General features: G+C 51.6%; 26 protein-coding genes and 5 pseudogenes across 26 annotated transcripts; 15 read left to right on the forward strand and 16 right to left on the reverse strand.

Moving 5' to 3' along the window:
- Positions 1-5,376: 5,376 nt before the first annotated feature.
- On the reverse strand, positions 5,377-14,043 carry SAPIO_CDS7772 (annotated as a pseudogene; the record flags this gene model as incomplete).
- A 782-nt stretch (positions 14,044-14,825) lies between these two features.
- Positions 14,826-16,311, forward strand: SAPIO_CDS7773 (uncharacterized protein; the record flags this gene model as incomplete). The annotated part of the gene is made up of 3 exons (XM_016789568.1): positions 14,826-14,970; positions 15,053-15,369; positions 15,451-16,311. 3 exons carry the CDS (start codon positions 14,826-14,828, stop codon positions 16,309-16,311), a joined length of 1,323 nt encoding a protein of 440 aa, XP_016641395.1.
- A 794-nt stretch (positions 16,312-17,105) lies between these two features.
- SAPIO_CDS7774 (uncharacterized protein) lies at positions 17,106-18,113 on the forward strand (the record flags this gene model as incomplete). The annotated part of the gene is made up of 2 exons (XM_016789569.1): positions 17,106-17,241; positions 17,458-18,113. The coding sequence occupies 2 exons, from the start codon at positions 17,106-17,108 to the stop codon at positions 18,111-18,113; spliced, it is 792 nt and encodes a 263-aa protein (XP_016641396.1).
- A 674-nt stretch (positions 18,114-18,787) lies between these two features.
- SAPIO_CDS7775 (3,2-trans-enoyl-CoA isomerase) lies at positions 18,788-19,679 on the forward strand (the record flags this gene model as incomplete). Its single annotated transcript, XM_016789570.1, has 2 exons — positions 18,788-18,972; positions 19,040-19,679. 2 exons carry the CDS (start codon positions 18,788-18,790, stop codon positions 19,677-19,679), a joined length of 825 nt encoding a protein of 274 aa, XP_016641397.1.
- Positions 19,680-19,844: 165 nt separating this feature from the next.
- On the reverse strand, positions 19,845-22,259 carry SAPIO_CDS7776 (annotated as a pseudogene; the record flags this gene model as incomplete).
- Positions 22,260-22,598: 339 nt separating this feature from the next.
- Positions 22,599-24,473, reverse strand: SAPIO_CDS7777 (annotated as a pseudogene; the record flags this gene model as incomplete).
- Positions 24,474-25,234: 761 nt separating this feature from the next.
- Positions 25,235-26,239, forward strand: SAPIO_CDS7778 (annotated as a pseudogene; the record flags this gene model as incomplete).
- A 299-nt stretch (positions 26,240-26,538) lies between these two features.
- SAPIO_CDS7779 (3-ketodihydrosphingosine reductase tsc-10) lies at positions 26,539-27,692 on the reverse strand (the record flags this gene model as incomplete). Its single annotated transcript, XM_016789571.1, has 3 exons — positions 26,539-27,333; positions 27,410-27,541; positions 27,651-27,692. 3 exons carry the CDS (start codon positions 27,690-27,692, stop codon positions 26,539-26,541), a joined length of 969 nt encoding a protein of 322 aa, XP_016641398.1.
- Positions 27,693-29,288: 1,596 nt separating this feature from the next.
- On the reverse strand, positions 29,289-33,971 carry SAPIO_CDS7780 (uncharacterized protein; the record flags this gene model as incomplete). Its single annotated transcript, XM_016789572.1, has 7 exons — positions 29,289-30,091; positions 30,152-30,873; positions 30,928-31,064; positions 31,138-31,397; positions 31,457-31,650; positions 31,712-33,855; positions 33,909-33,971. 7 exons carry the CDS (start codon positions 33,969-33,971, stop codon positions 29,289-29,291), a joined length of 4,323 nt encoding a protein of 1,440 aa, XP_016641399.1.
- A 339-nt stretch (positions 33,972-34,310) lies between these two features.
- On the forward strand, positions 34,311-34,692 carry SAPIO_CDS7781 (uncharacterized protein; the record flags this gene model as incomplete). The annotated part of the gene is made up of 2 exons (XM_016789573.1): positions 34,311-34,379; positions 34,498-34,692. The coding sequence occupies 2 exons, from the start codon at positions 34,311-34,313 to the stop codon at positions 34,690-34,692; spliced, it is 264 nt and encodes an 87-aa protein (XP_016641400.1).
- A 3,460-nt stretch (positions 34,693-38,152) lies between these two features.
- SAPIO_CDS7782 (uncharacterized protein) lies at positions 38,153-40,907 on the forward strand (the record flags this gene model as incomplete). The annotated part of the gene is made up of 7 exons (XM_016789574.1): positions 38,153-38,213; positions 38,282-38,336; positions 38,417-38,714; positions 39,033-39,242; positions 39,348-39,394; positions 39,467-39,754; positions 39,902-40,907. 7 exons carry the CDS (start codon positions 38,153-38,155, stop codon positions 40,905-40,907), a joined length of 1,965 nt encoding a protein of 654 aa, XP_016641401.1.
- Positions 40,908-43,952: 3,045 nt separating this feature from the next.
- Positions 43,953-47,112, reverse strand: SAPIO_CDS7783 (Serine/threonine-protein kinase ATG1; the record flags this gene model as incomplete). Its single annotated transcript, XM_016789575.1, has 3 exons — positions 43,953-44,098; positions 44,205-46,752; positions 46,981-47,112. 3 exons carry the CDS (start codon positions 47,110-47,112, stop codon positions 43,953-43,955), a joined length of 2,826 nt encoding a protein of 941 aa, XP_016641402.1.
- Positions 47,113-55,520: 8,408 nt separating this feature from the next.
- On the reverse strand, positions 55,521-56,922 carry SAPIO_CDS7784 (Ornithine aminotransferase; the record flags this gene model as incomplete). The annotated part of the gene is made up of 2 exons (XM_016789576.1): positions 55,521-56,357; positions 56,419-56,922. The coding sequence occupies 2 exons, from the start codon at positions 56,920-56,922 to the stop codon at positions 55,521-55,523; spliced, it is 1,341 nt and encodes a 446-aa protein (XP_016641403.1).
- Positions 56,923-59,136: 2,214 nt separating this feature from the next.
- On the forward strand, positions 59,137-61,084 carry SAPIO_CDS7785 (GPI mannosyltransferase 3; the record flags this gene model as incomplete). Its single annotated transcript, XM_016789577.1, has 4 exons — positions 59,137-59,331; positions 59,411-59,620; positions 59,706-59,860; positions 59,920-61,084. 4 exons carry the CDS (start codon positions 59,137-59,139, stop codon positions 61,082-61,084), a joined length of 1,725 nt encoding a protein of 574 aa, XP_016641404.1.
- Positions 61,085-62,056: 972 nt separating this feature from the next.
- SAPIO_CDS7786 (Rho GTPase activator) lies at positions 62,057-65,088 on the reverse strand (the record flags this gene model as incomplete). The annotated part of the gene is made up of 2 exons (XM_016789578.1): positions 62,057-64,296; positions 64,407-65,088. The coding sequence occupies 2 exons, from the start codon at positions 65,086-65,088 to the stop codon at positions 62,057-62,059; spliced, it is 2,922 nt and encodes a 973-aa protein (XP_016641405.1).
- A 4,182-nt stretch (positions 65,089-69,270) lies between these two features.
- Positions 69,271-74,983, forward strand: SAPIO_CDS7787 (uncharacterized protein; the record flags this gene model as incomplete). Its single annotated transcript, XM_016789579.1, has 4 exons — positions 69,271-69,344; positions 69,429-70,371; positions 70,449-73,556; positions 73,619-74,983. 4 exons carry the CDS (start codon positions 69,271-69,273, stop codon positions 74,981-74,983), a joined length of 5,490 nt encoding a protein of 1,829 aa, XP_016641406.1.
- A 774-nt stretch (positions 74,984-75,757) lies between these two features.
- SAPIO_CDS7788 (uncharacterized protein) lies at positions 75,758-76,171 on the reverse strand (the record flags this gene model as incomplete). Its single annotated transcript, XM_016789580.1, has 3 exons — positions 75,758-75,943; positions 76,025-76,100; positions 76,164-76,171. The coding sequence occupies 3 exons, from the start codon at positions 76,169-76,171 to the stop codon at positions 75,758-75,760; spliced, it is 270 nt and encodes an 89-aa protein (XP_016641407.1).
- Positions 76,172-80,166: 3,995 nt separating this feature from the next.
- Positions 80,167-82,540, forward strand: SAPIO_CDS7789 (Anthranilate synthase component 2; the record flags this gene model as incomplete). The annotated part of the gene is made up of 2 exons (XM_016789581.1): positions 80,167-80,486; positions 80,578-82,540. 2 exons carry the CDS (start codon positions 80,167-80,169, stop codon positions 82,538-82,540), a joined length of 2,283 nt encoding a protein of 760 aa, XP_016641408.1.
- Positions 82,541-83,204: 664 nt separating this feature from the next.
- Positions 83,205-84,643, forward strand: SAPIO_CDS7790 (uncharacterized protein; the record flags this gene model as incomplete). The annotated part of the gene is made up of 4 exons (XM_016789582.1): positions 83,205-83,388; positions 83,458-83,655; positions 83,720-83,803; positions 84,180-84,643. The coding sequence occupies 4 exons, from the start codon at positions 83,205-83,207 to the stop codon at positions 84,641-84,643; spliced, it is 930 nt and encodes a 309-aa protein (XP_016641409.1).
- A 2,396-nt stretch (positions 84,644-87,039) lies between these two features.
- Positions 87,040-88,257, reverse strand: SAPIO_CDS7791 (Synaptobrevin; the record flags this gene model as incomplete). The annotated part of the gene is made up of 3 exons (XM_016789583.1): positions 87,040-87,798; positions 87,861-88,013; positions 88,081-88,257. The coding sequence occupies 3 exons, from the start codon at positions 88,255-88,257 to the stop codon at positions 87,040-87,042; spliced, it is 1,089 nt and encodes a 362-aa protein (XP_016641410.1).
- Positions 88,258-88,902: 645 nt separating this feature from the next.
- Positions 88,903-89,477, reverse strand: SAPIO_CDS7792 (Pre-mRNA-splicing factor CWC21; the record flags this gene model as incomplete). Its single annotated transcript, XM_016789584.1, has 2 exons — positions 88,903-89,179; positions 89,248-89,477. 2 exons carry the CDS (start codon positions 89,475-89,477, stop codon positions 88,903-88,905), a joined length of 507 nt encoding a protein of 168 aa, XP_016641411.1.
- Positions 89,478-89,943: 466 nt separating this feature from the next.
- SAPIO_CDS7793 (Cell division cycle protein 123) lies at positions 89,944-91,262 on the forward strand (the record flags this gene model as incomplete). The annotated part of the gene is made up of 2 exons (XM_016789585.1): positions 89,944-90,080; positions 90,143-91,262. The coding sequence occupies 2 exons, from the start codon at positions 89,944-89,946 to the stop codon at positions 91,260-91,262; spliced, it is 1,257 nt and encodes a 418-aa protein (XP_016641412.1).
- A 190-nt stretch (positions 91,263-91,452) lies between these two features.
- Positions 91,453-92,574, reverse strand: SAPIO_CDS7794 (annotated as a pseudogene; the record flags this gene model as incomplete).
- A 441-nt stretch (positions 92,575-93,015) lies between these two features.
- SAPIO_CDS7795 (uncharacterized protein) lies at positions 93,016-93,510 on the forward strand (the record flags this gene model as incomplete). The annotated part of the gene is made up of 2 exons (XM_016789586.1): positions 93,016-93,137; positions 93,282-93,510. 2 exons carry the CDS (start codon positions 93,016-93,018, stop codon positions 93,508-93,510), a joined length of 351 nt encoding a protein of 116 aa, XP_016641413.1.
- Positions 93,511-94,183: 673 nt separating this feature from the next.
- On the forward strand, positions 94,184-95,701 carry SAPIO_CDS7796 (uncharacterized protein; the record flags this gene model as incomplete). Its single annotated transcript, XM_016789587.1, has 2 exons — positions 94,184-95,084; positions 95,217-95,701. The coding sequence occupies 2 exons, from the start codon at positions 94,184-94,186 to the stop codon at positions 95,699-95,701; spliced, it is 1,386 nt and encodes a 461-aa protein (XP_016641414.1).
- Positions 95,702-97,813: 2,112 nt separating this feature from the next.
- Positions 97,814-99,241, reverse strand: SAPIO_CDS7797 (uncharacterized protein; the record flags this gene model as incomplete). The annotated part of the gene is made up of 4 exons (XM_016789588.1): positions 97,814-97,857; positions 97,929-98,485; positions 98,592-98,934; positions 99,124-99,241. The coding sequence occupies 4 exons, from the start codon at positions 99,239-99,241 to the stop codon at positions 97,814-97,816; spliced, it is 1,062 nt and encodes a 353-aa protein (XP_016641415.1).
- Positions 99,242-106,547: 7,306 nt separating this feature from the next.
- SAPIO_CDS7798 (uncharacterized protein) lies at positions 106,548-107,591 on the forward strand (the record flags this gene model as incomplete). Its single annotated transcript, XM_016789589.1, has 3 exons — positions 106,548-106,581; positions 106,761-106,861; positions 107,013-107,591. The coding sequence occupies 3 exons, from the start codon at positions 106,548-106,550 to the stop codon at positions 107,589-107,591; spliced, it is 714 nt and encodes a 237-aa protein (XP_016641416.1).
- A 349-nt stretch (positions 107,592-107,940) lies between these two features.
- On the reverse strand, positions 107,941-109,039 carry SAPIO_CDS7799 (putative rna polymerase ii elongator complex subunit protein; the record flags this gene model as incomplete). Its single annotated transcript, XM_016789590.1, has 2 exons — positions 107,941-108,954; positions 109,034-109,039. 2 exons carry the CDS (start codon positions 109,037-109,039, stop codon positions 107,941-107,943), a joined length of 1,020 nt encoding a protein of 339 aa, XP_016641417.1.
- Positions 109,040-109,480: 441 nt separating this feature from the next.
- Positions 109,481-112,324, reverse strand: SAPIO_CDS7800 (Cell division control protein 48; the record flags this gene model as incomplete). The annotated part of the gene is made up of 6 exons (XM_016789591.1): positions 109,481-110,082; positions 110,165-111,656; positions 111,733-111,982; positions 112,053-112,108; positions 112,178-112,205; positions 112,284-112,324. The coding sequence occupies 6 exons, from the start codon at positions 112,322-112,324 to the stop codon at positions 109,481-109,483; spliced, it is 2,469 nt and encodes an 822-aa protein (XP_016641418.1).
- Positions 112,325-114,756: 2,432 nt separating this feature from the next.
- SAPIO_CDS7801 (uncharacterized protein) lies at positions 114,757-115,396 on the reverse strand (the record flags this gene model as incomplete). Its single annotated transcript, XM_016789592.1, has 2 exons — positions 114,757-115,105; positions 115,266-115,396. 2 exons carry the CDS (start codon positions 115,394-115,396, stop codon positions 114,757-114,759), a joined length of 480 nt encoding a protein of 159 aa, XP_016641419.1.
- An 18,306-nt stretch (positions 115,397-133,702) lies between these two features.
- SAPIO_CDS7802 (uncharacterized protein) lies at positions 133,703-136,964 on the forward strand (the record flags this gene model as incomplete). The annotated part of the gene is made up of 3 exons (XM_016789593.1): positions 133,703-134,143; positions 134,313-136,537; positions 136,598-136,964. The coding sequence occupies 3 exons, from the start codon at positions 133,703-133,705 to the stop codon at positions 136,962-136,964; spliced, it is 3,033 nt and encodes a 1,010-aa protein (XP_016641420.1).
- Between the last annotated feature and the right edge of the window lie 291 nt (positions 136,965-137,255).

Below are 137,255 nucleotides of genomic sequence, written 5' to 3' on the forward strand. Positions count from 1 at the left end.
CTCCCGAGCTGTCGGATACAAGGACCCTGGGCTCTCGAATCCTACCAGCGTCAGACGGTATGGCAACGAAGGCTGCAACCCCAAGGGTATTTTTCGACCACTACGACGATACGAAAGTCTTGATGTAAGCTTTGTTCCACTGCCACGAAGTGTGTTTCTAAGAACGAAGCATGACGACACGAAAGGGGCTTGCCTGATGAAGTTGGACAGCCGATGCTGGAGAGAAAGTACAACTACTTCGTGCATGTAATTTAATGACTTCATGCTTGAAGTGGACCCATCCTGGCTAGGTGATGAGCTCAAGCTCTCATCAACTGATCTGACCAACAATGGCACAGTGTTACAATCCATTGCACTCGTGTCGCTCTTCATTATTCTGGGGCTGAAGCATTTGAGTGTCGTTTTGGGGCCGTCTCTTTGTGTCTAAGAGTACGTGTGGTGGCAGGTGGCTCAGCTGGCCATAATGCTCACTGTTATGGTGTTCCCGCCGATCGTTGACGTATAGCGCTAACCGTCGTACTATATGTGATGGGAACGAATGTCTAGGAAAGAGGAAAGGGGGTTAGGAATGAGAGCAGGGGAAAAGAAGGGAAAAAAAAGTAAGAAGAAAAATTAGGGAATGCATGGGTACACGTAGGGTTGAATGATTCTGGAAGTATGATGCTGGTCAATATTGATGTTATTAAATTGCATCGATATGCGCCGACAGGCTGGGTCGGCCCAATTCCTGCACCTAGTTACATCCTGGAATAGGCTGCCAAGGAACTATGGTAAATTCTAAGCCTGTCTTGGTGTCCCAAAGATTTATGGTACCTCAACCAAGGGTTGCGGACCGCACGATTACTTCGTACTTGGAGAGAGCCAACGCCATTAATGGGTAACACGGAGATTTAGTCGCAAGGAAAGAAGAATTGAGAAGTTCTTTCGATCATTGGCACTAAAACTACCTCAGTACCTCAGCACTGTATATTGATGTATATCGTATATCGTATTGGTAGGGGTGGGGGGATCTCTCTAAAGTACACCGCAATTGCGTAAGGTCGCAGCTTCCTTGATTCAAACTCGGCCGCCTTCTTTAGATCCCGCCTACTTCGTAGAGGGCACTCGTGGAAGGCGCTCCTGCTGTATGATCTCATTCGTCTTGGCTAGCAGGAAGGCAGGACTCTTCAAGCCCCGTGGGCCATGGAGGAGGGTCAAACTAAACGAGGGACGCCATGAAGGCATGTGAACAGCCTTCGCCTTCATCAACAAGACTGGACCCTATCACCCTTGGGACATGCAGCCAACGTAATACTTGAAAGGAATCAAGATCAACCATCCCCAGAAGGCCCCCTTCCGTCCTTTCTATTATACTTCTAGCTTCGGAGTAACTGCCTAGCTCAGAAAACGGCTGATGAGCCCCGATTGCTCATCTCTCGGTGTCATATCATCAATGATCATTGATGCGCGCCCCTTACCATCCTGGCAAGAGGAATCCGCGGAAGAGGACCAACAAGACGAACAACTGATACGAGGCCAGAAGATGGTGAAGACCGTTAATTTCACCTTTTGACATCAATCCTATGCGAAGGCCACGGAAGTACACGCCATTGGGTAGATGATCGGTGGCTCCGTCTGTGGAACATCTAAGGTGACCTGTGCCATCATCCATGACTGAACCTGGGGCTCTGCTCCCCCCCACGACCCGAGAAGAAGGCTTCGACAAGTTCTTTACCAGGGTAGCGCTGAAGGAACTACGACGCTGCTGCCAAATGCGTCATTGTATCCTGTCCCCTTGCAGCGGAGAGTACATGGATAATAGGCAATGCATGGGTCAGTCAAATCGTCAATTTCCCCCCTGTCAAAAATCCTTACCAGGTCACGAATCTCTGAGGCCTTGCCCGGCTAGGGCTATGTAGGTCGGGTATACTACTGACAGCCACCCGAATCCAGCGGCTCCTGTGGCTTTGTAATTGAGCAAGGATCAATCAATTGATGTGATGGACAAACGCCACAAAAAACGGCTCCTCTCCAGAGACAGCAGCCCCTCATGCAACAAAGCCCACCAGTCGGCCGAAACATCAAAACTCCTGATCGACGCCCATGTCCCGAATCTCTTTCAAATCTTTCGATGGCAGGGCGATGGGACGTCACACACTGGATCACAACGTACTCTGGATTGCAGGCAATGAGGATTTACGGGCCAAGGGGATCCAGATGTTAAGCCATACCGATGGAACCTTCAGCGGAACTATCTTTTCCGTGTTTCTACAAGAGATCTTCGTTGAACGCACAAATAGCGGTCTAAATTCTCCTTGTTTCCTCTATCGCTAGTTTCAACGGAGGGAGCCCATGGAGTGTCACGGCTTGACGACCGGCGTTGTAGCCAAACCAAGCGAGATGTATTCTTTCGTTCCAGCAGCATGGCGGTCAAGATGCCTGGGAGCTCCATACCAGGTCTAGCAAACAGGTCAGCTTTACCTCGCAAGCCCTACCTAACCCGACGCTTGGTGCTCTAAATCTGAGACCTAGAATCGAATGAGGATCACGCCCACGGCTGCCCTCTTTACGCATTAGATATCTTGTCAGCCACCTCCACGTTCTTTTGACACCTTGGCACAGCCCCAGAATGCTGTCGAGCCGATGTCAATCGACCTTGGCCCTCGACGCTCTCAGTCCTATCCGTCCCTGCTCTTTGTTCTAGTGTACACTATTCTCTTTTCCCATTTCACTTTCTTATTATGTTAAAACCCTTGTCGATAATGTGGGAGGCATGCCGACCTATTGGAACCCGCATTCAGGTTCTCTCGACTTCCTCAATCCCCGTTTTATTACCTTGTCATATTAAACTAGCCAGGCTGACTAGTTTAGATTGACTGAGATCTATTTTATTCGTGGAGCAAGCCCGGCGAACTTGGCAGCAATATTGGCCAGAAATTCTTGTCTACTGCAAGGTAATTTTCCTCATCCACACCCCCACCCTGTCACCGGTTATCGAGAGGGCTGTTCAAGACAGGACACACCCCACTGCAAAGAGTAAGGTTCAGATGCAAGGGACGTTTGGCGCATTAATGCATGAATAGTTCTAATATTGCCCCTACGATCCCGCCTCACCCTTCGCGTCTGTGAGCTGAATCAGCCCTTATTTTGTGGGCGACTGCCTCATCGACGACGATTCGGGTGGATCTTGGAGTATGCTGTAGAAAGTCCAACCCCCGACATTCAGCGTCTGGGTGGTGTTATCACCAATCCTTCGCGAAACGCACTCGAATCAGTCGGTCGTTCTCTGGCTGAATAGAATCGGAAACATTAAGGTCAAGGTGATAGCCAACCGCGTTTCCTTGCCTTTCTCTGTCCGTTAAGCTGAGATGAGGCTGTGTGGAAGGAGAGAGGAAAAAAAAAAAATAAAAATAAAAAACTGGTTCTGCGTCTATGGTAAATTCAGATCATCTCGTCCCGAGGCCGTCCTTGCATACGCCAACTATTTCCCCTTGCGCTCTCCCACAACTCTTCATCCCGGTGCAGCTATGGTATCGAGCGGCAGCTGGCTGTATACTCTCTACCCTGCATCCCATCTCTATTTGTGGTGCTATTTGTCACCTAATCCTCGCCCTTGTCAACGTCCGATATTCCAATACAATCTCTGGTATTAAGATCAGCCTGAACCGGTCTTAGCAACTGTTATTGAGAACCATACCATGGAACTGACCTGCAGCTTCTATGCGCGGTTCATCTGAACACCTTGATTACCCCGAAGTCTGTACGATTTTCTGGTTCTTGGTTCCATGATGGACACCCATTATGGTCTCTTCTTTCAGCAAGCATGGCAGGATCGTGACACCGCGGAGCCGTGGATGGATGAACAGGGTAGTCCGGGTTCGGGATACTACCCTGCATCACCCTTCTCTGTCTTTCTCTTTCTCGTTCTATTTTTCCCGTGTAAGTAAACCCACCTTTCTTTAATACTTCCGGTCTTCGACAGCATTTAAGCTCATCATTTACGTTTCTCAACTGGATCTTCGACGCTCATCACACATTGTTAGAACAGGCATGTCCAAAGACTGTTTTGCTCTCGATGGGGACTTTCTTGCCCACCATCAGAGAACCTCCCTTGAATACTCTGATTTCTGCCAATTTGTCCATCGATCTCATCCCTTGATTGATTTACGATTTATAATTGTCACATTGCACGTTTCTCTTGCTTTTGTTTTCCCCATCATCTTTCTCTATACGCCCGCCTCCTCTCCACAAACTGATCGGTACGGTGGGCAATCCCCCCCACCTTTTCTTCAACCTTGTTCTCATCGGCGCGTCTCGGGCTTCGACTTTCAAGACATGGAACCGGAAACACCAAGACTCGGCCCGGCGTCATCTCCCTATGCGTGACCTCATATCTCTCCTGTAGCCGCGCCCGCTGAAGGTCCCCCAAAACTGGAAACGAAAGAGTAAAAAAAGAATAGGGATGCCGCCAGTCCTACTCATTGCACCTAGTTTCCGTTGCGACTATTCTTGCATCCATAGATTCTCACACCCTCACCATCACCTCTCACCCTGATACCCACGCATCTACGATCTTGCATATCGTAAACACTCCGTTTCCGCGTAGGATGAGGAAACAAACTGTTAAAGTTCCAAAATATCCACATCAACAGTAGAACTACAACGATAGAAAAGTATGAAAGGAAATAAAGTTGGAAAATCTTGTACAAATAAATACATACACGCGCGCCCACTCCCTTTTCCTTCGGAATCCTCGGACAACAAAATGACACCCTATTTTCATGTTCTAACACTCTTTCCTCATTTTGACCTCAGCTTTTTGCCTTCTGTTCCCTTCTTTTTTTGCGTTCTCTTTCTTTGGTATCGAATCATCATTTCCACCCATTACGTCCCCTTGTACATTCTCCGAAGACCATTTGTACCTTCGCCCTCCTCCCCTCCTCCTCTCAACTATCGGACGATCAAACACGTCTTATTCACCGCCATATGCCGGACTCGGTAGTTCCCAAACGGGTAGGGGCGCTTGCGAGAGAAACAAAGAGATTCCTCAGCAAGTCTTTGTTTTTTTTTTTCCTGATTTTCTGCCTCGTCGTTCTCTTCGGGTTCCCGCTTCGTCCTGCTTTCTCTGCTCTCAAGTTTGTTTCAACTCCTGACGTATGGAGGCAACCATCTCGTACATCCCACACCCTGTCTCCCTCTCTCTCTTGTGTGTGGGGTGTTTGCCTAGAGGCGTCTTGTCGTTTGTGTCGTAAAAAGACCCCATATCCTCGGCGGTACGCCGGGTCCATCCCGATATAGCCTTAACTCGATCTGGGGGAGCGTGACTGACTGGAAAAAAAGACAAGAGCCAAGAGGTAGATAAATTATTTGCAAGAGAGGATTGTTAAGCGCTGTTGTTTATGCGAAATTGTCGGATCGATCCACGCCAGCATCTTCCATCTCAGCGAAGCCCTGGAAGTGAATAGGACGGTGCTGATCGCTGTAAAACGGTATCGGCGTATCGACCTTGCAGCGAATCGGCCTCTTCTCCAGTCTCGTGAATGCGCTGCCCATGAAGCTGTAGTTCCACTGTCCGAGCTCAGGCACGAGGAAGAAGCCGTTAAAGCGCGGGCTGAGGAGGAGCTTGCGCTTCTCTCCCATGGACGTCGTGAAACCCTGGGGCTGGTCGCTCTGCGTATCTCTGTTCTCGACGCCCCACTTGAAGCCCTGAGGGGTGATGGCCCAAGCTGAGAGCGAGACGCTGCCCGGGGTGAACGCCACCGTCACCGTGATCGTCTGGTTATCCTTGGCCCACGATGGGTGTGCGTCTCGTAGCTTGGCATGCTCGGTCACGTCCATGGCCGACATGTAGGGCAGCTCGTTGCCGGACATCGTGTGAATTATGCCGAGGGGCTCCATGGATTGCAGCAGAGAGTGTTGAGGCAGCTGCTGGGGGAGCTGGACGTTTCGAAGGCCGCCAATCTGCGGCACGAGGACGATGCACTTGATCTCCTTGACCGTGTCGTTGTCTGCAGGCGAGGACCCGTAGAGGTATCCGGCAACCTGGACTCGGAGATCTGCTATTTTGATGAAACGTTTGAGAATGTTGTTCGGCATGACGTAAGTGATATCGTCCAGGTCGTTATCAACAGACGAGACGTAAATGTTATTCGAGCGCGTCCGCAGGTTCGACGTGGCAATGGCGCGGGTACGCCATTCCGTCCTCGACGCGAAAGTCTGCTGTTCGAACTGCGACGTGGTCGTGACGACAATCTCCTCTCCGCGCACGTTCTGCGTCTTGGTGGTCACAGCCGTGAGCTGCTTCTGCTCCTGCTGCTGCTTCTCAATCTCGGCGGCCTGCTGCCTCTGCATCGACGGCGCGGAAATCTCCATACCCAGGATGATGTCGCGGACTTCGCTGCTGGTCAAGCTGGATACGTTGACATTGTTCTTCTTTCCGTAGTCGTGCAAAATGAGGTCACGCAGCTGCGTTTCAACCTTGATCCAATCCTCATCCGTGAGCGTAGGCCAAATCTGATGCTCCTGGGTAATGACGGTCTTGTCGGGCCGTAGAATGAGCTTGGTCTTGTCCATGTTGACGTGCAGGGCACGGAGAATAAGGATGAGACGGGAGAAGGCTGTGTATGATGAAATGGTCTTCAACCACTCATCGTACAGGTTGAACAGAACCATCTGAGGCTCCGTAGCACGCAGGATCATGTCACCTAGCTTCTCAACCTTCATGGCTGCCTGGAAGGGTAGCTGAAGCTCAGAGGCACGGATCGAGATGTTGGGGAAGTCAAGCAGATGCACCTCGAGAGGATCCAACAGGCCCTTACGAGTAACAATAAGCTGCTTGGGCTGTTCTTCAGCTGGCAACGATCGGATCAGGGCTGCGACTTCTTCCGCAGTCTTCCATTTCGCCAACTGTCCGAGACGCTTCTGACCAGCCCAAACGCTCGTGTGAATAATCTTGAGGAAGAGCTGACCGGTCCTAGGGTTGAAGATGAAGATGGCACCGTTGATAGGCTTGGTCGTCAGGTTACCCTCGAAGGTCTTGTGAATCGTGACACGGTAGACGTTGGTATCATCAATGAACAGTTGGGTCTGGTTGCTGAAGAGCTCCGAGTAGTTCTGGGAGTTCAGGAACTCTTGGTTGCTTTCTGAGGCGTAAAGCTGCAGACCCTTTCGGATACGCTCCCGGAGCACGTAAAGGGCAGGGTTGGCCTTCATAATCTTCGCCATGGCTTGCTGGATAAGAATCTTCAAGCCAGGGAAGTACATACCGTACGCCGAGTAAAGGTTGTAAGCAAGATCGATACCAACCATGAGACCAGTTGCCGAAGGGTAAATACTTGAACTGTCGGTCGTGTAGTCGAGGTACTTGGCCCTAGTGTATCGCTCAATATCGTGCGAGTCGTAGTCACCATAACGGAGTTGCACGTCGATCCAGAACTTGTTAGTTGTCGTTGGTTCAATGACGTCTTTGGTATCGAATAGGAGCGAAGGTCGGGTAACGTTCCACTTGTGACTGGCAAAGAGCAAAATATCGGCACAAGAACTGTTCATCTTGTACGACTTTCGGGGGTGGATCGTCTCCTTCTGAACCGTCTCGATACCCAGCGACTCCAATTCCTGGTCGAACACTTGGCACAGATCCATGACGACAGACTCGTGGATCTTCTGCCACAAGTGGGCACGGAAGATCTGGATAAGCGAAATCTTCAAAGTGGGAATTTTGCCGTGAAGGAAGATGCCCGTGAGATCGAGCTGGACCTGGAAACCAACATAGACGTTGGCTCGGTTGATAGTGGGCGACCACCACAGAGTGAAGCGACGGTTGGGAATCTGGTTGAGACCGGAACGCTGAGCGTTGGTCAGCTTCTTGAACTTCATCGACTCCTCAAAACCGCTGTTATGAAGGACTAAATAATCGTGTCGCAAATACAGCTGGTCTTGATCAACCCTGAAGCCAGCCCACTCAGTCGCCGCGGATTCCAGCGTGATGTCCTTGATCTTGAAGCTGTGGGCTTGCGGAACCAGGCATTCGCAGGCCTGTTTGCGCAGAAGTAGGCAGGGAACCTCAGTCAAGTTTCCAGAGATCTGGGCGACAAGTTGAGGGAACTGATGCGTGCGAGTTGGATTCCACATCATCCGTTCCTCGGTCCACACGTCGAAGCCCAGTGATCGTGCCAAAGAGACAGTATCCCAGAAGAGGGCCGAGTGGCAACGCTTGCTTTGAGCGAAACCAAACATATTCTCCGGATAGACGTACCAGCCATCCGCATCCAGTAGTCCTGCAAGAACAGCGAGGCGAACAGACCGGGAATTTTCCATGTAGATCGACGGAATTCGCTTGCGATTAGCTCCCGGCCCAGTCTCTTTGTGTGTAAGAAGTTGAAGATCCTGGAGTGCGTTCCGAAGCTGGTGCACACAGGAAGTACCAGCTGGGCGGTACAAGATGTCTTCGAGTAGCTGATCTTGTTCCTCCACTAAGAGTTCGCCGTAGGCCTTGCGGCCGATGTCAACACGGACTGTTGTTTGCTCGGAGTGCTGTTTTTGAGCGTGGGGCTCGTCGGAATCGAAGTTGACGTCAATCCCACTGTCGGTGTCTTCATCCTTAAGCTCAATGTCTCCATCCTTAAGCTCAATCAAGTCTAACTCCAGATCATCCACATCCGCTGCTTCAGATACACCATAGGCATCTGGCTCTGGCGAATTCCAAACCCGAGTCTGGCCGGGTAAACGACCAGGTTGAGCAGTCCAGCCTGAGGCTAGTCGTTGCTTAAAGATGGTCTGCCGCGATTGGCGTTGCTCCGGACGTTCGGGTCGAACTGCGTCAACGGTGGTTGGCAGAGGCGTATCACAAAGTCGAGTTTTGCCCGCAGTCCCGTCGCCGAGTCGACCATGCCAGACGAGCTGGAGATCGAGTTCGCCTGCATGGCCGACGAGGAACTGACGAAGTTCCGCCTCATGGTCCGTATAGATGGTGGTATCGCTGCGGTTTCCATCTCCAAGCCAAAGTGCCAAGAAGTATGGATTAACTGGCACTGGTTGTTCAGGGAGCTCGAAACCAGAGCATCGGGGAAGTCGGTACTTGCGTTTCTCTTTCGGATCAAGCGTGGCAAACTCGGCTGCCGTCATTTCAACAGTATCGTAGCGATCTGCTGTCGAAACATCTTGTTCCAGATCCTGATACACCGTCTCCTCGACAGTATCGGCGGCGTCGTCGTCCTTCTCTCGATGAAGAACCAAGATATGATTCGGGGTCACGACGAGATCCTCTTGGCGGCCGCCGATCTTGATGCGGTAAAGACGATCCTTTCCGCTGACGATGTTGAAAGCACGACGCGGTCCACCGTCCGGTCCGAGGAGTAGGTCACCCTCTTTAACGTCCTCGACTGCAACCTTGGTACTATCATATCGAAGTAGCATTGTTCCTTTAGCAAGACAAGCTTTTTCCCAGAAGAGGCCCTCCCAGGATGGGAAACCAGTAGCCTTGAATAGAGTGTGCTCAAGGATGGTTTCGACACCACCAAGGGCTTGAATGACATCAGTTCTGTAAGCGTTGAGGTTCCAGAGCTTTCCGTCGTGCCGCTGACTTGTCCACCAGAAGGGGTTGCTCTTCATGAGCTGATAGACCTTAAATTCGGATCGAGCGCGGTATCCCTTGTCGAAACTGATTGTGCTTCGGTCTTTCTGGAACAAGGTGTTGATACGCGGCAGGCCACGATCCCAACTGTCCTCAAGGTCCTCGAGAGTGAGACGGCGGTTGTTCTGATTGGCTTCCATTCGCTTTTGCGCATACTCAGTCCACACTCTCTGGGAGTCGATGAACTCCGCTTCCCAAGGGATGATGTATCTGAAGATGTTAGGAATGAGAGTCTCCTCATCGTGGGTCATACCAGATCGGTAGTGGGTAACGCCAGTGTCGGTTTGCTTCGACCATCTCTTGTCGCTAGCAGGGATGAGAATGTGGGAGCCGGAGATCATGCCCAAACCACCAAGTTCCTTGGGGGTGTAGAACACGGCAGGAGGGAAACGAGAAGGCATCTTGGAGTTGAGACCAATCTTGACACGAGTCTGAATCTTAGTCTCACACTTGACGATGGTGTCGAGAAGCGTTACAGTGGACACTGCAGCCTCGCGGTAGTAGGTGAAGAGGGCAATCAGTGCCGTGTTCCACTTGTTTGCAATCTTGGTGAACGTCGTAGATCCGGAAGACATGAGGATTTGCCGGATGCGGTTGTTGAACTTCTGAATGTCTTCCTCCGTCACTTGCAAGAAAGCATGTGCTGTACGCTCCTTGGTAGTGTTTTCAACCAAGGACCAGACACTGTCCGCCTCAGAGAACTCTTCGTTCTTGTTGCGGCACTTGGGGAGGATGCGGACTTCAAATCCGCACATGGAGAAGAGAAGGTTAGGGTTGTCTTTGCTGTAAACACTGACGAAACTGTCGTCCCAATCGATCGTAGTAACAGACCGGGGAAGACGGTTCTTCAGATCCCAAAAGACGGCGCGACCGAGGTTGACGTCGTGCCTCATGAGTCTCATGCGGCAGTCCCTGGGCCAGCACTTCTTGCTCTTGTATCCGATGACATTCTCAAAGTTGGGATCCGGTTGTTCAGTGAGGTACCTCTGGATGAGATCACGCGCTTCTTCGGCCGTGAACCGGAGGAATACCCAAACCTTGTCGATATATCTGGTATAAAGGCGGATCGGATGCCTCGTCTCGACCTCCTTGCTGCTGAACTGGAGGAAATCATTAGGCTTCTGGGGAGGTCCGTCAATCTCGCTGGCTCTCTGCGGGCCGAGGAGGAGAAGATCAAGGATGAGACCGTAGTACTGGAAGACAAAGGCCGAGAATTGCAGGCCGCGTATCATACCGTAGCTATTGGTGTGGTTCATGTCCTTGTATGTCAACTGCACGTTATTCTTGGCGGTGATGTAGTCTGCCAGGTTGTGGTCCATAATGAGCCTCAGCAGAGAGTTGAGCAGTGTGAGTTCAACCTTTTCGTAGACCTTGGCGAAGGAGGTCTCCACCAGGACGTTGCATTCACCATCCTCAGTCACCCAAACACGGTCCAAGTTGTTGATGCCCTGAGCCCACTTGTAAACCAAGAGCGGAGGAACCTCAGAATCGGATGGCTTGATCCACGCGGGGAAGAGGTTCCGCTGGTCAGCCTGGTACCAGAGGTATTGGTCGAGGTACGCATCGCTAATCTTTTCCATGGGCTCAATGTCGTAGACAGGGTTGATGGTGCTGTAGTTGTCGTTCATATCAATGCTCACTTCCTTGAATGCTCTCTGTGTGAGCAGGAAACGCTTGATCCTCTCCAGCGTGGTACCTGGGCTATCGTAGGCCTGCTCAATCAAAGCCAGTTCTTCTCTCTGGCTCTGGTTGAGTCGACCCTTGACGGAGTAGGCCTCCCTTAGCCTCTCAAGCGCGAGGATGAGAATCTTGGTGTCGTGCTTATACGAGACGCTAGGGAAGGGGATAGGCGAGAACTTGCGAGACTCAAGCCAGTGGACGGTGGTTGTATAGATGGCGACAGCCTCCTCCGATGAGACGTAGGGACCGTCCTTCATATGATTGTGCTGCCTCTCCTGTTCCGCCTTCAGCCAGAGTCGAGTTAGGCGACCGACGTTCTTCTTCGCCACGGTCTTGTCAACAGTGGCACCTCGTCGAATTCGCTCACGGTTATAATGGGCGACAGAGATCCACCAATCGGCCTTCGCCTTGACATAACGAAGGATGATGTTCTCGATGGGAGCAGGAAGGCCAGGCACCTTCCAGGGAATGTTACTCTTCCAACATCTCCAGGCCTCGGACAAGTGTTGCAGAACGGTGTTAACCTTGTTCTGCTTGATACCTTCGGGCATCATGTCCATGAGATCGGCCATGACGGACGCCCTAAGTTCCAGGTCGTAGTGAGACTCAACTCGTTGTTTCGTGACAGTCTTGGCCACGCTCTTGCTGTGACGGCCCTCGAATTGGCGGGACAGAAGGTTTCCGAGCCATCGCTCAAGGAGGGGAATGATACCTCGCATAAAGAAGAGCCACACCCTCCACGAAGGAGCCCAGAACCCACAACCGGGACCTTTACCAACGCCGTTGGTGTTGAAACGGTAGTAGATCAGATGCTTCAAATCTTTGCAGGAACGGATCTGATGCATGAGCTTGTACTTATAACGGTACATACCCGTCAATTGACCAACGTGATTGAAAGCATAATGAATACCATCGGCGAGCACGAAGGCATCGATGTTACCCAGTCTGAACTGGCAATGAGCATCGACAATAAGCTTAACCAGACGCAGAATTTCCCTCATGAGATGGAAGGCATTACCAAAGCGCGACTTTTTGCGCTCCTTCGTTGTTAGGGTCTTGACAGGCTTCAGGTTGAAGTTGTAGTCAAGATGGAGATATGTGAGGTTCTTTCGGTGAATCAGGAGGTTAAGCATGTTGAAACCTTGTCGGCAGACTTGCAAGCCTGCCTCAACCCAGTCGATTGTCGTCTGCTGGAAGAACTTGGTCTGCTTTAGAGACTTGAGCAAGTCCTGCCTATTCAACGACTTGGCTGGCTTCTTGTGCAGTTCATTCAAGACGTACGTCTTAAGAAGCTTTTGATACGATACCCTGACCTTGACGGGGCACTTGCCTTGCATGGGTGGGTGCTCCAGGTGCCACTGCTTGATAAGCGGTACGTCCTGAGCTCGAACCATCTTGCCCGAACGGTGGTTGAAAGGATACGGCGCCCACCAAAGCTCGATAGCATCTGAGGACTGCTCTGGGGCAAGCTCTTCTTCCGCAAGGAACGGCTCTACCTCCTTGGGTAGGGTGAAGGCATCCTCTTCGGGCTCTTCATCGTTACCAGGACCAAATACCTCATCCTCAGGGCTAACGTAACCCTCGGCGGGTTTAAGGGGAGGGATGATATGAATGGCCTTGTCAATGTGGAAGGTCGGCAAATCTGGGTCTTCCGCTCGCGTGAACACGATCTGGGGATGCGAATGCCACGACAGGTGCACGCCACGAGGGAGGGAGTTGTAAAGGTACGGGTACGCGACGCGGAACTCGTTCCTGTTTTCGCCGCGGAAGATGATACGGTCGATGGCATTGAATTCGCCAATATCCTCGTCGTTGGGATCGATGTCCTTGTAAAGGGGTTCGAATCGCGGCCCACCGGGAAGAGCGACGTTAAGGGCCTTGGCGGCCAAGAAACTCTTCAAATCAAAGAGATAAAAGTAGTTTTTGTCTACCACGTCGGAGACGAGGGGCTTGCTGAGACGGAAGAGGGCAGCCATCTGCTCCAGCGACAGATTCCAGGTCTTGTAGCTAGGACCATTGACGTATTCAGTATCGAGAAGAGCCCTATGATCGTAGAACCATTGGAAAACAGCCGCATCCTCCTCCTCGTCGAGGTCGAACTGGATCGGTGGTAGAGGCTCGACCTCTTCGATATTCTCCGACCACGACAACGGCGGCTCCTCATCGTCGAAGGGAGGGAATCGCATTCGCTTGAATAGAGCTCGGTCCTGCTTTTCTCTCCTCATGGCAATCCACATCATCGCCCATTGCGCGAAGAAGACAGGTTCGATGACTCGAGGGATTTCGTTTACGAGGGTCAGACATCCGTTGACGTGGTACAAGACCTTGACTTCGCGAGTCGATTCCCAAGGCATAGGCATGTTCTCGAGGAGTTTTAATACCGCATGAGGCATGAATTTGAGAGCGCCGAGGTAGCTGCGCTTGTCGCTCGTGTACTTCTTCTGGGAAACGTCACCGATATCTCGAACAATCTTGCGCAAGTGCTCAGGGGGCATGTCGGCCTTTTGCGTCTCGACGAAGCCGGCCTTGCGCTTCTCTCCGAATCGATTCCGTTGATGGCGAAGCCATTCTTTCTTCTTCTCGGCAAACTTTGCCATTCGTAGGTCGGCGGGCGGCAGGTATCCAGGGGGAGGGGGAGCAGGGATGGCAGGTGGCGGAGGAAGAGATCCCGAGGGCGGCGGCGGAGGAGGAGTAGGGGGAGGAGGGGGAGGACCCCAGCCCGGAGGCGGAGGCGGAGGTGGTAATGAAGACATTATTAGATGAGTCTAGGAATTTGCAAATGTTGAAAATGAGGCGAATTCTCGAGCTGGGAGCTGAGAAGAGACGCGCGAACCGGCCAGTCGCTATCAACCGCGCGCCAGCACGGAGCGACACAAAAAAAAGAATCCTCTACCCCAGTAGTCTGGTGAGGAGATGAAATGCGCAGCTAACGGTGTTGTTTGGGTGATGGACAGGGCACGGTGTCGCGGTGTCGATGTCGCGACAATGTTTGAACAAGTGGGTGGTTGATGATGGATTTTCGTGATGCAGGTCGTCTCGTCACGACGCCAGATTTTTTGCTAGGTTGCCTTGGTTCATGTACATTTGTAGTATGCGAGATAGGTATATACCGCTTAATCTGATCATTCTTAGTCATCCGACTCCCACAATGCAATTGTGGCAAATAGAACAATAACCAACAATACGAAGTGGGGCATCCCACCATCCAATTGTCCAGTCCCTGGATACTTCGAAGATCTGGACTGCATCGGAAAAAAAAAAAAAAAATTATTTGGAGAGCTTCCCAAGCCAATAACCACATCTTCCTCCGTTCAGAGCCCTTCACTTCAAAAGCCTTTATTCAGGTCCACAGTCCCCTAGGTTGTGTATTTCTGTGACTTTCTGTATCTTTCCTGCAACTGCACTCCTCAATTTCAATCCATTCTCTTCTCTCTCTTTCATCAGCAGTCCCTTGAGTTGAACACATCAAACTCACCTTAAACTGCCAATCTTCGCATCTACCATTCTACAAGCCTGCTCATAACCCTAGCCTCCCATGGCAGATGTTAAAAAGAGAAAGAGGGCCTCGGGGTCAAGCAATGAGCCCCCCAAAGCCAAGAGGCAAGCAACGGAGAAGGACCAAAACCCATTCGCCTGGATCGAGGCCAATGTGCAGGAAACTGTGAACCCACCATTCATCCGTAAGTACCCTGCCACCCTGTTATCTAGGCGACAATGCGCTATCCATGCCTTGGTATCTGATTTATTTCCTATTATTTGCAGTTGAGCCTGCCGGCTGTCAGATACCAGACGACATCAAGTTCAAGGTCTACGCAAGAGAGCGTAAACCCGGAGAGATAAGCAAGGGTGCGACACCGATCGAGCGACGCGAATACATGCTCTTCTCCAACGACCACCCCGTATACGAGTTTACGGCCAGAGAAGACCCCGCGACCAAATGGACGAGACTATATGTTGGCTACGAAAATACGAAAACAGGACGGAAGGATGTGGTGCAGACGAGGAAGCTCATCGTCCGGGCGATACCCAAGGGACAGAGAGCTGTCGAAGCGGCAATGGCCAAGCGCGGTCCCCAAGAAGTAGGCTCCCCCCACTTCTCACCTTGTATATGTTTTGGGGGGTTTTATTTTTCGTCTTTGAGAGACTAATACCATTCACAGAAATCTACGGACATCTTGAACGACCTCGGCCGACTATTCGGATCTAAACGGGCTAAGAAAGCGATCGAGGAGAAGGCGAGAAACGAGATCTCCGTACCCACTCTCAACACTGATGGAACGCCGAAGGTCCTTAGTGCGGCCACGAATGCCACGCTGGATGCAATTAAGGAAGCGTCCGCCGACATGGCTTCCCGTGAAGAGCTGCAAGCGACTCTTGACGCCACTAAACCGATCCCTAAGCCCAACATGGATGCTGAAGATATCCAAGACGTGTACGATCCACTCGAAATCATCGGCGCCGAAATCCTTAATAGCATTCGCGTCAAGGATTGGCAGGATGCATCCGAGAATGGGGAAGGTGTGCAGGTCACGTCCAAGTTTGTGGCCAGTCGGCTCAACACCGTCGCCCGTGGACCAAACAGTACTGAAAGGTTGCGGCTCCTTCGATACATCTACTATCTCATCGTGTACTATACAAACGCGACGAGGAAGCGGGGTGGGCGGACAGCCATGCTCAAGAAGAACTTCAAGGCTCTCACCGACGCGTCGGATATTATCGCCGACCACTTTCTCAGGAAATTCACCAACGGAAGGGGTGAGATTAACAGCTATTTCGACTCCCTCATACTAACGCACATTCTCGCATTCGCAAGCGTCATCGATAACTTTTCGTTTGACGTGCAGTTCCTTCGGGAGGATCTCAAGATTGACCAGGAGAAACTGACCACACACTTCCACGAGATTGGCGGCCGCGTAAAGGAGTTGAAGGACAAGTCGACGGGTAGGGTCATGCACATCGCTACGTTGTCTCTACCGTTGCACTTCCCGCGTCAGCGCAAGATCCGGCAGCGTCGTCGATAGGCTCGACCGCAAGCTTAGAGGGGCAGGTGGGCCTGAACGCGAGGGAATGCTGATCGCTGTGGTGTTGGGGGGCATTTGACTGTGTCATCGGAAACGCGGATCAATGTTTAATCATCTGTATCTGCGCCATTTGATCTATGGGATTAGGCCTGCTCTAGGGCAGACCAAGCTTCCCTTTGCTAGTTGCTCAATGTACGTGTGAGCACCTCGCTAGAGAGTGATCGAGGATGAACTATCAGTTGATAGTACACCAAATTGATATTTCGTCGGCAGAGACGGCTTATGCTTGAGATGTGTTTAATTCAAGAGCTTTATTGTTCTCGTCATGAACGTTGCCTCATGATAACTTGCCTTCCATTGTGCCATCCATGATCGAGGGAGAGTAAAAGAGCTGGAGCCGAGTTCTGCATCTCATGTCCATCAAGAGTACCCGGCCCACCTCAGCCGGGGCTCCCCCCAAACCGCATTCTCAATTGTGGTATGCTCATTGCCCCAGTGTGCATTTAGCAAGCGGAAAGAGTAGATGAAGCAACTTGCGAGGACCGAAGTAAAGGAAACAAGGACAGATGGCTTTCTCATGAAATGAGCGTCGTGCGATTGTATGATCTATTTTCAAGTCGTGGCTTGCTATACCTACGACAAGTTGCCCATGTTCCCAAGCGCGAATATGTGAGTGAGTGCAATTGCCCCTCTTCCTGGGGCGATACATTAATGCATCGTTGATCCCATTTCACCTCCGTTTCTCTCCCCATCACAAGGGTGCTATTTCAATCGATGGTATAGGAGCGGTCACAATGGCAGATTCCTTCATCGAAGATGACCCGCCCACCAACTTTGTCATCGATTTCATCTTCCACAGCGAAGATACCGACTCCAAGTTGACCGTGATGTGCAACGGCAAACGCATCATCATACGCCTCTCCGCCGACAGTTTCTCAGAGTCACCACCGCTAGAGGAAAAGTATCGCCATTTCCTTCAAGTTTTTGAAGACGAGCTGGATGGCTAGACCGTCGACGACTTCTACGACTGGGTTCTCGAACCGTTCCTCCCTCTCTTCCGAGACCTCCCGCCTCCCTGCAACGATACTAAATTAACCCTTCAAGACTTCCTTTTCCCGGAGACTCTGTGCTACACCTTGCGCGTAGTTGCAGGAGAGCTGTCTCCATGTCCGGACGAGAATGATATGATTGACGAGTCCACGTTTGGCGCCCTTCTATCTAAAGAGCTCTGTTCATCCTGGCCATCTTTCGACCCGGAAATCGAGATCTGCGATGACGACCGTGGAGACACACCACCTTCGCCAACGCCCAACAAAGTCCAACCAGTTGGCGGAACCATTCCCTTCTTCCTCAAGCCCATTGGACTTGGGGACACACGCTCTGCGGAGCGGGAAATCAAAAACTACAAAAAGATGAGGGATGTAGAGCTACCAAAAGATTTGCACGTTCCCCGTCTCCATGGTATCGTCGAGGATAGAACCGGCCTCGAGTTTGGACTTCTTCTCACCTACATCGAATGCCAGGCGGTAACCTTGAGGTGCGCTATGCGCCGAGAAGTGGCTATGTCCTTACGACACAAATGGGCGGAGCAGATCAAATCGGCTGTTGATGGTCTGCATAAGGCTGGCGTTACTTGGAGTGACGTAAAACCGGACAATGTCTGGGTCGACGTCAACGAGGATGCGTGGGTTGTCGATTTCGGCGGCGGTTATACGAAAGGATGGGTAGATAAACAAGCTGCTGGGACTGTAGAAGGTGACAGGGACAGGCGGGAGAAAATACTGGAATTTATCGGTGTTTAGAATGATCTTATTGATTCACATTTTTCTCCTCCTCTAACGATGTCTGCGGTGTCGATGTGCTATCGCAGCTTCTCAATCATTTCCGCGTGCTCTTTGATGTCGGGGTTTGGGAATAGCTTCATGACGCACCCGTTCCTGCCCTATTTACCTACGTATTCTATCAAATGGTGGGCCCAGTCTCACTGTGCCGTCCCCACCACGGGCGGATCGACCGGACCTTGGAAGCAAGCTTTCGGGTGCTTATTGCCCCTGTCGCGACTAATCGTTAATTAGATCGAGTGGGACAAAAGTCAATCGAGCCGAGGCATCTTTTCTCCTGGCATCGCAGGGAACCTCCCCACGCCCCAGATCCCAACTGCCCGGCTCCGTGCCGAGCTTCAGCTTCGCTGCGCCATTCCCAATCCCCAGATTTCCAGACTTACCCCAGCTTTTTATTCTTCTTTCCTATTGTAAGGGTTTAAAAAGACGGCGATTGTTTCCATTTCCATCCTATCCCGCTTGTCCCGTTTCCAATCCACCGTTTTCTTTTTTTTTTTTTTTTTGCTCTCTCCCAGCTAGAGCTAGCTTCAATCTCACGAATCTCCTTCAGCCAAGTTCTCTCGAGTTATATCGAAAATAAAATAAAAATAAAACAAAAATCAGATTAAGAGACCAATAGACTTCCGCTTATAACCATGTCGTCCGTCATCAACGTCGAGTACAAGGGCCGTGTCGCCATCATCACCATCGACAATGAAAAGAAACTCGGCGCCCTCAACCTGGACCAATACTTTGAGCTAGCCACCAAGATGAACGAAGTCGCCGCCCACGACGAGGTCTACGTTACCGTGCTCATCGGCAAGGGCCGCTTCTTCTCGGCGTATGTTTCCTTTCTCCCTTCCAAAGAAAAGTAAGTAACAGAGTGAAAATATCCTAACTTCCAACAGTGGCGCCGACGTCAGCTCCGCCCTCTCCGGCCCACCCCCAGGCTCATCCACCTCTCCGCACCGCCACATCCTCAACACCTTCCTCGTGAACAACCTCACTTTAACTCGCGCCTTCTACTCTCACCCCAAGATCCTCGTCGCCGCCCTCAACGGGCCCGTCATCGGCCTCTCGGCCTCTCTCGTCTCCATCGCCGACTTCATCTACGCCACACCTTCCACTTTCCTCCTGACACCCTTCTCGTCTCTCGGGCTCGTCGCCGAGGGTGCGGCTTCCAAGGCTCTCGTTAGGAGGCTTGGTCCCGCGAGGGCTAATGAGGCGTTGCTTATGAGCAAGAAGTTGACTGTTGATGTGTTGAAGGAGTGTGGGTACTTGAATGAGGTGTTCGATGTTGGGAGTGGTGCTGGCGCCGATGTGAGGTTTAGGGAGAGGGTGCTGAAGGAGGTTGATGATAGGCTTGGCGAGCATTTGGTTGGGGACAGTCTGCTAGGTATCAAGAAGCTGATTAGGGAGGGGGAGCTCAAGGAGTTTGAGGTTCAGAATGTTTGGGAGGTCTTTGGTGGTGTGGACAGGTTGATGAAGGGGATTCCGCAGGAGGAGTTTAGGAAGATTGCTAGCGGTGAGAAAAGGCATAAGCTGTAGGATGATTTTGTAACGATATCTTCTTTTTCAACGAGCGAAGGTTAGCCTAATGAGGGGCTTCATGGTCTGAAAGCGATCACTCTGGCATACAGTATTGAGGACATGGACGCTCTTGACGGAGGGAGGCTAATGTCTATTCGTAGGAGTAAATGGTTATGACAGACGCTATAAAAGACCGAACAACAAGCTCGTTCGCTTCCAATAGTCCTCCGATGACTTGACGATCCGCTGCCTGAGCGCGTCATCCTCAATGCCCGATTTCTCATAAACCTTGCTTGCCAGACTTTGGAACTCCTTCTTTGACGATTCCACCGATTCAAAGCCACAAGTAAAGTACGAAATGTCGTAGAACCATTGGGTAAGGAGCTCCTTTCGCTGTTCGTCCGAGAGCGGCGAGTCTTTGGTCTCCTTCTCTTCCGCCTCCTGCTCCTCTTCCACACCTTCCTCTCCACCCTCTACCTCCTTCTCGGGGGACTCCGCTTCTACTACCGCCTTCTCCAACGCCTCAGACCAAATCTCGCAGACCTGCTTCGAGACAAAACCCTTAAGCACTCCAACCGCCACCGGACTCCATAAATCCAACCCAGCATCCGACATCGAAGCGCACAAGTCTCTCAAGAACATAAACATGCCCGGCGTAGGCTGCGTCGGCAGCTCCGGCTCCCCCTCCCACAACGGCCTGCTCGGAACCGTCTTTCTCGCCACCGCCCGTCCGGCGAACTCGTCGAGCGCCGAAATCGACACTTCGTGGGCAATCTTTTCGTGCAGAGAGGGGACGATGTCGAGGCCGAATCCGCGGAGGGTGTCCATCGCCGGCAGTCCGCGCCGGATGTCACGCAGCACACGGACGAAAAACATGGCGATTCGGCCGCTGTTGGGACCGTCCTGCCTCTCCCGCCATAGGGCTGCTAGTCGGTCGTCTAGCGTCTTGAAGGCCTTCTCGAGAGAGGTGCTCAACTTCTCTTGTAGAGCGGTCGGGTCGGCTTTGCTGAGCGCCTCTTGCCTCGCCTCGATGGCGTCATCATCCTCGAGATCGTCGATGTCGTCGTCCCAGCGCTGTTTGCGCAGGTGTTCCACGACCTCGCCGACGTCCTCGATGACGTGCCGCCACGAGTTGTAGGAATTCACAGCCTTGGATACGGCGTCGTTCCTCCCGTGAAGTCTAGACAGGACCTCCTGTAAGAAAACGGCGACGCCGTTGGACATGTCCATGTCATAAGTGGAATCGTCCCAGAGTTGTTCCTGGGCGTCGGTTATTCCTTCGTGCCAGGATTCTAGAGTAGCGGAAACCTCTGAGCCGACAAGGTGTAATTTGTTGACCTTAGCCTCGAGCAGGGCCAAGAGGCGGTTGTTGATCGCTTCCCGTAGCCTGTCGAGCATCTCCCTAGGATTGAAGCCCCGAGCTCGAGGGCCGTCCGTAATCCACATCTTGACGACATTGGTCCTCAGCTCCACGATAGTTTTGAACTCGGACATTGTTTCGAGCGTTTTCACGAGTCCCCTGATGAGAATATCCGACGCCTTCTTCGCCCAACTGCCAAGCATCTCCTTGGCCTGCTTCACGTCGAGATCGCCGTGCTGGATAAATGGCGTGAATGTCTGTACATCGTCGCTGCACCACCACCCATAGACATCGAGTCTCAAAATCTCCAGCTTCCGTAGACTGGCGTCGTCCAGTAAAGCATATTTCTTCAACTCCAACAGCGCCTCCGAGAGCTTGAAGGGGGCTAAAGCCTGCACATCGAGCAGCGTCCTCGTGTACAAGTTCAGACCAGTCAATACATCCTTGACGCTCCGCTCCCGTTCGCTCTCTTCAATCTCAAATGCCGACGCGAGTGCCGTGCCTCTAATCCGGAGAAAATGAGCCAAGGCGTCCCGGGCGCCGGAATTCGTAACGAGGCTGTAGGTGGACAACGCCTTGAGGATATCCCCCTGCTCAGCCTCTTCTTCCTTGCACTGCCTCAGTAGCCTCTTCACGCGGCCAACAAGCTTCTGCCGCAAAGATTCTAGGTTCCTATTCGCGGCCTCAACCGCTATCCGCGCTCGTTCATCAGCCGCATACTCGCCCCCAAATGTCTTGACGAGCAGCCGACCGAGCACAGAAACCTTAGCCGCCAAGACAAGTCGATCTCCGCTACTCAACACCTCGGCGCCATCCCCTACCACAGCGCCGCCCCTCAAAACCCTCGCGACGGTCAGTATGCACGCGTCGATTAACTTGAGCCTTCCAACCTCCCCCGGAGTTAGCCTCGAGCCGGCAACCCTGCTCTCTCCTTCCACGAACTTCGAAAAGCCAGACATTCCGGTGATCTTGTCCCCGACGACGCCCCGCCCGCACCGCGAGCCCATGCTCCCCAGCACCGCCTGCACGGCATCGTTGTCGGCCTTCATGGCCACGATGGTGTCGGCGGTGCCGAGGAGCTCGCGGTAGGAGCCGCCTACTTGGCTCCGGAGGCGGCTCGCTTTCTCTTCGAGCTGCTCATGGATTGTTTTGTGGATGGCGCGGATTTGGGGGAGGGTGTGGTTGGGCGCGAAGACGTCGTCGGCTGAGGTCAGGGTTGATACGTCTGGGACCGACATTTTCGGAGCGTTGTAAGTTGGTGGGCGAAAATGGACAAATATGCTACAACTTCTTCTCCGGGTCTATAAAATTGCGCATCCCGTATGTTCAATTAGAAAGATCTCTCGACCCTATCTATGACATGGAACGCGTGGATGTGGTGTTGAGAGGAGAAGAATGAAGCTTGTGAGATGTCCAAATCCCCTGTTCGAAGTGGGGCTTACATAAGTAAGGAAGCAAGAGTTGAATCTCTGAACAATGTCTGATTTCAACATCGAGAAACAGGACGAAATGGTTTAAGAAATACAGGGAATATTAAGGAGTTCAATAAAAAAATGTACAAGAAACTGCATTCACATCTAAAACTTGGTACTCTTAATCAAGCCAGCCTTAATACCCGTCTCCACACCTCTGTAACCACCCTGTGGCTCTCCCTTAAACACAGGCTTCATACTCTTCAACTTCTTCATCTTCGCATCATACGCCTTCCTCTTCTTCACACGAGGGTTCCTATTCTCCTTCTTCCTCCTAGGCGTCAATCCCTTGTTCTTCTCGATAGCGTACGTAACCTTCCTCTTGCCGTCCTCCCCAATCTCCTCCTTCTCGACAACACGGTCGGTCGCGCTGGCAGCTGCAAGCGCAGCTTTTCGGTCGGCCTTCTCCGTCTTCTTCTTCTTGGAAATGGCGGCTACCATGTCGTAGTAGTCGTCCTCATCGTCGCGCATTGCGGTAGCCTTGGCGGCATCCTCATCGTTGCTATCGTCGCCGTCAAGAGCCTCGCCAGCCTTCAAGTCTTTCTTACCGCGGCGCTCGGCCTCGGCGTTGAGACGCGCTTGGCGATCCTTTAGACGCTCACGGTACGGAATATCCATGTCGCCACCTGCATCACGACCCGCGCCGGCGCGCTTGTTGGCCTTTTGCACAATCTGGGAAGTGTAGAACCGGAGACTCTTCTTCCGCTGTGCCTTCTCTGCGGCCTCCTTAGCGCCGAGGGACTCCTCTTCGCCGAAGTCGGACATGTCGCTATCAGCTGCCGCTGCCGCTGCCGCCTTGTTCTTGGCCTTATTTGTCTTCTTGACAGTGAGGGGAAGATTATACAAATCTTCCAGCGACTTTTCGAGATCCTCAGTCGTCCTTCGTGCATCGGCAGACTTCTTCGTGGTCTTTGTCTTCTTCTTCTTAGTCTTTTGAATCTTCTGGACCCCTTCTTCCGCCATAGAAATATCGTGGAGCGACTCATCGACAGCATCCTCCTCAATAGCAGATTCCGCATCAGATTCAGCAGCATCGAGCAGGGATGGCTTCAAGGCCTTCACCCGGCTCCACATCTGCCTACAGCTCATCAGCGTTTCCATGATGTCATGGTCTCTCAATTCTGCAGGATCCATCGTCTTTTGAACACCCGCTTCATCTCTGGCAGGCGAAGTAAGAAGGGCGAAGTAGCTCCCGAGGGCAGCAACGTAGCAACCCAGAACCCAGTACTTGACGGCAACAAGAGATTTGCTCGACTTCCCTTCCGCCTCTTTTTGTAATATCGGTAGTTGAGGGTGCAGTTCTTGGAATTCATTAACAAGGTGCTCGAACTCGGGGTATCTCGTTTTCAGCAGGGCGTATCGGTCTTCCGCGCTCATATCATCGGTGATCTCGACATCGGCAAGGACCTCGGTGACGACATCGGCGTTCTTCTCCTCGGAGTCCTTGGCCTGCAGCCACTCGTCTTGGTCGAAAACAAAATCCTCCTCGGCCATCTTGGACAACTTCTTTTGCTGCAGGCGCTTCGCTTCGACTTCCTCCTCGAGAGCGTCAGCCTCGGTCTCGATGTTATCGGCATCGTAGTATTCCTTTCGCGAAGAACCCCACCAATTCGAGTCTCCCTCCTCTTCTTGTTCCCCTTCGTCTTCCTCCTCCGACTCGGCGGGCTTCCTCTTGCCCTTCTTCTTTGGCTTCTGTTTCCGCGCAGCGATGAGGTCGGCGTCGGAATCATCCGAGTCATTCGCGGCTAAGACTTCTTCGTCGGAATCGTCGAGGAAGGCCTCTTCTTCCTCCAGCTTCTTTTGCCTCTTGGATTGCGGGCCATCGTCGAAACGGATCTCGTCTTGGTTCAGGTAGTACTCGTCTTCGGAATCCGCAACGTCGGCGTAGGTGGTGATGGGACCTAGGCGGGCATCGGCGGGGTCAAGTTCTCTTGGGCCTTTCGGCTCTTGGGGCCCACGCGCTTTTCTTTTCCGTGCCATGCTGTGACCGAGATGATACCAATTTTATACTTCGAAAATTGGTCGGAGATTGGTGAGTGGCGGCGGAAAATAATGCTCTCAATGAATCCCCCGCTACCGCCTTGCCTTTTTTTTTTTTTTTTTTAACTTGGGACTGGTTGCTGGCACAAAATTATTTTTTTTCTGGATCCATTTTTCTTATCTGCAGAAAACAGCCTTATCGATAAGCTAGCGTGCACCGGTAGTTGCATACACCGCCTTCTGTGTTACCCACTTAAGACGTCGATCCTCACATTGAATCTACAAACTCTCTCCTCCACCTGCGAGAGCGAGAAGCGCGCAGGCTTACGATATGCAGCTGGAATCCCCAAGCTCTCATTCAATTGGTATTAACGGCATTCCTTAAGTGCAAGAACTATTGTGTCGTGCAGGTTAAGCGGCCCCCGCGCGGGCAAGTCTAAGCTACATTTCCCCATAGCCCCTCCCCCCACGTCCGAGCTTCGGGTCTGTCATAGATTCACCTTAGAATCGCATCCAACCAGCTAGATCCGCGTTACTCAACCATACGAAGTAGAGCTAGTAAACATGAAGACTAGATTAATTGCTCACGGACGTACGTCGATATATATTAGCGGAAGAGAACCCTAGTTTACCCTCCTTTCCATATAATGTCTTCTAATATATGGCTCCCTTCCCTCAACATTCTTCCTCCCAGCTCAAGCGTATAGCTTCTTCTCGACGAGATATATAAATCCTCTTGTAGCCCTTTATACACACTCATTATGCCTCCACCACCCGACCTCTCCTCCTACATCCTCTCCCCCGACGAATCCCAAAATATCTTCACAACCTCCATCCTCCCCAGCGAATTCCCCTCCACCACGCCCCCTCCCCAAACAATCGGCGGCCCCTCCATAGCCGCCCCCCTCGCCATCCTCCTCGTCGGCCAAACTGGCGCCGGCAAAACCCGCACCGCCCCCGCCCTCCTCTCAGCCTTATCAACGCTCCGCTGTCGCCGCCCATCCCCACCTGCGCACTTCGTAGCCGACACCTACAAGACCTTCCACCCAGCCTACTCCTCCCTCTGTTTACAAGACTCCGCCCTCGCCTCACGCGCCACGGGCTTCGACGCCCGGCGATGGCTCTCTATGGCCTGCCGCGAAGCCATTTCCCGCCGCGTAGACGTACTCCTGGAAAGCGCGTGTCGACACCCCAGCGACTTTATCGATTTCGCGCGGGCCTTCCACGAGGGCGGGTATCGCGTCGAGGTTGCCGTGCTGGCTGTGCCCGAGGGCCTGAGTCGCTTGGGGATTCTGACGAGGTACTATCGGAGGTTGCCGGAGGCTGGGTCGAGGGGTTTGCCGGTGAGGTTGACGCCGAGGAAGATTCATGATGATTCGTATGCGGGGTTAGTTGCCGTGGCGGAGTGGATTGATGGTGAAGAAGGGGTGGATCAGGTTGTTGTTGTGAGGAGGGGGAATTTGGTCGCTTTTGGGGCTGAGAGGGTACATGGGAAGTTAGATGGGTCGGTGGCGGAGGCGGTGGAGAGGGAGAGGAGGAGACCTTTGGGGGAGGAGGAGAGGAGGAGCGCGGAGGAGGATCTAAGGTTTCTAGAAGGTGTAGAGGCGGCGGCGGCGGATCTTGCAGAGGTCAAGGGCCTGCTGGAGCCGGTGTTGGTCGCAGATGGTAGTGAGGATTTTCCGGCGTTATTGCCGTTGAAATTTTCAGGATCCGCAGATGCTTCCGCTCGGGGATCGAACGTACTACGGTTAGGTGCCTCAGGGTAGTGTTAGGCAATGTGTGAATCACTCATTTTCAGCTATTGCCATGGAGTCTATGCTCTATGCACCCGTCGATAGCCTCGCTGGGCTGGGATGTCATGGTCTCGATTCAAGTTTCATCCAGAGGCATTAGGGTATCACTCTTCGGATTCTATTTATGCTCGTTATAACATACATGAGGGTCTCTGTCTCTCGACCCGCCCGCCTTCCCGCGGCCCTCTTCTCTATCCATCCTCCATTAGTGCTACAATATAAATATAACCTCCCGAGCAGTCAATCCCACACTGATCTCATCCTCGCGATCCTCATGCACCATTCTTTTTCTTGTATGTGCTCGGATGCCCATTCTCCCTCGCAAACTTCCTCACCGTACCCAGCATGACAGGCTGAGCAATAATCCACGAAATCGCAACCACAATCTGCATCAACGTATCCACGACCCAGTTATTCCTCAACGAACCTCCCATAACACCCCACTTCATCAAATGTCCCAACCACGATACGGTAATGAAGAAATCCCCCCTCTCGAGCCCGGCAATAGCCCTCGAAGCGACCTCCTCCGCGCTCTGCACGGGGTCATCCTTCTCCATCAACAGCGTAATCTCGGGCTTCAGCTTATTCTCCCTCTCCAACCCAGGCGAGTCGATCGAACCGGGGTACACGACATGCACAGCCACCTTTTGCGGATAGAGCATGACCTCCTGCGAAATTGTATCCGCGAGAGCACGTATCGCGCTCTTGGCGGGAGCGTAGCCGCCGTATCCGGCTATCGTGTAGAAGGCGACGACGCTGGACGTGAGCACGAGGTGTTTGGGTTGCTGTTCGACGGGGGCGGTTGGGCTTAGCCACTCGCGGAGGATGGCGTGGGACATTTCGGCCATGCCGTAGAAGTTGAGATCCATGTGCTCGCGCACGTTGGAGAAGGGAGTTTCGACGAAGAGGCCCGGGGCGCACATGCCGGCTATGCACCAGACGATGTCGGGGGCGCGGCCGGCGTTCCAGGCTATGGCTTCGGCGATGAGGGGGCCGGCGTAGTCGGGGGCGGAGACGTCGGCGGAGATGTAGAGGAATCGTTGGGTCTCGGGGTGTTTTGCTACTGCCTGCGCGTCCCAGCCGAGGGATGTCAGTCTTTGCGGAACTAGACGGCGAAAGAGGGGGGGTTACTTGTAGACAGACCTTGAGTGACAGAATGGCTTCTTCGAGCTTGCCGACGCTCCGGGAAACGAGAATGAGGTTCGCACCCTTTGCAGCAAGCTGTTTCGCGACTTCGAGGCCCATGCCCTCTGACGCCCCAGTGAGGAGCACGGTCTGGAGCGACAAGGTTAGCAATGGACTGCACAGAGAGTAGGAGTGTCTATGGGACTTTGGGCAGGGTCTCGTGCGTGTCCTCGTGGTCTTCGCACGCTCACACGCGTACCTTGCCGTCCACAGGCATTTGATTGCGACTGAAGAGACCCATGATGAATGCGGCAAACACGGCTACTGCTGTCGAGGCGACGATCCAAAGCGCATAGGAACTCGAGCTTTCCATGGAGTTTATCGAGGAATTTCGGAAAAGGGAATTAGGGGGACCTCGCTCGTGGGGTTGTCTAAAATATGGAGAATAATTCACAATGCTCAATGTGCTCAATGCAACAATGAGCAGAAAAAGGCAAGGCTCAGGATGGTCGGACTTCGGATTTTAGTGATGCATGTTTGGTGGAGGGGAACGGAACATCAATTAAACAGGAACACAGATAGGAACAGCACAGGGATCAAATGATTGAAACAACTGCTTAATTACCAAGTAAAACGTGGTAATATGTCAGGAATATTGAACATTGGTCAATCCAATTTGATAGTTAAATCATTCGAGCGACGCAAACGATGGGACGTGCCGTCCAGCTATCGAACTATAAATCACCAACGCTCTGACCACAATGCAATGGGTGAACTTGTGTAAAGCAACTGTGTCTGGTGCATTAAGGATCAAATGCTTCGTGCACTCGATCCCTTCACAAACAGACCTCGTCGCCTCGATAATACAACATCCGCTTGGTTAACAAGAATTCGGCTACCTCCCTTGATAAAATTATGTTCGCGAGACCTGAAAGCACCATGCCGAATAATAAAGAGAAGGAGAATCAAGGATGTTGTTAAAATATCAGGACTGCAAGGATCGGCATGAGACACAAAAGAAGAGGAGAGCGAAGAAGAGGAGCGAAGCTTATAACCGAATTGCCCCTGCTATGGAACCCGTCCCAGCAATCATCGCCGCCGCGTAGCCAGCAGGGAAAAAGTCCTTCACTGTTGTGTCGTTTATTGAGCCCTACGAACGCCCCGCCAGCTCCCTAGCTTAGCTATCCATTGAGGAAAACGGCGCCGATTTGCCTTGTGCTCCCTCAGGTTCTTACGAAGCAGGCTTAACTTAATTCGCCTCCAGACCCGCGGGACTCTGCCGTAAGGCCTTGATCACCGGGCGAGTGCGTGTCGCCATTTCCAAAGCCATAAAGCCGGGTTGTGGAAGTAGAAGCTCGTTTGGAACGCACCTTCCTCACGAGTGTTGGCGATTGTTGGCTTATGTGTTATATATGAGAGCTACTGCCCAGTTACCTTCCGACGTGGACTTGGACGTGCCATCGCTTTTTCCGGCCATGGGTTCTAACATGTTGGTAAGGGCGGCTGGTGTCGCAGAGTGCTGATGAAGAAAGAGCTACTCCAAGCACATCGTGTACAAATCCCAGAACAGCCGAGAGGAGGCAAAGAGGGAAGAAGTAACAGCCTTTCTCCAGGACATGAAAAACTGTTTCGTATTGACGTGTGTCTGCGCATATATAGATCTCTCTATATGGGCTTGGGATGGGTTGGACCTCCCGATATAGCAGCGGCGAGTCCAAGTAAGAGTGTCACAGATATTTGCATCCTAAATCATTAATTTAAATTATATCAATGACTTTCCCGTCATACCTCGAGCATGTGGTTCCAGAAATGTGCAACTCGAACGACATTCTCTATACAATGTGTATTCTTTTCCACTCCATATTCTTTGCTGGAGCATACTACTAACTTTTCTAATCTACTTCCCAGTCCACTTGCCAAACATCCTATACCTCTTATACAAATCCCCAAGAATCTCTCTCCCCGCCTTATCCAACCCATCGTTCATCACCTTCCTCACCTCTCCCGGCGTAACATCGAATATCGTATTAACGCCAGGCTCCAACCCCTCCCTCACAGACCTCGGCACGCCAACCTCCATCTGCAACTTAACATACGTCATGAGCACAAGATACATCTGCCTACCCGCAGACCTCTTCGCCACGTCCGCCGCCGCATCGAGCGCCCCGCCGTGATGCGACCGCGTGACCGATCCTACGGTCGGCTCGCAGATGAGCGTTAGCAGTCGGTTGCACGCAGCTGCGTCGTCCTGCCAAGCGGTGTACGGAGTTGAAGAAGATGCCGAGATGTTGGTGTCGAGAGGAGGTGCTGCCCAGGTCTTGAGGCGCGAGTCGTAGGGGTGGAGGAGGAGCGATTTGAGGAGGGCTTGCATCGTCGTGATGAGGAGGTGAAAGTGGCCTTCGAGGCGGAGACGGTATTTCTTTAGGATGACTTCTACGAGCTTGCAGAGACGTTGGAAGGTCTTGTCCGAGTCCTTGACCTTGGACACTGAGGGGTTCTCGGAGCACACGGTGGAGACGAGGGATAGCGTTTCCTCGACATTCCACTGGGAGATGTGGCCCATGTTTCCGTCGAGAATGGTGTGCAGGATCTCACAAATCCTCGCGAATCGGGCACCGCTGTCGGCTTGGAGTGACTTTTGAGCTAGCGTGGTGTACGCGGCAGCCAGGTCATATTCTTTGAAATTACTTGTGGGTAAACCTTCAGGTTGATGTATTAGTTGAGCTGTTTCCTTGTTTTGCTGGGAATTTGTTAACTTACCGGCGAGCGTTTGAACGACGCATCGGATTGCCGTCAGCTGGATCTCCGCGCTCGATTCAAATTCGAGATTACCGACTAGATCTTTCAGGTAGAGAAGGCGACCACCCTCCTCCTCCTTAAGAGACTGCAGAGTAACATTGGTGCACTCAAGGACAAGGGAGGCCAGATCCTGGTCATGGCTTAGGACATCAGGCGCCTTCGTTCCCTTCAGCTCACGGCTTGTCTTGGACTTCGTAGGCGCCAGTGATTTATCGATTGAGTCAGGGCGGTGCCGAAGGAGGAAGCCCCGAAGCTTCCAACCGTACAAGCGACGCGCCTCAATGCCTCGTTTGCTCGCTTGGGCAAGCTCCTCTGTCGAGATGGCCTTGCTGTCTAGTTGTTCCGCTTCGATGACATCCGAAGAGTCAAGGGCGGCAAGCAAAGTGTAGAGGTAGTTGCCAGTGTCGAGCTCTTCCAATTGCTTCTTCCAGTACCGGGTGCACTTCTTGAGCGTGGCGGAAATGGCCGCACCAAGCTTCTTCTTCACTTCCTCCGGCGCGAGTGGCGATGACGGCCCGTTGAGATACGAGGATCCGGACAGTACTACGATCAATGCCTTTAGAAGATGCAACCTTAACCGGGACCGGTGCGTAGACTTGTCGTCCACTGGGTAGGTCTTGACGAAAGAGGCTGCTTCTTCGAAGAATTTTTGGCCACGATTATCAAAATCATTTGCCATCAGACTGTCTCCCGTTAGGAAAGTCCGTTCTTCAATGTAAGTAGAGCCGCAAACTTACGTGAGGATATGCTCTGCGAGGTCCTGATAGAGCGGAGCGAGAGCATAGGTCTCCCTGAAACTTCGAGGGTCGGAATCGGAACCAAACGAACGGGAGATTTGATCGGCGAGCGTGACTAGATTATCAAAGTTCAGACCCTACAGATACTGTTAGTATCATTGAAACCCCTCAATATATATTGTAAAGGGCTTGAAGCGGGATATGGCATACTTCACAAAACGTCGGCCTCTTCATCAATTTCGTCAAGACAATCAACACAAGGGCCCACTGGGACGGCGCGACGTCATCGTTTCCATCAAAGGTCTTTATCCGTTCTAGCAACAGGCCTGCGAGGAGCTCTCTCTGGGGTCGGGTGAGGCAATCATTGGGGACCTCCAGGAAAAGTGAGCCAAGATTCGAGTCCAGGATCTCGTCTTGAGACTTCTTGAACTTGCCGCGAACAGCTCCGGCCATTCGATCTACGAGCTGGTCTAAAACAACGCCCAATTAGCCTCATGTCTTTCAGACACGGTGCGAGTCCAAAACTTACCAAGGAATGGCCGGTTGTTCAGAATATTTTCATTAGATAGAAGAGCCCTGAAGAGCTCCATGGTAAGGCTAGAAGGCACTTCATCGCCATCCTCGGATTTGGGTTTGTGCTTCTTATCTCTGCTAAGTAGTAGCTTGAGCACGGAATCCAGGTATTCCGGAAACGCGCTTTCGTCCGAAGCACTTGACAGAAGCCTAGTGTCAGTCGTTAGCATAACGGTTCCCTAGAAATAGACAAACTCTAAGTAGAACCTACGGGAGAAACCGTGATGAATCGCCAAGAGTATAGGCGAGATACCAGACAAGGTATGCCTCGGGTTTAGTCTCTGATGCGTCCGGGAGAAGAGGCTTGTCGCGTTGCTGTTGCTTCCAGTCAAGCACTGTCCTTTTCCCTGCCTTCGCCGGAATCTCTTTGGTGAGCCTATTGACCGCGGCCTTTGCAATGGACGAAACATCCTCTTCGTAGTCCCCATCAGGAGTCATCAACGACCAAACCGTAAAAATGAACTTGAAAGCTTCTAATGTATCAGGGTCTGCCAGTCGACCTAACTCGAGAACCTCGGCGGCCTTCTCTTTGATCTTAGTCCAGAGATCGTCTCTCTCCTGGGGATTGAGCCAAGTAATTATTTGACTCAAGATCGACCAGCGCAGGGACAGAAGGGAATTTGATGTGCTCGAAGAGGGGAAAGCCGTGAGGACAAGATCGGCAATCTTCATTCCCACGGCATCGGTAAACTCTGGGGAGCCGAGGCCATGAGATATCGAGTCGAGGACAATGTAGAGACATTCGGGCTTCGCTCCAGCCCGAGATTCAAGCCAGTCGAGGACGCCCCGCAACTGGTTAACAGTAAGGGTTATCTCAAGTCTTGACTGCGTAAAGACAGCCTCACTGCGCCGGACAGAAGCCTCTAGCCAAGGAGACAACCCCTCTCTCGTTCCCAGATCCGCTTTGGATAGTTGCTCATACCACAATTCCAAAAAGCTAGGGAAGTCCTTGGCATTGAGATATGCCTTGATTATAGCCTCCATAACGTGCATTACGTGCTGAGCCTCGTCACCCTCGAGCTTGTCGAGGTCAGGGATGTTGCCAAGAATTGAATTTAGCAAATCATTGTCCCGTTCTTGATCGAACAGGATATCGGGATCAAGGCGTAAAGACGCAGATAGGGTGCTCCAGCGCACGTTGTTCTCGGTCTCGAAGGCGTATTTTGAACATATATCCCTCAGGACGTCCTCACTGATGTTGGTACCCTTTACCCGGGCTTCGCCGAGGATTCCCTCGATTATCCGTGGGCGCGAATAGGGGGGAAGATTGCGTAGGGAACGGTCGATAGCCTTTACCACTTCATTGATCCAGTCTGAAACCTTTTCCTTCGACTTTTCATCAAACGGCTTCGGTGAGTTTTGCGCAAGGAGGTAAACGGCCGGACCAGTTACAGTCGCATTGCGCTGGGCCATGAGCATGGCCATATTGAGTGGATCGAGACCCTCCGAATTGATATACGCCGTCCGCGCGGGGAGGAAGAGGTTTCGTTGGAGGAAATCTTGAAGATCGGCAGCCCATTCTAGGCGAATGTGTGATGGTAAATCCGAATACAACTCCTCCCTTCCACTAATTCTTCCAACCTCTTCGTCGAGGTTCGCAAACATCGTTAAAGTGGTCTGCGTTGCGCGAGTAGCAACCTCGAGGGCGTCTCCACCGCCGCGAATGCGGAGATCCCAGATATCGGACGCAACCTTAACCCACGAAACATTTACTTCGAAGGCCCCGTTCAGAACTTCGAGAGAGTTGTAGCAAATAGCTAGCATAGGTCCTACAAGCTCCAAGGATTCCGCAGCAGGGGAGGCGAAGAGTGTCCTCACATGTTCCGCCCCCATGACCTCCCGTCTAGACAGCTCAGCAGCGGAGCCGAGGCGAGAGAGCAGAGACCGTAGGGCCTCGAAAAGGGCATTCGCAGACTTTAGACACCCGGTGGGTTTTCTAAGGGCGTCGACATCAAAGGCGATCTGGGTCGACCGTTTCCGCTTCCGATCGGGCGACGAAACATGGCCATCTTCTCCGGATGGGCTCGAGAGGTCCTTCACCGTCTGCTTGAGCACGGCAATGAAACGCCTGTCCGCGAGGGCTTTTGCGAGTGAGAAGAGGGGAATACGCTGGAACACGCAGTTGAGTATGTTCCAGGTCAGCGGGTACCTTCTCAAGGTCTCGCTTTCAGGGGATGCTTTAGTCGAAGGGTTCATCATCTTCAATAGCCATCGTAAACTACTCTGCTCCGCAGCATAAAATTGGCCTGAAGCATTGTGCGACAGGGCTTTCCATAGCTCTGCTAAGTTTTCACCATCCTTGCCAGGACCCTCCTGGTCGAGAGATCTCACGGTCTTGATGAGTGCACGGCTTGCCTATATAATTGTTAGAAACGAACACACTTATGAACCAGATAAGAATCACATACAGACAAAGAATTTTCTACTCCATCAGGAGCATCCTGCATTTCCAAGTCTGAGTCCGAACTCATTGTGCTTGTTTGGTTTTTCAATGCTGAACCCTTGTCTGCGTCCCGTCACAAGCCAAAAAGCTGAGCGACGTTGAAAATTATACCAAGAAAATAAAATTCTGCCGTCCTTATTCGAAACGGGAAATTCCCGCTCACCGCCTTCGGCACGATCATGTTTCTCGATCTTCAGATCCGAATGGAACGAGAATATTAAACCTCAATCGAAAGCTCGACGAAAACAACCATCGTACCACCACGACGTCAATTGAGCACGCTCATTCCGGTTGCGCAATCCGAAACGCAAAGACAAACTCAACCCTCAGCAATTGCTTTCGCGCCCTCTCTCTCTCTACCACAACAATGTCCAGCCCTGCCCAGCCCTCTACCTCGGTCTCGCGACCCGTCAGTGAGGCTCTTCTCAACGAGAAGGTGCGCGAATAACCCAGTCAAACCCGGCCCCTCCCCCCGTATCCGGGTAATAAAAGAAATTTCAATTGCTATTTAACGGACAGTTTTTAGCTAACAAAGCGTGTGTTTTGATCCATAGTGGGACCGATGCCTCTCGAACCTCCTCGTCAAGTCGACCCTCGGCCTCGGATTCGGCGTCGTCTTCTCCGTCCTCCTCTTCAAGCGCCGCGCGTGGCCTGCCTTTGTCGGTGTCGGTTTCGGAGCTGGTAGGGCGTATGAGGAGTGCAATTGGAACCTGAAGCAGGCCTCCAAGAACCTCAAGGGCCAGTCCTAAGCTGGTCATACGATGAGGGGAGGAGGTGGATTAGCATAGGTGTGGGACGCGATTGCAGGTCCGGAGAGGGTTCTCAGCCTTACGAGGTTGTACATACTGTCAAAAAATATGCATGTTTTGGAATGGAGGTTGAATTCCGCGAGGGTCACGATGTCTTGAGAAGAGTTCCCGGCTTCGTGATCCGCCCCCAGGAAACGAATTGTTAGAGTTCACTACGGTTTTCAGGCAGGACTAGAATAGAGGCATTTCTATGTTCCTACGATATACGTTCATCTACACTCTCTGTTCGTCCGGTCCCTCGGTGTCGAATACTACTCGTCCGCGTTGGTCCCCCTCCCACAACGGCACCGGCCCCCAGGTGCCCCAAGTTAGGCACAAGGGCGAGCTCCAAACTCTAGCAACCGCGAAGATTCCTTTAAATATTTGAACTGTCTCGCATGAGCCCGTTGTTCCTAGGTATGGCGCATTCTAACTTAGAGCTAGGCTTCTGCCTCCTGGTCGAGCGCCATGATGCTTGTTCAGAGCCTTCCCCCAGCCCAGAAACCTTTCTCATTTCGGCGTCCCTTTCTTCCTCTCACACCTGAGCCACGATGCTTACCTACATCGGAGGAGACCTCATCTCTCACCCTCCCCAGTTAGCTCGTAAGCCACACAGATGAGAGCCATAACAATGAGAATGAGATCAACACAAACTGGGCGTGTATTGACATGAATGGTAAGCTGGAGACGACCGTGACTGGTGCAATCCGAGCCAATGCTGCAGTCAGTTATGTTTAAGGAACATTATTGTTTCTATCTTACTTATTGTAGTCGTCTGTCGATATTCCGAGGTCCATGATTCCAAACACAAGGCATTAGAAACTTATAATGTAGCCCTCCGTCCTAGAACGGTACGACACACGGACAACGCGGAAGAGTTACTCGAAACATGTATTAAATTGAAAGCTTCAAACAAAACGAGAACCCACGAATCATATCTTTCAAAGCACCATCAGGCATCACTCTTGCGTAGAAATGACCGAAGCCGCTATGCATTACATGCCTCATACCCCAACTGAAAAGTCAATCTCGCCAATCATCCCAGAAACTGCTTGCTCTAACGGCGTTAAGGTTTGCAAGCGTATCGAGACCCGTGCGAGAGCCCATCCATTCCTGGCGGGTAGGTAGCATCAACTTGGAGCTTGGTTGAGCTCATCTCTTCAAGAGCACTCTCTTCAAGCCGAAGGGAACTTGAAGATTTTGCAAGAAGGCGGGTGGGGGGTGGGAGCTATCCACTTTTTCTCGCTGTCGTGGGTAACAAGCCTCGGGGTTGAGAAGGCTGCACAAAAAGGAAGAAATTTCGAGACATGCGCAGCTATCACCCTTTGCATTGTTGGGCAGCAATGAGTCTGACCTCGGCGAATCGTAGTGGAAAAAAATGACCACAAGACCATAGAGAAGCACAAAACACAATTAAGGGACCAGTGACTGAAATCAAATGCCTAGTTCAATTGACTATTCGCAACGGGCTATCACAAAGCTCCAGGACCGCCCGCTCTCCACTGGGCTAATGAGATCTTTGCCTGTCCATAAAGCTTCCTGGGTATTTCCTCCAACCAGCTGAATTTGACCGTTCCACCCTCAATCATGTCGCAGTTTCAATCGCGAGGAAGCTCGCCCTCAAGTAGTCACCCATCGTCGCCTTTCATAGCCCCAGTTCAAATACGGTCTTTCGCGTCACGGCCTTGGGGTCAAGTGTGAAGTTGTGAGGAGGGGCCTAGGGCGTTTCGGAAGCTCCATGTGTGTAAAATTTGCCGACTTCGTTGCTCAGGAATCAAGGTGGGCATGATCGGGGAGTTTCAGGGAGCATTTATTTGCTGGAGAGGAGCGTTAGCAATCAAGGTCCGCCGATGCGTAGAACGCGACGTGTGGAATAACAAATTGAGGACGGCAAGCAACTTACGATCTGGCTCTCATCTTTCTTCTCTTGCGCTTGAGGCGTCGAACTCTCTTCTTTCTCCACTTGGCTCTCATCTTGAACTCGGCTGGAAGAAAATAGTTAGCATCGACAGCTCCATGTTCGACAGCTCCAAGAGCTCCTTGGGTGGTCTTGTGCCGAGATGGGCAATTGGCGTCGCCTCGCCGCGAGGAGCAGGAAAACTTGTTTGCAAGCTTCTCATAGCAAAGAGCGCCATCAAGAAAGGTAAGGGATCATTGATTCCAGGAGCTTTCATCCCCCTTCAACAGCGACTTACTTCTGGTGATGAGAGGATTGTTGTGATGATGTTTGTGTCAGGTTAGGGTGGGGAAATTTCCTTGCTGCATTTAACGGAATAAATTCTTGAGGGTGGAGGGGCCTCAAAGCCCTTGGTCACATGACTTCACAGCTGAAGTGGGGTCTACCCAAGTCTGTCAAAGGCTGCCCAGTGAGGCAGGTGCCAGCTCCGGGAAAAGTGGGGCACCTCCGTGATGTCCGGAGCCGAGGTGACGGAGGTCTAAGGAACATCACAGCCAGGCTCTTTCAGAGGTGGACAACAACGACACATTGTCACTTGATAGTAGTAATATTTAAAAAAAAATACTCCTTGATTTACAATGTTTGTCCATATTTTGGATATCTCCAGATCGGCCAACGACTAAGCATCTTTCCTCTTAACTATAAAAGCCCCCAGTTTCTGGGCTCTGAGGCTTCTTCTTCTTCTTCTCCTCTTTTCCCCAAGACTGTTCTCACATTGCATCTGGATCAAAGGAATCACGGCAAACAACCATCATAAACTTCAGTCTCTGACAATCGTTTCATCTCTTTCATTCAAGTATCTACCCATACTTGACTTGTACCCCTATCATCTCGATCTTCCTTGTCTTCTTCATCTCTCGATTGCCGCGAAAAAGGTATGTTCTACTTCTCTTCCTTCCACGGAGCTGTCCCCTCTTACCCCATCTTCCATCTTCCGTCCCCAATTGACTTGACTGACGCGTTAACCGACGCGTTTTCTGTCGCGTCACTATCCACTGACACCTTCTGCTTGTCTGAAAGGTACCTGCGTCCATCATACGCCATCCCTCTCATATTGAATCTCTTGGAGTCCGTAGGGAAAAGACTTCCATCTATCAGAAACGACTCAAGGTATGGTTTGCTCTCATTTGATCCTTCGGTGTCGTTATTCCATCCCTAGGCCATGGGAGCTGATTCATGGTAAGGTGCCTTGTGTTTTTTTTTTTTTTTTCCCCTTCGAGGATCTAGTCTTTAGCCGCGCAATTCGCGTATCGTTATTCTCTCATATACTTTAAGGTAAGTCGGAGAAAATCCTTTTTTTTCCATCTTCTCCTTTTATTTCTCTCGTTTCTTCTTCTGTTTCCTCCCCTTGTTTGCGCTAGTCTTGGCGTCCCTGTTGGCGACCTCGCCGGTACCCTCTAGGTGAGATTGTTCGGTCTGACCAGCAGCGGTACAGAAGTGTATACTCGGTCACCCTTGGTCGAAATGTCGGCGACTAGTGATATTGTTGCGACTTTGTCGCTCCACATTGGAGAGACTGCTCTTGGTAAGTTCCACCCGTTCTATGACGCGCTTTCACTCTCGACTCGTGTCCATATTAACTATTCAACCTAGGTGATATTCAGCTTCACCGTAAGCAGCAGATTACTTTCGGACGGGCCGAGAGCAAGTAGGTTCACCCGGTTCGTTCCCATCACGGCTCTGAATCTTGAGACGCTAATCAGTTTTCTGCTTTACTCCTGTCTTCAGTGACATTAGCCTGGATGACGAGGACCTCCAGGAGCACCAATGCCACTTCTGGGAAGTCACGTACGACGACAACCTTCCTCCTGCCGTTTACGTGAGGAACCGTTCTGCCACGGGGTCTACGTACGTGACTCGAAAGGATGAGCGGATCTACCTCAACAGTGATCCGATCTCGAGCAAGGGGTGGCTCCTGGAGCCTGGTGTGGAGGTTGGATTTGGGAAGTATACGATTAAGGTGACGCAGCATTATATGAATCAGGGAGTGCAAAAGTTGGGAGAGATTCAGCAAGAGGAGGCTCGAGTAAGTGAATCATACCACTCACCACAAACACCTTCCTCCAGTTTCCCATGCACAAATACCCCCTTCCCCTCTGTCCTTCGCTCCGTCTCTTTCCTCCCCAAACACCAAGTTTGCTTCACATTCGCTATTATCCATCGCCCACCCTCCTTGCTCACACCGAGCTACTCTTGGTGCTTTGCTATCGTTCTTTGCTTCTCTTTCTTTCCTTTTTTTTTTTTTTTTTTTTTTTTTTTTTGTTTTTTTGTCCTTTGTCCTATATATAGGGTCTTCAAGAAACCCAAATTCTTCTTCAACGGTTCTAACCCGAATGGCGGGCAGCAATTCCGAGACGACTTCGAGATCTGCGACGTCGTCCTTGGGAAGGGCGGTCAGGGTGAGGTTCGCCTCGCCCGGAACGTCCGGACCAAGGAGCAGCTAGTCGTAAAGATCGTTGACCTGGCGAAGATGCTGGAGGTTCGGGGCCCCGGCGGAATCAACTGGATCAATCGAACTCGTCTCGAGGCGGAAGTGCTTGGAAAGCTCGACCACGTAAGTTGCTTGTTCTCCTGTCCTACATTCCTTTCCTTTGTTTCCCCCAATTCCCAGTCAGCCAGCCTGGTCCTGGGACGAGCTAACGACAAAATGCTCTCCTAGTACAATGTGATCAAGTTGATCACGCACTTCCGCTCAAACTACTCGATGTACGTTATCCCTCCATCTCTTTCCCCTTCGCTCCTGTGCATTTCGATCATCAAACTAACCCCCCCTTTTAGATACCTGTTCCTGGAGCTGGCATCCGGAGGGGATCTCACGTCGTACATGCAGCGAAAAGTCTTCATGGACGAAGGGGAGACCCAAGGGATCCTTCGACAGGTGGTGGCAGGCCTGAAGTACATTCACGACAGAGGGCTTGTCCACCGGGACCTGAAGCCATGCAACATTTTGCTGGCTTCTATCCCACGGGGAAACCATCGAGTATGCATATCCGACTTTGGCTGCGCTGGCATCCATGCCTCGAGAAGGCTGGTGTCGGGTGTGGGAACTCCGGGATACCAAGCACCGTACGTTCATTTCCTCTCCCTTCTTCTTTTCTTTCTCCTTTTCTCTTTCTTTTCCCTCTCTCCCCAATGAACCACGTTACCCTTCACTTGTTCACCCTTGCTGGTCGCTGTCGAAACGAATCTTACTGATTGATATTATTTCTATAGAGAAGTCCAATTTCGCACTGGCGTGCAAACGCCAACTGCGGACATGTGGTCGCTTGGTATGATCGTGCTTGACCTCTTCGGCAGAGAGCATGGGGTCCCAGATTTGGCCCGCTCTCAATTCGAATCCCGTGTGCAGGCGACCCAAGAACAAGTCGATGCCAAGCTCATCGGCTTGTTCGCTTCCAAGAAGGACCAAAGGTCACTCCATCTCCTGGATTTCATCAAGAGATGTCTTCGCGTCGAGCCGACGGAAAGGATGACGGTCTACCAGGCCGTCACTCATCCCTTCCTGAGGCTCAACGAAGGCGTCTTCCAGGCCATGGAGGGCATCCGACGGAAGGGGGTCCCAGCAGTCACGCCCATAGTGGATATTGGGCGTGAACTGTTGGACGTCTTGCCCAACAGCCGCAGGGGGATGAAGGCTTTACCTCTCCCCGGCAGTGACTCGTATACCCTGCGAGTCCGGAATTTCGAAAGCCCGAGTGTGGATAGGGCCGGTGGATCGGGATTGCCTGATCAGCAGCAACCAAAGAGCCAAGTCCAACTTGGTTCTTCTGCTGATCGCGGAAACCCCTTCGACCGGTCCCTTCCACAGGGTCAACCTCGGCCTGCCCCCGCGCAGCAGCCAGCCTCGTCGAGCCTCCGGGAGCAGTTTGCGAAGATTCTCCGTGGACACCCGATGCCTCGCCAGTACCAGCCCCCTTCTGCCACACCACTACCTCCTGGTGGGTCCGGTCCTTCCACTCCGAGCCTGCCTCGTCGCAACCCGTTCTCCTCAGAGCAGAACGTGGGCGCTTCGGGGTTCAGGAGCAAAGTGGATCCGGCCATCCTTGCGTGGGCCAGGGCTCAGCAAACCGGTGCGACCGGCACCACTGGACGGCCTCAACCTCAGCGCCCCTTGAGAAGGCTTTTGGGACGCGTTGAGGAAGAGACGCCCGGTGCGCCGACCGATCCGGGATCTTGGGTCAACGCCGTCAATCGCAAGACCAGCGGTAAATGGCCGTGAACCGAGGGAGTTGGCTCGGCATCGATTACAACAACTCACTCGATGTCACTGGTAAGGAATCGGGGCTTCCGTGCCTTGTTGCCTCTTGCTTGTCTCTCATGTTGGGGCCCTTCGGGGTGTCCCGTCATCATCATCATCATGTTTGGGGGTTTTGGGGTTGGGGACGATGTCCCGTCGTCATCATCATGCCTCTTGGGGTTTGGGGAGTTGGGCGGTGTCCCGTCACCATCATCATGCCTTCGAGTTTTGGCGGTGTTGGGCTTTCTTTACCACCACGCCTTCATGGTTTCGGCGTCAGTTCCTACTGAGCAATCGAAGATGCCGCCTCGAAATCCCATCGTCTGCGGATTGGAGCACTCTTAGGGACGAGGAGTTTTTCTATACTTACCGAGTCTTCGAAAGGTCGGCCTTCCTCAGTTGCGCACTAGCCACGCAGACTCATTCTCAATAACACCCGTCACTTCTGCAACATGATACGAGGCCCCGAACGCGTTGCACACAAACTCGGGTTCCAAGTCTTTCTATGCTCCGTCAACCTCCCCTTTCATGGCACTTCCTTGCTATCAAGCCCACAGTGGATTCTGGCTTTTCAAGACTTGGGATATCATCATTTACATTTGGTCAACGTCTACTATATATACTCCAGCACGGGGATTCGTCGCCATCCACGACTCAGAAGTTTCTCAATGATATATATCACTGGACTGGTCTTAGCACCATCGACGAACAAACAATCTTCCCACTCTTCACTCGACGACATCTAGACACGATCAAGATGTCTCCAACAAAACTCCTCATCAAAATCGCCGCTCGATTGCATCTACAACCGCCAACGCGTCCCGACGGCTTCGGACAAACAAATAAAACCAACACACTACTTTTCCACCATGCCGCCCGACGACGTCTGGGCATCCTCAACAATGAAGTCTTGCTGCTTGCAATAAGCAACTTTTCGTCCCAAGGCGTGGTGTGACTGCACCCACGCACCGTCAACGCGGGTCGGGGGCTTTCGAACAAACAAACCACCTTTTCGATATATCCCCCCCCCCCCCCCCCCCCCCCCCCCCCCCCCCCCGGAAGGCGTCTGGATAGTCATCAATCCGTCGGCCAACCTGGTGCGACACATTCACGGCGAGATTCACTCTTACATCCTATTATTGGTCGGCGGTCTTTCTGAGATTACATTTGATGAAGAACTCACTCCCCGAGAAACGAAAAACAAAAAGCTCCCCCCGAAGGAGTGAAAACACACACACACACACACACACATAATGATGATGGATGATGGTGGTGGTGGTGATGATGATGAGCGTATATGGAGAGGCATGGGATGCCGAATCAGAGGATGTTGAGATGATGAGGGGCGGGAGACGGAAGCTGAGGCAAGGGAGAGGGGAAGATGGATTGGGCACAGGCAAGGATTACGGGAGGGGGTATGGACTGTGCAATGGGTGAGAGCAATGATGAAGGAGAGGGGAAGACGAAGAGCGTATGTTCCTGTCTGGCTATGTGTTTTCCGGTGTTTCTTGACCAACGGCGTTCCAGGGACAAGGGACTCAAGGGACTTGCGTGTCCTGTTGATCTATGTATGTGGCATTTGTGAGCCCATTTCTAATGAAGTGCCCAATTCATCTTCATCAAATAACTATGTTTCCTCCAGGGCTAATAATGCTCTGTGCTAAAAGGGAAAGGCCGTAAATGTCTCTGCCTTGATCTTGGTATCAAATCCTGCGCTTAATCTAGACTCGAAGGAAACACCAAACCCTCCACCTCCCGCCAGCTCGGGGATCCAGAAACATGCCGCCGAAGTGACGCTGTCCCTTGCTTCTTCCGGCAAACTTTGTCCTTACTTTCGCCACGAGGTACACCCAGGGTACGATGCTCTACCGATCTTCGGTCGTCGCCAAACCAGGGCAGAAGCCAAGTCGAAAATGCTCGATATAAACTAACTGACTGAAGCTAAGGGAGAGGCAGGCAATACGTTGCAACCAGGCAAGCCACTGATCTACGAGGCTTCAACCCAGTGCTACATACCCCACAGTCTACTCGCCAATCCCTTCTTATCACGGTATAGTGCAGTTCGTGCGCATCGAGGAAAACGTGTGAAAAGTCGAGTGTTTAGCTTTCTCGCGCTCAATTTATTCTCTTTTTTATGACCCTTTTTTGTTTCCAGTTCTTGGGTTTGCGGCCTAGCTGGAAGTTAAGTTCTCTCTCCTTCAAGCTCTTCTAACAGCTACTCCCAACTTGAACTCTGTTGGGCTTCAACTATGCTGATGCCGTTGCTGCTGTTGCCGTTGCCGTTCAACCCTTCCAAGAATAAACCATGTCAATCTAAGTCGTACACAGATAGCCACCCATGAAACCACACACACGCACACGCGTTCATACTCGAGCTCCATATGAGAGGAGTAAAAAGAGAAGAACGGAAAAAAGAAAAGGAAAAAAAAAGAAACTAGGAAACCGAATAGCCACATGAATGTCCTGTGATTGCCATCTTGGGTAACCATCATCATGACCGTATGAATCCCATGCGCCCCGTTTCCTCACCTCATCCTAGAGGCCTTCATGTGAAAGAAAGAAGTGACTTTGGTATGGAAGACACGTAGTGAGAACTAAAATGAATCGAAGGAGGAAAAAAAGGGGAAGTTGCGAAAACGCCAATGTATGTGAGATTCGTCGCCATGTCCGGTATGTAGAAACCAAGAGAAAAAAAGAGATCGATCGCCAGGAATCAAGCCAAACTCCAAGTATAGCCTTCAATCACACCAATCCAAGCAACATCCCCGTAAAAATCCGTCAGAAGGACGTCCGTTGCTAGAGCGCCATCCATGAAGAAAAGAAGCGAATAAAAAAAAAAAAAGGAAAAAAAAAGGAACAGGCTATCAAGAAACACCTTGAAAAAAAAGAGAATAGGGGTTAAAAGAAATAGAGGTATAGACATGAAGCCGTGAGGCATCGACGATGGTATCGTAATGTCGTTTTAAAACAAAACCATTGTTCGTCACGTCGTCAAAAAATCCTTCTTGCCATGTTGCGCCAGCTTCCTTATGATGATGCATGAGAACGAACGCTCCTTGGCGTCATATCACCACTCCGCCGTCGCTCTGCGACAAGCTGTGCCTTCTCAGCCTCGGCAATTACGCTCCGCTTCTTTCGGACCATCGAGAGTCTGCCCCGGATCAGGCCGATCACTAGATAGCAATAATGTTAGTCTCGAACGTCGGATACTAAGGTACACTTAGAGCGCAGGTGTAGAAGTAGATAAAGGAACCGATCGTGTCACAGGCTTCAACTTACTCTTCTTGACCACTTTCCGATCTTCGCGGTCAAGATCGCCCGCTATTTCACGCCCATTATCAGCCCTCGTGTCCTTAGAGGTGGAACCAGATCTTGATCGGTAAGACTCATCATCAACATCGAGAACGGCCTCGAGCATGCGAATGGCCGTGGTGTAATACTCCTCGCAATCCTTCAGGTGCTCGTTTGCAATCTCGTCAATCGCCGCGGTTCTACTCATGTCGATTGCTCGGTCGTACATGAGCTTTTCCGCGCTGATCCCCGGTGTTAAGTACACTTGCTTCTCTCCAGCATCGAAACTCGAATCGCCCTGGTGGTTGCTTGGATGGCTCGGGTGATCTTCTGGAAGCTGTTTCTGCGCATCCACGAGCTTCAGTCGGACCACTTCCGACTTCTCTAAAACTTCGTTGAAGCGCGTCCGCACCCATTGCACCGCCGAGTTGATACGCATGGAGAGAAACTGGGATCCTTGGCCGTCTCGGGTATTTGGACTAGGCTCGCGCTGCGTCTTATGTTGCCACCACAGACTAGCAATATCCATGGCCTTTGCGAGCATAGACAACGCTTTAACGTAAAGGACTAACGCCTCTTCCGACAAAGTAACCACGGCGTCCAGGGTCAATCCCTCATCTCGAGGGTCCATATCCTCAGCCGACGCACCACCTAGTCCGTGCTCCATCGATGGTGCCAATGGAAACAGCTGCTTAAACTTCACTTCCGCGAATCCGTAGACGCAGTCGCTGCGGTTAGCATACTCTTCAATTGCCTGGGCGACCCGGGCGTCCTCATCCGGTGATGCGCCGCGCTTGCCATCCTCAAGCAGGCCGGCTTGGTTGGCGGGTATCGGGTAGGCGGGGAATGGGCTGTATAGAGGCGGTGACTGTCCCTTTCCAACTCGAACGGGAGGAACCTTGAAGCCGAAGAGCCGAAGGCTTGCATCTTGTATTGCCTTCGAGATGGCGCTACTTGCCGAGATAGGGCTACTACCCGCGGCAGAAGCCCCCTTGTCATAAGAACCTTGGTGATTGTGATGGCCTTTGCCTTGCGCAATTTGGATTGCTCGAGATTGTTGGTTTGCCCCGGCTCCTGTCGAGTTTGTTTGCGTAGCGCGCCGCACTACTTGGCCAGATCTCGGTGAAGTACCAGTGTTTCCATGGCCACCGAGGCGGGGATTGGCGGCCATCTCATCAGCGAAGGCATTAACTTCAACTTGCCGCTTCTCGACGACCACATAGTCACGTTCAAATGCAACCTCTTGGGCTGCTCTCTCTTGCTCCTCTATTGGGAGCGGGCTTGTTTGTACGCGCCCTCGCTTCTTGATGCCGTGCTCGTTAAGTAGAGATGAGGGGGGCGATGATTGATTGTCTCGAAGACGGGCGGAAGTAACGTCGGACAATCTGCGTGGGGAGTTAGATGTCGACGGTTGAGCTTGAGGGAGAGGATGCTGGCGGATGCCGAGACCAGTGCCGGCGTCTCGGTGGGTCGGGGTCAGCGCAGCAGTGCGAGTGCCTGGACTTCCAACCAGCGGTGATTTAGACCCTGTTTCAATAGGAGAGCTCGGCATAACGCTTTCCCTAGGAAGGTCTGGTGAACGCCTGGGCCTTTCCAGAGGCGAAGGCAGAGGAGCAACCTTGGGCTCCTGGGGTATGGGGATAGGTTTGGGGATGTCATCTTCAACAAGTCCTGGAATGGATCCAGTTATGACTTCATCAGCAAAGAACTTTTCGAAGCTCATTCTCTCAACAGGGTTGCGTTTCAGTAGACCCCTAATAACGGCCTTCAATTCCGGACTAATGTTAGTTTCCCGCGGGAACTTGATTACGTCCTCGTTGGCCTCGATCTTGCGAAGGAGCTCGACATGGTTCCGCGCCCTAAACGGCGGCTTTCCCGTGGCCATTTCAAAGGCAACAGTCCCTACGGACCAGAGATCAGCCTTAGCATCGTATCGTTCGTATCGCAATATCTCGGGTGCCATGTATAGGGGCGAACCACAGAGCGTATCCGCGAGGGAGGTAGATGGGAGGACCCGGGCAAATCCGAAATCGGCGAGTTTTAGCATGGGGAGAGACGCGAGTCCGGCCACGGGGATCAGTGAGTCTTGGCTTGCTTCGAGGATGTCCCGCGGGTGGACCTTTCGGTACTCTGGGGATGGGAGAAGCAGTAAGTTTTGCGGCTTTACGTCTCGGTGGACATAGTTCATTTCCCTGAGGAACTTGAGGGCACTAGCTAGCTGCTTCAGGAAATGACGAATGACAACCTCGTTGAGGCCGGAATTCGGGGGACATGGGTACTTTCGCGCTAAATCGTAGGTAGCAGGGTGAGTCGCATGCTTGTCTCGTTTCTTGATGAAGAATGACAGATCGCCAAGCTCGCAGTACTCCATTACCAGGTTTATGTGTGTTTTGGACTCGACGCAGTCGTGTAGAGCTACAATGTGCGGATGGCGAAGGGTTTTGAGTATTTGTATTTCTCCATAGAGGTTCTCTTTGAGCTTCTTGTTTAGTCTGTCGATCTCGACGGATTTGATAGCTACGGCTGCTCGAGACGTCTGTACCAAGGAGAGGGTTGGTTAGCTTGATTCGTCACTGGGTGCAGAAACCGAGTTGGCAGGTGCCAGGAAAAGAAAGATAGTAATTAAGAAGCAGTGGAGGACAGGTGTAAAATACGCGGATTATAAGTGGAATTAAAACTATAGTAAGGTGAATAGGGAAGCCCGGGGAGGAGGTATGGAGTGGCGCCGAGTAAGAATTCGCCGGAGATGGGGTAGCTGGATTACCTTATGCCATCCCATGTAAACCTGGGCAAAGCTGCCCTTGCCGATCTCCGCGCCGACGACGAAGTTTCCTACTTGAGCATGGCCATGCTTCTCGCGCCCAGAGGACGACGAGCCCTTACGCGGGTCCGCCATAATGTGTGGGTCGGGGTCTCGGGAGGCCGAGAAGCAGAAGTAGGTAGAGTTAGGAGGTAGGAGTCGTGAGAGCAGCCCGGAGGCTTAATCTATTCGAAAGACGTCGGCAGCGTTCGGAGTCATGTACACGATGCTTGTGGTATAAATCTATAGGCCCAAGAGGTCGGAGAAGAGATGGGATTCTAAAAATAACGTCGAGGACTGCTCAAGGCAGAAGAGTTTCTGTGGGGAGAGAGGAGGAGGCAGTAGTGGTCGCTTCGCAGCTGGAAACTAATGTAAGGCAGCAAGAAATGGAAGGGTTCGAAGGGTGCCGCACGCGGAACGGTCTAAGAAGGGTGGAACGACCAGTCGTGGGTATGCCAGGTGGAAAAGAGGTTGGGGACGGCTCGTATGAGTGTAACCGGAGTATCCAGGGCCGTCTATGGAGACGGAGAGAATCGAGGAAGTCGTCGAATATCCTGAAGTGTCTCGTTAGTGATTTTGGGGAGGTGTTGAATCGTAAGTCGCGAGAAGCTGGGTTCTGGGTGAGGAGGAAGGGAAAGAGCAGGAGGGCGAGTGACTGAACGTGACTAATACAGGCTTTGACGTATTCGGAGCGCTAAGCTCGCGGGTCAAGTGGCAGAAGGTCTGGAAGGCGCAAGGCGTAGATGATGGAAGGTACAAAGTACATTTGGGCGGTGGGCGTGGGTGGGTACGGAAGTACATGAAGAAAAGGCGGGAAAAAGTACCCTTTTAGTCACCTGCCAGGCAGAAAACGGGTCCGGGTACGGGTCAACGCCGGGTCACGCCTAGCGCTTGAGAAGTAGTTGAGTGGTTTGGCGAAATATGCTCACCGCCTACGACTTAGTGCAAGAACGTATGTAGGCACTATGCTTAAGGTCAGGACAAGACAGGATAGGTCGATCGTGCAGAGCAGTGGGGGAAAATGAGAGGAAATGGGAATTGAGGAGAAAAGAAAGTTTGAAAAAGGTCAGGAGAATGAATATTGTTGAGGACAACGCAGAAGGGACGGGGGGAGGAGCGTGACTCGATGGCCGATCTGATCGATGATGGGCATTGGACAGCAGCAGTGGTGGGGAGGGCCAGGGCATGCACTGTGTATGTTGTTCTCTTATAGCGTGGGACGTGGAGTGTACAAAGAAGTCCCAGCCAGAAATAATGTTCCGGAAGCACATCAAGAAGTCCAAGGACTGGATCCGCTGCTTCAGGATAAAGCACTTGCACTAACAATAGATCAGCAATCAATGATCTGGATCGGGGTGTAGGTACTTCGTACACACAAAGTTCCTTGACCGATTCTTGGACTCTATCCGGCATGATTAGAAACCTCCACCACCATACATACTGTACGGATAAAGCAGGAACGAGGAGGGACCCCTGCCTCGTCTCCTTTGCACGTTGGTTTAGGTCATGTTGAATGACTAGACTTGGACCAAGCCCGGGAATAATAATGCTAGAATGCACTGGGTACATGGATTTCAAGTGAGGCTTGCATCTCCTCTTTTCAGATGTTGGGGAAGCGCGACAGGGGCCTATAGGTACCTCCGTACCATGCCGTCCGGTTCATGTGACCCTTGTTCTGTTTCCTGCTTCGTTTCTTTCCTGGACCAACAATCCAAGCCATCTTCACTCCCTGCAGACGACGCTTCATCCAGTGCAGGAGCAATGAGGTAATGTGTGGGTTGTAATGTGTGGGTAAGGAGCTCAGTTTCTAACTATAATGTAATGGAAGAGGACTGAGGTAGTCATAGGACTAGCTCCTAAAACGTCCTAGCCTACAGAGCCTGTCCGGTCAAACCGTGATCGTTGGTACCCAGTCAGGGACCCAAGCCTTTTCCCCCATCGCAGAAAGTTAAGAATCAAATTCAATGTACCCTGTCCGAGCCGGACAGTCCTTCTTCTTTGTTCTTCTTCCTAACAGCACAACGTTGCAGCACCCAGAAAGGGGGCTTAACTCTGGGCATGTGTCTGTAAACGTTAGTTCGGAAGAGTTAAGGCGCTTAAGAGCCGAGAAGGGACCATATTTGTACGAAGAAGATCCCCGGCTGCTCCTCCCTCCAAGTCTAAGGTTAGATAGACGTATTAATCCCAAACCTTGATAGATGCAAAGGCACGCATCTCCGTTGAAAGGGCAATGGGTCTGTTCTCTTCAGGTCATCTCCGGACAGATTTGCCTTGAGGCAGTTTCCAGTTCTATGTTGGTAATTCGAACTCTGTGCAGTCCTAGCCGAGCCGAACTGTAGATAATAGGACTCTGCTTATCAGAGTAACCCCCCGTTCTTGGTCGGGAGATGTTGCGTGCCGAAGAGGAGCAATTGCAAAAGTTTGGATGGCACTGACGCACCAAGCCCGCTCCTCCAAACCACAATATTTCAACGCTTGTCAACAGCAACGTAGGCTCGAGCTAACGGCCAGACTTTGGCGCCAGCCGAGTCCCTCCCTCTCCCTCGGATTGCTCATCACAACCACAAATTGACAAGCTGACGAAACAGCACCCTTCAACTCATGCCGTACCATCGTCGTCGGTCTTGGTATGACCCTCCCTTCCCTGGCTCCTAACCTAACCAGTCTAGTGAACATTGCGCTTTGAACGTCATCTGCTATCGCTGCATGGTACCTACCATTGAGGGTTCTAGTGCATGCGACATGTTCTCCCTTCTTCTGCACTATTAGTATTGATCCTACGAAGTAGACCAGGCAATTCAGATGCCCAGAGGCTTTCAGCCAAATACAAACCAAACAGTTTTGGCGCCTTTGCCCCATCGTTCAGCTTGTGGGACGACCTGCAAGGTGAAACCACCGGACCACTGCCCCGACATTGATGCCCCTGCCACCTCCGAAAACTCCTATCATTGTTTCTTCGATTTTGCCGATCCTGGCTCCTGAAAGAACAGCGCTCATCGATCGATGAACTCCTCCAGCACATTGCTACTCCTTGCGGGGAAAATATCCTTGTACTAGCATGGGTCTGATCCACCGCATCTGAAAGTTAAACCAGTGCACGAGGACATCGAAATGCCGAACAAAGTGTGGATTTTGGTTTAATGCACTCATTGTGTTTCCCTTTCCATCACCCCAGAACCAAACTCATGATAATACAGGGATTTGATTCAATGTGCCGGGCATTCTAGGAACGACGCTCGCTTGATGCAACTAAAGGGAGAATCAAAGTAACCAACCAAGAACAGACATGACGTATCGATAAGTTACTGTAACCAGATTAAGGGATACTTATATTTTACACATATTTTATATTATAAAACTAGTATTTTCTAAACGGATCAAAGTACTTGCAAGGAGCCCCACCCGCTTGTGTCTCCTTTGTTCTTTGCCGATTCTCTAACAAGATCTCGCGAAGCATTGGAGGTTAGTTGGTGACGACCCTTTTCTGCCTATTCTCCTCAGGATACGAGAGCGTTAGTGCGTCATTCTCCCTTATCGGCTGTTTTCCCAGTCAATGCCATTCATGATTTGTGACCGATAACGCGAAATGGACGACTATCACCCTTTACGCCATTGTGTTTCTCGCAAGGGCCGTTCCCAGCCCGACCGGACGCAACGAGAATCTGGACTGGTAAACTGGACTAGTAAACTGGACACTAGCTTTCGAGCTTCCACAGTGGGCGAAGGTTACTCCCGAGAGAGCAGTGTGGGATGGAGTGGTTGGTTACATTCCCCGCCCCGCCCGAGATGCATGTTATCACTAGCCAGCGATAAGAAGCTTGGGGACTACCAACATCGTGCAGCGCAGCAGCGCATCCGGCGGCGGCCTGACATATTTCAACGGCTGGCGAAAAGGGCGAAATTCAAAATAGCATGTGCTTGACTGTAAATCCTTGGGACCTATAGGATGGTTTGCCTTAACTTTTGCTCATGCTTTGACCGATCCAAGGCCCACACAAGGTTGTGGGAAGAAGAGGGGGGAGTTTGGGACGTCGCCCCAGGACGGGCTTCTTATTGATGGAAGTGGTTGGTTTTCTGTCTCGGGACTGTTTTTGGGGGTCCACCCATTCCCCAATTACCTCGAGCTACCCGTAGATTTCCTATACTCCTACTACCAAAGTACTCATATATCCCAAAAATCCATCCCTCCCGGACAAAGCTGACAGCTCGTTGGGCCATTTTTAATGGGGCCCTCCTGCATCTGCAAAAGGCACATCAACCTTGTGCCATGTAGACGAGTGCCTGAAGGAGACCCTGAGGCCTTGCAGCACATCCCTGACATTCGCATTCGCAACTCTTGCCCCCGACTCTTTTTCACATTTTTTTCTACTCAACTGCACACGCGGTCCAGTGCGCATCCGGGCTCTGGAACTGGAGATAGTACACCACTGACCGCTGGACGGTGTTTCGGAATGAAGAAGCGACATTCTCGAGTGGGGAGTGTACAACCTTTGCTAGCGTTCAAGTGTTTTCCATTGCCGGTGTCGGAATCTGGTTTCTAGAACGTGGGTCTGGCATTATCCGCGTTCTTCGGCGACCCTGTACGCAGTTCCCGAAGCATGGTGGTGTGTTAGCCCGTTGATTAGATCGTTAAGTTGGCACCAGATGCTCACTGGGCATCGTCGTATCAGCATGCTCAAATAGTGGTGTAGAAGTGTACGCTTGCAATATTCGCTATGTTGGGGGTGGGTGTGCAGATACACCCTCAGTTAGCCAACCAAGGTATCCATTGATCTGTTAATCAGAGGACAAAGTATCAATTCAGTATCAACTCGTCTCGTACTGGACTCGTATCCATGTACAAGCCGTCTACTTGCAGCTTCATCGACCAGCTGTGAGCCAGAAACCAAAACCGTGCTCTCTAGACTCCGGAGAACTTTCGTACCTGTTGTGACCGGTCCAACCGAGTGCCGGTCTGCCTGACAGACATTGATACTCGAGCGCCAAAATCCGCCCGCACACTTCATGTTCAACGCCGGTCGCAGAATCAAGTCACCTGTGTTAGCCCGCGTCGTATCAGAATCGCGCATCATTAGCTTGGCTCACCTCCGATTTGCCTTTTTATCCACCGACGGCACCGACTGACCGAGGGCGTGGAGGGGATTGGATGAATCAAATGCAGGCACTTCAGCGCTCTTCAACACCGCCCACTGTCAGTCAAACAGTCCTCGTGGGAGCAACTCCGGCCGTTTTGGATGCCTGAGAAATTGATGTAAACTGTAAATTATTTGCCCCCTCACGCTGTGCGCCGTGAAAGAAGACCAAAGCAACATCGATATCAATACGTCAATCCCTCCGGCCATACTTCATGCATCCAGCAAAAGCAAAGTTGTATTGATCGTGGTGGGTGATGGTTGTCGAGGATTAGTCCTCACAGTCAAACTCATACGTGGGAGGGCCTGATTGAGCTGGTGGACGCTCACCACCATCCATCTTGTTTTTCTTCACCTTCTCCTTTAGATTGTTGCTATTGTTGTTATTCATTCCCCCTGTGCTTCGCCATTAATCGCTTGGCTCCTCGGCTCTGCACCTGGCTCCGTGGTTACCTCGCATTACCTTAGAGCAACATCAAACATCAGGTCCCTGACATCTGACGTTGTTTGGACAGACTTGGATAGATCCGGCCCTGCCAAAATCACTATTGCCACATCGTTGGCCCCGTTTTCGGTCGTCGCCATCCGCCACGAAGAAAATGTCATCCATTGCGCCATCACCTGACGTCTCGAGCTCATCTCTACGAAGTACTCAGTTGTAAGGGCAGATTTTCCGTGTACAAACACAGAAGGTAAACAGAGGGATCAGATGAATTAGATCCTTCGCGTCGATATCATGTCCATCTAAAGCTCGTAAATTTCCCTCAAATCTTATTAGTTTACACGCAGACCGGCGCCCGATCTAATGCAGGAAGAAAGTAATCTTACAATTGTTCCAACAGTGAGCTGGCTAGCTTCGAGGTATTGATTTGATAGATTGATAGATTGATCGCCTGTGCTGTGTCTACTTGTCCTCTAAAGCTTCCCACCATCCCAGCCTCAATCCCTCTCCCCCCCCCCCCTTATCAGCCATATCGGCCAAGATGGCAACCATCCAATCCCCGTTTTCGTCTACCGGCATTTTCCACTTCGCCCAAGGGAGGCTTTTGTCAACTGGCCCTTCCGAGATGCTCGCATGGATGAAGGTGGGAAGAACCCCTGGGCCAAGACCTACAGTCCTACACCACTGACGCAGCGATTTCGCTCGAAGAGCCACGCTCACCCTCCCATTCAGTGTTTTTTCCAAGTGGTCTGACCTGCTTCTTTTCCCTCTTTTTATTTTCTCTCTCAAAAACTTGATTTACTTGTGCCTTGTCGTAAGAAGAGGAGAGCAAAAGATGTCGCCTACTTTCCAAATGCGTGAAGAGCCGCAGCTGTCTCGACACCAAATCCTCGTATGCCATTTATCGAAGTACCTACATATGCAAGCTGTGAAGCAGGAATGCTGAGGTCCGGCCAGCCGATCGAAACACTGTCGTACCTCGTAGGACTAGATTTGAGCCTCCGGTTGGTCCAATGCATGGCTGCCCGCCACCTTTCCCCCCCAGCCTGTCCGGAGCTTGGCTTCCAGCGTCCTCCTCCCCCCCTTGCCTCCATGCAAGAGGGTAGCCTTGCTCATCCCTTGGCCTTTTAGGTCTCTGCGTTAAAAGCGGAATGTACACCCGGGACGCCCTTATGCATCGGGGGCTTGCATGGATTCCTAGGCAGAAACTGTACGAGTATGCGGGCCTCAGATATTTCGTCCAAAAGCATCAGAGGAAATTGGAAAATTGAATTGTTGCCTGGTATTATCAGCAAAATCCCCAATTTTGTTAATCTAGGCTCCAGGAAGGAGGGTTCCTAATATCCCTTGCGAGACTAAATGTCACCGGGCTCGGTCTAGTTCTAGCCGAATGGTGTCATGACAAGAGAATCCTTCATGAGGTCATTGATGCGACCGTGAATATTATGCTCCTGTCGAACCCCGGGTGGCATGGTCCGAGTGCATGACCTGTTCGAATCCCGAGATCGGCTTGTGCGCCGCCCATTGGTATCCGGAGCACCGCCTCTGTTTTCTTGGCCGAGTTCCATTAGAGCGAACCGAGAAGATGAGTCGTGCTGCCCCGGTCTTTCCGATTCGCGCGAGAGAGCCGATCCGGAATAAGAATAAGAACCATCGTCCTAATTCCCTATCAGCTGCAGAGAAAACCGCAGGCGACTTGCGAGGAGAAGTGAATAATGGGACTGAGTAGGACTGAGTAGGACTGAGTAGGACTGAGTGAGCGATGAGAGAGAGAGGGAGAAATGGCAATTTCGATTGAGGCGTGACAAGAATCAGAAACGCCAAAAAAAGAAAACAATCTACCCAAAAAATGAGGTTGACATACAACACCGGGGATTCGCTGGTCGTCACCGACCCAACTACTAACACCGGCGCTCCGTGGTTTATGTACAGGGGAGCAGACGGGACCCTCAGGTTCCCACGGGCTATGGTCGTATGTGCTTGTATCTTGGTCTCTGCCGTGAATATAAATCCTCCCTTTTTGTCTGAGAAATCCTCCAGCACTTCGAGATATCGTCGAGTTCCCCAAGGCAACTAGATCTCAGTTCCGGCCATGTAGGTAGATCGAGACTCGGGTCCAGATACCTGGATAGACATCACCCTTGACACAGCAACGACTGCTTTTCAACGACCCAAACTTCTGCTTCCCTTCCTCATCTCCCGTCCCTCCTGACTCCCGAGACCACCCTGTGCCCAACGGGAACCAATGTTACAAACGCCATCCTCCCACAACATAGCTCGTATCACGCACACCTATCCACCCCGGCTCGAAAACGGGAAAGCACCGCAAATGCATCCTTCCGCGACCTGCCGAAGACTATTCCTCTCGGTAAACAAACAACCGGAGGAAGAAGAAGGTCGCGGGTATTAAACCCATCTCCCTCGCGCGGTGAGTTACACATGCCACAGTATTCGCCGGGGACCGCATGAAAGGCAGATATGGACATCTCCCGCCATTTCCTGCTAGCGTTCCCAGTCTTCTTTCAGTTGTGCACATGTCACGAATAAGATCTGTGCCACCCTAGACATGAGTCGTTTGTTGGGCATCATGAACTCGTAGTATTTATGTAGTAGTAAATCTGTAGAGGGCGGGTTCAAGATCCGCACGTAAGGTTGCGCTGGGCCTCCTGTCCGTTGTTCTATTTTTTTTCTCATACAAAAGAGACTTGGTATATCCAACCCATAGAGTCAAACAGACAATTCCCAGTGAACTCCCTGATGCCCATCAAGGGCTCACTAGATGGCGCCACTTGTTTCCCTCCCGTTATAAGATTGAAGAATATCCAAAAAATATTATCAGAAAAAAAAAAAAAAAATTGGCGCAGCAATTTCGGAGCACGCCACTCAATGGCACATCTTCTTGCACATGCATATCCGTGTAAATCTCCAATCTAATGCACCGCCTTCTCCGCGTTCGGCAACCCCTCAATCGCCTCCGTAATAACACCCAGGGCCTTCCTGAGCTCCTCCTCAGTAATCACCAACGGCGGCGCGAACCGGATAATGTTGCCGTGGGTAGGCTTGGCCAACACGCCCTTGTTCTTCAAACTGATGCAAAGATCCCACGCCGTCCGGCCGTTGGTCTTGGACTCGTCAATGACAACGGCATTGAGAAGACCCTTTCCGCGAACGGTTTGGACGACGGGAGACTTGAGCGCCGTGATGCTGTCCCGGAAGATACGGCCGAGCTTCTCGGCATTGCCGGCCATGTCCTCTTCCTTGATGAGCTCGAGGGCGCGGATGGACACGGCCGCGCCGAGGGGATTACCGCCAAAGGTGGATCCGTGGGTTCCTGGCTCGATGACTAGCATGATCTCCTTGCTGCTGAGCACGGCACTGACAGGGTACATTCCGCCGGCGATGGCCTTGCCAAGGGCGATGATGTCGGGCTTGATGCCGGCCCACTGCGAGCAGAGCATCTTGCCCGTCCGCGCGATGCCCGTCTGAATCTCGTCGCAGATGAGGAGGACGTTGTGCTTCTTGCAGAGCTCGTGGACGCGCGTGAGGTAATCATCGTCGGGGACCACGACGCCGGCTTCGCCCTGGATGGGCTCGATTATGAAGGCGGCGGTGTCCTTGCCATGGGCCTCTAGCGCTTCCTCGATGTCGGCGACGTTGTTGAAGCGGATCGTCTTACCGGTCGAGGGGATCTTGGAGCCGATGTTTGGCACATATGGGCCATAGTTGTCTCTTGATTCGGGGTCCGTGGAGAGTGAGATTGCCGCCATCTGGCGTGTATTAGCAGGCAGGAAGCAACTTTCGCGGCGGCACTTCTTGTTCTAGACTTACAGTTCGGCCATGGAAGTTACCCTCAACAGAAAAGACTAGCGCTTTTCCTTGTTCAACACCCTTCACCTTGTACGCCCACTTCCTCGCAACCTTGATGGCCGTCTCGACCGCCTCGGCACCTGTGTTCATGGGCAGCACCATGTCGTACCCAAACACGTTCTTCACGAGTTCGGCCCACTTCGGGAACACATCGTTATAGAAGGCCCTCGAGCTCAGCGTTAGCCTGCCTGCCTGGTCGCAGAGAGCCTTGACGAGCTCGGGGTGGCAATGGCCTTGGTTCACGGCGCTGTAGGCCGAGAGGAAGTCAATGTACTTCCTGCCCTCGGGGTCCCATACGTAGATTCCCTGAGCGCGGGAAAAGACGACGGGCAGGGGATGGTAGTTGTGGGCGGCGAATTCGTTCTCGCCGGCGATGGCGGCGTCGGTGGAGGCGGCGTGGACTCGGGGATTGAGAGGGGAAGAGGTGCTGTTGCCATTGGGACTGTCGTTTGCATGTGGCGCCATGATGGGTGGTGGTTGTCGGTTCAGATAGTCTAGAGTAAGTTCTGATCTGGCTTGTGGAAAGTTCCAAGTTCCAAGTCTGAAGTCTGGGAAGGGATCAAGACGTGAATGCGATTTAGAAGCTTCTAGGATCTATTCAAGATCTATTCAAGACAGAAGATGAAAGTCTACAAGGAAGATGAACAGTAGAAGATGGTAGACCGATGTCAAGGATTGTGTGAAACAAACAGAAAGCTAAGATATGCGAGGACATCGATTGGACTGGGGGTGGGGGGCTTATTATAGACCGAAAAGTATAATCCTCGCTGGTAGCCGACTTGCTCGTAGTGAAGGCGGGTGGGTTTGGACCGGACCCCATTTTGGGGCGAGCGGGCGCCGGTAAAGCGCGGATCTACATTGGATCTAATGAATCCAATCATTGAGTATGACAAGGGGCGAACCTGGGAAACCTGGCAAACTTGGGAAGAGAATTGAGGGGGGTTCCTCACCGCAGTTAGCCCGTGTCGGAATGGCCGCCGAGTGTTTCCCCTAAGCGCAGGTTTAAGCGACCTGAGGTGAGGAAGTGGTGGTTTTTGGAGGGGCTAAAAAAGTAGGACGAGGAAATCAATTGCAAGGTTGCACGAGCGGTGACATCGGTGACATAATGCCCCGATTCTGCTCCAATCATGACCCTCAATTTCTTAATCATTGAATCCTGCTATGTGGGACCCTTGCCTCTTCTCTTCTTCCTAAGCTGCAGCTTGTGCTCTTCCGTGGTTCCCCTCCACTGCCGTTAAAGGCAAGAGGTTGGCCATTCGATTCGTTTTGATTTGGCAATACTACCAAGTACGAGGATCCGGTCCCCGGACCTGGCTTACTTGGTGATAGTCTGACCATGCGAAGCATTCCTTGGGACATGGCATGCCGAAGCAAAGCGGCTCGTCGTCTCTATTATCGCCACCGCGACCAATTGCAGCGTCCCATCTGTCTCCAGGTAGATTAGATTATATCCTGAATCCGGGGAGATCCATGGATCGTTGATGGGCATTGGGAAGGTCGGGTTGAGTATCTCCACCCACAGTTAACCTAATGCTACTTGCTCACTTGCGCTGCTGTCCTACATGTCCAACAGAGGTGGCCCTGGGGTTTGGTCCTCTTCCGACAACGGCGAAGCAAACCCCAGCCTGATACCGCTAGTGTAGTCTTCCAGACCCCAGGCTGAATGGCCTCCACTTGCCCAGATATGGTCAATCGACAGTGCAGATTCTCTGGCAAGCCAATAGGATCCGGCTTATTCCCCTTGCTTGCCATCTGGGCTTGGCTCTCGGGCCTCGACCAGCAACAGCCAATAAACGCGGCACTCAGCGGCACTCAGAGCAGGTCACGAGTCGAAATCGACCTTCTTCTCGGCTCCGTGCGGAGGAGACTTTTTTTGTGCCTTCTTGACCCGGCCTAGTTGTGATACTGGGTATTGTTTACTGGTTAGTGAAATGTTGCTCGGCTTGGGCCGGCGAGCTCCTCACCCTCTTGCAGCAACAACCCAGCCGCCGTATCAACATTGTCTTTGCCGTGGTTCTGTGACCGCCGCCGCATTCACCGCGAGTTACTTCGTACTGGCAAATCATCCCGCAACCCCAGACTTATCGAGAGCCAGAACTGCGGAATACTTCAAATCTAATCGCCCTTCCCGTCTTACAAGCATGGCCACGTGTCTCTTGCAGAATAGATAACGGAATCTGCATCTCCCATTAAACTCGATAGACGACGAGTACATGTAATCCTGCACTTGATAGGTCGCGCGAGAATCGCCAGAGCCGTGCAGGGTCGGCCTAGATTACCGGCTTGGTAGACTATTTCGCCGTCTCTGTATGCCTCCCAATTCTTCGACTCACATGCAAGGCGAATATTCTCGATCTTCCAGCACCGATGCAATTAGGGTGGTGATTATGCATGTATCCGTTTATTGGGATATAGAGCTAGTTTGCCCTGTAGCAGACCCATTTGCATTAATCCGGTTCTAGCCCCTGTAATGAGATCTTGCCAACCTGACCAGGCGGCTACCCCTGGCTCCCTGTTCCTGGCACGCGTCAAGGACCGATGACGACGTGAATAATTAGAATGTTCCAGTTTACCAGGCATCCGCGTCCGCATGTAATTAACGATCACGAACCGGGAGAATTTGGCGCCAGGAGCACATCCGGATCTCCCAGCTCCTTTTTTTAGAAGCCGTTTACCATCATGGCTTCCACCAAGAGCTCCCATTCTCCAAGAGTAGGATATTCTAGTGGGAAGGTCCTCGGCGCCTTGATCTTGCTCCGGCTTGTCAACGTTGCCTTGACCCAGACCTTCTTCCAGCCGGACGAATATTTCCAATGTCTCGAACCAGCCTGGCAGGCCGCCTTTGGGAAAGACAGCGGTGCATACATCACCTGGGTTTGTTATTTCCACATCTCCCTAGATGGATTTTTGGCCCTGTGCCGAACTAACCCAGAGATAGGAATGGCAATTCCAGCTCAGGTCCTCGCTGCACCCAGCACTGTTTGCCGCCGTTTATAAGCTTGCTGACCTGGTCGGGCAATATGTCGTACCCGGTCTCAGAACGACGCTTCTTCTTTGGGCACCTAAAGTTACCCAGGCGGTGATTGCGGCCCTGGGAGACTGGTACACCTGGAGGCTGGCCAAAAGGCTTTACAGGGATGACACGGCTGCCTCGACTGCTGCAGTAAGAAATCTTAACCCGTACTCATGGTATGGACCTACAACTGACTCGGCCGTAGCTTTGGATGACGGTACTTAATCCGTGGCAGTGGTACGTCTCAGTGAGGACGTTCTCCAACTCTTTGGAGACGACGCTTACCATTGCGGCGCTCAACTATTGGCCCTGGGACTTGTTCCAACCTCCTGTAAAGGAAAAGATCAGATCCTTCGGGTCCATGATCCGTAGCCCGGAGGGTCTCAGGAGGTAAGGAGCCGAACTTAACCCTAACGCCCGAGATTCTCTGCTCACTCACCACGTTCTAGTCTCCGACTTTCCCTTGTTTTGGCTGCGACTGCGGTCCTTCTCCGACCTACAAATATGTTCATCTGGGCGCCTGTCTTCATTTTCACCCTCATTCCGAATCGCCTGTCGCCTCTCCTGACTCATCCCACCCTTAAGGAGACCGTCCTTTTTATCCGCGAGGTGGTAGTTTACGGTGTTCTGACCCTCGCGGCCTCCCTAGCCGCTGACCGCCTCTACTTTGGCTTCTGGACCTTCCCGCCCTATAAGTGGCTCTACTTTAACCTCTCCCAGTCCCTCGCCATCTTCTACGGCGAGAACCCCGGCCACTACTACCTCACCCAGGGACTCCCACTCCTCTGCACCACCCTCCTCCCCTTCGTCCTTCTCGCGCTATGGAGATCCGACCCCGATCCCGCTGTATCCCAAGCCTTCAAGGTCTTCAGATGGGCAGTCTACCTGACCATCACCATCCTCTCGCAAGTCTCCCACAAAGAAGCCCGCTTCATCTACCCCCTCCTCCCCCTCCTCCACATCCTCGCCGCCAAACACGTCTCCCACTTCTTCCTCTGGTCCCCCTCCCACCCATCCATGCCCTCCCAGCTCCACCACAAAGGCTACCTAGCCGCCGGCCTCCTCATCAACCTCCTCCTAGCATCCTACCTCTCCGTCGCCCACCAACGCGCCGTCATCTCCGTCCTCGACTTCCTCCGCGACCAATATGCGACGGGTGATATCTCCACAGCCCCCATGACGTTCGGCGACAATAAACCATACGTATACTTCCTCACTCCGTGCCACTCTACCCCCTGGCGCTCACACCTCATCCACCCTAACCTCTCCGTCGGAGCCCTCACTTGCGATCCACCCTTACACACGGCGCCCGGGACCATGGAGAGGGCGTTATACAGGGACATGGCCGACCGCTTCTACGATAGTCCCATCGGGTTCCTCTCCCACGAACTTTGGCCCGTCGAGGCGCCGTCGGAGGACAAGGCCGGCGCGGTGGGGGTTCCTCATTTTATTGTTGGCTTCGAGGGGATTGAGCCGGTGATTACGGAGTTTTTTGATGGGCCTGGTAGGGAGCACGGCGTGGAGTTGAAGCGTGTGTGGGAGGGTTGGAATGGGTTTTTTAGTGAAGATTGGAGAAGGTCTGGGAAGTTGATTGTTTGGGAGACGGGTGTATAGAATTTCTTTTAGTCGTTTTTTGGTCGTCTTGGATCAACGATAAATTTCAAGGGTATAAAACATGTAGGATAGATAGATAGAAGGGAGAAAAGGAGGCTTTAACAATGTTCACATCCATCATCACGGCAAAGACATTAATCTACAACCTTCTTAATCCATAAAAGTAGAAGAAACAGAGCAGAAGGGAAGGTCGATCCTCAAAGTAGTGAAACAAGACCCCAAAACAGCTCCTAACCCAATTGCCGATCCGGGGGTTTCCTCAACGTGTTTTTCGCCCTTGAGCTTAGAGCTGCCGAAGGTTATATAGCCCCTTTCCGCTCCCCTGCGAATATATCTCTCCATAAGCCTGCAGGAGTCCTCTTGATTTCAACTTCTGCCTCTCAAGAGACCGATATCAATAACACCTAGAGACTTGTCGAAGAGAGAAGAAAAAGCAAAAACATGACGAGGGTATCCCAACAAACAGTACTCGCCCGAATGAACAAAGCCAACATCGAGGGTTTTAAAACAAGACGCTTAACATTTGCGCCATGGAGAGTTCCTGGCAAAAGGCTTGATAACTCTGTATCGTATACCAAGTAACTGGTTGGTGAAACAGAAACGACAAAAGGCGACGAGCCTAAAGGAAACCGACTCCTGATTTTCCCACTCCCTAATCCTTTCCAGACCCCAATAAACATCACGACAAAGAAGCTCCCATAAAGAAGAGAAAACAAAGAGCTCTCCTCAAAGCGTAAACCGACAAATCCTCACATTACTCGACCGGGGAAAATAGAACAAAACAATAGCCCAACAAGAAGAAGCGTTGCCTTCCACGTTTTTATTTTCCAACCCCTTCCTTTCGCGGACTCAAGCTTCCTTGCCACTCAAAAGCCACCAAGCGCCTCGCCATGAAGAATAAAGCAGAAGGAGAAGTAGATGAAAATGACCAGATTAGGATTATGGGTATCAGGGGTCGTACATTGCACTAGGCTATTCCTGATGAGCCGTCGGAGCCGTCGGAGCAATTGGTGGGGATTGATGAGGCGCAGCCTGTTGCTGCGGGGGGTTGGGCGTGAACACGGGGGTTTCCACCGGCGGGGTTGGTTGCGGTTGCGGTTGAGGGGTTTGCGCATGGGATTGAGACAGCTGAGAGGGTTTCTCGACGGCCACGATCGGTGGCAGAGGAGTGTGCTGCGGTTGCGGTTGCGGTTGCGGTTGCAATAGTGGTTGCGAGTGCTGATGCAAGTGCGCCAACTTTTCTTCCTCCCGCTTCAAATCAAGACTCTTGCCACGAAGGGAGAGAATGCTCGTACTTGAAGATGCATGCTTGTTGTGAGCGGGTGGCGATTTGTTCCGACGTTGTCCTTGCGTCTCCTTGGCCTCTCGGTATTTGTTCCTAATCCAACCGATCGGGTTCTTGGTAGACTCGTCTTTTCCAGACTCGGACTTCTCCTTTTGACTGCTGCTACCCGATTCCTGGGTCAGCTGCGTCTCGACCATGGATGACGCGGGATCAGAGCTATCATTAGTAAAGCTCTTTCGGGGTTTGCCGACACTGCCGCTAGCAAGCGATAGAGAGCTGTCCTCGGCCTGGAGATTTGTTCCCACCCCAGGGCGCGGTGACGCTAGGTTAGAGTGGTGCGAAACGGGGGCCTCGTCCTTCTTAGTGGGTCGAGAGAGCCTCCATCGCTTCTTCTTTTCCTTTTCCTGTACCTCTACGTTTGACGTTGCGGGCAGCTGCTCGTCGATGTGGTCAAATTCGGAACCCTCGTTGAATGAGGAATGGAGAGAGGTTGACGGTGATTTTTTAGGCTTGAGAGAATTTTCAGGGTGGAGGGTAGGGAGAGGCGCGGGCATTTGAGAACCTCGGGGGGTAGGCTCCGACGAGTCATCACCGGCGGGAAGTACTTGTTGGGATTCGCTTGGAGTAGTGGTGGGTGTGCCTTCCAGGCGCTCGGGAGGAGCTTCCAAGGGGTTACTGGACTCTCTTCCAGGAGAGATGCCGGTCGAATGAGGTAACGATGCGGTAGAGCTGTGTGCGCTGGCGTTTTGTATTCCACCAGCGGGAACTCTCTTTTTTAGCTTGTTACGCTGTCGTTTGTCGCCTTCACTCGTGGGGGATCTCTGAAAAAGACTTTGAAGGTTTCGCTCTTTTGTGGGCGTCGAGAGACCTTCAGAGGGCAGCTCTAGGAGCCTCTCTTGGCTGCGACCGGCACCGGCTCCGGTGGTAGGAGAAAGACTGGTGTTCCCTGCGATGGACGGGGTAATGGTGGACGCGGCAGGAGAGTCGCCGCTCAGGTCTTCGGGAGCAGTGGTGAAGTTGGGTTGTCTGACTGCCAAGGGCGAAGAATCCTTGTGAAACCGTCCTGCTGCGAGAGCGGGGGACTTCTTCGACGGCACTGTGTTGCTCCTTGCCAAGCCACCTGTGGGCGTAGTAACGATAACAGGGCTTACTGGAGTGGCGCCGCCTTCGTTTCGAGAATGTCTAGACGACGTTGAGCGATTGCGCCGTATCTTGCCATCGCGCCGGACGCTCTCGGCTCCCGCACTAGCATTTGATGCGGACCTACCCAGGTTTGAGTCCTGTCCACCAGGCGTTGGGGTCGATGGCGAGCCTGGTGCAGCCAGCACCGGTGTCCCATGCTCTACCTCTTGCTTCGTTTTCTCATCAGCAGCCGTACCTTGCATTCCGATGAGGAAGTGGTCTTGGTTCTCAATGAGGAATATCAAAACACATTGGTTAAGTCGGTATTCCTCGGGTGCCATGGCATGACCAGGATGCGACAGCATGCCAGGCTGGAAGATGGCGGCCAAGTTCTGAGAGTTCATTCGATTTAAATCAGACTTCGCCGCAAAGACAGCCAGTAAGTCGAGAATGTAGAGAAGTAGCTGCCTGTTAAGAGGCGGCAGCTCCGTAATAAGCTGCTGGTACTTCGCGATAGCGGCTTGCTCGTCGAAATCCTCAACGAATTGAGGTCCCTCTGCATCACCAGTTGCCTGTTTCGTCGCGCCTCGGAGAGGATCGCGGAACTTTTCGTAAAGGTCGAGGGGTACGACGGGCTCGGGGAGGTCGTTGAGGTATCTGCGGAACACGTTCGAGGCATCGTGAACGGTGTATTTGTCCCAAACTAGACCTTTGCCGTATCTGTCAGGCTCGTCAAAGATATTCTTCAGCTCTTTTATACGTTTTTCCGATCCGTTCAATCGGAAAATGCCTTCGACCTCGGTAGCTGTGACGTCGACCAACAAAGGAAAATGTCAGCCATAACGATAAATGCGAACAAAGCAGAGTCGGGGAGAACTGCGCCTTGACTGACGACGGTGGGGGAAGGAAGCTTACCTTTCTCCTTCAAAAACACTCCGCACTTGGCCACGACAATCGGGACATAGCCGTATATATAGCTGCTCCCGTTTTCGTCCACGAGAGATATGGCAACGTTCGCGTAGGTGATGCTTTGCCGGAGAGGAACACCGAAAATACCATGGGGTTTCGTTTCTGGTACTGTGCACGGCTTAGTATGCTCTTTACGCGTAGAGGATAGAGGGGAAGAAAATCGATCTGTGAGAGGTTTGGTGATAAAACAGCGAAAGGGAGCGACCACGATAGTTTTCAAGCGACCGGGACTTCGGTAAGCTCCACCGTGGTCCTCAGAAGTCGCATCACTCGACCTGACAACTGAAGGCGATGCTGAGGGAAATTGGGGTAAGGCGTGGGCTTCAACCTGAGCGTCGTGCTGAGCTAGGACAGCTTGGAGGTGCGCGGGCAATGGGTATCGACTATCTTCATTAAAGCGCGAGACGCCGGAATATCGCGACGGCGAAGAAATGGATTTGGATTTCGACTGGACGGGGGAATCTGTACCGTTTGCCTCTTGGTTCTTTCCCGAGGGTAATTTGAAACCCTTCCACCACGACTTCAAATCCCGCTTGCTGGGAGATGAGGCAGGATTTTCGGGAGCAGTCGGCTGCTGTAGCTGTTGAAGGCCCGACCGAATCATGGCCCCGGGCGGTGGCGTAGGCATGGCTGGGGGACGACTTCAGAGATCTGAGAAGAGGTCGATGAACAGCCTTGTCGGCTAGGCAATTCGATGGCGGGGTTCGGATGGTTTCGATGGCTCGTTGTTATTGTTGTCGGTGGAGATGGGAAATCTGTGAGATGGGTACAGGAGGAACGCGGCAGTCACGAGGGGGGTTAACAGTCGCAGGGAGGGCCAGAGGGTGTGAAGGGCGATCTGCATGGGGTAGGCGTTCAAGAGAGAGCTACAACAGGGAGACAAGCTCGACCAGAGCAAGAGTGCGAATGTGAATAAGAAGAAGGCAAGATGCAGAAGGAAAGGCGTAAAAGAACGGACTTCCTTTATCTTGTACACTTTTATTCTCGCTAGTCACTCTGCTTGTGTTGTCCCTTGTTGAAAAACTCTCGAGGATTGCGTCGGCTCGATACCCGCGATGTTTCGTGCAGCGAATGGCGATGCGCAGAGAGTTTGGAGGCGGTAGTTGATTGGATATAAGGCCGTTGCTAGAGAAAGGGGGGGTTCTCCAGCGTTATAAATTGGTCGCGGGAATGAACGTTGTTGCAAGCCGCGGATTGGATCAAATTTGAGGTTTATTAATTTGTAGCCTGCGAGGTTGAGACTCCTCGTGGAGAAACGGGTAAGCTTTGCAACGGTCCAAGGTCTGCACTCAGTGCTACTCGGTACTCAGCACGCATTCGCGGGGTGCTGTGGGAGTCCAGAGAGGAAAGATCGAGTGCCACTTGATCGATGCAGATGCAACTGGAATGAGGTGCAAAGAGGACGATCGTCAACGTCGTTTGGGGCCAGGAATGGAGATTTGGTTAGGTGTTGTCGTCGGAAACGCCAGCTTGGGACTTGGCTGGAACTGCGAGGTGTTACGGTGGACCGAACCAAGGATGATGTAGTCGAGACAAGCAGGAACATTGAACCAGCTGAGAATTGGGACCGGGTGGACTTGGATGGGCTTAGACTGGGCTGGGAGCCTGGGGCATGGCCTGGGGGCAGGGCATTGGCCGTGCTCAGCGTGCTGGGGCTGGACTTGATTTGGACAGGTCTGGAAAGGAAGGTTCAATGGTTGGCTGATGCGATGTTGCCAGGTCCTTGCAGCTGTTGCAGCTGTTGCTTGAGACTCAGCACGGATGGGACAATATGGAACAAAGCTCAAGGTCGGTCTCAAGGTCGAGGCCTGGCCAACTTGAATCCCACATACTTCGTACTGAGGGTATTCAACCGATTATCGATTTGTCTTGTACCTGGATCCTATATGTATTATCGGAGCTCAACTTGGATAATCGAATAATATTAATCGACATCTTAAAATGGTATTATTTTGCACACTTAATCGTTTCAATTTTCATTCGAGTCAAATCTAACCCAAGACCTTGATTCTTCATAACAGTCACCCCGAGCTGCAAGGGAGGACAAGTGAGCCAGCACATCACATAATCAAAAGATCAATACGCAAAACAAACGGGCGGGCTCGACCAGCTGAGCGGCTCGCATTGGGTACGAAGTAGTAGTATAAATGAACTTGCGCGATGCAACTACACACGACGATGAAGCTCTCGCACAAAGTAATACGACAGGCATCATCTTTGGCTTGTCAAGTACGAAGTATCAATGTACTCTCATCATTCGTGGGGTGCAAGAAGGACAAAAGACTTGGTGTTTGTATCACTTCCTCGAGGTACTCATAAACTTGAGTACAAAGGTACATAATTTTTAGTGTGATGTCTTGGTGAGCTTGCGAGCAGCAGGGCCTTCTCGTACCAGATACCAATTCTGGGGTGAGTCGAGTATGACTCCAGAAGTTCATCGACCTGAGACCCATTTCGTTTGCCCGTCATCCTCCTCCTACTAATTTGTAGGATCCGAGCCGTTATTTCCCTCGACGAGGGCTGAGGTACAGTACGAAGTGCTTCGTACGGTGCAGCAACATTGTTGTAAGTAATGACAAGCCAATGTCAATGTTCAGTCACACAAAGACCATTTTTGATATACTGCAAGGAGGAAAGAAAATTGCCGCGGGACAGTCTAAACCCGTGCTGCTTCGTACTTTGAGAGGAGGATGTGTTGAGATCCTGTGCTTGGGCGGATAGCTTGTCCGCCCGCCTTGTATTACTTCGTACTCCTTTACGAGCTCATTCGGAAAGTAAGAAAGTTAAGGTCAATCAACCGAGAACTCAGAAGATATCTCAAATGTACCCACAGTATTATCGCGTGGCCTATTAGGTGCACGATGAAGTAGAAGTATCAAATCTGATGTCTTATCGACTCTCCCACCACCAATGCTCAAGCCACGAGCCCTTGGCAGCATCCGAACGAATTTGGGGCTGCCTCTTGCTCGACCGAAAGTAACGAAGCTATCAACGCCATCCCCTTGGATGGTCTGAATTCCATCGAGTCTCGTTGGACAGTCCTGCTAAACTCTCATTTCAGATGAACTTGTCATCAGCTTTCTCTCGCCCTCCATTCCCCTTCTTGCTGATTGAGCGAGGTGAGTGACATTGGTATCGATACACCTGTCTCCCCCAAACGCCCTCTTCGTAACTAAAGAAAGGATTTTAAAGGGTGCCTCCTGCGAACGAGGTAACGACTGACAGACTAGGTTCCCTTCTGCTGCCTTCTAGGCTTCCGCCGCCAGCCCGGCAGAGTCAGGTATACACATCGTTCCCGGCTCCATACCACTCGTTGCATGGACAAGAGGACCTGGCAACTTGTGAGTGATGAAAACAGTGCCAGGCAAACTAGCTAAGCTTCACTTTCTTCCCTTCTTCGTTTTCTCCTTTTTCACTTTCTGTCGTGTCTCTTTCTTTTTTTTTTTTTTTCTTTTTTATTTATTTATTTTTTTTTTATATTTTTTTTTATATTTCTTGGTGCCAGTTCCTCGCTGTCATTGAGACGAGCCGGGCCATATCCTCCGCAGGACCAATCGCCAGGTCTTGTCGCATTCGTGATGTCTTCAATCGCCCTGGCCTAACCATGTCCATGGCATCAAACCAGAGTGCTTCACTGTCTCCTCGTATCTTACGAGCTCTCTACTTGTCGAGCAGACAAAATTTCGAGCCCGCCTTTGACGGTCTTGCCGAGAGCCTCCCAATAAGCCAGAACCAACTTGGTACTTCGTAAGCGCTGCTGCAGCTCTACTGACCATGCAGTCGAGACATACATTGGGAAGACCAAAAACGGTATTCCGCTGCTCGCATGGATTTTGCGTTCTTTGTCAAGCTTTTGGTCCCGCAAGAGAGCCAATGGTCTCGCCTCTGTGACACTTGTTTCAAGCTTAGTCTGTTTCATGGTCGAATGGGGAATGCAGATAGTCCCATTCACGATGGAGCAACCAGCAATTGAATTCTACATTTCCCATTGCGATTTGATGCAGAATCAACCTGGCAGCCAGTTGATCGTGGATGGGCGAGCTCGATGGATGAATTGGAAGCTTGATAGCGAGCGTTGAAAACTATCGAACAGACTCTGGCTGATAAACTCCTGGAATCCGAATTTAATGCCTTCTGAGACTAGCAGCCTATAGCTTGCACAGTGATGGTCTAGTTACTTCGTACTGATCTGGTTTCAATGGCATTGAGATCAGGCTGCCTGCTGTCTGATGAAAACGGACTGAGTTAATAGTTAATGGTGAATGGGACGGACAACTTGGACGGAACCGAGCGGTTCCTGTGCCTCGAAGACGGAGGTTAGGACAGACCACGAAACGCAGCAAATTCGCAGATCAGCCTTTTTTTTTTCCCGCTATACGAAGTAGCTCCCAGGAAACAGCATACACTGAAGTATTATTGGTTTAGATATTCAGATCTTTTGAAGCTTTCTCTCAGTGATCAAGATGATAATGCCCCGTCATTATTCCCTGTCCCAAGCTGTAGGCGCTGGAGAGAGCTTATATAAGCTGGAAGGTTCCGACTTGAACCACGACCAGAGGCAACGTGAAAGAAACAGCTGTGAGCAGACGGCAGAGCTCGCAGCGCCAAAATACAAAAATATATTGAGCTTGGTTTCCTGACTGCACTTCTGGTTGCTTGGGAGAAGAGCTTCGATCGCGACAAATTTCTTCGGCCACCACCAAACGAATTCGGCTTGCCACTGTTCGGAAAGAAACACGTCTATCTGGTCGCAGGGGTAGCAAATGAACCTCGTTGGCCCCTGAGTGTTCTCCGGCGAGCCTATATGGCGATGGCGCAAGCTTTGGATCATCGCGTCTACCTCCCTCCTCTAGAGGAGTGCCTGAAGGGGGAGAGAGACATTTTGTACGTGCCACATGCGTCATCGTAGCCAATCCGAACTGGAAATATCTTGTATACCCTCGATCGCCTACTAACTGCGTTGTGTAGATCATGGAAATTAGTCGCAACTGCTCTTTCTGACCCGACAGGCGTGCGCCAGACGACCGATGCCGTACGCGAATTCCTTAAAGATACCTACGTCCAGGACCTGATAAAGAATCCTGCGAAAACATTTACATTCGAAGATGATGCCGCGAGTGCCGAGTTCGAAACGAGGACCTCGGCAATCCATGTCACGCCGAAATCGAACGGTAGCTACGATATAAAAACGATCAAGGAGGATGCTCAGTGGTTAAGCAAGAACGCGAGAATTAACCTCCTTGCCGCGCTTCGAATCGTCGCGATCGAGCTCCAGGCTCGTCCCGCATACCACCTCGCAGGCCCTTTGTCCCTCCAAGACTCCCTCAACCTTCAAGATGCGGCTGGCGGCAACGAGGTCCAGTCGTCCACTGTCGTAGCTAGGGTAGCTACGACAGGGTCTGTTGACGCCGACGCTCTCTGGGATGAGTTTCAAAAGCAAGAATCCAGGAGAGCCAGGATCTACGTAACATATCTCTATGAGAAGAGATTCTTCTTGATGGTAGCCAGCTATCTTCACTCGATCATTTTCTACGAGAGACTTCCGATCGCCACAGAAATCCCTCTTCTCAACCTCAACGAGCTATATGGCTTGCCACGCCCCATGTCAGGAGCGGATGATGCGAACGGACGGCGTGGATTCGTCGAAAAGACTGTTACCACCTACCTCGATCTCCTTGCTGTGATCACCAATTCCCTCGACGCGGGGTTGGAAGCGACGACGGATGATCCCCTAGTTACCCAAGATGATGTAGCTATCGACTGGTTACGAACTGGCGTAGATCAAGCCGTCCATGCGACTTTGGTGGTTTTTCAAGCTCTGGACTACATGTCTGGCGCGTTAGTCAACCCGAAGATCGTCGGCAGGTGGTTCTCGATGATGAAGGTTCACTGCTTTTTTGAGCAGCTCTTGGTAGGTTTCTGCCGTTTCCATTCCATTAATGTCTCATGTCTCCTTCCATGCTAACCCTATGGCAACCGTTCTTCTAGACGTCAGATGCAGTCGCACAAGAACTACAAGCTGCATTACAAACGGTCACTTGCGCCGTATCCTTGATATTACTTAGCCCCACTAAGGCGCTTCGCCATGTGAACCCAGACGGCGAGACTCCGAGCGAGGATATACTCTACCTCTCGTTCCCCCAGGTTATGGAGGACATTCACATCACAATAGAGGCTGCATCAAGCCTTGACGCAGCCGCAGCATACCCTACGATCTTCGTGTGGAGTATCATTCTGTTCCAGCTGCACCTATCCCTAATCGATAGGTCTGAAAGGCGCGATGTCCTGCTGCAGCAAAAGTCTGCGGAGCTTATTCAAGATAACCCTATACGTCCTGGCACTGCCCGGCGTTCCTCGGTCGGGAGCATCATTTCCATCGACGAGCTTCCGCGTGACGTCTTCCTGCGATCTGCTGGACTTGACAAGGAAAGCCAAGCCATCGAAGTTCTTGCAAACCAAACAACGTCGAATGGAGCTGCGTTCACTGTCATCGACCAGATGGCGACTTCCAGCGAGAAATCCTTCCCGGCCTTGCAGAGTTCGCGAGTCAGAACCGTCTTCCTCGAGTTCTTCAACTGGACCCAGCCCGTTGTACCCTACCAGGCTGATCCGGTTGTTGCACTAGTCGACAATCTCTCTGGAGGTGCATCCTATTGGGAAATGTCACCGCGGCAAGCCGTTACTTCGAACACCGATATTCTCGCTAGCGCCCTAAACAACGAGTTATTCCTGGACAACTATCTCTACACGTCTCTCAACCGGTTTCCTTTCGAGTTTTCTCCCTTCCTCCACATCTGCTCGGCGCTCGGTAAATGCACGACCTTACTTGATGGCGCCGGCTCCGACGAGGTCCTCAGCATACTTCGACGAACCTCTACGCTCACCTTCAACCTCCCGGATTACTTCCAGGCATATGAGCTCGTCTTCGAAGACGAAAACACCAACTCATTCCGCATCCTAGAGCCGCTACCTCTGTTCATGCCTCGTGGCCGTAGCAGGAGGCACGTCGCAGTCGATGACTTCTGCATCCCGGCTGGCACACACGGCCGCTTCGTGACGGACTCTGGTCGTGTCGTGCAGCTGGACTATGAGTATTCGCCGCTTGCGCTCCTAGGAAGCAGCCTCCAGATATCGCTCTCTCAGGGTGATTATCGGCTGTTCCTAAGCGGGACGGCCCAGAATGAGGTCGCGGAGAGCATCGGCCTTCTCGCCATTCTTGTGCGCGCCCAGTGCCTAAAGGCGTCCCTCACTGGAGCAGCAGACCAGCATCAATCTGCGATAGAAATTCTCGAGGAAGCCAGCAAGAGTATCGATAATAGCAAGGATATAATATCGGTCATCTGTGATATCCTAGACTCGTCTATGCAGGACGATTCCGCCATGGGTGATGACCAGGATCTGGCGGTCCTAACATCGTGTATCCAGTTCCTCCATGCGACGCTCCCCGTCTACCCGAGCCGTATCCTCTCGTACATGGCGCGCTGTGATCTCCTCAGCTCGGATTCACGCGCGGGTAGGCTGGCTAGGCTCACCGGAAGTTTGGACATGGCCGACAATCAGTTTGATTTCCTTGTCTCCACCGTTCGTCTCCTATCTGCTGTCGTCGATACCATCATGAGCAGCAGCGTCCAGAGAAAATGCGGGAACAAGCTCAAGGCCCGGTTACGCGTTGAGACAGACAGCTGGCTCGGGACGTCGGAGAAAACACTCAGCAGGTTAGGCCAATCCATTGCCGTGGCAGCCGTTGATGTTTTCGAGAACTGGTCTACCTGGAAGCTGAGGTCGGACACATCTTATACTGTCCTGTTAAAGGAGGTGGTGCCGCTGATGAAGAACCTCATCCTCTACGCTTACGGACTAGACGACTTGGAAGGCTCTTCTCGACCTACAGAGTGTCTTGAGGCAGGTGCCGAATACATCATTGATAGTTTCCTCTCGCCCTCAGCCGGCTCACTCCGCTTCAGACCTCTGCAGTCAACATTATATATGGGATTCCAGTACCGGCCCTCGACCCTCTTCCACTCGAGAACTATAGCCCTCCAGAGCCAAGTTTCCGCCGTCTTGGACTTTAGCACGATTCTTCTAAGAGTCGCCAACATTTATACCCGGCCTGTCGGAACATTCGAGTCCCATCTGTTCAAGAGCTCTGGTCTACTTGCGAGACTGGTGGCCGTCAACGGATACTTCCAGCGTCCAACACTTCTTCTCATCACTGCCTTGGTCGAGAGTGCTGGTCGAGGAACGGACGAGCCGCCCTCCCTCCTCGGATATCTTGGGCCCCAAGTCGCAAAGTCGTTTTTGGATGACCTCTCAAAGATAGGACGGCCGTTCTCGACGCCTTCGGAAGTAACCACAATCTGGAAGTTTTTCTCGTCGATTATCCGAAACAGGCAGCAGTGGATGTCCAACTGCCTCATCTCCGGTAAGACGCCCCGGGAGGTTTCCGAATCTTCCAAGGCCAAAGATTTTGCATCGGAATCGGTCTTTTCGACTGCGCTCGGAATGATTAAAAACCTCGGCACTGTATCATCGCGACTTAAGGTGCTCGGTATCCTCGACTTCATCACATCAGCTCAGAACTATTGGCCCTGGACGGTATTTACGATTCTCAAAGACCCAGCGTGTCTCGATGGCTTACGCACCCGCATTCGTGGCATGTCTCCTTCGGCCGTAACCGCCAAATCCGACCCTCTAGCTGCAGCGTACGACGCAAAGGAGGCGGCCTACATCGCCGAAGCTTTCGCGATGCAGCTCTACCACCTCCGCCACATGGGCGGTGCCAAGGCAACTGCGGAGAATCTCCTAAAAGACCTGGATTATTACCTTCGAGACGGCGCGCTCATCGCTGGCTACAATGGATCTCTGCACGCGAACTTCCGAAAGAACTTTGCGACTAAGTACCCGACGTGCTCAGTTGAGAAGTTTAAGCGCACGATGCTTGAACCTAGAGATTTGGGTGACAATTATTACTACAATTTGACGCGGGCTGATGAGATGCTTCGGTTTGATCCTGGATGGCGCGGACCTAAGGGTAATGGTTTCAAGAAGGAGATGGAGCGGGCGAATCTGAACCTCTCTCTTGTCGACGCCCAAATAGTAAGCTCCCAACTCATACAGCCCCCATGACGAAAGGACCTATAGCTAACATTATGGCACAGTCTCTGTACCACGCGTGGGAGTTCCTCCTGCTAGAACTGAACAGCGCTCTACCAGGCAACGAAATCGTCGCGCGATATATGCAGCAAGTCGCGCTTCAATGCCTGGAGGCCAATCGTGAAGGCCAAGGTCCTGAGAACATCTTTGTTAGAATCATCGAGTCTCGATCAAACTTTGCCTTGATGCTCATCCAGGGGCTTATTGGGGTGAAGATTGCTCCGCAGGATGTGAACCAATTAATCGGAGCGCTCTATAGCGCCATCGCTTCGATCGAAGAGCCATTCGAGAAGGAATCAGCACCCCTTTATCGCACTCTCCTCAAGGCGCTGTACATCGTCTTGAAATCTCATGCCGGACAAACAAGTGCGACTGGATCAGGCAGTGGTGACGAGAGCATATCTGGCGACACGTTGGTTTCGAGGATACAGATGATGCTGGATATTCTTGACAGGGTTGTCGGCAAGGGATTCCGCACGCTTGTCACCCTCATACATGACAAGAACACCGCGGTCTCTCCAGAAGACCTAGGTCTTATCACCGCTGTGCTCCAAGCCTGCCTCGCCCTTCCAGACATGAATCAGCAGCAGACTCAGGTTCTCAACATCATTGCAGCGCACGACGCCATGCACGTAGCCTGCTCGCTCTTCTCGTGGTCCGACAAGATCACCGACAACGGCGACCCCGTCTACGGCGAACTGAGCCTCCTCTTCCTCCTCGAGCTATCCAAGCTCCCCATGGTGGCGGAGCAACTAGCCTGCAACGGCGTCATCAGCCAGCTCACCTCGGCCAACCTCACGCGGTTCATGAGACGCGGAGTAATCTCCCCGTTCGCCGATAACGTCGGCGCGCAGCGGTGCTACAGCGTCTGGGCCAAGGCCATGCTCCCCTTACTACTCAACCTGCTCACGGCCATGGGCACCACGGTGGCTCCCGAGGTCAGCTACGTGCTCAACCAGTTCCCGTCGCTCCTCAAATCCAGCGTCGAGCGCTTCGAGGCCCCCGGGACGAGCCGCACCGCGTCCAAGGAGGCGAAGCACTACGTCACGCTGCTCACGGCGATGGAGATCCATTCGCTGGCGATATTAACCCGCGTCCTCGGAGCGTTGAGGCAGAATAACAATCGCGACATCCCCGAGGTGCGTTGGGACGGCGCCTCGCTGTTGGAGTACGTCGAGTTTTGGCTCAGTAGTAGGCGGTTGCTGAGGGAGAGGCTGCTGCCGCTGGGTCAGAGGGAGGTGGAGTGGAAGAGTATGAAGTCGACGGCGGCGGCGGCTAATGGCGTGACGGACGGATGGGAGAGTGTGCTGGAGGAGAAGGTGGTGGTGCAGTTAGAGGCTGTTAGGGATGTGCTGGTTGAGGAGGCTTGATTTTTGGGAAAAAGCGTAATATTCAAAGGCCGAGTCTGGATGGAAAGAATCAGATGGGATCAATACCATGGTTGTCTGAAATAAGAAAAAGAGAGGTGTACACTGATGATGTGAAGGATGTCGGAATAGGGTTTCGTAACAAACGGAGTTGCTTGTCGAGATTTGTTTCTCTCTATAAATCAAGAGCACTTTTTTTTTTTTTTTTTTTTTTTTACCCATCACTACGCATCTCGCAGTCTTATTCCGGGGATCTGCTAGCAAGATTGAATTGCTGTGTATTACCCGCAAACAATCGGTTTTCGGTGAGTAGAATTTTGGTCCGGCAGCCCCCAAGCCCTCGACTGTTCATCGATTTTTCCTAGCTTTCTATCCCGTCTCTATAAATCCTCCCTTGTTCAGGATCCATCCCATAACTAATGTACACTTGGTGATAAAGCTTTTGCAAGAAACATAAAACAAAAAAGCATGATGAGAAAAAAACACAAGAAATCCGCACGTCATGTCATGTAATGCGTACAACACACACAAAGCTCTCGCCATGATATACAGACAAAGCGCCAGGAAGTGTTGGGGGCTATTCCGAAATCCCTCCGCAGCGTCAGTTATTGCTGTTGTTGTCGTCGTCGTCGTCCCGGAGTTGCCGTCCGCGTTCCTGGCGCTATATTGCAAATGCCATTTCTTTTCGTATCCCGCAAGGAGGAGAACGAAATAAAAAAAGCGCATCTGCTTTCATCCATCCATGATGAGATGGTTCGGTTTATTTTCAACAGCCGTCTACTGTTGTTGGTTCATCATGGTCGTTTGGCTGTGTTCCTGGAAGCGCTCGCCGAGACGCTGCTGCATGGCGAGGGTCTTTTGCACGCAGCGGGAGATGCAGCCGTTCTCGCGCGACGAGAGAGCCTTGGAGGTGAACTCGTCGACGCAGGAGGTGAAGCAGGTCTCGAACATGTTGTGGAACATCTAGAATACGTCGTCAGTGGATCCTCTCGTTTTCGCGTCTGGTGGAAAATGACAATAGATTGGGGCGAGAAAAAAACGTACGCCCATGAAGTCCTGCATCTGGCGCTTGGAAAGGCGCTCCTCGAGCTGGCGTTGCTCGGTAGCGTTAAGTCCGAAGCTGGGTGAATGGGTGGTTAGCTAGCCTCGGAGGAGGCCATTGGGAGAGCGGGTGGAAACACACTTGTTCATTGTGATGGTTGGTATGTCTGGTTTCGAAGGGTGATGATTCGAGGGTTTGGGGAGCCGGAAGTCGAGAGGTTGATGAGAGTGGATGGTTGCTGCAAGTTTTGGCGCAGTAAAAATTGATGCATTGAAAGCTTCCGAACTTGGATTTTCCGGCTTGGGCAACTTGGAACTGTCCGTGTTTACATAATCATGTATTTTCTAGCCAGCTGGCACCATGTGGCAAAGGCTCTCCTCAGCCCTCTTCTGCTTCGTACTTCGGATTCCTTAACATCTTTCCAAGCGAAATGCTAAAGCGGAAGCTAGATCGTCGATAGTATTATCTTGCCATCTGCTGGAATAAGTAGAGTCCTCGAGTATTCGCTCGCCTCCTAGGCCTTCAAGGAATTGATTAGACTAGCCAAAGCTAGTACGTCTGGCGTTTCTTGGGGTAAAACCATTCGAGTAGCGGGTGGAATAGACTTCCAGTGCTCATCTTACCCAGCCAAGCCAAAGAGGAAAGGCAACATAGAGCAGACTAAGTGTAGATTTTTCCATTTACCAACCCCCATTCCAATGAAAGATCTACAAATGGACAGCAAGCTGTAATCTTCAACTAAGATTCTTCAGGAGTCTTCGTCTCAGGACCTTGATACTTACCGATCCTGGACACCTTCGATGGTCGGACTGAACCGGACTGGACTGAAAGCTCCTTCACACGCGTGTGACAGTTTTGAGGACGTGAGGCATCCACGTTTGGCGGATAATATGTTTCTTTCTTGTTTTGCACAGATACACAGATCCTCTTGGAGTTGTATTATCTCCTCTTGTCTGCTCTCTCCTAGCTTGCTTGCTCGATTCTGACTCCAATACACCAATGCTCCCTTCCAACTTCCTTGGTCTTCTCTGATTGCCTGATTCATTCTGACTTGCTAGACCTATTCCTACTTCCTTCCTTTACTATAATGCTCCATCATGACATCTTCGAGCCCCGTTCTGGCCTTCTTGCTCTATTCTGACTAACTCACATGCTCCATTCAGACATAGTCTATTCTGGCTTTATTCATCATCGACCGGCGGAGAGATTCCAGCGAACTTCGTCAGTTTAAGATATAAAAGGAGGCAAGCTTTCTCTCCAACCCCAAGCCTTTCTCTTTTGCCTTTCTCTTCTACCTTTCTCTTCTGCCTTTCTCTTCTGCCTCTCTCCCCTTCTATAAGCCACTTTCCCTTCTTGTTTCCCCCTCCCTCACCCTAACTAACTCGGACGGCGACATCAACACTGCGCAACCATGTCAGGTCCTATCGTGTCAGGATCTACGTCACGATCATCACAATCCATGTCGACCTTGCCAACTTCAGCCTCGTCATCGTCCTCGTCATCGTCATCGTCCCCAGGCGAGGCGACTCCAAAGCGGTTTAAGAATGTTCAGGAACTATTCCAACGCATCGATAGGGCATCTGGCGACATCCTCATTGTAACCCGTACGTAACCTTCGTTCAGACTGCCTACCAAGCAAGTTATCATACTAAGACCTTTAGATGTCTCCCCTCGAGATTTCATCGACATAGAGCGAGAGCGAGAACGTCGGCGGCGAAGGGTCCGATTTCGACGCTACTATGCCAATTCCAGAATTTTGATAGTCACTATCCCAACAGATTGTCACGAGGCTCTTCATCTCGGCCTTTTCCGACAGTCCTACGACCAAATCAGTCAGATGGGCTTAAGTCAGGCGTGGAAATGGATAGGGACAGCGACGCGACGAGCAGGAGGCCATCCAGGTGGTGATAGCGGGGAGGGCGACTCTGCGGGAGGGCCGAAGCCAGCGCGCGGCGGGCCTAATGACTGGCCAACGCTTGTCATAGAAGCTGGATACTCGGAAACACTAAGGCAGTTGCAAATCGATATGAGGTGGTGGTTTTCAGCATCGAATCACGACGTGAAAATCGTTCTTCTGGCAAAGTTTGATCGAGCGCGGCGCCGGATTATAGTGGAAAGGTGGGAGGAAGATCTGCCAAGCCCTCGACCAGGAGCGACCACCACCCGAGGAGCATCTGCATTAGGAGCATCTGCGTTACGACCCAAGCTGCGGCAATCAATCAAGATCACTCGAAGTCCTATGAACCCGGCGTTATATAATGTGGTGAATGGCCCATTGGTATTGCCGTTCACACTTCTCTTCCTGAGAGCTCCGGGTCCTGGAGAACATGATGTTGTAATCAGCATTCCCCAGCTGCAGGCGTATGCCGCGGACGTATGGGCGCAGGTTTGAAACTAGAGTTATTCAACCAGAATGAATTTCAATATCAATCAATCAACCAGGAATCATATTTGTAAATACAGTTGCGTCTTATCATTGACGTGCGTGCGGTTTTCCTATAACTAGCGATTTCCTCGAGCAGGAACTTTGCTTTATTGAGCCTATGCCGTATCCCACCCAGAAATCAATCCTGATATAATCCGTCGGCACAGGCAGAAAAGAAAGACTTCTGCGTGGGTCATGTCCTAATCCATACTGTGAGCATCAACGGCAAGATGTCAATGTAACCTTACCATCTTTCGGGAGAGTTGATAGCTTGTGAGCAGATGTGTGAGTGCATTTGCCACTTCCCCCGCGCTCTCATACTCCTCATTCCAGCACTTCTTAATGATATCTCGAGCCAGATTCCCGTCCAAAGAAGGGAACTCCTCGGCGGCATATTTTTCCTCAATCTGCTCATCTGTCAAGTCCTCATGAGGACGAGCCCACATGGTGACCTCATAGATGGCAGACCCTAGCGCGAAGAGCTCCTTCGACAGGGGAGGGCGATCACAAAAGCTCCTTCCGCGACAAGGCAACTCATAGGCAGACTCTTCGCAGACTTCTCTCGGAAACTCGTCCGACCCTAGAATACAAGAACTTCCAAAGTCCCCGACCTTTACTCTGTAATCGGGAAATAGAAATAGGTTATGACAGGTTATGTCGCCGTGAAGCACGTTTCTCGCATGGACGTAGCTTAAACCGGCTGCCGTATCCTGCGCCATCTGAAGCCGGACACATTCGGGTAAGGCATTGTCTTTGTGCTCCCAGATGAATCGGCGCACGTCGCCCAACGCTGCATATTCGAGACGAAGGGAGTTCACTCCCGGGTGAACTTCCTCTAGACCGAAACATCGAAGAACCTGTGGATGCTCGCCTAGGCGATGGTAGATGGCAGCTTCGCGAGCCAGCTGTTTCTCGCAGTCGTCCTCGCAGGACGCGCGAATCTTGCCATCTTCCCACACTTGGTAGCCCTTTAGCTCAATGCCGTCTTTTTCTCGGTGGAGGAGACAATGGCACTGGCTCCCATGCCGACAATTGACCACCACATATTTTGTGAAGAGGGGCCTTGGCAGTCTTTGACGTTCGTCCTAGGCTCGAAGTGCAATATCGGGGATGATCTTGGGCCCAAGGAACGATTCTACGGAGAATATGGTAAGGTCAAGGGAGATGATGTTCGCCATGGAGGAGGCCGGGTCGAGGCGGCATTTCTACCTCGCGAAATATATATAGATACGGCCATTGGAGGGAAATTATGTGGGGAGACGATTCAATCAATTGATCAAGGGCGGTCAATGTTTGCCATGCCCGGATCTAGTACCGTCTAAGGGGCGAAGAATCTCTGCAAGATTGATGCCTTGGAAGATGGGGATTTTAATTCAGCAACGGGATGAAAGAAGCATTGAAACGGAGGCGGTGGTTGTCTTGGTTGCTTTTGAGGCCGGCTGATAAAATTTGAGGTCTTGCTACAAGGATAATGCGACGCAAGATTCGTTTTTTTGGCGGTTATTTACATAATCTGTCGCTTACCGCCTAAATAAATATCTTGCTAACAAAGTTGACACAACCCACCGATAGCGGGAAAAGCACTGCAGAGCTTGACTCACGACATTTGATCTACTCAATTCCTCTTCTACACCTCAATCTTTCCCCCCCGGACGGGCCTGGCAAACTTGCAGTCGCAATCGCCCCCAAATCTAGTTACTCTTTACGTCCAGACTCAGAATGCCTGCCCTGGACATCATCGATCACTCACCCCACCATCCCGATCCTTCCCCGCCAATCCCTACCGCATCCAATGTTATCCTCATAGACAACTACGACTCCTTTACCTGGAATGTTTACCAGTACCTCATTCTCGAGGGAGCTACCGTAACTGTATTCAGGAATGACAAGATTACTCTCGATGAACTCATTAAGAAGAACCCTACGCAATTGATCATTAGCCCTGGTCCGGGCCACCCCCAAACAGACTCGGGGATCAGCCGCGAGGCGATAAGGCATTACGCTGGAAAGATTCCCATCTTCGGCGTGTGCATGGGACAGTACGTTTTATAGATCTATCACTAACCTTTCATACCCGTTTGTGTGTGTGCGCGTATCATTTATGAATGGCAGTTAACACGTGCCCTGCAGGCAATGCATCTTTGATGTCTATGGTGGCGAAGTTAGTTCCGCCGGAGAGTGGCTTCACGGCAAGACGTCCCCGTTGTCTCACGATGGCAAGGGCGTCTACGCCGGCCTAAGACAAGGCCTTCCCGTGACTCGATACCATTCACTGGCCGGTACTCGCGTCACTCTCCCGGAATGCCTCGAGGTAACCTCGTGGGTTGCGCTCGAGGACGGATCTCAGGGTGTCATCCAGGGAGTGCGGCATAAGGATCTCACGATTGAAGGTGTCCAGTTCCATCCCGAGAGCATCTTAACAGCCGAAGGCCGGACCATGATTCGAAACTTCCTTCATCTGCAAGGAGGTACCTGGGAGGAAAATGCTCGCCTTCAGAAGGAGTCGGCCCAAAATGGCTCCTCCGCTGCCGCTGTCCCGGCGCGACCGAAGAAGAGCAACATCCTTCAGGAGATCTACACGCGCCGCAAGGAGATTGTGGAAGCCCAGAAGCAGGTTCCTTCTCTACGACCAAGCGATTTACAGGCCGCCTACGATCTCAACGCGGCGCCTCCGCTCGTCCCCTTCATCGACCGACTACGCCAGTCCCCCTTTGATCTCTCTCTAATGGCTGAGATTAAGAGAGCGTCTCCGTCCAAGGGAGTTTTTGCTCTTGACATTAATGCTGCCGTCCAGGCTCGAAAGTACGCTCTCGCAGGTGCGAGTGTGATCTCCGTCTTGACTGAACCCGACTGGTTCAAGGGTAGTATCGACGACCTCAGGGCCGTGCGGCAAGTCCTTGACGGAGTAGCAAACAGACCAGCGATTCTCCGAAAGGAGTTTATTTTTGACGAGTACCAGATCCTCGAAGCGAGGTTAGCAGGCGCGGATACCGTTCTCCTCATTGTTAAGATGCTAGACACGCCTCTTCTCGAGCGCTTATACAAGTACTCCCTTTCTCTCGGCATGGAGCCCTTGGTAGAGGTTCAAAATGCGCAGGAAATGGAGATTGCGGTGAAGCTTGGCTCCAAGGTGATTGGCGTCAACAACCGCAACCTTGAAAGCTTCGAGGTCGATCTCGACACGACCGGTAGATTACGGAGCATGGTGCCCGAGAGTACCATTCTCTGCGCGCTGAGCGGCATCAACAGCCACAAGGATGTTGTCATGTGCAAGAACGATGGTGTGAACGCTGTTCTGGTGGGCGAGGCGATCATGAGGGCGCCCGATGCGAGCGTCTTCATTCAACAGCTCTGCGCCGGGACGGATACTGTCCCAGAGCCTGCCAAGCCTTCTCCTCTATTGGTCAAAATCTGCGGGACTCGAAGCGTGGAGGCCGCTAAAGCTGCCGTTGAGGCCGGTGCGGATTTCGTAGGCGTTTGCCTAGTACCGAAAGCGAAGCGGTGTATTTCCCATGAAACTTGCCTCGAGATATCCGAGGCGGTCCACTCGTTCAGAGGAAAAGCCCCGACTTCCGTGGCGCAGACGAACGTGGCGAGGGACTACTTCGCCGGGGCCGTGGAACGACTCACGAATTCGGGGCCCAAACTAGTAGGGATTTTCCAAAACCAGCCTCTATCCGAAGTGCTTGAGAAGCAGAGGGTCTACAATCTCGACGTCGTTCAGTTTCATGGCGACGAGCCTGTGGAGTGGGCGAGACAAGTCCCCGTCCCCGTCATCCGCTGCTTCAAGCCAGGACAAGTCGGCGTTGGCACTCGCGGCTACCACACCGTTCCGCTCCTGGACTCTGGCTCCGGTTCCGGGAAACTCCTCGATGTTTCCAACGTCAAGTCCACGCTGGAGAAGGATGCTGATCTCAGAGTCATCCTTGCTGGGGGATTAAACCCGGACAATGTGGCGCAGGCAGTCAAGGCTATCGGTGAGCTCTCCAACAGGGTTATTGGGGTTGATGTTAGCAGCGGAGTTGAAGTCGAGGGGAAGCAGGATCTCGAAAAGATACGTGCCTTTATCCAGGCAGCTAATGAGTTCAGGTAACGGGTATTCGTCATAACCAACATCTAAATGGGATTGTCTTTCACCACATGCTCTCACATGGTGATGATTTCATTTGGTCTCGCATTTCAAGAGGAAGGTAGGGTATGCGACCAATTTATTGCGTCTCGCCCATGACATCCTTCTTCTGTTCCTCCTTCCACCCCCATCCTCATCCTATCCCTACCATATTCTCAGTGGAATAAATGTGACCATTATCTGTCCATAAACGAACCGTTGACAGACCTACTCGCCACAATATCTACCGATTCTCCTAGCAACGTTATCACAAACTTTCAGACAAGCGACGACTTCCCCATCTTGAGCCTTACCTCCCCTCTAGAATCAAGCTTGTGTTCCATCTGCTGCCAATAGTAACTCGCCTCTCCAGCATCGCCCGTACGATACACTTTGCCTCCTCAGCATCTAGATTTCCTTTACTTCCACCTGTTTACACACCCAATTCATCCTCGTACATCCTCTGACGTAAATACTACTCTCTACTCTCCATCATACACGTCCGATCCCGTGCGTAACTCAATTCCCACCAACGTCCAATCACCTTGTTGAGCAAAGATTTCATAAAGCCTTTCTGCATCTGCCTAGGAAGGTGATTCCAGCTTGGTGTATTCAGTCAGGTGTGTGGGTTTGAGATCTTCGTGTCAACATGGTCCGGGCCATATTCAAGGGCAAGGTTCTTGCCACCGCCGGGTCGATGCCAGGCCAATTTACCGAGGAGAATATCACGAAGTGGACTGAGCTTCGAGGGGGGAGCTTCTCTCAAGAACTGGATGAGAGGGTCACGCACCTGCTCTGTACGAAAGAGCAGCTCGAGAAGCGGGGTCCACGAGGTGAGATATAACATTTTATATACCTCTTTTTCCTGATCGGTATCTGACACGAGATGCCTTTCTCAACAGTTCAAGCGGCGCTTAAGACGTACAAGAGAGTCCACCTTGTCGACATTGACTGGTTTAACCTCTCTTGCCAGGCAAACAAGAGAGAGAAGGAACGTGCGCACGATCTTCGGTCGTTCCTCAAGGAGAAGAGAAAACGAGAGAGACGGCTTGCGCAATATGCAAAGGGGGAAGATCAGGACGGCAAGTTTGTCAATACGAGTAAATGAGAAATTCTTCGTTTCTTTCGAGGTTGTTTTGGGACTAATGGCATGGCAAACATCAGATCTCTTCCACATATACCGGGACGAAAACAACTTCCCGTACGAGGTCACCATCACAAGGGATGATGAAGAGACTGGAAATACTGGTCAGAGATATGTTCTATATGTAAGGAGCGACTGGAGCAACCTCTCACCTTCACACATGCCTTCCCTGCTTGCTGGAGTGCACAACAAGCTCCATGTCCGGAATCAGTGGACATGAATCACTTCACTCTACTCCTTCTCATTATGATAACCACAGCCTTGTGTGTCCTCTCTTTCCTCTCTTTCCTCTACCTCTTCCACCCCTCCACATATGTTTACCTTCTCCATCCACATGCCCTATGATGAAAAACTATTCCCTCTACCCTACTCTCTATATGTATCTCTTTATATCTCTCAGTCTATACGCTCTTTCAGTCCACATTTTCCATCAACAGACCCGAGAGCAAATCAATTGACCTTTTTGACTTTTCATTCCAGCTCTTCGAATCAAATGCCAAACCATCCCTCTACTGGTTTGCAGCCAAGTTCTACCGGAGGCCAAGGGACAACAATCCAAGTTATCATCGACCAACCACCTGCTCAGGCCTCAAAGACGACCAGCAACAACTCTTTACATCCTTTTTCGAGAAGAAGACTGGAATCAGCTGGGAGGACCGCCTCTCAGATTCCAAGACAAGGCCAAAGTCTTTCTTCCAATATACACCACCTCCAAGGTGATCGTTCTCTTCATCTTTGCTGAATTCCCGAAGAGTTCCATGGAAGGAGAGCCGGGAGGACTCGTCTCCCCAGGACATCGACCACGAGGCGAAAAAAGGGCCTTCACCCCATCTCCCGCTACAGCCCAATCCACTTCTTTATGCTGGAATCCTCTGACCAAACAGCTCGACATCCAGGAGGCCAAGGAAATAATCAAAAGGATGGCCAAGGACGAAGAGTCCTGACATTCCCTATTGTGGTGGTTCGCCTGAAAGACACCTTGGCAATGTGTTCTGCTATCTCTGGTTTGCTCTCCTTTGCTTCTCTTTGCTCCCCTTTGCTCTTCTTTGCTTTCTTTACTTTCTTCTGTTTTTCTCTTATTGCTTCTGTTTTCTCCTTGCTTAAAAGCACTTTTGCTGTGAGTATCTCTACTTTACCCTTTACATTTATAGCATCTTTCTATGAACTGGAGCTAATAAGTACTCTGTGGGAGGAATAATATCTACTAGTTAAAAATTGCTTCTATTATTTATAAAGAAGAGGCTTTTATACCTCTAAAGAACAAGCTTTAGGAGGTCACAGCAATACTAAAAGGTCCTTTCAATTGCACCACCGGCGGCATCATAAGGCCACCTTGACTTGTGAGCCGCCACTGATTTCATATTTTTGGTGGTGAACATGTCTCTTTCGGGGAACTGAGAGAATGTTAAGAAGTCCGGAAATGAAAGGGGTGCTAAGGCCCTGGCCACAGAGACGATGGATGTCGACAACACCCATCACCCAACTTCACTGAAGCCCAACACCCCAAGATCCTCAAGGTCCCCAAAATCCTACTAGATGGATTTCTAGAGGTACATCTATTCCCATCCCTTCCAAACTTGTTAATTACCCCTCAAGAGAAAGTGATGCTGACCTTATAGGTATCTTGGGGTGTTGGGCTTATTTCGAATGCCGCTGATATCTCCCTAGAGGTGCAGTAGCCCTAAGCTTTAGCAAAGAGCTGCTTATCTCCTAGAGATGATTTAACCTCTCATGGGAAGTGATGCTCTTAGAAGTAAGGTATGTGTGTGTGTCCTTATTCAAGGTGTCCATTCAAACTTCTGGCTTCTGGCAGTCTCCCAATCAAGCTGCTATTGAGGTCTCCTTGTCTTTAAACCTCACAAACTAACATACTATCCACTCCCCAGAGTTTATTTGTTGACCTTTAGGTTGGTCTGGATCTCCATTCCCAAAGAAATGCTATTGGCAAACTTACTGCAAGAAATCATTGCAATAGAACACTGCTGCATTTCTCCAGCATCCTGGAGTGGCAGGAGCAACTCTGCTAACACAAACCTTGATTCGTGTGTCTTGATTCTTGCTCAGGAGACTGTGTCCGAGGTTGCAACTAGACCCTAACCTCTCTAGCCTTAAAAGTCATGGAGTGTGAGATGTCACACGGATCGAGCAAGAACAAAAAGCTCGATTGCATTGATGAGTGCAGGGGCCTTTGCCTGGCCAGATAGTCCAGTGGTCAAGAGGTCATGGCCGCTCCTATTTCGTTTCGTCCCGTTGCTTCTTCAATTGCTATTCTCCTTGGAATTCCGACAAGCCAAAATCGGGCTCGGGCTGCTTTCGAGTGGGTCTGTGTGATCTTCATCTTGATGAGAACTTTATTTCACCTCGGGCAGGGCTGGAGGGGTTTACTGCCAGTTTCATATTCCGCCCAGCTCGGGACCTCCCACATCGGCACGCGGGTCCCGGGCTGGTGAAGGCGATTGGGCAGGCAGCGCCATCCCCCTGTGGTGAACCTGGCGCTTGGCTGGCGCTGGTTATAGCGGCCGGACATTTCAAAGTCATTACATCGACTAAGAGAGGGCCAAAGTTCATCATCTTCGTTTAGACGGCTGCCTGGTTTACCCAGTGCCTTAGCCATGGGCGATATGGAACTCATCTACTAGAAGGACCCGACCCGAGATTTCGATGCCCGCTAAACTAGGGTATCCCGATTACTCGGGGAGAACCCTACCTCGCGCTAGGTCGTGCGAGCTCCTGCTATGGCAAGCCGATTCACAGCCTGGGAGTGAGCATGTACCCAAACAGATAGCCAGCAGATATCTCTAGTGGATACGTTCCAACTCAAGCCCGAGCTTCAAGAGTAAGAAGTGCTCGCCGATGTTCCCCGTGACGCAGGTGTTGGCGGGGACATTGACACATTTTCAACGGTCCTGCTTTGCTCAGGGATATTACTTGTTAGGGAGCTGGACCTGAAGAAAATAGAACCAGCCCATATTCGCCTTTGCTCTGTTTCTGGTAGTGTATCTACGTGCTTCTGATCACCCGTTGAGCATTCGTAAGTGAATATATATTTTATTACCATGTTTCCTGTGATTCTTGAAACATTGGTACCGGGCTGAGAAGGCTACATCATGGTGCGCTAAACGTGTTGTTGTTTCTCTCTTCAGTCCTGTTTTCTCCTCCCGTTATCGCAGCAGTCGTAGTCTAGCATTCTCCAGTATCTCTGCTTAACATAAACGAGATACATATAACCCGATATCATAATGCATGTTTGCGCCGTGACCCATCTCGTACAAATAAATCCCCATGGACACCAAGCCCTTCATGAAGCAAAAAGAAAAGGGGTTTCCGTACCCTCGTCAACTTAGAACCTAAACTTAGGAAGCACAAAAACGACCAAAACCAAAACAACCATAAGCCCGTAAACCCAAGCAAAAAGCAACATCCGCCCCCACCAACCCTTCCCCTCCGTCATCCTCGTAAGCACATTCATGCGCCTCCTCGCAGCCTCTATGCCCGTCTCCGCACGATCCATGCCGTCCGCGGCGCGATCCAGCACGGCGCGGTCCTTCTCAAGCGTGTCGTTGAAGCGCTGCGAGGAGTCGCGCAGCGCCGAGGCGTATTGGAGGATGTTGCCGACGAGGGCTTCCTGCTCCGCGCGTTGGCGGTCGAGGATAGCTTCGGCGGTGGCGGTGGAGGTTTGGGTTGTGGGAGGGGCCGTTCCGGGGGAGGTGGTTTTGCGCCGGGAGAAGAGGGTGGCGCGGGCTGTAGTGTGGGATTCAGAGGGGGCCGGGCGACGCGGGCGGATGGAGGATTCGGTGGTTGTAGGCTGGGTTGCGGGCGAGGTATCGAGGGCGGGGGCGCTGGTGTTGGTTGGCGAAGAGGATGGGGTGGATTGGGCGGAGGAGGATACCGGGGATTGTAGGGTTGGGGGTACGGGTTGTTTCTCTTGTTCGGAGAGAACGGATGGTGGTTCGGGGATATCTTCTTCTTGGGCGTATGGTTGCTCGGCGGAGTGGTCTGCCGATCGGGAGTCTATGCTCTCACTGGGGGTTGGTATTATATCGGCGAGGATATCTTCGTCATCCAAGTCCGCATCGTCGTCATCGTCGTCAATCTCCATCTAGGGAGCAAAGTTAGAAACCTCAGTCCCTAAGAGCAAGGCGACACAGGAGAGCATCATACCTCAGCCAGATCCTCCAATCTATCCACCAGCACCTCGAGCATCTCCCTCTTCTGGTTCAAAACCACCTGGAAATCATGCTTCATCAAATGCGCCTTCAGCCCCATCGACTCTTGCTCGAGCTTCGTAAGGACCGATCGCGCATACTGTAGGTTCTGTGGACGAACGCCGCATGTCAGCGTTAGAAGACGGTATACTTCCCTACGTCTCGTATCGCCGTACCTTATCCAACTTTGCGCGCTCAAGCTCGCTTGATCGTAACCTCCTTTCTCGGGCGGGATCGACGAATAGAATCTCGTTTTGCAGGCGTTGCAGAAGCTGGCCGAGCTCTGCGTTGAGCTGGTCTGTGGAGCTTGCCACTGGGGAATCTGGAACGAAGGGCGTCTGTATTATAGCCATGGTGGGTAGAGAGTGGACGATTCGGGGACGTAATGGGAATTAGAAAGTCAAATAGAATAAATTATCGAGCATGGCAGGTAGGCCAAGAGCGAATGTCGTCAAAAGTGGAATGGTTAATGAGGCTAGCAAAGTCGTTGATAGTTTCAAGAGTACATTCATCAATCAATCAAATATTGATTCTGTTAGGCTGAGTTTCGCCGGGCTCCAGGCACCCTCAATTGGTTCCACGTGGCGCTGAAGACCGAGAAGGCGCAGAAAACCCACTGTAAGGTGGCCTCTGCACACTCTGTAATGGCCAAATTAACATTTGATCCAATGACGACATCAGACGGTTTTGCCTATTACCTGTGTACTTCCATGAATGTCACAGGTCAACGAGTGTAGGATTCATCGTTTAATACAATTTTCGCATACAAAAGGGAGGATAGTGAAGCAGCACGGTTGTACTTAGGAGAGACCTCAAGAGAACTTGGGGAATTCGAATCATGATTCAATCCATGCTGCTTTACCCGTAACCATTCCGTGATGTCCATCAAGCCCAAACGCCAACAAACACCATCAGACAATGCATGCAGTAATATAAACCCATAATAGCTGGACACCGACAGACCAAAGACCCCCGTCATTTCTCAGAGGCCGAATCAACTACTCCCTCTTCCGCGGCTCCCCCGGCGCAGCACCCGACGACCCTGCATTCCTTACCCTCTCCTCCTGCCTCCTCCAGTGATCCCCTTCCTCGTAATCCTTGCTGATCTTGAGAGCGTTCCTCAACCTCTCGCTCTCCTTAATCTTCGCATCCGCCATGCCGTGCACCTCGTGCGTCTTGAATCCCCTCTTGGTCTGTCTGCCTCCCTTCTTCTGCTCTTCTTGTAACTTCTTCCTGAGTTCGTCGCACTTGTCGTCGATCTCGTCTTCATCGAGCCTAGATGTGCCTCAGAGTCAGTAAATAAGAAGCGCTTCGGCGCATAAAATGGAGGGGGATCATCTCACCCTTCATCCTCCAGCTGATCCCGCAGCTCGAGAACCTTGATTTCGATCTCCCTCTTCGCCTCGTGCTCTAGAATCTCCTTGTCCGGTTGCCTTAGCTTGTGTCGTAGGCGATCAGCATCTTGGGGATACGGCACGCCGTAGTCGCGCGGCTTCATGTGCGCGAGGTTGCGCTGGACGTAGCCTGAGGTGCCGCTGCCGCGGGGCGTGTCGAGGCCGACATTGCTGGACATGGTGGGGTAGTCGGGTGTTTTTGAGTGAAAGGCTGCCTGTTCGTACGAGTCGCTGATGATTTCAGATAGAATATGTATCAAATAATAAGTCGCCGCAAAGTCGTGCGCTCGGCTAGAAATGGCTTGCGCTGGCTGCTGCAGGTGAACCGTTGGGAGATGGCGAATATAATGCCCATTCAATGTTCCGTCAGGGAAGACCCCAAGTGTGCTGAGGTAAGAGAGCCAAAACCAATTTCGAGGTACTTCGGGACCCTGACGATGGCGGTAAGTCACGGCAGAAATTATTCAATTAGTGAATTGGAGGGGCAAATTATTGAGTCAACACTGAACTTTCTTCCAGAGACCACGAGCTTCTTGTATGTTTCAACGCAAAGTGTTGAGACTGTGCCGCTTCTCTTCTTCTCAATAAAAATTCGCCAAAATACAAAAAAATTTCACTTTTTTCAAATCAGAAAAATCTGTCAAGATGCCATCTATCGATCCTCCGGCGCATAGGCGACGGTCTCACAACCCCGCCCACGGTCACGGTCACGATGCCGTCACATTCCCACCAGTAACCAGAGAACATATCCTCAACTGCTCCTATGATATGTGGTTTCCAAAGTAAGACATTTTCTCCCTTACCTCCTTTAAGTTGGGTAGCTATTAACGCATTAATTTATCAGATATCGCACCTCCTGCCTACAATCTAGAATTATCCCACTCACCCCCGACTTTGTCGACTACTTGCGCGAAGACGGTATAATACTGGCCGACGACGACGAAGAAGAGGGCGACGAGATTGCGCAGTCAGATGAGGAGTGGCACCAAACCACACCCCCATCTAGACCCCCTCCACAAGAAGTCTACTCAGACGAATCCGACGAATCCGAAGATGAGGGCCCGCCTCCCATCCCACCGAACCGTCGCTTTCCCCAACTACACAAAACCATAGCGGAAGCTATCCAGGAGCTCGGCGGAAGTGTAGTCCCCAAGCTCAACTGGTCTGCTCCCAAGGATGCGACCTGGATCTCCCCCTTCAACACCCTCAAATGCACCACTCCCAACGACATCTACCTCCTCCTCAAGAGCTCCAGCTTCGTCAGCCATGACCTCGAGCATCCCTTTGACGGCTGCGTCCCCGTTACTGAGCCCCCGTCCTTCACACCAGTTCTGGTCCTTCGACCCCATTTCCCCATCCAACCGTCTCTCGAATTCCGGTGTTTCGTCAAGCAGCGGACGCTGATCGGAATATCGCAGCGCGACCTCAACCACTTTGAGTTTCTCGGGAAGCTCCAACCCGTCATCATCTCCCGAATTCAAAAATTCTTTTCAGAGAAGCTACAGACGACCTTTCCCGATCCGTGCTTCGTCTTCGACGTGTATATCCCCGAGGATTCCGACGTCCCAGACGGTCTGGGAAGGGTGAGGCTTATGGACATCAACCCGTGGGCACCTCGCACAGACACGCTCCTCTTCGGCTGGGGCGAACTTCTCGACATGCGCGTGCCGAACCCGATGCTGGGGTCGGTCACGCTGGAACATCACGTTCCTGAATCAAGCAGCGCCGGCGAGACTACCGACGAGGATGACGCGGACGCATTCGTGCCCGAGCTGCGTCTCATCGAGAAGGACGACCCGGCAGCTTTCAACTTTAGCTCGTCGCAGTATTCGGCGCATAAGCTGCCGAAGGAAGTGGTTGATGCGAGCATGGGAGGCGAAGGCGGGCTCGCTGAGTTTGCGAAGATGTGGAGGGATGCGACGGGGAATCAGGGAGGAGATATGTGGCAGCAACCGCGTAGGTAGCGCGGAATATATTATGCCGTAGAACATGCTAATCCGTATTAAAATACCAAACTGGATTCTACGGCCCCAGAAAGGAAAGAAGAAGAAAATAAAATTAAGGGAAAGGAAAAAGGGGAAAACATGCGCCAGTCTAAAAACCCGCTCTCAGTATTCATCAATCGTAGGCAAAACCAAGTTTGAGGCTTCGCCCTTAGCTCTGATACATGATCCATCCAGTCTCCGGTTGTAAACTGTCGAGCTTTTCGTGCTTCACGTCGCTCCTATCCCCCACAGCCGAATCCGATGCCCTGAAACTCAAAGACCCAGCAACAATTTCCACCGGATAAGACACTTCACCGACCACGAGTGTGACAGGCACCTTGGTAAAGCCAATGGGTAGCTGGCCAAACATGAGCCTCGTGTCCTCGCCCCTCGGCCGATGTAAACACTGGCCATCCTCATTCCAGTAACAAAACGCCGTGATCCAACCCGAATACGTCAGCGTGCCGCTGCCGTTGGGATAGTGCTTGTTAACGATGTGCTGCCAAAAGGTCTTCGTCCGGTCTGACTCAGGCGCCTTGAAGCTCTCCACGAACCCATCGAGGACGGGTTCGAGGACGGAAAGCCACTCTTTACACTGAGGGCCGAGGAGGGGAAGTCGAGCCTTGCACTTGGCTCGTATCGCCCTCCAGTCTTGCGCCGTACCGTGCAGCGTCACGGCGGGTAGTCCGCACCTCGTGACCCAGGTATAGATGAAATATTTCTGCAGCGTGCCCATGAAAATCATACTGGCTACCGCCTGGTCCGCCTTCGTCGTCGTCGTGAACTGGGGCAGAATCCACTCCCTCCACTCCTCGTCGTGGATGTTCCCCGCCATAATCTTACTCATGCGGTACGCTAGATCGCCATGGTCCCACAGCGTAATGTCGGGCGGTAGCGTATTGTCAACAAGTTCTAGTTCCTTCTGCCCCTCGTGGCTCACGAAGATGTGTCTGAGTTCCTCCGAGTGCGCGTTGACGTAGGTGCTCACCTGCGTCAGGATGGAGAACCACACGTCCTCTGGGCGGATGTGCAGGTGTAGGTGCTGGTTGTAGGCCTCGACGCAGGCGTGCACGAAGCCATTCTTGGAGGAAAAGGCGGGCGGGTGGGCGGGGGAGAGGTTCGTGTAGGAGCTCTTGACGATTTTTCGCGGAGGCGGCGAGTTGTCCTTGTGTGCGGCGTCGGCGAGGGTGTGGTAGAGGAGGCGCTCGGGGGAGGAGATGGACTTGTGGAGGCGGGCGTCGGGCTTGTAGGTGTCCGTCGTGCGATCGGACGGCTTGATTGTGACGGGCATCTTTTGGGATATTATGTCGTTTGGTCTGAGAGGAGGTGTATTCTGTGTTCCTGTTCGTTGATCTTTCGCTTTCTCTTGCTCTCTGTCTCTGTCTCTTCCTCGTCCTTAAATAGTTGGGAAGAGAAAGAGGGGAACCTTGCAGCGTCGGAGCTTAAATATGAATGCCTAGATAATACAACTCGTAAAAAGGTTGCCTGCCCTTCTTCTTCTGTTGTACTGGCGGTGTTTTATATTCGAGAAGGAAACGAAACTCAATTCTCAATCAAATCTTGTCGTGTCGCCTGCCCAATTTTTATTTTCCAAATTTTTTCCAACGTCGGAGATTTCATGCTTCCCCTTTACTTAATTAATTGAGCTATAACTTTATCTAAATACCGACGTAGATCTCATTCGCTTCGAATTTTTGCCTTGAGGTTGGAGATTCGCGTCGGGTGTCGAGCCATGCCAGATTGGTTCACCGATCTTAGTCTCAAAAATCCGACAAGACCGCAGGTGATCGAGGTGATGGGATGTTTTAACGGCGTCGCCAGCAACGTTTCCAAGAAACCGGGCCAAAGGGACCGGTCAGTGCTGCGAGCCTCCCCTCCATACAGAATGTTCAAGCACTTCGAGAGATTTTCCTCTTTAAGAAAGGTTTTGGAGTACGAAATAAGGAAAATGTGATATGTTTCGTGCCGTGTAACCCTACCGTTTCCACAATTGTCAAGCACGGTCAAGCACCTGATTGCTGCTTTGCAGGCGAACGGGGAACGCGAACGGGGAACCCTTCTCGGTTCGTTTTTGGCCCATCACGAGATCAACTTCTTGGAAAGCGACAATGGCGCGTTCCGACTCGACGTTCAGGGCACCGACTCGCCCAAGTTGGCAAGGGAGAGGAGCCATCTGCATCTTGCATACGACGAGCCTTGGTGGGCGCTAATGCTGCCTGCGCTCTGACAATCGGACAATGGAGCCGGGTACGATTTGACAAAAGTATCAAAATCAAACTGTCACTGAAAGAAAAGTACGAAGTATTTTGCAAACTCCAGGACCACCGAACGAACGCCGGCTGGTTCAGGTTGGACTGACCGCCAAATCTACAGTTTGACCGCTGCTTCTTGATCCTTCCCAATCCATGCTGAACTGCGGTGGAAGGCACGGCCTGTCCCTAACCATGACGTAAAGTCGGCTTACCAATGAGATCATGCACACAGGCAGCGACAACTGGCACGAAATTGGTGCAACAAACTGGTGCGAAAATGCAACGCGATTGTGGAGTAAAATCTTGCTGAGTCATCAAGTGGCTGGGCTCAATCAAAACATTGCCTCACATTCGACCAAATATGGCTCGAGCGTTCTGCAGGCAAAACGGCAGAGTCAAAAAAAAGAGAAGAAAAAAAAAAACACCATCAACCCACCACCCCAGGCCAGCTGGCAGATTCTTTTTCCATCTGCTCCCGCCATTTGCAACTCGCGAAAAAAAAGTGAGAGGAACCAAAAATAAGTGACGGGGGGCAAAGGTAGAGCCAACGAGCTATCCCCCAGCTTTTTTTTATTTCTTTACTCCGTCTTTTCTGTCCTGTTGTCCTCTTTTGTCCCTCTAACCCCCCTTGGCCTTTGAGGCGGGCCAATGCGAACCTCAATGCGATCTTCAATGCGCGGCCGCGCCAACAAAGTCACGAAACCCAACAAGCAACGCCCCCCGAGTCGCCCCCCGTCCGTAATCCAAGAAGCCGTCGACCACCTCGCGGCAGCTGCCCACGCGCAGCAATACCACCACCCACAAGACGAGGACGTGGATCCCTCGCAGCAGCAGCAGCACGAGGAGGGACCACACCGCCAACCCCCCCACGACGACCACCAACAGCACCTCCAGCACCAGGTGCAGCAATCAGACCTGAAGCCCGATCACGAGCAGCTGTACGCCGACCCGGGCCCCGCCTCGACGGAAGACGACGGTAGCCACCCGGACCTCGACGACGCGCAGGCCCTCCAGCGCGTCCAGCACCAGAGACAGCAGCTCGGTCTCGTGTCCGACGTGGCCCCCGCCGCCGACCCAAGCATCCACCCGGCCCTGCAGGCCTTCGGCACCACCGCCCAGTTCGCCACCCTCGCCCAGCAGGACATGGACGCGCAGATGCAGGACGCGGCGGCCGCAGCCGCCGCCAGCGCTGCCGTCGTGGCTGGCTCGCCCGGTCCCGTGCAGACGGCTGCCGAGTTTGCTCGCGAGAGCGGCTACGATAATCTCGACTTGGATCAGACGGCCAGCACCTTGTCGAGGCGCCTTATGAGCCAGCCCGGTCGTCGTCTTGCCGTTCAGAGACGCAAGGAGCAGAAGCTTAACCTTGTCAGGCGCAGCAACGTCGAGGCTCTTCTCGCACACGTTTCCGGTCAGCAAGCGGCTAGCGCGTGCAAGAATTGCCACAAGGGACACGGACCCTGGACTGTTTGTGTCGTTGTCGATGGTCAGATGTGTGGCAGTTGCGCCAATTGTTGGTACAATGCTAGCGGCGCGAGGTGTTCGTTCCACGGTACGCGTTTTCTTTTTTATTCTCCCCATCTCCTCTTTTTTTTCATGTTCTTGGGATGCTGCTTTTTTTGTCATCTTCGAGATCATCAATTGGGTTTTCGATGTTTGCTAACAGTTGTTGCCACCCTACCAGAGACAAACAACCCCCAAGCTCACCAGCCAGCTGTGCTACCACCTGCTCCCAACCCCGCTGCGAGCTTCGGTCTGCCTCAACTGGCACCCGCTGGCGCCATCCAGCTGCCACCGGGAGTCCTCGCCCATGACCCCCAGCTCGCCCACATCGCCTACGACTCCGAGGCCAAAGTGGTCATGGATCGCGCCATGGCCGTAGCTCGCGAGGCCACCACCCGGAAGGCACGCCAGCTCCTCAAGGTCGAGATCGCCGCCAAGCAGCTCGTCCTCAGCATGCTCGAGTACGAGGATCTCATGCAGACCGAGACCCAGCTCCACCAGCAGCAGCAACACCACCAGTTTGGCCAGCCGCAACAACACCCACACCAGAGGGCTCAGGACATGAGGGCCATTTCCCACCCCCAGGCGCAAGTTCGTCAGCAGGTCCCCGAACCTGGAACTGTACCCGATGCTACGATGGAGGGAGGAGACGAAGACGGAACATAGTATGCTTACTGACTACGACACCTTTCTTAACCTTTTGAAAGGGGGGTAAAACCTTTCATAATTACTATTGGCCCTTCTTTTCCTTTTTATCCTTTTTTTTCTCTTAGGAAGAAAGCACCCCCTGAATCAACACCCCCTTCTTCACGAGGTTGGCGTTGTGGCGTTGGCCTTGTTGTTTTTTCTTCCAGTTCCCGTCCTCCGCTTTTTACCCAGGCCCCCCTTTCCCCATTGTTATCCGGTAGGAGCTTATGGTGTGTGTCTTTTGGTCCGAACATATATAAGGGTCTTTGTGTTCTTTATGTGACCATTTTCTTCAGTCTTTGTTTTGGTGTCATCCTAAGAAACTCGTCTGTTCTTATCGCCTTTTTGTCGAGACAGAAGTGATGGATATAGGTGGCAGGAATTTTATTCATGAGATGGAAACTTTTTTTCCTAAGGGAGGGGAGGATAAGGGAATATGGATGATGTTGTGAGAGGGAGGGACTGGTAGAATATCGCTAGACGTAGTTGAATGGAATTGGTAGGTAGCGTTACTTTGTTATCTGTTTCTATCCTTGATCTGAGTTTTGCTCAACCCCAATGTCGATTCTATCCCCACGCCTTTTCTTGACCAGATATATAAAGCCCTTGTTAGTCGAGTCCAGGACCAAAAAAATGTATCTCATCCCTCACCACACAACATTCCAAAGCTACCCGTAACGCGATACATAACGCGATACACGCTCTCTCGAATCTCCGAGGACCATTTTCGCGGGATAGCCCGCTGGTAACATCGAATTTCTAAACAGAACTCATATATCCTTCACTTTCTCTGACCTCTCAGGCCAAAATATCTTACCGCATCTGTAGAAACACCAAAGACCCAGCAAGAAAAAGAGATAGAAACCTTAACGGGAATGGCCTAAGGAAGGTGTCGAGAGAGATAGAAAAGCCAAACACCACTACGAGACGCAGGGTCCTCGCGTTTTCTTGACGTCATCCCAATGCTCAAGCTCTACGATGCGGAGTCATATTTGACCAGACAGAGAAAGGAGGAAGAACGAAGAGAATAAGAACTGCAGGAAAGAGATCAAGAACGTCCCCTTCTAATCGAGAACACGTCACGTAGGATGAACCCTTGCTATGTGACAAGATGCTGGGACCAGGTTCGGACGAGGTAGTTGAAAGGAGATATTTAGGGCCACGCCGATGATATCCGGTCAAATCTACAGAGGCAAAGACATCAGGATACTTGAAGGGCAGAATCGTGAGGATACTACTCAACTACAACTATAACACATTCAAGCTCTCACCATCTCTCCTCACATCAAGAATGGAACCGAATCATGGACGTCCAAAAAAAAGGGGGAATCGATTGTCTACTCGAAGAATTCTGCAGTCGACACGCAAAAAGAGAGAAAATGGCCATACAATACAATAAGAAAAGAAAAAGAAAAAAGATGAAACAAAATGGTAGAAAAAAAGGCTGTCGTAATTAAACAAAATAGGTAACCGCCCTTTGTTTCCTCATACACGCACGCACCATTTCTCGGATGCGATACCTGCCCTTCTTCCTCCTAGGACCGTTTTGCATCTCACTCGTTGGATCTCCCAAAGTTTCGCCCTTCCACCTGATCCTACGCCGCGCCTGTCCATGATCCAGATCTCCGCGTCGGGCTGTAGAAGACTGGCGACACGTACCCCGCTGGGTTCTCTGGCACTCCTTCGCTTTTTCCTGACAGACTGAAGAAAATAGAGAGAAAAAGAAAAACACTGAAAATAAATAGACACGAACAAAGAAGAAAATATGCTCAAGACGACCTAGTTTCTGACTAGGATAAAGGTATATTCTCAGCCTCACAGGCGACTGTATTCCGCATAACAGAGACACTGAATCTGGAAAATGGCAACAAAGGACAACCGGATTCGCCGGGAGTATGATCAAGCACGGGTATTTTCGGGGAATCGTCGAGATTTTTCGGTACAAGGGGTGATAGATGGTGGTGGGTGTCGTAAGCTAGAGGGTGCCCTCAGACGCATCTAGCCATTTCATAATTAAAGGAAACGCAGTATAGCGGACTGTCTTTGGTGTGCTCTTTCATCTCTCATCAAACGTGGAGAGGGTGGTCGAACTTAGATTAAACCGCACAGCCTGAGGTTCTCCTGGATGATGATGTCTATATGCATTTAGGTTAGAAACGCGGCCCTTCAAGAAGCGGTAAGGGGAGGGAGAGACTATTGCGCTTACCATTAACAGCGGCCATGACGAACCGGATTTGGGTTGTGTCTGTCGCGCAGGTGAAATGCGTGTAAATCTGCTTGGTCTCATGCTGGTTGAGGCTCACGAAGCGGTTGAGAATGTAATCGCAAGCGGCAGCATAGTCATCACCACCCTCGTAGTCAGGGAAGTAGTTCTTCATGGGACTCGTGGGAAGCTTCTCCTTGAAACGATCGATCTTGTTGAGGAACAGGATAATGGAAGTCTTGATGAACCATCGCGAGTTGCAGATAGAGTCGAATAGCGTCAGGGCCTCCTGCATACGGTTGACGGTTTCGTCTTCGAAGAGGAGCTGATCGTACTCGGAAATGGCGACAAGGAACAGGATGGTGGTGACATTCTCGAAGCAGTGAATCCACTTCTTTCGCTCGGATCGCTGACCACCGACGTCGAACATGCGGTAGGTGAGATCGCCGATAATAAATGTCGTCTCAGTGATACCGGTCGTCTTGACACGAGATCGTAGCACGTCCTGATCGTTGGGCATGTAGTCAGGGGCCGCAATCCTCGCGATGTTGTCGAAGTAGCTAATCCAAATTAGTTAGCAGTGAAAATTTGATGGCATCTTCCATATCGGGGGGAAATGGCAGAATCGGATGCCCAAAGGGGCCGGAGCAGGAACTCGCAACATACTATCTCGCCGAGTCGTTCAGCTGGTACTCCCTCGACCTCTTGAAGCACTCTTGCACACCACGGTCTTTCCACAACGCCTCAATAGCGTTTCCGACCTCAGGGGGGAGAACATCGCCTTCGATCTGAGCGGGTTGCATGAAAATGGTCTGGACGTGATACTCGGTACGCTTCTCATCGAGAGGGAGCTCGAGGGTCTCCATGGCTTCGAGGATGACACGCATGGACTGGACAGTGTTGCTGAAGATGATTTCCTTGAAAGATTCCCTCTCATCGCGAGAGTAGCCACCCTCGTGAATGAGCTTCATCTGCTTCAGAATAGTCGACTTCCCGGATTCACCAGCTCCTAAATAATCGGACCAGCGTTAGTCACGTTTTCAAGTTCGCGTGGAGATCGGATGTCGTCGTGTCGTCAAGCATGGCACACGCTCGCCGGGACGACTGTTCCCGTCGAATTGAGGCCCGAAATAACGTGGAGAAAATGGGGGGAAAAAGAAGAAAATAATAACCACGAGGAATCGGGATTGCATCGTACCCAAAAGGAGCATCTTAATCTCATTGCGCTGCATCAACTTATCCTTCTTGAGCTGGTTCTCAATCTCCTCGTTGCGGGCCTTGCCCTCCTTCTCCTCCGTGCTCATTCCGCAACCCATTGTGACGGTAGTCTTTTAACCTTCGGCGAATCGATGGAATTAAGGTGATGGGATCGAATGGCCGCAAGCTGGCTATCCGAAATTCGTGTTCTGATGTCGGTGTTGTCGCTATCCGTCAATCGACCTGAGAGTAACTTGGCGTTAGATTTTGAATAGGGACGAAGTCAAGGACGAGGTCTTGTGTTTGCGACTGGACGCGACCGGGAACGGAAAATAAGGAAATAAGAGAGGATAAAAAGATGAAGAACAGAGTTCAGGATGACGGTAGCGAAAGCGAAATATCCGGAGACAGACACGACACACAATACACAATGGGTGTTGTGTTTCAAAGATGGGGGGAACAGGAACAGGAAGAAAAGGCTGCTGTGTCGGGGCTGGGGTCGGAAACAAAGACAGCTGGAAAGGATCGAGGGAAGAATCGCACCACACACACACCGCGGATGGATGGAAGATGATGTGAAGCTAGCTTGATCTCTGATCTTTGCGTTTTCTAATGTAGAGAGAAAGAAAGGAACGAGCTTCCTGTTCTAACACTCACCTGCAATCAAGATGTCGTTTAGGAAGTGGATGCGAGAATGCAATGAACTTCGCGGGATAGTTTCACCGTCAGATAGATTGTGGGAGGGAGAATGTGAAGGGGAAGGCGAAATGCAGGAGGCGAAAAAGGGAGGTTTTTCGGGTCGGGGGTTGTCGATGGGGTCCTGGTTATTTGGGAAGGGGGGGGTAGTATTATTGGAGGTGGAGAAGAGAAACCAGTCTTGCCATAGGACGAGAGGGAGATCAAATGGCGGAGACTTCCAACAGTCCAATTGTCATGGCTCAGGGGAGATGCAAAATAAGGGCGGGCGAATTGGAAAATACCGTCTCGTGCTGGACAGTCCCATTGAGGCGTGCAGGTTTGGCAGTGTACTTCGTCCTTACCAAGTACGAAGCAAGAGTTTGAGATGGCTGGGGAAACCGCTGTCCCACATAATACCAGGCGTGCCTCATCCACGACATACTTCGTACACTACGCTGCACTATGGGCATCGCAGGAATTGCCTAGAGAAGAGTTACATTAGCTTGGTTAGGGGGTCTTAGCACTACCTATGAGCCCGTTGAAAGTTGTACCATTGCGGACAACAACATCGGGAGAGGTACACTTCTGCTCCTGGCGAGAGTATTCCCAGTTCTGGTTTACGGAGGGACCCGCCTGCAGCTCAGAGGATGCAGGGATAGAAGTACCGGTACAGTCGAACCCGGCATCAGCGTCTGTACGAAGTACCATTCGCCGGTCCAGGAGAGGGATGATACATCGACGAAGGTAGAATTACATTGTAGCGTATAAGGAGTACTTCGTACAAAATGAAAAAGGGATGCGTATTTGAAGGAGATGAGGATGAATGGAGCTTGTGTACAAAGGAAGCTCCACTCCGCGGGTCCGTGTGTAAGTGACTAGTATTTTTTTCCCTGGAAGGACACTGTGTTGTGACCTCATGTTTTGTCCTTGATTGATGGATATCGCTGGCAACATTTGTACACAGTGTTTCCCATTCTTTTCTCACGCCTCGAAGAAACGGCGCGCTCAAACCAGCAATAGTTCCCCCCTTGAGAAGCGGCGAACCCTTGCGTGAAGTCTCCCAGGTGGGTAATCTCTCGTCCATTCCTTGCATCCATAATTCCTGTTCCAGAACTCAAGGATTCACCTGGTATTTCTGAAAATCATGCTCTGCAGGAAGATGATCCTTTGGTCCAGTGAATTCGAAAATTATATGCCTGGCCAATGCAACCGGAACGAAGTACTTGTCTTATAACGTACAAAATACATCAATTGATTAGCACCGCGCCTGTCGATAGATGGTTTGCTTCATACGTCCTTTGGTAGGAAATAGTACTGAGTAAGGAGGAATGGGAGCCGAACATTGCGCTGCAACCACAGCAGATGTTCATCGTTCATTCCCGAATTCCGTGCTGTATAAGCACTTCGTAGGCACAACTTGCCAGCAAATGCCAGCCGCCTCGTGAGGTAAGAAGCACCCTAATGACGAAAGACGTGGTGAACAGCTGGTGCCAATGTCACACATCATGCTAAACTTATAGTTGGACTGCGTCCGTATCTCAATGGCGAGGGGGCTTGCCCGACGACGAAACATGCCTGCCGTGTTGAGGTTTCAATTACACCCCCTTCCGACGAACTCAAGGAAGGATCATTGATGAAATCTTCGGGAAATTTTATAGGCGATCCTCAACTACCGATTTCACCATTTATCCTTGGTTACGGCATGTGAGTCCTGGCGGGCGGCGTAAATCGTCATTGATTGTCGAAACCTAAACAGTTCAAGGCCGGATGAAGACGAAGATGAGTTTTGATGGAGAGGTTATTGATGCGAACAACTCGATCAAAGAAGCCATTTCATGGTGCTCCAAACAGTAACTCACGACCCATGAAGTACAGGTACATCCACCGCTTCGAGGCATTAGCATCCACTGATGCCAGCTCAGTCGCAGTGGAAGTGGACAAGTACTCAGTAATATGCTTTAAAATCGTGCGATCAAACCACCAATTCATGGCGCATGGGAGCATGTCAAGTCTTCTATTCCACTCCAAAGTGTATTAGTGTGTGAGTAGGCGTTAGATTGATCACAACTCACTTTGATCCTGCTCCCAAATGTATGTATAGGTTTAGTTGTCTTGTGTCCTCCCATTACTCGTGCTTCGTACACTCAACAAGTCCCATCGAGGATACCAGGCTTTCTTCGACTTGATGTTCTAAAGCGATCATCAATACATTACCTACTTCGTATACCTAGCCAGGCTGTTTCATCAGCTGGTAGTAAACTATCGTTGACCAGCATCAACAAACACTAGCCCATTGATCATTGATCTACATCACTACTTCATACGCTACAGGTAATTGACCCCACAGACTCTGTGAGCTTTAGCATGCCCCCTTAGAGACTAGTCAGGGTCTTGGGAGTGGGTCATGCATGACTTTGTATGTACTTCGTACAGTACACTATTCCTACGTTGATATTGCTGCGTAACGATCATCGATGGCGACCTTTGGGGGGCTTCTATTCCAGCTAGGTCCTGACTCGAGCTTCCTTCGACGGACCGGGCGGTGCGTGTGGTATTAAACGCTCCAGGAACACGCCCTCATTCAATCACGACGGCCAAAAGACCGCCACGTGCGATCCTGTGCAGGCGGCAGCTGAGAATGGCTTCTCGGCAGGACTAGTGTAGTCCAAGTCGTGCATCCCTAGTTGGTTGGTGTTGCCATGTGAGATGTTGCCCGGAGAGGAGCTCAAGATCAAAGTCCAACTTCTGTCCTTCGTCCTTCGTCCTTCGAACGTGTCGTTGTATCAAGTTGACTTGGTAGCCGGGTTTTCCAGGTCCGAGATCCGGGTGATTCCTCAGAACCCTGTGATTGACTACGGTCCTATCCTTGACTTGATACGCACCGTGTTTGGATCTCGGAAAAGGGGCCGCTCCCATGGAAGCCGCCCGTGATGGATAAACGGAAGCTTCAGGTTCGTGACCTTCCTGAGGCAAGATCGACGACCCCGCAATTGGCCCGGGGGGCATATAAGCGAGGATGCGAAGAAGCGAAGAAGCGAACAGGCGATTGGATGGATGTTTGCACATCCTATCCCCCGAGGGGAAAACGTCTAGAACATAATAACTTGGACGCTATCACATCTTCATCCCAATCCCTCGAATCGTGGCGCGAATCCACTTCCGTTTCACCGTTCCCACATGTTTGCATAGTATCTGGTAGTCCACTGGTGGCGTTCCCTGACAGGGGAAGCGGTCCTCGGAGGAGCGGCGTAAGCAAAATGCATGCAGTGTATTCCTTCGTGGAGCCATCTGGGCATCCCTTCGTACTTGTCGGTGCAAGACTCGATGCGAAGCTGGAGAATGACTCGTCTTGGCACCTGGGAAGTATTAATGTTGGCGACTATGTCGTGGATGGTGTATAGTACTGATAGTGTAGTGTACACTAATGTTCCGTAGCCATCGAGGGCTCTAGTGTGCACTACTTGCCTATAGTGGACAGCCTCTGCAGGCCGCTCGTACTAGTACGAAGCCCACAAACTCCGAAGTATACTAAGGATGTCGTGTACTTGTACTCCGTACGTGACTGGTCAGCGAAATGTTCGAAATCATCCATGCTCAGGAAAGAAGAAGTCTAGTTTCCCTTTGCAACGGATCTGCACGATACTGGGGTCTGTTAGTCTTTTATCAGGAGATCTGAAAATTAGCGCGCAAAAGGCTGCATCTCCAATGCTCCATGCCCCATCCAGGACCCTGCATATTACGGAGTACTTCGTAAACTCCATCCGCTGAATGCTTCGTAAACTACAACATTGAAGTACACTACGCATAGGGATTGATTTGATATTTGTTGGATGGCGTCTCCTTCTGTCGTTCGTACGCGAAGCCACTTGCACTACGAAGTACCTCGGTATCAAATTGCTTCGGAGGAACGTTGAAGTGAAGTGTGCCTTTACCCCTGGACCTGGGACCTTGTCGTCGGGATACACCTTGTATGCACGTACATTAGTGTAGAGCTTCCCCATTATCAATTTGCCCGGCAGGTCGCTAAAGTCTACTAAACGGAGCTAGTCTTGATCCCTAATACGTATTTAGTCGCTGGAGAATTAGCAGATCGTCGCCTTTGCCGCATCCGGTTCGCTGGGGTCGCCGATGTCCAAATCTTTTCTTGTCCACCTGATAAATCAAGTTTGCCCAGCTTCGAGGACAGTCGTGGATATACCAAGGTTGTGTACACTACTTTGTACTCTGTCCTTGTACCTAGCTACATTCAAGGGTTGGAAGGAACAATGATGACCGTCTCCCATTGCCCGAGGATTACCTCATCAACCATGTCTCGACAACTGGGAGGATTCCAATAATTGAAATGGCTCAATTGTCAACCACTTTGATCGAAGGTTCAATGTCGTACGAAGGTGATAACCACGGTCGATGGGCTCTCCAAAGTGGCGTTTTATTCACCCGAGAAGGGGGTGTCTAATTGTCAATCGAGCCAATGACGGGGTTTGATCACGTCTTGCATCTCTTGCGTCTCTTCCGAGTCTCGATACCACCTATTCCGCCATTGCAGAAGAGTCCCAATGGACTGGTTCGCTAAGGGCCTAACATTTGATTCTTTTCCGCTGTGGATGACGATGGCATTGACGGATACCTGGAAGCAACCGCCATCTACGAAGCCCAACGGGGCTTCAAACCTCCGACGTTCGTGAGAGTCTTCTGCGGAATTAAGTTGACCTAGCCAGACCAGAAGAAGTAAGACCCACAGACCCCTTTTCGACAGCAGATGCTTTCTCGCAGAGAGAGAGTTGTTGCCACCTCCGACCCGCATTCCAAGTCTATGATGTGAGAGCCCTAGGGAGTTTTAGAGCGTCTATGAGGCCATCTGGCTACGGAACACACTGTTAGGAGTCTGCCGAGCTGTGAGCTCGTTTATCTTCGAGAACACCATCAATTGGAGCCCATTCACTACCCTTTCGAGCTTCGGGTACCGGAACCGGTCTCTAACCCAGCTCACTAGCTTGCATCAACAAACTCCCTTAACCTTGTCCGTTGGATTACTTAATTGTCTTAAATTGCGTGAGAAAGCAGATCCAAGGTGTACCACCCTTCCTTAACCTTCCAGATCTGGCAACACAAATTTCGCTTCCAGCACGACCCATCGGTGTGTCCAGCCAACCAACAGCAAGGGAAACTCTCCGTCGCATTCCAACACAGGTGCACTCCTTGCGAGGTCATCTTTTGATGTTTCTCTATGGGAAGGGGCAGTAATAAAGCTATTTCGTAGTATTCTTCAACCGCAGCTTCTCCCTCGTCTGCGGAGCCATAATTATGTTGGACGGGGTACATACCTCGTACAAAAGGAGAAGACAGAGGACGAAGCACTCCGCGTAAGACAGTGTCCGGGCTGATCTCGAGCTTTTGCCATCCCGAAAGGCAGGGTTGCCACATGGGCTTTATATTACCATGGCGGGATACTGCAGCGTCGTGCATCACCATCAGCCTGTCCACATCTCATCATACTATGTACACTGCCATTGCCATGCTAATTCACCTTTTGGTCGCCTCTCTAATCTTGCTCGTCAGAGATCCGCATTGTCGCCGCAGGCTTCAGGCGCAGAGAGCAATGGTCAAAACGGCTCGCTACAGAAACGAATTTCATCGTAATAACGCACTCGAAGGACCCTGGAGTCCAGTCACCATTGAGACGAACTGTTCTCCATAGTATGTCAAATAATACTCTCGTTTTCCTGGTCTCTCCTTGCGAGAAAAGCCATCGACGAAGAGAGTCGTTGAGAGAAGGTCGATCATGTTCGGAGGAGGCGCCGAAGAACCCCTGCACTAGCTGATCAACTAGGTTTTTTTGATATTGCTAGCGTGTCATGAACTGGTCTGGAATGCCCACACCTTCCAGCACAGAGTAATGTTGATTCGTACTTCACGCTACTTCGTACTTGTAAAGCTGTCTTGCCCAGCAAATACCCCTTTCCATAAACCGATATATATAGGATCCCCTAAGATGAAAAGACGGGTAGTGACAGCGTCATCCCGGCATCACCAACTTCGTCGTGCACACACAGTACCACCTCGATAGGGAACACGTGCTGGAAGAACGCTCGATTTTTTGTCTTATTTTCTTCCTTGCAAGGTCTCGCAACCAGCGCAACTCTAGCGTAGGATAGAACCGGTTTGTAATCTCCTCCTGAACGGGGCTAGTTTGGATGAATTTCCAGGTTTGTCCCCACACACGATGATCCATTGATGATCCATGCCCATCACGGATCTTGAGAAAGCCCCTTGCACGTGACTTCCTCCCAGGTCCGCCGACTCTCTGAGCAGATGCCGATGGCAACCTCGAAATCCGAATCCATCCGCTTAGGAATCGGAAGACATCGAGAAGCTGAAGATGGTCTCTGGGAGGAAGTTTTGATGGTCAAATCACCGTAAATTTCGCCGTGACATCCTGCGGCTCCGGGTGCTCACTGCCGAGAGCCAATTAGGAACCAGGACGATATTGCAGCCAACGGCACTGCCCACCAAAGAAGCAAGCAAGGCTGGAATCGTCGGGGGGAGCTGAACCCGTCAGTTAGCCTGGCGGAGTACGGAGTAAGGCACTGGTTGCAGTAGTGAACGCGTGGCAGGCCCTCCAAACATCAATCTCAATAGAGTCTCACAAGTGACCGCCACTTCTTTCCCATCCGCAGCCTACTCTTGTAGTCTCATAATAAGTCTCAATCGCGCCTTCGGACAAGAAATAAAAAGTATCAGAACAAAATGTCAATTCCTTTAACCAGGTTAGGCGGACACGGTACGTCCCTCAAAACACCTCAAGTCCATCTCCTTCTCATCCAAACGTCAGCACTCCAATATGTGGAGATTTGGCCCGGATCCAAAGCAAGGGAACAGTGATATCGGACCGAACGAAGAGCACTAGAAAAGCAAAATTCCCTTTTTCGAGACTGACATATTCTCCGGGTGGTCCCGTAGCCTTCAACCACCGCACCAGCGTAGACATCGAGGCTGAGTATGACCGCCTTCGGGACCTAGCGCGAGAGGAGGCTGAGAAGCGCAACGACTGTTTCGCTCGCGTATGTGTAACCCTCCTCTCATCTCTCTCTCGCCTTCCCTCCCGATCTGCTACTCTCTTGGCTGGAACCCCAAGCCGTGTGAAGAAGAAAGCGGGAAAAAAAAAAGAGAATAGAAATAAAACTAACAACAGCCTTTTTGGTAAATCCAAAGTCGCGTCAAGCCTACGAAAACGGCGATGGCGCCCGAGCCAAAGAGCTCTCCAACGAGGGCAAGCGCCACGCCTCCAAAATGGACGACTACAACCGCCAAGCCGCTGACTTCATCTTCCGCGAGAACAACGCCGAGGGCCGCGTCGACGAGGACTGCATTGACCTGCACGGCCTCTTCGTAGAGGAGGCCGAGCGGATCCTCGAGGACCGGATCAGGGCGGAGAGGTCGCGTGGCGCGTCGCACTTGCACGTCATCGTGGGGAAGGGGAATCATTCGGCGAATCATGTGCAGAAGATTCGGCCGAGGGTTGAGCAGGTTTGTAGGGAGATGGGGTTGCACTATAGGACGGAGGATAACGAAGGGAGGATATTTGTTGATTTGAAGGGCGGTGCGCATGGTGGGGGTTCGGAGTATCATCGCCCGGAGCATGGTGGACAGCAGCAGTATCATGGGAAGCCTCATGGTGGGTACCAAGAGCATCACGGTGGTCAGGGTCATCCTCCCCAGAAGGAGGAGGAGTTCGATCTCGTTGGTGCCATCTTCAAGAAGTTGGAGAAGGTGTGCTGCGTTGTCATGTAGAGAGACGATGTTGGATGTGGTCTTGGGTACCTTTGGGCGTTATTTTGGAGGGCTTATGCTTGGCTAGGGATGGGTATGGATGGATATTCCTGGAAAGCCATCCTACTTCGGAAATAGGGTTACCAGGTGATATGGAGCTGGGAACAGTTGGGAGTCGACTCTTGTTTCGTGATGATGTTTCTTAGAATCGAGATATAGCGGGCATGATAAATGTAAATACAAGAAGACATAGACCATGAGTTTCGACTGAGGAAAGAGCCCGAGAGGTATCACAAGATGAAAAGTCTAATCCAGAACCAACCTTGTACATCAACAACTTTTAAACCGGCCCTCGATACTCCTCTCACACCTATCCCTCACTCTCAAAAGCATCGTTCAAATACCCAACAAAGCTCTCCCGGATCCTACTAGCCCCTAGATTCCCCACCCCCTCAAGCCCAATCCCCCCTCTCGTCAACCCAATAAACGCCCGCCTCAACCTCTGCAACCGCGGAAACCCAACTTTCTCCCCAGGCAACTGCACCACAAGCGCGTCATCATCCCCACCGCTAGACGACCTCGCGATCCTCACCTCGCCGCCGCCATCTTCTCCCTGCGCCTCCAGCACCGTCTTGACGATGTCTTGCGTCTCCCTATCAAGCACGTACAGGTAATCCCCCGACGCGTCCCTCCCCCTCTGCACAGTCGCCTGGTTAGGCTTGACCACCTTGCGTCCCTCGCCCGCAATGGCATCCCATAGGGAGTCGAATACCTGCTTTGTCCTCTCCTCGTCGTCGTCCCACACGAGCGCGAAGAGCGGGCTGTCCCACCTCGTCATCGGGTTCGGCTCCTCGTACCTAAACACCAAATTCTCCCAATTCCCCACCTCGTAGCCCTCCGGCGCATCTTGCTCCGAACTCTCTTCCTTCTCCCTCCTCCTCAACCGCTCCTCGTTCACCCCTCTCGCCCTCTCAACCTCACACCCGATCTGCAAAACCACACTCGGCGTCCTCACAGCCTTCGCTTCGCAGTGCAGCTGATATCTCCACCCCTTAATGTAATTCAACCCGTCCAGGATTACAATATCCCTGTCCGATAATACTCTTTTTACAGCCCCGTATAGCGCGGCCCGCGCATCCTTCTCTGAGGCGTTGGCCGAGCGAGCGTGCGCCGGCACCGACGACAGGTCGTACACGCTGCGCGATATCGAGAGGCTGTCGTCCGATATAACGTGGATGCGGTACTTGGGCGCACTAGATGGGGTGGCACTGGTGGTTTCGTTATTGCTGCTGCTGCCTTGCTCGATGCGCGATCGCAGGTAGGTTTCCAGCTGCTTTGCTCGCGTGGTTTTGCCTGATGTTGGCAGGCCAGATATTATAATTAACTAGGGATCATGGACGGTTAGCAACTCCGAGAAAGCCTAGGAACATTGAATACATAGGTATCTCGTCCAGGGAGCTTACCGGCATGGCGAATGATGTCGAGTTGTGTGATGTTGTTGACGTTGAAGTCGATGTCAAGTTAGGATTCGAAGTTCGATGTTTGGTGGGGGCGGGGCAACATCAAATGTAGTTAAATCACAAGCGGCAGACAGTAGGGACCATAATCAGCCACCACATTTCTCGTTTGCATTGAGTGTCCAATATATCAATCAACAATTGGGTGTTACGAAGTACAATGATAGTACATTAGGACATAGTTATCACGGTCACAATCATGGCTAATATTGAGGGCTCAATTTTGAACTGGAAATTCTTGAGGAAAAAAAACAAGAGACCTGATCTACCTGTTACAACCCTGTGCGTCTAAGGTCCGCCAGTCCATCATCCGAAAAAAAAGATAGGAAAACCATGCTCCTGACCGCGAGCCACCATGTGCCTCTCTAATTGGTATTACTCTCCACCGCGCCTTTACTCGTAGAGATCGTCGTCGTTTCCAGCGTCGCCAAAGTCGTTGCCGCTGCCACCAGCACCGGCGCCCGCACCGCCATCAACACCACCCTCGGGGAACTTGAAATAAGCTCCGGGGCCGGCGTTCTTCATCTGCTGCGCGAACGCTTCGTATCGGCGAATCTCAACGTCACTGACGGACCTGCGGGCCATCTGCATAGCCTCCTCGAAGTGGCGACGGGTGAGTTCGGGCACGAGGTCCTCAGCCTCCTCCTCCTCGTCAACCTCCATACCCGCCTCCTCAAGCTCCTTGCTTCGCTTAATATCGGCTGCGATAGACTCCTTGATGGCAAGCTTGACGGCTCGCTGCGTGATGAAACCCAGATCGGCACCGGAGAATCCATGCGTCTTAGAAGCAATGAAGTCGAGGTCAACATCCGAGGCGACAGGAGTCTTGCGGAGCTGAGCCGCAAGAATGCTTCGGCGGCCCTCCTCATCAGGGAGAGGAACGTAGATGAGAGAGTCGAGACGACCGGGACGGCAGAGGGCAGGGTCGAGCTGCTCGGGCCTATTGGTCGCACCAATAACAAAGACATTCTTCTTGGAAGTCATTCCGTCCATTTCTATCGAGACCCGTTAGTACCATTCACAATGCCATCTCGGTTATTGCGGAGGCTAAAAAAAGAGGGAAGAAAAAGAACTTACCAGTAAGAAGCTGGTTGACCACACGGTCAGAGGCACCACCGGCATCGCCAACGCTTCCACCACGAGCCTTGGCGATCGAGTCCAACTCGTCGAGGAAGACAATGCAGGGCGCGGCAGCACGAGCCTTGTCAAAGATGTCACGAATGTTGCTCTCCGACTCACCGAACCACATGCTCAGAAGCTCAGGACCCTTGACGGAGATGAAGTTGGCAGCACACTCGTTGGCGACAGCCTTGGCCAACATCGTCTTACCAGTACCAGGAGGACCGTAGAAGAGCACACCTCGGGAAGGAGACATGCCAAACTTGAGGAACTTCTCGGGATGGTCGACGGGGTACTGAACACTCTCCATGAGCTCCTGCTTGACGTTGGTGAGACCACCGATGTCTTCCCAGCGAACGTTGGGAACCTCGACGACGGCAACCTCGCGAAGGGCCGAGGGGTTGGAGACGCCAAGAGCATATCGGAAGTTCTCCATGGTAACACCGAGAGAGTCGAGAACCTCGGCATCAATGGTATCCTCATCGAGATCAATGAGATCCATCTTCTCACGAATCTGCTGCATGGCAGCCTCGGAACAAAGCGCGGCAATATCAGAGCCGACATAACCGTGAGTCTCGGCAGCAATCTGCTCCAGATCGACGTCGTCACCGAGCTTCATGTTCTTGGTGTGGATCTGAAGGATCTCGAGGCGGCCGGTCGGGTCGGGAACACCAATATCGACCTCGCGATCGAAGCGGCCGAATCGACGGAGGGCAGGGTCGATCGAGTTGGGGCGGTTGGTCGCAGCCATGACGACAACGTTGGAGCGGGCCTTCATGCCATCCATGAGGGTGAGGAGCTGAGACACAACACGGCGCTCGACCTCTCCGTTGGTCTTGTCACGCTTGGGGGCAATCGAGTCGATCTCGTCGATGAAGATGATGGCTGGCGAGTTCTTCTCGGCCTCTTCGAAAGCCTTTCGGAGGTTGGACTCTGACTCACCCGCCATCTTACTCATGATCTCGGGACCGTTGATAAGGAAGAAGAAGGCGCCTGTCTCGTTGGCAACGGCGCGGGCCATGAGCGTTTTACCGGTACCGGGAGGTCCGTAAAGCAGGACACCTCGAGGAGGCTTGATACCGATCGACTTGAACAGCTGAGGATGCCGGAGGGGCAGTTCAACCATCTCACGGATTTGAGCCATCTGTTTCCTGCATCCTCCGATATCATCGTAGCCGACCTCATTAAGGTTGTTCTCTTCATCCTCTCGTTGTATGGGCTCGCCCTCGCAGTGAATGATAGTATCTTGAGCGACGATACCGTACTCCGGAGGATCCACCTCTACAACCTTGAACTCAACCTGCCTCATACCACCTCGAACAATGAAAAGATCGCCTTGGCGAACGGGCCTGTAGGCCTCTCGGAAGTAAGGGGCAAGGAAAACATCGAAGAGAGAGCCAGTGATGCCTTCTACGGTATCCGCGATGGGGAGGACTGCGATTCTCTTGGCCTGTAACATGGGAATGGGTCAGTAACGGCGATCGTCCAAATTATGACTTACGCCCCGGAACTTCGGGTTTACTCACGTATTTAATATCTGGGCAAGGCTGAATAGTAATCATGTCGCCATGCTTGACTCGGAGGTTGTGTCGGACAACTCGGTTGATGCGGGCACTGCCGTCATCGAGATCTTCGTCGGCAAGGACGATGAGGACAGTGTCCTTCCTCTTCTTTCCGCGCACAAGGACAGTATCGCCACGGAAGAGCTGTAGGTTCTCCATGGTAGCCTCGGAAAGGGCGATGATGGAGTTATCGTCGTTGGTGGCATCGGTTACCCTAGCGAGAAGCGCGTTAGTATGGGGATATTGTGGAGTTGCGGCCTAGGGAAAGAGGGGGAAACACGAACATCAACTGATTGGGCTTCTTCTTCTTCTTGAGGATGGCGGTAGCAGTGTCATTTTCCTGGATTCAATAGTCAGTTTGATGAGCTCGAAGCAATTCGGAGACTGAACGAAAGCAAGGGAGACGAACCTGCTTAACCTCAGCGCCGGAGGCATCGCTGTCGATTCAAAAACGTCAGTAAAGAGTCCCATCGGCCTATGGATTTTCAAGTCATTATATCGCGAGAGATACGTACGTCAAGTTGACCTTCTTCTTGTGCTCGTGATGGTCTGGCATCTTGTGATATTTGATGTCTGTTGTCGGGGAGATGGTACGTCAGGCCAGGGACGGGGGAAGGTGATGACGTTTGTTGGGTATGCCGTACGTTTGGCAAGAAATAAATAGAGACCGATTTCGCGAAGATTGGAGAAAAAGGAGATGAGGAATGAGAAGGAATGAATTTATATCTCCTCGCCGCGGGTTGTTGGGTTAGGAATGGGCAAAGAAGGTTTTGAGATTTGAAGGGGAGGTGGAAGGCGAATGTCAGGTTCAACCTAGAACTGGTCACTTGAAGACCACACAGCTCCAGTCTCTGGCCTTGAGGCGAAACAATGCACCAGCTACGCGGCTAGCCAATCAGAAGCTGCACACGGACCTGTTGGGGCAGGCTTAATAAGCGTCTTGGTGGCCAATTCTCCAGGTGGAAGTTTCCAATGCGTTCCACTGGAACAGGCAGCTGAGGGTACGTAACTGGAGCCTTCTAATACAAGAGGTACCCTTAATGGCAAGCAGCGTTCGAATTTGAGCATTCACTGGAGCAAAAGCTTAGCTTAGTCAATTGTAACAGCTGTCATCAACTTCAGTGGGAAATTTTACCGTCCGACGAAGACGATAACTACGTTTTGATGATGGACCATGCCACATACCGCAGACAATATCTATCATGGATGTATTGACCCGAGTAGAGTCGACTTATCATTTTGGAATTGGTCTTCCTGTGAGAATTCCATTCTTAGCTCCTGAGTCATTCCCTCCACTAGGTGGGAGCCCGTTTGCGCCTGTCGCATCAACCCCTCGAGAATGTGCGAGATGAACGAAGACCCAATGCTCCAAGCACCCTTTATACAGCTAAAGGAGACGTCTCTTGTTTAGATTCTGAAATATTCCATGAAATAGTAATCATGCAGCTTGGTTGGCCAGACTGAGGCTCGGGATGGAAATCACTCTCGCCTAACGGCACCTAAGCAACGGGAAAGTTGACCTTGTGAGGGGATAGGCATCAATCATAATCCTTGAAGCCCTATCAAAGCTACTCGACGACAATTGACGGCACCATTTGGAATTTCTCGAGTTTATTTTCGGCTCACTGCCTGTGTGTTTGCTGCTCAGCAAACCGGGCAATTTCCCACTCGACATGTTAGAGCTCTCTCATATCTGTTTGTAGTATTTTCCCCGAGTGTAGATAGACTTTTGCTTAGTGCCACTGATACTTTCTCCACTTCCCTGTTTCCAGAGAGGTGAAATAAAACCGGCTCACTTGTTAATAAGATAGTCTCTATCTTCATATCGACTCTCGGAGCTTGGGGGTGAACAGAACATTGAATGCAAGGTCTCTTAAGTTGTCATTGATAGCTCAGAGACAATGATTAGTCATATTTCAGCAAGTTCCCCGCATTTTGGCTCGGGGTTAATAAAGCCATTTTGGGTCGGTTGTATCCAACAAGGACCCATGGCGCAACGGTAGCGCGTCTGATTCCAGCAAAAGTTGGAGTATCAAATCTCCCATGGAGTTTCCAGAAGGTTGAGCGTTCAAATCGCTCTGGGTTCACAATTTTTTTCATGACATTTTCTTTTTGCCTTCATCAACATAACTCCCACCATCAAAGAAGCTATTCCAACTTCTTTTTTATTGCATATAAGGGTATTCATAATTATTTATTATAAACCAGAGTCGAATTGTCTCTATTTGGTGTTGTTTGTGGGTATAAACGAAGTATCAAACTTGAATATCCTGCTTATCTCGGTCATTGATTCTCTCTCTTCCTTTCGCCTCGAGAAGCACCTCGTTGAGACTTGGCTAAGGCCACTCGGTGTGTGTGTAGTGGATGTATTCAATAGTCGTCCATCTAATCCGACCACGGCAGACATGCGGAGAGGCAGACAGTATGTGTGATATCTGGAGCTTGGGGACTATCCGTGGGCAAATCGCTGCGGTATATCTAATAAAGAATGATAAAGGGGAGAAATGTAAGCTACCAAGAGGCATGTCCTTGGACGTGGTGAATTTCAATTCCGATCCGCTTCGAGAAAGCGACGGGGGTCGGATGGAGTTCTACAAGTATGTGACGCGAGGAAGCTATTCTGTGCCCGGGAATGGAGACGGATTGGTGTCTCGCTTTGCATGAACCACATAGGAACAAAGAGTTCGAAAGAGACTCGATACGTATACACACCATGTACCGCATGAAGGTATCATGGCCCATTAGCTGTGAATTGATATATGGAATGCCCCTCATCAAAAGTCATAAACGCAGTCTTTGATAGATGTCAGGGTGTCTCGAAGTGAGTGCGGGTGAGTTTGATATCAATCGGCACTCTCGATTAAGAGAGTACAAGGTGCCGAAGCACGCCAGACCTTGTTCCTCCGCCAGGTCCCTCTGGGGGACTCCATTTTCGAAGCCCTCTTCCATAGTTGATTCTCCATATTCATTGTTCAAACATCGCCGGCCTTAACCCTCGAGATATGCGATCTCTTCTAAGCATTCTCTCGTAGCCTGCAGAGCCTCGTCTATGACGGTCTGCGGAAGGGCTAGGTTGCTCTTCTGATCAGCACCGTTAACCGCCGCCTTCTTGGTCGCGTCGCCGTTTGTCTTGCTGTCCCCAGCGCCGTTGGCCGATGCAGCCTCCGCACCCTTGCCAAGTTGCGTATCCTGACGGACGTCTTCTAAAACACGATTTAACAGGGCCGGAAACGATGTTACCTCTCCCGATCGAAGGAGAGAGAGAGCATGGTTCTGGATATTGGTGGGCCAGTTGGCCTGGTTGGCGTTGAGGGCGTGGAGAAGACGATCTTGGATCCTAGGGTTCGAGGCACCAAAACAACGAGTTAGCTTTTGTTATCGCACAACCTCGAACAACTCTTTTCGTTCGCTGAAAAACAAGAACCCCCACACCCTGGAAATGTGGGATTTAGGATGAGATGTCATGGGCTCGGAGGTTTGGGTAGTGGCTGCATTACCGCCTGACATGGCCTTCCTGGAGAAGGAGGCCATTTATCGTAGACCTCAGCTCAGGATCTATTGTTGCTGGTGTATAATTTGTCGCGCCGGAGGGTATCTTGACTGAAGGGGTAGGAGACTGGCCAGTCATGATGGGCAACGGTGAGGTGTTGGATGTTGAGTGTTAGGTCGTGGCGGCTGGAACCGCTGCCCGCTCCGACGGACGAGCGAGGGTGGCAAACAGCGGCTATCTACGTAGCACACACGCTGACCAGCTCTGATCTCGAGTATCTTCGATTTATTCAAACGGAGTAATTGATTCTGAGACGGCCGATTGCTCGGGACCTTGCTCTGGACTCGGGGCTTCGAGGGGAGGCGACAAACGAGGCTTTGCCGCACGTTTGTGGCTAATTGGTCTGTTCGACGGTGGCCAATGTCAGCTTGATCCTTTGTCCAGGGAAATAGAGGGCGGGTAGATATTTATCCGTTAGAATGGCCTACATTAATTCGTACTTTGATGGAGATAATCGTCTCTGCACATCAATGATGGGAACACGTTCTTTTCGTCAAAGGAGGTTTCCCGCCGTTGGCTCTGCTTTTTTGTCGACGAGGCTGAAGATGCCCCACAGTGTTGCCAGCCTTTGGTGGATTTTTCTCGGGGGAGCACGGAGCAAGGCTGACAATGGGGTGGGTGAGGACACAGGCGGGATGACGCTAAAACGTCAAAGGTGTTTGGTGCTGATTTGCCCGGGTTTCTGGGGTGGTTCAGTGGGGGTTCCCAGTACCGGGAACAGGGACAGCCTAATTCACCAACTGAATTGAGCTCAAGCTTGTGCTGTGCTGTGGTGGGGAAACCTCCGGCGTTCCGCGTGGCTCTGGCCTCGAGCTGGGTAGGCCATGCTCCAAGTCACCAGGCTATTCCACTGGAATTCTGCCCCACTCCCACTACAACAATGAATGACAACATTGAGCAAAATGGAGATCTGGCATTGGCAATGGACAAGACTTGCTGACCGCCTTGGGCTGCCCAGAACATAGTCGATCGAGCCGCCGCAAACATCCCGGATGATTTCATCAAACTCCCAACTCACCGGAAGTATCGATGCGTAATTCCGAGGATGAAATAATAAGACGGGAAGATACCAAGTCGGGCTCCCATAGAGGCCTGGCCGTTATACTACACCTAAATGAGCACCGAGGTATTACACCTGACAGCTATGCTGTCTGTCACCGACCTCCACCCCGAGTTATTCCTTGTCCATCCCACGAACGGCAGAAAATGCGATCAACATTCCCGAGGACAGTTGGCATACCCGCCACCCCTGTGCCAGTGCTTCCCGTTCCCCATTCTAGATGTATTTGTACAATCAGCCACGATGATGAGACCGAGCTTCGTCCATGATGAACATGTAGCCCACAAATCTAATCACGTCTTCCACCGATGGAGCCCAGCTCCCTGGTTCAGTCTATTCACGCAATTTTTGGGTTGCGAGACACCGCTAGGTCCGCGAAATTATCCTGGCCTCCTGCTAGCCATCCCTTTCTCGTTCCGCAGTCCCAAAAAGACGAAGCTCCTGCTTATCACCCGCATCCCCTGAAACTCCTCCGTCTCTTTCCAATTTCTCATTTCGCCCCTTCTCTTATTACCTCGTAAATCTGCAGATATCCACCCCTCATTGCTGTGCTTTTTTCTCCCTCCGTCCTTGTTTTGTTCAGCTATCTCTGACCTGTGAATACACACACAATCGCCGAGCAAGCTGCGAAGTGGCGCATTATCTCGGGTTAGAGAAGCTCTCCGCTTACCGACATGGGACGAGAACAAGAACCAATCGAGACCCAGTCTCTTGCGCATGGCCTAAATGTCTGGTCTCGTGTGTTAGTGAGTCGTGTCTAGTGCCTCTATCAACGCTATTCTTCCAGTAGTCTCGCGACCAACAGTCAAAATCCCGGTTTTGCTTCACCAGATCGCCCGCCATAGTGCTTTTTCCCCCTTCCACTTCTTCACCATGGCTTCTTCTCCAACGGAACAGGTGCGAAAGTGGCTAGATCCATTCCTTCACCGCCGGATCCTAGAACCGAGAGGGTCTTGCTAAAAACCACCGACTACGACCGTGCTTCCTCAGCCCCATGGGCAAGTAGCCGTTTCCACCCTTCCCGTTCTTGTACAAGTAATTTAATCCCGCTCGTGCAGACACACGCCCTCCCCAAGTCGAGTTTCTAGACCCATTGCCCAATCCTTCAGGTGGACTGGACCGTTGCCCGCATCTGATAAGTGCCAAAGTGGTCATCAATATCCACAACCCGTTCGACTTACATGGTCTTGTTCTGGTTAGATCAGGGCTCCCTTCTTTCTCCCGGGCAGTGGACGTCCTTGGCTTGTACACTCAAAGTTCCAATGAGCTAATTACTAGTCTCGAGAGGGAAAAGAAGAAGGGGAAGGATAATGCTTTTCGGTGACATGTCCCGGCAGCTTAGACCCGCCAGTTGCTAAAATGTTACCATGCCATGCTCTCTCCTTCCCTATCCGCAAATTCTTTTTATCGTCGACTTCACCCTCAACGGCGACACACGCCCCCTTTCCCCTCTTGCTCTCCCTCGCCCGTCCCGTCACGCCTCTCCCGCTGCTACCACGACCCCGTCACGATGCATCGTCTTGGCCTTTTCTTACGCCCGTAGCCAATTCCGATCTGTCGGCCACCAACGGGCGTGAAGGAGTTGACCGAATGGTGCCGTGAGTGTACGTCTGTGGGTGTGACTGGGAAGCTATTGATGGTTGCCCCTGCATTCGCGCCTTTTTTTTATTTTAAATTTTTTTTTGAAAGAAAAATTTCTCCTTCTTTGTTTCTGGGCGCAGGAGTCAGACTTGTCACATCGTCATCGTTATGGGAGGGGCGTCATTGTATTGAATCCTTGCCTGGGTCCTCGACCTACTTCGTATATACTGCAGCCCAAGATCACCGGGGAGGGGAACAGAAGGACAGATAGCAAGGGCCCATCGGCCTTCTTCCAACTAGCAATTGGGAAACGAAATCGTCCGAGAAGCATTGGCTCTCTTGACTCTCCCCTCACCATACTACGAAGTACTGATCAACCCAGGATTCATTGCTTCTCTTGGCCCCCATCCTGCTCTGTTCCACCTACCCTTCTCGAAGTGCTACTAGTGTGTTCATGCACGGGAGAAGTTTACACTCTTCTCCCCCTCGTATCCTGCCTTCTTCTTCTTCTCTCCCATGCTTACCGCCTTTAGGCGGCGGGATACGCTACTCTGCAGTGCCGACGGGGAAAGGCAATTAGTGTCTCAAAAAAAAAAAAAGAAGGACGCGCTTGCCCACTTTGAAGATGGTGTCATGAGAGGAAGGAAGGCATATGCATGGCCCCCTGCACTTTGCTTTTCGGGACGCCGATGGGTCCCGTTTCAGCATTGTTCTGAAGATTTGAACAATGGATTGTCCATCTGGCCTCATGCCATGCAGGTTCTATGACGTTTCTCAATTATTAGTGGCAGAGGAGAGGGTGAAGAGGGTGTGTGGTGTATCTGGGGATCCGACCAACGATGAGGAGCGAGTAACACATCCACCCTCCGATTCCGTTCTTGGATTCTATTTCTCAACCCTACTCCATGAGTGAACCCAACGACTTCGTACCCGTTTTCTGCCATTCAATGTTTCCCACCACCCTCTACCCTCCTTGATTGATGACGCTCCCATGTAGATGTGTCGTCAGCGCGGTAGACAAGGGAAACGGGACGGGAAACGCGGGAAACCATGCTTCTACCCACCATCTTGGGCTCGGTAGATGTCATGAAGCATGGACCCAGAAAATCACATTGCCGCAGATATGAACGGTCCAGCAGGTTCAGATTCCGCCAAGGAGGGGTAGAAAGAGGGGGGGGGGGGCAGAGAGAGAGAGAGGAGAGGGACGAGTATGATGACTGCCGTCATGCGTATGCTTTGCGTTTGATCCTAATTCGGGACACCGCCAGTTGCGGGCATTATAGGCACTGACACTGAACACCTTTTCGTTTCTTTTCTTCTTTTCTGCTTTTGTGGTTGATTCGCTTTCCTGTCTGGACGCCGTTTTGCTGTCCTGTCTTGGAAAACATCTCGCACACTGCGCAGTCTCTCTTCTTGACCCTGGACCTCGACCTGAAAAAAACAACGTTGATAGAGATCGTGTTTTCAGATCGCAAATATGCTGTGTTACACACGAGATCGAACTTGGAACCCGAAAAGGCCCAATGCTATTGGCCGCGCTCTGCTCTTCACTCGAGACGGATATTAATATTGGGCTGAGATGGGTTTATCTGCAATCCCTCCAAAAAAGAAAAAAAAAAAAAAAAAAAAAAAAAAAAAAAAAAAGAAAAGAAAAAAAGAAAAGAAAAAAAGAAAAAGAAAAGCCGCTTCGGCCGTAGTCTCGACTCGGCCTAGGTCGATTTCAATATTGATCACCCGAGATGGTTCACCGTGGCCCCCTCTGGACGAAGGTCCTGCATCGGCCTCGTCCCTCGTCCCTCGTCCCGACAATGGAGTGACCCACGTTCGGATGGACGGCCAAGTCCTCTATCCCTCTAAGCTTTAAAGTGGAAAAATCACAATTAACACCACTTCCGCGAATCGGGGAGAAACTAGTAATACTACTCACCCGACTCCATCATGCACCATTGGCATAAAGGCTGGCCGAAGCAACTTGCTCAGAGAGCGAATGGTAGGAGAAGAAGGAAACGTGTGCAGAGGAAACACAGCGCTATGATGGCCAAGCCGGCAAGCCAAGCTAAACTTGTGGAAACGGGAAGGCCTCCATCGGTCCGCATTCGTAGGATTTCCAATACGCGGCAGCGGCCCGGTAGTAGACAGGCAGTAGTGTGAAGAAGCTTTACCGACCTAGGAAAGGGCCTGGGCGAAGCACATCACGAAGTACGACCGACTTACACACATTCTCTTCTTCTTTTCTTTTCTTTTCTTTTCTTTTCTTTTCTTTTCTTTTCTTTTCTTTCTTTTTTTTCTCTTTTCCTGATCCATCACACGTCAGTGATCTGTCTGCATGATGAGCTGGGATTTGCCGGTGAAAAGAATGGGAAAAAGGAGGAGGGGGGAAGCGGAATAAGAAGGGGTGGCGGCAGGGAGGAGCATGTTTGGGCGGCAATGAAAGCTCAAATACAAAGAAAGCCACGAGCCCACGGCTCTCGTAACCCCGCGAAACAGAAGTTTTGAGGAACCAACTACGGCTCCAGCTAAGTTGTTGGCCAGGACACAAGAATATACGAAGTAAGAGGACACCCTCTTAATGCAAATAGGAGCCCAACATAAGGCTACGTCTCCCGTCTTAGAAGACCTCTCGGACTTTTCTTTCATCCCCGACCAGAGACCAAAACATGAGTCTAGATCAAGGAATAAGAAAATAATAGATCTAGGGGCTATATGTCTCGGGCGCTCTCTACGCTAAGAAGCAGATGGGCTTGGAGGACTACAAGAAGATTGGGAAGAGTCTTCTGGGATCGATATCCGTCGATCTCCACGTCCGGTTCGGCCCAACGTCGACCCCCTTTTCAGTTTGACGGCTTTTCCCTTCCTTCCGTCCACTCCACAGTCTCCATGGGGGCTTAAAACCGTGGATCCATGGATGGATCAGAGAGACGAGACTGCTAAGTCCACACAGGGGGGAGGGGAAAGTGAATTACATTACCCACTCCCTTGCTTCGCACTTTGATCCAAATTTGCCCACATTTTTTACTCTCTCGTTTATCAGACGACGCGGCACGCACCGTCGAGGGATCATCCGTCGCAGCTCAATGTGAGAAAGCTCTCCAGGGATTTAGAAAATGTCCCGTGAAACGTGGGCGAGTCACCTATACTTGCGAGAAGAGGTTCTCTGCGTATCACTTACAAACTGACATCCATGGCTTTCTCTGATTTATCTTTGTTTTCTCTGAACATGTCCCCCCCTTGATTTTCGCAGATTGCGACAGTCGGTGAGCGTCTGGAATATCTCTCACAATTTCTTTCCCTCCTTCCTTTTTCTGACCTCGTGATGAGCTGAGACTTCCCCCAGTTTGCTGTCAAAGCACGCTTTGCATATCAGGTCGCATGGGTTGACGTTCCCACGAGAACAGCCCCCTTGTTATTTTTTTCATCTCCCCAAACGTGAACCAATGTTTGTCGACTGATGTTTCTCCGTCTCTACATACTCTATTGAAAGATCAAGCCCAACGCTCTACATGGCGTCATAGGTATCAACTTGGGGGCGGGTAAGAGGTGGGGAGGTGAGGGGGAGGCTGTTGCTCGAATCGAGGTGGCAACCCTTCTTTGTGTTACCCACTTGGAAAGGGTGTGTAGTTTAGGTCGAACACTCAGGGAAAAGGCAGTAAGAAAGAAAAAATAAGAATGGGGGTTTCGTGGCAGGACGGTGGTCCTCCCGCCCATCCGCCCCAACTACCGAATCACTTCATAGCGTCGTCGTACAAAACGCTCTTCCCGCCCCGGTGAGGGCTTTGACGGGACTGGCTTGGCCGAGGGGGAATAAGGGGGAAATAGCAGGGGGAGGCGGGAAAAAGGGGAAATTTTTTTTCCTCCCCCTTGGGCAAGTAAGCCACGGCGGGAAGCAGAGGTGCCGAAAACATACAAAGTACAGACCTAGCCAAGCCGTCAAGGCGGAAATGCTCTGACAACTGCCGGAGGTTATCGGCTTCGGTCAGTGCTCTGGAACTGGTTATTCTTTGTCTTTCCCTTCCGCCTCAAGCTTGTGTCTCGTCAAATCGCGTCACACGCACAACTACAACTAGTAGTGGCGTTTATGCATGAAGAGAGAAGCTGGGAACGCTGCATATGATGTACCCAAGTTTTGGATCTAGGTCCTTCTCTCTCCTCCTTGTCTCCGTCTCTCTCTCTCTCTCTCTTTTTTTCTGTGTGTGTGTGTGGGTGAGTGGTGTGTGTGTTGCTGGACCCATCTCTTCAATCTTAAATATCCATCAAGTAATAGGAGTCAACGCGAGTGATATGTCATAAGAGATAATGAGCAGTATCATCTACTACCATACCTGAAGGACCGTGGCCCCGGTGTTGGTGTTGGGCATGACTTCCGATTCGACCCACCTCACCCACCGAAGGAGGGCTCCTCCCGAAAACCACCCCATAGACATCCCCCTCTCTCCGGGGTCATGGAAGAATGCGCGCATCCTAGCCCCACGGGTATTTTTGCGTTTCCGAGCTCACCTCCACCCCCTTCCACCCCCAAAAGCGTGGACCCTTCTCCAAGGAGTACTTTGTAGGAGTCTCTGCCCTGCGGTGTCTATCCCCCCACCCCACACCGACTGCCAGAACCCTTTATTAGTCGGTGGCGTCTCAACAGCTGTACATACGAAGGGGGAGGGCTGACACGTTGCCCTCTAATAACCTTCAACTGGGCTCATATGTAAGGAGGGTTGGACCAAGTTGTCGATGTGATCATGGACGAAGGAGAGCCTTTTTTCCTAGCTGTCTCTGACGTTGCCCTTTCCCTGTCCTCCCTGGTGTCCTCGGGACATGTATCGGGGTAAAATTTGGGGTATTTGGTAATATGTAGTAATAGCGGTCAAGCACACTCGGTCAAGGGGAGGGGCAGAACCACCGTACCCTGACAGCGGATCGCAGGCTAACCTACCCGTGGAGGTTGGGCCGGGGTTCAAGCTGCAGTTACTGCCCTGGGCTTTCCCAAGACATGGGACTCATATTGGCCTTGCTTGGTTTCCAGGCCCATACGATCGTCACGGGAACAAACCCGCAGAAGCCAGCAAGCAGCAAGCTGGTCGCCGACTACGGTGACCGGATATTATACTCGTAGTATATCATTTCGTGCTCGGACATCCCCTGATATGTGCGCATTCGAGCAACAAGGGTCTAGGAAGACCTGGAATTATCTGGTAGCGTGAGGTCGACTTTTTGGGGATTTTTTTTATTTTTTCCCCTTCTTTTTCCCTTTCGGCAAGGAGCGAAAGAAACGTGTGAGCCAGGGTCGGCCCCACCCCACTCTTCCCCTTCCACTCTCCCTCCATGACGCGGGGAGACTTGTGTTATCACACTGGCTCTCGCATCGTACTTCGTACACTTGCAGGGTATGGAGCGGAGCAGACCAGGTCCCCTGTAACTAGCGCCATGAGGACCCAAAGCTCGGAATCGGATCCACTCGTACCGCCGGAGCAAATGAGAGACCGGAAGTAACTACAGGGTAGCGCCAAGAAGGGGGAAAATTACTAAAGAAAAAGGAAGAAAAAAATGGGAAAATGGGAAAGCAAAGAAAGGAGACAGAAAAGCTGGGCCAGGGTCGTACTTTGTAATACGATAGGTAGAGTATGCAGAGCACATCCGCGAACAAAGAGGCGAGGTGATATCACCGCAATTAGCCAATATCCCTCACGCGGTAAACGGTCTTGCTTGCCGTCCGCACTAGGATGCATCCCCACCAACTCTTCACCGGTCCATGGAATGGTGCCCCCGATCGTTGGTTGTCCCAATGAGTGAGCCGAAAGTCCATCCTCGGATTTCGAGGCGCAAGGAGCCGCATCCGAGTAATGATGCGACCAGGATTCGCTGGCCAAGTCTTACCCAAAAGCGGAAGGACTGATCCCAATCTTTCCCTGTTAAGACATTTTTCCACGCTGCAAAGTCCCAAGATGTATATCCCTCGATCCTGCGTTTGTAGCCGCTGTCGCGGATGTCGTCTTGGCCTTGGGGCCACAAGAGGGCACGGGGAGACGGCAGGAAGGCAAGGGAAGGGAAGGGAGAGTCCGGAGGGAATAAAGACTGCTGTGTTCTGTTGGTGGCTGGGCCACGGACTGTGATGATGTAGGAAATGGCCCAGAATTACGTGAGTAGGATGTCCGGGATCAATGTCCGGCAGGAGAAACACTCGAAAGACACGTTATTACAAGTGTGAGAGGACGCATCTTCCAAGCGGATCGTGCCACGGCTGGGGACGGGCCGGAAGAATCCGGTCCCGGTTGAATGATCCACGGTATCGCCTGCCGGAGATGGAAAGCCAAGCAAAGGATGAGAGATTCGATGTGCGATGGAACACGCCGCTGCAGGAAACAATGGTCATGACTCTGTCCTGATTGTATGAAGTAGAGGGTTGGAGTAGGCGATTTAACAACCCGCCCAAGGAAAGTACGATAAACCCCACCCACAAAATATGATGGCAAAAATAACAAATGGAGGGAGAAAATATGGAAAAATTCTGGGTGAAAATGAACACGCCGCTCTGCAGCTTTCTCCTGTACTCCGTACGAAAGGGAAAGCAACAGAAAACAAGCAGCTTACCACCGATCTGGAGCTCGGGTGAGCTTCCCACGAGGTAATATTGAGTCGCCGATTAGCGAGACGCAGAAAGACAGAAACAGAAAGCAAAAGCAACCTATACAGCATCTTCGTCCCAAAACTGCACCATCCGAACAACATTTACAAGCGAGGATGTTCAAATCTCGTACATTATAGCAATATATGTAGCCTGATGACATGGCATGGAATAGCGTGAGAAAGAGAGAGTGCCAGCTACCGGGGAGATTTGCGATCCGCAGTAGTCCCCCGTAGTCCCCCTCAGTGCTCAGTAGACAGAAGGACAGAATTCTAATCGCGCAATACGAACCACACATGGAAGTCCCCATCACACCATTGAGGAAAAGTGGTATCGAATTGTACGAAGCAAAATTATGGTGTTGGTGGAAGGCCCGCGCAGAAGGCTGCCTTCGGAAATGATCCCGCGGTATCATAAGTGAGAGAACTCGGATTTACGCGCATTGGTCGGTTAGATTCGCGCTGGGATGCACCTGTTGGTTCTCTTTTGTTTGTAAATTTTGTAAATTGTGACAGATTCCCGCCTCGCCTCGATATCACCTCGCCTCACACCTGCGCTTGCACTTGCACCTGGATCGGTAGGTTTGAAACCCGTTTGCGTTAGGCTCGACCGACCCCTCCCTTTCACATGTTCTATTTCTGGGACAGGTAGACAATCGGAGAAGACGGGGACCAATGAGCAAATAAACAATCGTTGGCTCAAAATCTGCCAAAAAGAGTGGATGGTGGACAGGAAGTCGGCGGAGGAGGAGGAGGAGGGGAAGCATGCATGTTTATTAGTGTCTGAGTCCTGTACACGTTGATTCCTTGTGTCCAAGGTGTATTGGGTGTTGTACCGAGAACCTGAATTATATCGCTAGACCACTTCGTTTCTATCACAGACGACACCTCTCTCCTGCACGTTGGAAAGAGGTGTGTAGGAGAGGGGCACCAGGGTGGGTTGGTGCAACCACCTGCTATGCAGTGTGAGCCAGCCCTCTTTGGCATCGCAGTAGAGCTCTCCTCGATCAAGGTTGGGTGGAGACGTGTGATGGTGGCTAGCGGCAACCCAATCAAAGAAGCGGCCTGGGAGAGCTTGTCGTCGGTAATCGTCGTGGTAAGCGCCTTGTGTCTCGAGACTGTCGTTCAGCGTCACAGTGGTTGTACTTGTGCTTAGGCTCTTTTGGAGGGCTGACTGTTGGTTGCGCGACAAGAAAAATCTGACGGTCGAGGGGTCTTGGTATCATCATCAATAGCAGCATCGATATGTGCTCTCTGCATGTGTTCACTGTCGAGGGAAGCATTCGTAACTTCGGCGTGCTTGTTGAACAAAGCGTCCGTGGTGCGCAATGTCTAGTGGCAGCCATATCTAGCGAGTCAGTGATGGAGTCAAACCATGATGGATGGATCAATTGCCTTTCGATTTCCTAGATTGCATTGGTATCGACCTTGCAACGAGAATTGTCGTGTGCATATCAGCCCTCGTGTTGGGTTTGGTACCGATTTCGTACAGCGGGATGGAATAATCTTTACGAAGTGCCTCTTTCAGGGACACTTTGGAGCATGTGTGGCTTGTTGTTACATGTCAGGTGTGTGGGGTCGGCTTCTGTCGCGTCGCATCTACTTCTCCGTTCTGGTCCTTCCTCACCTTACTTTTTCTGCCTGGTTTGTATGCAAAGGCACGAGAAGAGCAAGTGCTCAATCTCGCTGCCGCGTACACCGGCAACCCAGACAAGCAGATGCAAGTGTACCAAGTCTTCCATTCGATGTTTTCGATCTCCAGCTTAGTGGCACCTAGGCGTCATCACACGATTTTCGATTTAACCACTTCGTAAATGCCACCTCGCCCCCTCTTTTCCCACCTCGTCGAGACACATGTTGAGAGAGAGAGCATATCAGCGAATACGGGACAACAGTCAAACCGATACGTCTGCAGGTCTGATCTTAGCGCAAAGAGGGGGCACGGCTGAGCACGGAGTGGGTGCCGCTACTGGTCAAAGGACACGGCCTAGTTGGAGCCGGAGCAACCGGACACCGTCCGATTATCTCGGAACCAAGTCTGCTCACCAAATTGAACCCATTCATTGGGCTGAGTAACTGGCCTCGCCTACACTCCTTCGTACATCTAGGCTCTAGACTGGGCGCTAATGTACTGTCGGACTAGGCTACAGGTTTGCTCTGGATGGAGGGATATATTAGAGTAGTCATAGCTCGCCAACACTGGCTCACTCCAGTGTCCCCACATTCCCATCCTCGCCTGGGAGACCCAAAGTGTATTAAATCCACTGCAAGTTGCGATGCGTTCTGCTCCAATCACAGGGCACCCACGACGCAACACATTTAGCGGCGGCAGAGGATCAACGCCGTGACTCTAATCGTGCTGCCGTGCCATCTAGCGCATTTTCTCCGCCACGAGGGAAGCAGCAAACAATGTGTATCTTTGAACCAACGTGGGTCCAGCGTGGCAAGTTCTAGGAAGCAATGCTCCAAGCGGGAGGCGGGGACACGCCAGCTTCGGCCGGGTTGCCATCCCTCAGCTGAAGTCAGCTCTCTATTACGAAGGGTACTTGTAAGCGCCAGCACAGGTCAAAACACTCGTCGTCAGAAACTGGTTCAGACCGCCTCGCCACCCTAGATATGCGTGACCAAGTCTGCAAAGCTAACTGCTACCTCGTTGGTGAGGGGGAGTGATCTACAACAAACATCAGCTCATTAAAAACCAAGGTGCTCTTGGATAGCTGCTAAGGTTCATAGTCATAGCCTTGTTGCATTTCGCTAACATCGTCGTAAGGGGGTGCGTCAGGAGATAGTGTTTGCTTGATACGCCAAGAGTCCTTGCTGACGTCGAGCTAGGCAATACGAGAACCACCACCCTGAATCCTGGGGCAATTAAGAATAACCATTTGCCCCAGTGAATACGGACATTGGCATCTAAACTTGAGAAATATATATGCTTCACCCACAAATCTGCTAGGGGAAAAGATAAGGTGGCAATTTAATAGCTATGTACTCGGGATAGCCTGCTGACTTTAATATTTTCGATATTAGACCCGAGCGGGTTTTATAGCGGCTGATGACTACGAGTGGCTCGTGAATGGAGCCACATCCTTGCAAATCGTTAATTGACAAGGGCTCTCGATATTACTTGTCCATCCCCGGTGGCTCGCGGTTGACTGGAGGACACTTCTCTTCGTTCCAGGATCTATGATACCAATACTAATACCAAGAGTAAGAACTCGGTGGCATTCTGGAGCAGGTAGTATTCAAGGAACTGCAAGCCTCAAAGCGGCACTGGTGCAAGCTTTGACTCTGGCTGAGAGTTGAGGATTTAGATCGTTCGATGCAGCTTGAGTTTACCCCGTCAAATGGCAGGACCCCAAAGCCATCTCGAATCCCCGGGACTGTTTATTCCTACCGCTTGTAGTAGTATTGACCACTTGATCACTTGCGATGCGGGTTATGTGGGTGGTGAGGACCCATCATGACTCCCCATGACAGCCTCTGCCCCCGCGGAACATGCAAGTGCAGGCATTGGGGACAGCGGACATCCCACTCATATCCCCACCTCAAAGCGACAAGGACATGGTGGTTAAGGAGAGATGGGGGCCGGTTTCTTATTTGGACTTGGGGACGGGGCGAGGGATGGGCGCAATTGGGGGGATGGAAGGGCCCAGGCTTCTAGTTGCTGTAGGCGTACGGAGTACACAATGTGTAGAATAGTTGAGCTGTGGTATTCACAGGATTATCATTCTATCCACAACTGTCCATTTTGTTTATTGAATCGATCCACTTCAAAATCGAAAGGCGAAACACCGCCCACTACACAGGCACATATGCCGCTCTGTCCTATACCCAGCGCGGAACCAGTCTTAACATGAGCGTCCCTTTTCGAGTGGCCAGTGAGAAATAGCAATATATAGGTGCTCAACTGAGAGGCTTGCAGACCATGCAGCCACACTTGCAGGCGGTGAGAGGTAAGGGGCGATGGGTATAAGCCGTTTGGTTGAATTGGGACGCTTGAGATGCCGGGCTAAAAATCCGCAACCTCACCCCTCCCTCTATCTCCCATGCTGCGGGGTCACCTTCTGAAGTCACTCTAATCGGCTGAATATATACCCCACAGTCAGGAATGCAGGTTGAGGTACATCGTGGTACAACAGCTTAACCTTCTTTCCCTTTTGAAGAGGAGGGGGGAAAGAACATGCCATGACAGATCTCCTTTGGTCGTCCCTACCTTTATATCCCGATGCCGCTGGTCAGGGCGTCATGCACTCTCCACCACCTTCCCACATGCTCATGACTGAACTTTCATGTGGGAAAAACAAGAACGGATGCATGTTTGTCGGCCGCTTGCCGCACCGTTTCCCTGCTGCGTCTCCTGGACCACACCGAAACCGCGACACGTTGACGTCGTACTCAGTACTTATCTGTGGTGTGCGCAGCCGTATTGATGCCGAACCGAGGACACAACCACAAAAACGAATGAGAAAAGAAAGAAAGAACGAAAGAAGTCGGGGAAATATCAGAGACGAAAACAGAGAGGGACGGTTAATACAATTGATTGATGTTGCTAGACAAGTCAGACTCCGACTCCGGTATGATGTTTAAGGGCCATTTCTTATGTGCACATCAAACGGCCACGCGTTTTCTTCCTTCAGTCGGAAATTCCCCAGCCTTTGGTGGGTTCCAAAATGTCGTAATTGAAACTTGAGTATGAGGTAGACGAGCTCGCCAGCCCGTCATCTATGCAGTGGTCGATTCGAGGGACATCTTCGCCTGGTTGACCCTGGTGCTTGGGCCCGGCAGTCGATTGATGTAATTACGAGGTACAACTTAAAATTGAGCCCCCAAAAAGGGTCATTCTTGGGGGCCGGCGGGAAAGCCTTCGGGCTGTCAACAAGTTCTCTCTGGCTTACGCAGTATAAGACTTGGCGGTGTTCAATATGGGACGGACGATGCATGTCAAGTCTGGGTTGATCCCAGTTGGCTTGCCTCACTCATCCGCCTGGCTGCGTGTGCTCCGTTTAGGTCCCGAATACCGTCCCGCTTCGTCGAGAGATCTAACGGTTAATGTTTTACCCGACCTGTGCGTTGGGAGTCGTGGAACTCTACGAAGTCTTACAGCGTGTATCTGTATCTCCTCCAAGATTTAGCCGTCAAACCCAGACTACGCCTTGTAAGGGCAAGCCGAGACTTCCTCGTATCCTCTACTACGCACGAGCGCGTGTCTGGGGTCTGGGGAGAGCCTCCAAGAAGAACGCATCGTGAGCTCTCCGCATGAAAAACACCCCAGTTCCGATCAAAAGATACGGGCATGATACCGGCCGAGTGGACCAGCGATCTGGGCCACCCAAAAACCGCGTGATATCCTATCACAATATCATCGAGTGGGTAGATGACGAGTCATTTCACAAGAGAACAGTCGACATTGGCCATGTTGCATCCCGGAAGACGGCGCCGGCTCCGCATCAATCCATCACAATTATCTCATTAATTGATGCGGAAAAGGGAAGTGCCCTACCCTCCCACTCGATCTAGAAAAATCGAAACTCTAAATCAAGAGCGCAGCAAAGACTGTGCCTGAATGTCATGCCCGTCTAACCTCGCACTACGAGAACCAAAAGTCAATTGATCCTTTAGTCCTATCAAAACAAAACATGTGTTACCTCAGCGTAGGATCTGGTCGAGGAGCACGCGGGAAGAGAAATAGGTTATTTTTACCGACTGATGGCAAAACGTGCTTGAGTACATGAAGATTCTCTATCTGAGGAGGCGGGGACTTGCTGGTCGCCTTCCCGTGCACCTGTAACCAGCGAGCGCACAGGTGATTCCCGTAGCATTGAGACACGGACGGCGGCCTGGTGCCCGACTCGGGGTCTTGTCCGCATCACAAACCTCAAGGGGAGTTGCTGAAGGGAGGTCTCCCATCTCATCGCCGCCCTTGAACTACGGCCTAGTCGCTGGGTCTTCCATGATGACGATTTCAACCAAGGACAATTGGAGCCTGAAGCTGCGCATCACAAGGATTCTAGAACACGTGATACAAAATATCTCCTAACGGGGTAATGGACCCAGTGAGATCCCAAGACGTTGAAGACTAGGCATTTGGAATTGGCTATTAGTGGTTGCTCGGCATCAGAACAGCCAGTCCCTATCCTCTTGGCGACACAGGGAGGCGGATAGCGAAAGGCCACCTCACCTCACCTGCGGGCTATGGCGGGTGCAATTGACTAATAGCCGAGCACTTGAGCGGTCATGCTGGGAACTGACGGGGATTTGGATTTGACCTTGAATGCGAAGCGATCCATGGTAGACTCCCGGATCCAGTTTCTCCACCAAAACTAGCGTATGGAGGGCTACCCCAGCAGTCGTAACATCCGTGGGTAGTCTGGCTCTTCAACGATCAAACGGGCGATATATTAATAGTCGAGAGGTCAGAGGTCGAGATATCTCAAACTCTACCCATAGCGGAGCTCAAACTCAGGACTATGGAATTTCATTTATTGCCCGGCGCCGCTGTTCGATGGGTACGTACCGTCCGTCCCGGGGTCCCCAAAAAGTCGCGACATCGCTGGCGAAGTATTGCCTGGTTGCTGTCCTTCACAACAGACGCAAAACGACCCTTCTCCTGCGAGCAATTCTCTTCTTCAGCCCTCCATCAGCATCAGGCTCTCTGCATGCATCGTACACTACCTCGTCATGCCATTTATACACCCCTCACTCACTCGCTTCCTTTCCCTTGTACACTCCCGTGCTTCGTCCTCCGTACACCGCAAGTACCTTGTAACTCGGGTCAAATACTGTGCTGTCTGCTCCGGAATTCGCTCTTGAAAAGTCCCGTCAAATTGATCCTTGCGGGCTCTTGATCAAATGTTTCCCCAAGAAGTACGAAGTACTGCGCTATTATAACATATTGATTACTTGCGTGCTTTTGCATCCCGCTGCTGTGTTCAATTGATAAATAAGCGTATTAGACCATGACCCGATAGAAGATTAGTTCGAGACTCCTTGAATGTCTGAGGACGTCTCACCGTTCTTGTGGCTGCAGACTTCGGGACGTATATCTATTTCTCGGCTCCCACTTTTCCACTCCCGAGTTTAAGGACGGCTTTCCAAATATTTTCCTTTTTCGATCTCCCATAGCATATTCTGTTTTTCACCTCGTGAAAACCTATTCCAGGAAATTCGTGACCGACCTCAATTTTGTCCATCAGACACCGCCTGTACATTGTCCATCCTATCTCGAGGTATTCGTATGTGAATCGGGCACACCGAAGACGGACAACCAATGCAAGACTAACTGGACGCTCGACTCCATTCGCCAACCCAGATGCTGAACAAAATCGTCTAACACCCCATCCCGCCTGCCATCTATACCTCACTCAAAGCCGTTACACTCGTTCTTCTTGCCCTCACCTCCTGGTCCGCCTGGCTCCTTCTTTGTTTCCCAGACGGTGTCCATCCGCTCTTTCCTCGAATCTGCGAACTCGTTGCCAACCGTATTCTTACTCGAAGGAAGGAGCACCTCGTTCTTTTACGGCTGATCTAGTATCCTCCGAATGATCTTCCTCCCAGTCGCTTCCTCTTCACCTAATTCTTCTTATTTTTATCTTCCTTCTCCTGCTCTTCCTTATTCACACTCTCCCCGACAAAAAACACCCAACGTTTGAACCCAAACAGAACCTTATCGTCGGGCCTATTCATCATTGATCAATCGACCAAAAATATCCAATCCCGATTCCCCACACCACTCACCACCGCAGCCAAACCCCATCGATCCTACGACACGCCCTCGCTGATCCCCACAGCTCCGGAACACAACCAAGCTGAAAAGCGGCTGTCAACTCTCCGCAGCCAAAGCCTCACAGACTGTCAGGATTCGACCTGCGATCTGATCCCAGCAATTGCAATTGACTCGGGTAGGCCGAATCGGGCAGATATCAAGGGTCAGTGACAAACAATTCCAAGGCGCCAGCACTTGGAATAAAAACCCTGTGTCTTGTGTCTTGTGCACATCGACCTAGATTCCTAGTTCATCCGTGATCTACGAAGTCATCGATCCAGCCGTCGTGAGGTACTTAGTTCCGGTACCGTGTTGCAGGACATCAGCACTGCCACTGCCCTGTTCAGGCCCCACACCCCTCCACGCCTGTCCGTTCGCTATTCCGACACCCCCCCCCTCAACCTAAACCCACTGGGTGTCAGCCTCCTCGTTCAGGGGTCATTATAGCGACTGTGTTATTGCACTCCCACTAACTACTATACGTACCACTGCTGCACACGCCTACGCTACGCTGAGGTTGCATGCGACTGAGCAGGGGTACCAAGTACAAGAGCCATAGTACTTGTACATTCACTATTGTTTCCATTATTGTTGTTGGTACCATTTTTTTGATCCACAACCTCAACATCCGGGCTCGCCCCGATCGAGAAGCGAAAAAAAAAAAAAAAGAAGAAGAAAAGAAAGACTGAAAGAGAGCAAAGAGAAGACTGACTCGGTGATAGAGTATTCTCCGAACATTCGTATCCTGTAAGTGTTATCCTGAGCTTCGAAAGCACCATGATCTCTCACAAGTGGCCGGCTCCAACCCTTCACCAATTCCATCCTCGTCCACACTGGTTCCCTCATCCTCGTCGAACTATTCACTAGTCCATTGCAGACCGGCGCACTTCCCTCTCGGCGAACACTAAAACTAACCTCGTACCAGCAGCTCCGCCCAAGTGTTTCCGGACACACTAGCTCTCTTTTAGGGACGCTAAGCGGCAATTTCTCAACCTCTCCGAGTCTCACTCAGCAGGGGACCTTGCTACCTAGCAGCGAATTGTCGCCACTGGCAAAAAGTCACCTGGCCACCACTAAAAAGGGTCTACGAAGTACCAACAAATCCTCGCGTGGATCCAATACCACAGCCCAGATCTTAACCTCACTCTTCTTCTTCTTCCCCAACATCACCGGGCTGGGCGATGGTCTGCGGCTTGGAACTACTCTAACACCCCCCTCCCTTGTGAGTCAATACACGTCATCGTTGTCCTCTGTTTAGCCTCGCAATTCATTATTATTATCATCCCCCGCTGCCTCCCCCGACCTCTACTCGAACGATGCTGTGCCATCTTTGTCTTGTTCTTTGCTAACAACAAACAACACACAGCCGAGAATGGCGGCAGTCGAGCGCGAGAGCCGACCATTGGAGGCCGCCTCCATGGTAGGCCTATTGGTGGAGAGCGAAGGCGTCCTAGAACTCATCTATCGCTGGTACTACCTCATCCTCGGCGCTGTCTTCATCGTGAGCGCCTTGACTTACAGCATTCGCTCCTCCAAAACCGAAGAGGATGCCGTCGCACCCACCGTCACAGGACCTGGTGGAAAGCCTCTCCCCTTAACAAAGAGGAAAAAGAAACATGAATACACCAGCGAACATGATTCGTCGAACCTTCCGAGCATTGGCCCCCACGCGAAGAGAGTCTTCCAGCTGCTCTCAGTCATCCTCACTCTCACATTCTTTGCCAATGGCGTCGCGATCGGTCTTCACTCCTGGAAAGCAAACCGAGACCTGCCTTGGGGTCAGGTAAACTGGTGGTGTGGCGAGCCCATGGTGGTAAGTTCTTCAGTCTCCAATTTCTGTTTCGGCTATTGTGGGGGATGAAGGATGACGGTTGGTATTGGGGAGGTTGTTCGTGTACTTGAGATGGGGTTGGGAATGCGCCTGATCTTGTTCATTGTCTTCGTTACTGACATTGATCTTCTTTTTTCTCCCTCTTTCCTAGGTCTATGTTCTCGGAAGTGCCTGTGTATACCTCTACTTCACAGTTACCCTCTTCGAATGGAAAAAGAGCCCTGGAATCGCCCATATCCTGACCTGGATTATTGCCTTTGTTCTTGAGGCTATCATTTTCCTCAACAGCTTCTTGCGTGCTGAGAGATGCAAATCCCTTCACATCGACACTGGTAGCAATTTTGGTGGCAGGTGCCTTGATATCTGGGAGCAGGTTGACCTTGGACTATCCCTCACTCGTGTTGGTATCCTCGCTGGCCTATGCTCCATTTATGCATGCATGTGGAGCAGGGTCCATCCCGATGTGCTTTCCAAGGAGGAAGACTTTGGAAGCCGTCGTTTCAGCCAACCACCCCTACATCGAATGGCATCAACCGACAGTGCAGATACGATCACTGAGGAGACGACGCCACTTCTGACCACTCTTGGCCGATCATACCATACACATGAGACGAATGGTCACCACGAGCGCAGCCTTAGCAGTGCTGGAACTCTAGCGAACTGTGCCGAGACCTCGACAGGTCTCTACAGGGATGAGCAAGCGGCGTTTTATCGGCCTAAGAAACTGCCCAAGCGGAATTGGTGGGACTATCTACGGGGATATACCCTCTTCTGGCCTTATCTCTGGCCGCGAGAGTCGTTCTGGTTGAAGTTCCGAGTCTTCGTCTGCTTTATTCTCCTGCTCTTGCAGAGAGGCGTAAACATCATGTTGCCGTACCAGATCGGCAAGGTTACCGACCGACTAGCGAACGCGCACGACCGTGGCGCCGCGGCCGTGATGATGAACGACATGCCGTGGATCTTACTTTTCAGTGTTAATCTCTTGATGCTCACACAGGGACAGGCAGGTCTGCTTGGCTCCATTCGCTCCATCATCTGGGTCAAGGTTTCTCAGTACTCCTACAAGGCGCTCGAGACGGCTGCTTTCGAGCACGTCCACTCCTTGGGCTTGGATTTCCATCTGGGCAAGCGGACGGGCGAGGTACTCTCGGCCTTGAACAAGGGTGGCGCAATCAATACTTTCCTCGAACAGGTCACCTTCCAGCTTTTGCCGATGATTGTCGATCTCTTCGTTGCCATCTACATCTTCAACCGAGTCTTTGATGCGACCTACGGCACGATAGTGACAGTTAATGTATTTTGGTACCTTTACCTCACGATCAAGATGGCGCAGACACGAGCGGATCAGCGGCGCGAGATGACGAATGCCGACCGAGAAGAGGAGGCAGTCAAAAATGATTCGATCACCAGTTACGAGACTGTCAAGTACTTCAACGCAGAGCAGTACGAGTTCCGACGCTACGAATCGGCCATCGACAACTTCCAGCGGGCTGAAGCCAGGGTCTCGTACGGCACGAACATGATGGCAATTGTGCAGGCGGTCGTGTTCGTCTCTGGTCTCGCCGTTACCCTCACAGTTGGTGCCTTCCAAGTCTTCAACGGCTTCCGCACCGTCGGCGAATTTGTTACCTTGCTATCGTACCTTCAGCAAATGCAAAGCCCGCTCCACTTCTTTAGCCAATTCTACCGTGTCATCCAGCAGGCGTTGATTTCCGGAGAGAGGTTGTTGGAGCTGTTCAAAATCCAGCCGAGTGTCCAGGATCTTCCTCATACGCAGGATCTGACAGAGTGCAACGGCCACATTCGCTGGAGAAACGTCAAGTTCTCGTACGGTAACCAGCCAGCTCTGAAGGATCTCAATTTTGAATGTGCGCCGGGAACCACCACGGCCTTTGTCGGTGAATCCGGTGGCGGGAAGTCAACAGTGTTTCGTCTGATGTTCCGATATTATAACTGCAGCAAGGGTAGCATTGAGATCGATGGCCACGATGTCAAGGACCTAACTATCGATTCCGTTCGCCGCTTCATCGGTGTTGTTCCGCAGGACACGATCCTCTTCAACGAGACGCTCATGTATAATCTGAAGTATGCGCGACCCGGATGTACCGACGAGGAAGTCTACGAAGCGTGCAGGGCTGCCAGCATCCATGACAAGATTATGGCATTCCCGCTACAATACGAGACAAAAGTCGGTGAACGAGGCCTTCGTCTTAGCGGCGGAGAGAAGCAGCGCGTGGCGATTGCTCGAACCATCTTGAAGAACCCCAAGATTATTATGCTTGATGAAGCTACCTCGGCTCTCGATTCCCGGACAGAACAGCAGATTCAACGGGGCGTTTTGAATGTTGGACAAGGACGCACTGTCCTTATCATTGCGTAAGTTGCGCCATCAGCTCCGCAGGAAAATCAAAATGACTGATGTGCTAACTTTCCTAGGCATCGACTATCCACCATCACCCACGCCGATCAGATCATCGTCTTAAACCAGGGAGAGATTGTCGAGAAGGGCACGCACGAGGAGCTCATTCAGATGGGCGGCTACTACACTTCGATGTGGGAGAAGCAAGCCCAGGCGACACGTGCCGCTAACCGCGAGTGTCTGAAACTACTGAAGCAGGCCAATCTCTCGACCAGGAAGCATCTCGATGTGCAGTCCGAGGGATATAGCAGCATGGCCTCGTCTTCTATTCTTCCAGACGTGTCGCCGATGTCCGAATCGAAACCAGTCAGCCCAATCGATTACGAGCACTCGTCTGATGGAGAATCGAGTCACACATTCCATAGCGAGATGGATCGACATTAAAGGCTTCAGCGGGTCACAGCCCTCCGCTCGAACGAAACGAACGCGTCCGGACGATCATGGACGACGATTTCGTTACCACCATGATTTCCAACCCATTTTAATCCGTCTCTCTCCCTCTTCTTTTTTTTTTTTCTTACGCTTTCCCTTTCACATCAACAGAAACCGTGTTGTTCCGTTTCTTTTCTAACAGCATTCGCCAAGCACCACCTTCGATCTCCTAATATTGAGTCACTAATCTTTTCCGATCCCCTCGCCACTCTTACGAACGACGGTTTAGACCTCGATTTCTTC

This window comes from Scedosporium apiospermum (genome assembly GCF_000732125.1).
Source record: "Scedosporium apiospermum strain IHEM 14462 chromosome Unknown SEQ_SAPIO_0110, whole genome shotgun sequence".
Classification (NCBI taxonomy): Eukaryota; Fungi; Ascomycota; class Sordariomycetes; order Microascales; family Microascaceae; genus Scedosporium; species Scedosporium apiospermum.